This window comes from Xenia sp. Carnegie-2017, unplaced genomic scaffold (genome assembly GCF_021976095.1).
Source record: "Xenia sp. Carnegie-2017 unplaced genomic scaffold, XeniaSp_v1 HiC_scaffold_22, whole genome shotgun sequence".
Taxonomy (NCBI): domain Eukaryota; kingdom Metazoa; phylum Cnidaria; class Anthozoa; order Malacalcyonacea; family Xeniidae; genus Xenia; species Xenia sp. Carnegie-2017.
In genome coordinates, this window is record NW_025813485.1 from 10094601 (window position 1) to 10212804 (window position 118204).

The 118204-nt window shown below is 35.8% G+C and overlaps 4 protein-coding genes across 5 annotated transcripts; 2 read left to right on the plus strand and 2 right to left on the minus strand.

Moving 5' to 3' along the window:
- Positions 1-30783: 30783 nt before the first annotated feature.
- LOC124446447 lies at positions 30784-66642 on the minus strand. Of its 2 annotated transcripts, none has more exons than XM_046997295.1 (3): positions 66402-66642; positions 43551-43625; positions 30784-30958 (listed from the first exon to the last, which is right to left on the minus strand). In XM_046997295.1, exons 1-3 carry the CDS (start codon positions 66559-66561, stop codon positions 30858-30860), a joined length of 336 nt encoding a protein of 111 aa, XP_046853251.1. In that variant the 5' UTR covers positions 66562-66642; the 3' UTR covers positions 30784-30857. The 2 variants fall into 2 exon arrangements, with proteins under 2 accessions (XP_046853251.1, XP_046853252.1); XM_046997296.1 differs by lacking the exon at positions 30784-30958 and adding an exon at positions 41788-41965.
- Positions 66643-66826: 184 nt separating this feature from the next.
- Positions 66827-71027, plus strand: LOC124446318. Its single transcript, XM_046997164.1, has 2 exons — positions 66827-67442; positions 70193-71027. Exons 1-2 carry the CDS (start codon positions 66950-66952, stop codon positions 70948-70950), a joined length of 1251 nt encoding a protein of 416 aa, XP_046853120.1. The 5' UTR covers positions 66827-66949; the 3' UTR covers positions 70951-71027.
- Positions 71028-99763: 28736 nt separating this feature from the next.
- On the plus strand, positions 99764-104051 carry LOC124447417. The gene is made up of 3 exons (XM_046998328.1): positions 99764-100030; positions 100207-100939; positions 103819-104051. The coding sequence occupies exons 1-3, from the start codon at positions 99764-99766 to the stop codon at positions 104049-104051; spliced, it is 1233 nt and encodes a 410-aa protein (XP_046854284.1).
- Positions 104052-106144: 2093 nt separating this feature from the next.
- Positions 106145-107428, minus strand: LOC124447418 (putative nuclease HARBI1). The gene has a single exon (XM_046998330.1). It carries the CDS (start codon positions 107426-107428, stop codon positions 106145-106147), a length of 1284 nt encoding a protein of 427 aa, XP_046854286.1.
- Between the last annotated feature and the right edge of the window lie 10776 nt (positions 107429-118204).

A 118204-nucleotide genomic window follows, 5' to 3' on the forward strand; every position in this document is an offset into this window, starting at 1 on the left:
CTATGGATATATGTATCGCATCCATTGAGTTCTATAATAACAATTGAGTTCTATAGGTCTTTTAGAACTCAATGATATTAACTGAAGCGGCTATCTCAAGCGCGGCCTTAGATATCTGATGACGCCAAAAAATGGCTGATTTCGTCCGTTGCCGCTGAGATTTACCCAAAGTGACCGCTTTTCCGAAAATTTCACAATTTCCACTCCCTCCTGAGGAAAGAGTGAGGAAAATGTGTGTGTGTATTTGGGATTCGGCAAGCAATTTTTTGATGAAAATCAAGGTAAAAAACTTAAATTCATAACAACGAGTCAACTGTGGTTGTCAGTTATCTGCTCCTACGAGGATGCATTTATAACTATCGACGAAAGAGCTATATGTCGGCTACACATGTATGAATGCAGATGTGCGTCGTTTTCTTACCAGCGTCAAACTTGTTTGATCGATTAAACTCTTTAGTCTATACAAAAAAGTATATCATAGTTCATCTCCACGGTTCACGAGAGAGAAGTTAGCTTATTTGTTATAATTGCTATTTTGCTTCTTTTCATGCAATGGGCAATGGCTTTTTTCGCCACAATTGTAGGATTTTTACTTGTTTCTTTAAAAAAGTACATATTAAATCTCTGGATATTTACGGATTTTCTGTAATTGAGTTTCATATGAAATTTCAAAAAGACTCAAGTCTGCATAGGTTTGGTAAATGAAAACAAACAATGTTGTATAGAATTTACTTTAAGTAACCTTTTTGTGATGTTCTGAAGTGCAACTGCATCAAATACTTGTAAAGTTGTAGCACATTTTGATTTTGTTGTATTGATATATGAATTGGGCAAAATGCAAATAATCATCAAAACACTTATGCTTCCAATGGTGTTTATTATTCAATTGTAGTTTTAATACTTCTACCTTTCTTTTTCACTTTGTTTTGTTTTTCCTATATTAGCAATAAAAGTGCACTATAATTTGAATGATTAACACAGTTTTCACCTCAATAATAAATTTCATAAGCAGTTAGTAGTGCATTTTGTTCTCTGAGTATACACATCTGGTATTTTGTTCATACAAGAATGATGAAGTGCATATATAACCATGGTTGTAAAAACGTTTTATTAGAGAGACATTGTTAGTTTAAGTTTAAACAAGTAATGAGAATGCTAACAGTGTTAGAGAGTTTAGAAGAATGTGGTAAAAACATTAAGTATGCCAGTTTTCGGGATATATAAACATGGTCGTAAAAACGTTTTATTAGAGAGACATTGTTAGTTTAAGTTTAAACGAGTGATGAGAATGCTAACAGTGTTAAAGTTTTTAAAAGAATGTGGTAGAAATATAAAGTATATATAACTTCGGTATATATAACTATGGTCATAAAAACGTTTTATTAAAGAGACACTGTTTGTTTGAGACACTGTTTGAGAACTTTTAAAAATTTAAAAATTTCATTTCAACTGTTTCTTTTGCTTCTTCTTCTAACTCTATTTATTTAAAAAGCAACAAAAAGAACTTTTACACAAATGGGATTTCCATCTCCCCCTGAAAATGAAGTTATCATATTTCAAAATTTTCATCAAAAGACCATGATTTATGCATTTGAACACATTTTCCACAACAAAAAAAACTTTTACAAAAATAGGAATTCTACTCCCCATAAAAATGAATTTTATCATATTTCAAAATTTTCATCAAAAGACTATATATTATGCAATTGAACACATTTTCCACAACAAAAAAATCTTTTACAAAAATAGGAATTCTATCATATTTCAAAATTTTCATCAATAGGCTATAATTTATGCATTTAAACACATTTTCCACGATAAAAAGAACTTTTACAAAAATAGGAATTCCACCCCTCCCTGAAAATGAATTTTATCTTATTTTAAAATTTTCATCAATAGACTATCATTTATGCATTTTAATACATTTCCACAACAAAAAGAACTTTTACAAAATACGAATTCCACCACCCCTGAAAATCAATTTTATCATATTTTTTAACATTTTCATCAAAAGACTATAATTTATGCATTTGAACATATTTTCCACACCAAAAGGAACTTTTACAAAAATAGGAATTCCACCTTCCCTGAAAATAAATTTTATCATATTTCAAATATTTTATCAAAAGACTATAATTTATGCATTTCAACAGATTTTCCACAACAAAAAGAACTTTTACAAAAATAGGAATTCCAACCCCCCTGAAAATGAATTTTATCATTTTTCTAAATTTTCATCAAAAAGACTATAATTTATGCATTGAACATATTTTCCACAACAAAAGTAACTTTTACAAAAATAGGAATTCCTGAAAATAAATTTTATCATATTTCAAAATTTTTATCAAAAGACTATAAATTTATGCATTTTAACAGATTTTCCACAACAAATCAACTTTTACAAAAATAGGAATTCAACCTACCTTCAAAATGAATTTTATCGTATTTCGAAATTTTCATCAAAAGACTATAATTTATGCATTTTAACAGATTTTCCACAACAAATCAACTTTTACAAAAATAGGAATTCCACCTTCCCTGAAAATAAATTTTATCATATTTCAAAAATTTCATCAAAAGACTATAATTTATGCATTAAAAACAATTTTCACAACAAAAAGAACTCTTACAAAAATTGGAATTCCACCCCCCTTTAAAATAAATTTTCTCATATTTCAAAATTTTCAACAAAATACTATCACTTATGAATACGAACAGATTTTTCACAACAAAAAGTGCTTTTACAAAAATAAGAGTTCCACCCCCCTGAAAATGAATTTTATCATATTTCTAACTTTTCATTAAAATACTATAATTTATGCATTTGAATACATTTTCAACAACAAAAAGAACTTTTACGAAAATAGGAATTCCACCCTACCTGAAAATAAATTTTATCATATTTCAAAATTTTCATTAAAAGGCTATATTTTATGCATTTGAACACATGTTCCACAACAAAATGAACTTTTACAAATTACGAGTTCCACCCCCCCTTGAAATTAAATATTTTTATATTTCAAAATTTTCATCAAAAGACTATAATTCATGCATTTGAATACATTTTCAACAACAAAAAGAATTTTTACAAAAATAAGAATTCAACCCCCCTGAGAATGAATTTATCAGATTTTAAAATTTTTATCAAAAGACTATAATTTATGCATTTGAAAAATTTTCAACAACAAAAAGAATTTTTACAAAAATAAGGATCCACCCCCCTGAAAATGAATTTATCATATTTTAAAATTTTCATCAAAAGACTATAATTTATGCATTTCAACAGATTTTCCACAATAAAAAGAACTTTTACAAAAATAGGAATTCCACTCCCCCTGAAAAAGAATTTTATCATATTTCAAAACTTTCTTCAAAAAGACTATAATTTATGCATTTGAACACATTTTCCACAATAAAAAGAACTTTTACCAAAATAGGAATCCCACCCCCCCGAAAAGGAATTTTATCATATTTTAAAACTTTCATCAAAAGACTATAGTTTATGCATTTGAATACATTTTCCAGAAGATAAAAAACTATTACAAAAATAGGAAATCCACCCCCCTGAAAATGAATTTTCTCTCATTTCAAAATTTTCGTCAAAAGACTGTAATTTATGCATTTTAACAGATTTTCCAGAACAAGAAGAACCTTTACAAATATAGGAATTCCAACCTCCCCTGAAAATGAATTTTATCATATTTCAAAATTTTTATTAAAAGACTATAATTTATGCACCTGAACAAATTTTCCACAACAAAAAGAACTTTTTCAAAAAATAGGAACTAACAACTATAATATAAGAACGTTCTTATAAACGACTTTTACGTTGTCTTGTGACATTTATTTTTTTTAATGCAACTTCCAAATTCAATTTTTTTAATTTTTTTTTGTATTACTATGATAAACATTCATCATATTAAAGAAAGAAAGTATTTTTTTCAAATTTTTGCAAATGAAAACTAAAATAAAGTTATTTATATCTTTTGTGGTTATATGAATGTTTTCTCAATTATTTTAGTTATTTATTGCAATTTGCAAATTTAAGTTTTTTTTAAATTTTTATTGTATTGCTGGGATGGAACATTTCTGTAAACATCGACATTTGAAACAAAAAGAATATCAGAAATAATTCTCCTTTCTTTATGTAAACGTTCGTTTTCATCGTCTTTCAATCGCTGCCACTCCGACATTCGACCTTCATCTTCCTCCTTCGTCACGACTCTCTTCCCCTGAGAATCTACGGAAGATTGCAAGTTGCTACAAACTTTAAAGAAATTTATTCATAATGTATTGCACTATCTTTTCTTTTAATACTGGGTGAGGGAATAATAGTGTTTAGCACTAGGCCTTCAACCAATGGGAAGAACCAGTAAATAACTTGCTGGAGCCCCAACTATTTGAGAACTCATCTGAACATGCACAAACAACTCAACAAACTTTTCGACTTTACACTCATGGCAATGATCAACAGAACAAGCTTGCACAGCTTTCAGAGTAATTGGCTCACTTGGTCACATATTAGAGAAATCATATGAGCCTGCGCAGTCTATTTGACCAATTTTTCAATTTCATAGTCACGGCAACGACAAGCTGGATTTATTTTCATCGCTTTCTGAGTAATTAAATCGCTTGGTCATATAAATGTAAGAAAGATCATCTGAGCATGCGCAATACGCGTGGACATGCGCAGTATGTGCAAAGCCAACTTGACCAATTGTGCGAGTAAATGGTAATGGAAATGACCAACTGCATTTATTAGAATCAATTAGGGAGTATATAACTCGCTTATTAGCAAATTATTAAAGATATAACTGAGCATGCGTAGTTCACTTGACAGTTTTTTGACTTTATAGTGATGGCAACGACCAGCTGCATCCACTAGCACTGATTTTGAAGTAAAAAGCATGGTCAGTAACAATTTAATGGAGAAATCATCTGCGCATGCGAAGGAGCATGCGCAGTAAACTCGAAAAATTGTTCATAGTCATGGCAACGACTAACTATATGTACTCGCACAATATTTGTGGCAATTAGCTCTCTTAGTCGCAAATTATCAAAGAAATTATCTGGGCATGCGCAGTAGTGACTTTAATAATACCACAACTTTTAAAGTCTGGCCATTTGATTGATCATCACAATGATCAACATTTGCTATTTGTAATGCCATAGACAATACTGCCAGCGACGTGCCCAGACAAAGTGATCTCATTTTTCCATCCATGAGAAGTTATCTCATCCAACCATTTTTGAGAGGTTGACAGCATTGCCAAAACATCAAAGGTAACACATGGCGATTCATAGCCGTTGTAGGTTAGATACCTGGTCTCTCAAGAGAATCTTGTGAATTATGTGCCAGCTGGATTTGCTCCTTAAACTGCTGGAGAACAGTGCGGTTAGACCAGGTGCTGTCTTTTCTGGTAGGTTAGTTGGTCCCACGGTCTCTCTGCCATGACTCCCATTGTGCTACCATTATCCTCCATCCATCTTGTTCCGTTTTGGTAATACTCCTGCATCTGAGGTCACCACCAGTCGTCTCAACATTGTCTTGTCACTGGATCCTGTGAGTGGTTCTATGAAGCTCTCAACAACATATATGGGCCTCGATCGTCAGGAAATTCCACTCTCATGAGCTCAGATGGGACTTCACTTATTACCGAGAAGGAAAAGATCTTGCATAGGTGGGCTGAACAGTTTGAAGCTGTCCTCAACCGTCCTTCTTCCATCAATGATGAGGCCATAGACAGGTTGCCCCAGGTCAACATCAACACGACCATGGATGTTCCACCTGTTGAATCAGAAGTCAGGGAGGCAATAAGCAAGCTCTCTAGTGGCAAAGCCCCTGGTGCAGATGCTATTCCATTCGAGATATATAAAGTTGGTGGTCCCACATTTATCCAGAAGCTCACTGACCTCTTCCAATCCTTCTGGGCTGAAGGATTCATCCCCCAGGAATTGAAAGATGCCTCGTTTATTCACTTATACAAGAGGAAGGGTAATCGTCAGTCCTGTGACAATCATCGTGGCATCTCACTCCTACCAATAGCTGGGAAAGTTCTTGCCCGAGTGCTACTAAATCGGTTAATAGACCACCTTGAAGAAGGACTGCTACCAGAATCACAGTGTGGTTTTCGTAAGGTCCGTGGAACTGGTGATATGATTTTCGCAGCACGACAACTCCAGGAAAAATGTAAAGGGCAGAACCAAGATCTGTACACCACCTTTGTCGATTTGACAAAAGCTTTTGACACAGTCTCCCGTCAGGGCCTGTTGAGAATTATGTGCAAGTTTGGCTGTCCAGAGAAATTCATCTTGATGGTTCGTCGATTCCACGATGGCATGATGGCCAGAGTACTAGTTGATAGTGAATACTCCGAACCCTTCTCAGTCACAAATGGTGTCAAACAGGGCTGCGTACTGGCACCAACATTGTTCAGCATGGTTTTCACTGCCATGCTAACTGATGCTTATCACGATGGTGTAGATGGTATCAGCATCAAATATAGAATGGATGGGAGCGTATTCAACCTACGTAGACTGCAAGCTATCACCAAGGTTAAGGAGACCAACCTTCGTGACTTCCTGTTTGCTGATGACTGCGCCCTCAACGCGTCTTCAGAATCGGAGTTGAAGATCAGCATGAATAAGTTTTCCGCAGCCTGTGGCAACTTTGGTCTAACCATCAGCACCAAGAAGACAGAGGTCATGCATCAGCCTTCTCCTCATACACACTACACTGAGCCTACCATAATGGTGAATGGACAGCGTCTGCAGACCGTTGACAAATTCACATACTTAGGGAGCATTCTTTCCAGAGCTGTGACTATTGATGCAGAGGTGAACAACCGGATCGCCAAAGCTAGTTCCGCATTTGGCAGGTTGCGCACAAACGTTTGGGAGCGTAGAGGGATCACCACTGCAACGAAACTGAAGGTCTACTCACTCAGCCATAGTATTACCAACTCTCCTGTTTGCATGTGAATCTTGGACTGTTTACCAGATGCATGCGAGACAGCTGAATCTCTTCCACACAACCCGTCTCCGTCGGATATTGAGAATCAAGTGGCAAGACAAGGTGTCAGACACAGATGTCCTCCCTCGATCCAATAAGCCATCCATCTAAACCTTGCCGGGCAGGCCACATTTCTCGCATAACAGATGGGCGGATACCTAAGCAACTGCTTTTTGGTGAGCTCTCCAACGGCAAAAGATCAGTCGAGGCCTGAAGAAGCGGTTCAAGACATATTAAATGCCTCACTGAAGTCCTTTAACATTAACACCGCAATATGGGACAAAATTGCAGGGAACCGATCAACCTGGCGTGATCTCATCTTCAAGGGCTGTCAAGCATCAGAAAAAAGGCGGACTGTGGAAGCCAAACAGAAACGTAAGCTGCGGAAATCAAGAGCAGCCAGTGCTTCAACATCAGATGCATCTCTGGTTTGCCATTCGTGTTCGAGAACATTCCGTGCCAAGATTGGGCTCATTAGCCACCTCAGAACTCCCCGTACCCAGTCTTCTAGTACTTGAGTTAACTTGTCAAGGTCATCATCGCTTGCGATGGACCGAAGAGGAACAACAACAACCACAACTTTTGTAAGCCTCTAAATTTTTGTATATATATATAAATCCATAACTGCATATAGTAAATGTCAACTAGCAGTGGAAGCTGGGTGCGATATAGTATGCAGTGGATTAGGGGCCCACACTTCGGTGGCAACCGCACTCTATCCCTGCGTACCCCGAGCAAAGCCTATCGCAGGTGATCTAGGGGTCTGATGGGCCGAAGCTTGCTATTGCATCTCCCAAGTAGGATAGCGTGGAGGGGCCGAAATCTCCTACCGAAACGTTAACATGCGGCGTTAAGAAGGTATCGGGAAGCATGGACCGAAAACGGGGTTTTTTGCTTTTCAATTTTATCTTTTTGTTTATCTCATAAAAGGAACTAGAACATCCAAGGATACTGCAAAGGTTCAAAAAAGATCTGCCTTTTTGACTTATAATTTAAACCAACTCTTAATATGTCTATACGCTTTTTACATGTTACTTTTTACAATGTAACTTTCTCATAACTCTCTCACGATGAACGACAGCCTCCTTACACAATATTACTCTCTCGTCATGAACGAAAGCATCCATGGTCTTCATGGCGAAAAAGATTATCTACTTTTTTATAATACTTTTCACGAAGATAGCATTTAATAAGCCAAGCCATTTGTGTCGTTCAAGTTATGCCCTTATGTCATAAATTCATTTTGGATAATAACTTTCATTTTACCTTATTTTTATGGTTCAATCTTGAAACTAAGTAACTTCACATTTCAAGTGACTTTACGATTAAACAGCACACTTTTCGGATTCATATGACTTCTTTTCATCTCAAAGAGACAGCCATCCAATTTATTATGTACGTGCATGTAGTATGCATTTCATTGCAAGAAACCACCCTACCAACAAATCCGATTTTAGCAGCATCGTACCCAGAGAAAAGCCTATCGCAGGGGCCTGATGGGCAGAAGCTTGCTATTGACATCCCAAAGTAGGATGGCGCGGAGGAGTCGAAATCTCCTACCGAAACATTAACATGCCACCTTCAATTAATAGGGTATCGAAATGGACCAAAAACGGGATTTTTTGTTTTCACAATTTTCTCTTCTCTTAAAGAGTAAACAAAATTAAAAATTCTCGCAAGCTTCCAACGGAAGACTCACAGCTTATAAGGTTCGAGGCAATGCGTGGGCTACAACGGGAGAGGCATTGTTGCTAGCATTTGTTGCTAGCATTTGTTGCCTCTTCTCAATGTTAAAATTAATTTAACATTGAGAAGAGGCAACAAATGCTAGCAACAAATCCACTTTACTGCTGAGGATATTATGTTTCCTTTTCAATGTGCGCAGAAACACATCCTGTTATGAGCAACTGTTGCATCAAATTTCTCGTTGTTAACAGCGAAAACGAAAACGTCAGTACGTACGTAATGTAGCATAAAAACACCTACTATAAAGTCGATAGATGAACGTTCCAGCCCCATCCACGCATCTAGCATCACGAATTGATTCCTCGACTTCGAGAGGGACGGCGAACTCGTTGTTATCCGTCTTATCTAGGAATGAAGAGTAGGTTTGGGTTAGTATTCACCATAGATTTATAACCGTAGCCACGCATCTAGCATCTAGCACGAGGAATTGATTCCTTGAATTAGGGAAGGACGGCGAACTCGTTGCTAATCCGTCTTATCTAGGAATCAAGAGTAGGTTTGGGTTAGTATTCACTATAGATTTGTAATCGTAGCCAACAAAATATAAAATTCTAAATCAAATTATTTAACATTGAATTGGAAAACCCTTTATATACGTTCTAGTAAATTTGTAATGCTTACAACATCGATTAATTAACCAATTGTTTATTAATTCACATGAATTTGCTACATCAAAAGCGAAATAAAGCCTCGTGCTTAAGAATCTGTTGTAAAATAAACAATAAATATCCATCAAAAAACTTGTAATTAGCAATATCGTAAAATGTCAATAATTTAGTCCAAATATCGATAAGAGGGCACCGAAGAAAAGCATTTATTACTAGCCCTCTGCCCTGCCTCCTGCCCTTCCCTCCTCTCAGCCCTCTTCTCCGCCCTCTTTTCTGCCTTCCCTCTGCCCTGCCCTCTGCCGTGCCTTCTCTCTGCCCTGCCTCCTGCCCTGCCCTCTTCTCAGCCCTCTTGTCCGCCCTCTTCTCTGCCCTGCCCTCTGCCCTGCTTTCTTCTCTGCAGTCTGGCTTAGGATCTGGCTTAGGGTCTGGCTTAGGCTCTGCGGTCTGCTTCAGGCTATGCTTTAGGGTCTGCAGTCTGCATTAGGGTATGCCTTAGTGTCTGCAGTCTGCTTTAGGCTATGCCTTAGGGTGTGCAGTCCGCCTTAGAGTATGGCATAGGGTCTGCGGTCTGCCTTAGAGTATGGCTTAGTGTCTGCAGTCTGCCTAAGAGTCTGTCTTATGGTCTTCGGTAAGGGTTAGGATCTGGGTTAGGATCCGGGTTAGGATCGGGGCGTAGGATCTGGGTTAGGATCCGGGTTAGGATCGGGCCGTAGGATGTGGGCTTAGGACTGATTTGCCTTGCCTTCTTTGCCTTGCCTCCTTGCCTTGCTTTTCTTTTCCCCCTTGCCCTCTCTTTTTCTTGATCCTCTTCCTTTCCTTATTTTCCCCTTTCTTTCCTCTCGATTTTCCATCCATTTCTTCCCCTTCTCCTCCTTCCGCCCTTTCATTCTTTTTTTCCTATTTTCTTATCTCCTTTTTTCCTTCCATCATAATACTTTATCTTAACCAGAACCCAGAAAATGAGATATATATACATTAAATAATTTTTTGATAAAATATGTTGTTTATCCTTCTTTCCTTCTCCATTCCCTTCCTTTAACTGTTTTCTCCTTCTCCTTAGCCTCCCTTTTTCCTCTATCTGTCTACCCCTCCCCTCTTTATCTTTACCCTCCCCCTCCTCCCTCCTCCCTCCTCTTTGTCCACCTACACCACCCTCCCTAAATCTAATTTCCAATTATGTTTTATATATATATTATATATTCTGTACTCCTTTTAGCATCTACTAGCCCTGATTTTGAAGGTAACAATTTATGGAGAAATCATCTGCTCATGCGCTCGAGCCTTGTGAAGCGACTGGTCAGGAACTTATTTTTTCCAAATGAGGCAGCCCTCTCTCTTCTCTTCCTCTGCCCTGCCTTCTCTCTGCCCTCTGCCCTGCCCCTCCCTGCTCCCTCCCTCCTTCTCCGTCCCTCTTCTCTGCCTCCCCTGATTCTGTTCTGCCTTCTTCTCCCCCTCTCCCCTTCCTTTCCTTACTGTCTGCGGTCTGCCTTAGGGTCTGCCTTAGGGTATGCCTTAGTGTCTGCGGTCTGCCTTTGTCTTCCTTAGGGTCTGCGGTCTGCCTTAGGGTATGCCTTAGTGTCCGCAGTCTGCCTTAGAGTCTGCGTTAGGGTCTGCCTTTGGGTCTGCAGTCTGGCTTAGGATCTAGCTTTGGGTCTGCGGTCTACCTTAGGGTCTGCGGTCTGCTTTAGGCTATGCCTTAGGGTCTGCGGCGTGCCTTAGAGTATGCCTTAGTGTCTGCAGTCGTCTGCCTTAGAGTCTGCCTTAGGTCTGCGGTCGGGATCCGGATCGATTAGGATAGGATCCGGATGGCCGGGGGATGGATTGGGTAACTCTGTTGTTGGGTCCCCTATCTCCTGGTTTTGGTCCTCCCTCCCTTCCTGTCCCCTGTCTCATTCCTTCCCCTGCCTTGCCTTCCTTGTCCCCCCTTCCTGCCTTCCTTGTCCCACCTTCCTTCTCCTTCTTTGCCTCCATCCTCCTTCCTTCTTTCTACTTCATCCTCTTCCTTTTTCCATCCTCCTTCCTCTTACCTCCTTCCATTCTCCCTTCTTACATCCATCTCCTTCCTTTCTTCCTGTCTGCTGTCCTTCCTTCGTCTTTCCGTTTCTACTTCTCTACTTACATCCTTGCTTTCCTCGTTCCTTGTTCCTTGCTTTTCTTCTAAGTATAGGTATAAGTACATGTATAAGTGTTATAATATCATTAAATACCATATAACACTATAACTATTAACCCCGGGGTACGTATAGAGAATATATGAAAACAAATATATATATATATATCATAAGTCAAAACAAATGTGGGAGAAATTTGTTGAAAAATATGTCTTGTGTTTATCCTTCTTCCCTTCCTTCTTCCCTATTAACATCCTTACCTTCCCTCATCTGTCTACCCTCCCTCCTTTCTTCTCTTCCCGGTTTTAGCATCAACTAGCATCGATTTTGAAGTAAATAGCATTTTTAGTAACAATTTAATAGAGAATTCATCTGCTCATGCGCTCGAGCGAAGCTTGTGTGAAGCGGCTGCTCAGAAGGAACTTGTATTGTCTTTCCAAAATGAAGCAGTTCCGAAGTTCAAGAATGGTTTTGGTTGCTACAATTGTTCCTGTTTGCACAGGCCTCCACTTGACATTTAATTCTGATCCCATTTTCAATTGGGTAAAAAGTTTAATAATTGATTCAAGGAAAGATACAACTTCTGTATATTTTTCATGTGTGTAGAGACTGAAACCTATTGTTGAAGAACGTGATGTCATCATGTCGTACCACACACCAACTTGATCACAAAACCATGCTGTATTTGTGGCATTCTTGGGCAGGACTTTTTCCTGAATAAGAAAGCGAATGGCTGCCCAGTTTTTCTGGATAGTAGATTCTTTGCCATGCTCACTTTCATTTTTTCAAAATGCCCAGGATCACAGCATTTTTCATTCAGGTGTGGTGCAATCTTTAGATTATGCAAAGAATCATAATTAACAAGCTCTTTGATGTGATTTATTGTGACTGCATTTGTAGGTAAATTGCACTCAGCAATGGCATACTGTGGGATGAAAAATGTTTGTCCACGAGTCAGATGATTCCGGATATTCTTCAAAACATGTGGAACATCACGCATAAATGTAAGTCTCTGACCCTCAATAACAAGATGCTGAATGGTATTGACTATTTCCACAGTATCATTACACCGTCCCAATTCATCATTTTCTCTTTTTACTTTACAATAGATCCCAAATTCCCAAAGAACAGCCTGGTTGCCCCCTCCCATATCCATAGTGACATTACAAACTGTTAAATTGCATTCACTTGCCTTTTGAATTATCTTAATGATAATATCTTTCACTTCTTTAGCTGAGAATGAATTTCCTGCGAAGAAGTAGGCAAGAACTTGTTTCCATCTTGTTGTCAAACCACATAGCATGAAAACCATGGCATGTGTTGCCATTGTGTCTTGCATGTCTTTTTCATTGCTGCCAGAGATAGTGCCATGTCCGATGACTGACTCAGTTCTTGTCTCAAAATCATATGATGGAATGATTACCATTTCGTCAAGCAAAAGAACACAGTCTCTTTCTTGATCTCTCATGGAGGAAGCCTTTCAATGCAAATTAACCTTCAGTATACAATATGTAGGTATTCTTATGTAGCTACTTTAGAGTGCCACAACACAGCAGTAATGCTTTTGTGTTTTCTATTAGTTTGTATGTTTACCTTCAATTGCAATGCTGCGAAAACCTCATATGTAAGACCCGAGGAAAATTCAATGTGCTCCATTCGTCGATTAAGTGTTCTTATAGAAGGTAATGGATAATTCATCCCAAGTAAAGTGCTGTATCCAGTTGCTCCACATGAATATCTTATTTTTATAGCACTTTCAATTATGTATTTGACCATAAAAATGAAAAATCTAATGTAAATTTTAAGCTTATATTTAATATATTTGTTTTTTAGTGTGGAAGTACAAAATTTCATTAATATACTTTATCAATTTAAAAATGGTATTGCTTAACCTTTTCCATAACCAGGCTTCTTGGAAAGGTAGGCTATTTGGTCTTCATTAAATAAAGCAGATATGTTGTTTGCTAGGTTGTTGAAATTTTCTTTTGCTTTTTTCAGCTCTTTCTTCAACATTTCCAGTTCCTCTCGCAGCTTTTTGTGACTTTGACTATTTGTGCTACTTTGAGGATTGTTCAAGTCCAACTCAGTCACAGTGTACAGAGTGAAGATAATTATCAACTTGGCTACTAGCACTCTCAATGGCAACAGGTTGTGGTGACACTATGTGAACAAGAAGGTAAACATGTGTATATTTCCCATTGGTCAATAGTTTATAATTTACTGAAGATGCCAAAACGTTAGAGTACTGACCAGTGTTCACTTTTAATTCTCGTTTAGTTGGACTCTTTCTTCGAAGCACAGGCTTTCGATGTGTGAACAGAGTTGGTACTGCATTTGGTCGAAGTTTGCCGGGGAATTGATTCGCTTCGAAGTGAACCTTAAGGAGCCGTACCACAATATCACAACACACAAATGCAAATTCGTTGTAAATCTTTATTAAAAATTTTAAAATTTACATTGTCATTGTCATGTTAATTGTCTAAAGAACAACAAGAGTATAATTGCCTCGCAAAGTCTCGCCGACGCCGTGTTAAAGCTCTCTCTTTTTATTGCACAAAGCCATTTCTTTCGTTTTTCGTTGTTTCTCGACCCTGAGGGTATGCGGTACATTTTGTATCGGTCAGATGAACGATTATTGCACCCATACCATAGATATAGTAGGTCTAGATTACTGACGAGCCGCCATATTGCGTGACATCCATGATAAATCCAAGATGGCGTGGAAACCGGGCAAAAAACATAGAGTCATTATAGGGCAATTGATGTTTTTCGCAATTTACTTCTTCGCATTGTTTTCAACTTTTCCGATGAAGTTTTATTGGAAACAAATCTTTATTTCAAGTGTTTTGAAACCATATTGGACAGTTATAATTGAAATACTGGTGAAATACTGGTAGTTTCTTTGTTTATAACCTTAATGTGAGAGCAAAATAATATTTGGCTATTTCGAATCAAGGATAAGGCCGGAATCGTGCGCGGCTTATAACTGTACAAACAGACGAGGGAAGAAAAATTCTAACTTGTCGTTTCACAAGTAAGTTCACCCACAGACTTAAAAGTTTTGTGAGTATATTGTAATAAGTGTAGAAGTATTACTCTTGTAAGGTACGATTTGAAAACGATGACATGCTAGCACGTAGATATGTTGTAAAGAAATAAAAAAAAATTAAGCCAATATCGTCATATTTTATTAAATTTGGTAAAAATTACAAGAGCCCAATCACACTAGGTAACCTGAATGAACTGCAGATTGATATAAATGATATCATAAGTTACCTGAAAGGTTTAAAGGACAATGATGGAATCAAACTATTTAAAGGACCAAGAAAAACATTTATCATAGAATTTTCAATTTCATCAAAGTCAATCGTAGCACTAGCTAAACATCTGTTAAACAGAAACTACAACAATTTTGAATATTTATTAACCTACCATTTCACCCAAGATCAGCTTAAAATGTTCTTTAGCAACATAAGAAGTCGTATGGGATGGAATAACAATCAAAATGTTCTACAGTTTAAGTGGGCACTCCGAGCACTGTTACAAAAGAATGAAGTGATAGCCCCAACAACTGCCAACTACTCTGTTATAAGTGAAAGCAAGCTAGCTGAAGAGACACAAAATGTTGATAGGAGAGTTGCAGCATTATTAAACTGTTCCACTCTTTAGCATGATGATGTACTGACCTATATCAGTGGATACATAGCCAAGAAAATTACAAGTTGCATCAAGTGTGCTGCATGTGTCACCATAGAGAATGACCAACCTCTCATACCTGACCACTCATACTGTCATGAAGGTTCATTAAAGTCAAACTTAACATCTTTCAAGACCTATGGCAAGCTTACAAGTCCGTCCTCCTCATGGGTAAAAGTAGTAAAAGCAGCAGATAAAGCCCTTCGCAAAATGGTCATCAAGTGGAGTCAGTTGTCAGAGAAAACAATCCAAGTTATGCAACGAGATGTCCTGCAAGAAACTAAGCCAAATGTATTTCAATCGCTATTGCAGCATTCTAACGAAACTCATGCACTAGATGAGAGCTTTTGCGATGACCATATCAACATCCTCATCAGAAAAATAGCATACATGTACAGTAAAATATTTGTACACCAGTTTTCCAAAGTGTACTCCGAGAGAATCGTTCGTAAAGGAGCTCCATCTAAGCGGCAAAAGCTGACAAAACTCATCCTTTTTGGAAATGATTAAGACTCTGTCTGTTAAGTGTCAACACATATTTGAAGATTGAAAGAACGAATATTATCTTGAAGTTGAAGTTATGTAAAAATTATGTAGATTAATTCTATTTCGTCATTGGACTACGTCACTAAGGAGTCATGTGAGATATGCGCACGCAGATCGAGGAATCAGTTGCCCGCGTAGTCTTCGAGCGAACGGTTGTTTTTATCGAATAAAATCTCAACAAAGGAGCGAAAATCATGGCATCAGATGACGAATTGGAAAGACGGCTATTGGAAGAAGAGCCAAGCGGTATGAAAGAAGCGACACCACCAGGGATAGCAATGCCAGAAGTGTTGGCTAGTCTCGTCGACAAAGTAGAGAAAATGTCAAGCAAAATTATCAACATGGACAGTTCCATTAAACGGTTGCAGTCCGACAGTCAGGATCCTTGCTTGAACGAAGGACCAAGCAAAAAACGACGTGTAACTTCACTAATGGAAATAGACAAAGGTTACACTGATGGTGATGCAGAAGGATTGCATCGAGAAAGTGAACCTGATGCCGACTCGGCAAATGAAGGTAGTATAAGCGCCACATGTGTTCGACGCGAACATGACGCTCTGCTACAAGAAATCTCGCACGATTTGGAGCAAGAAGAGGAGGTTGGCGACAATATAAACCGGCAACTTGCTGATATTGTCAACAAACGATGGTCAAACAAGCTCCCAGAAGCAAAACAAAAAGAAAAAATGGAAAAGTATTCAAGACCAAGTAATTGTGAAAAATTTATTGTCCCTCGCGTTAACGCTGAGATATGGGACAAGCTTGACAATAAGACCAAGCACAACGACCTTCGCACTGCTAACACGCAGAAAACAATAGCGAAGGTTGGCGCAGTACTGTCTTTCACGACAGACAAATTGCTACAAATACGTAGTAAAGAATCACCAGACGTTGATAAACTGATCACAATGAATACCGATGCCTTGGCACTTCTTGGCCACACAATGTGTGAACTATCAATGCGTCGACGCGACGCTATTAGGCCAAATTTAAACAAGGATTATAGCAGCCTTTGTGCATCACATGTGCCAGTAACGACTTACTTGTTTGGGGATAACCTTCAAACACAACTAAATGATATTAGGGCATCGAACAAGATCAGCAAGGCACCAGTGCCTCAAAGGTTTGATAAGGTCAGGCAGTATGGCCGCCCTCACTCTCATGGTACCAACAATTCCTCCTCACAGGGAAAACCAAGAAAGAACCATTTTTATCCAACAATCTGAATTGGAAGAAACACCCACCAAGGTCGACATACCCATCGAAAAAGCCATCAACCTTTCCAGTCAAGCAGCAACAATACCAGTAATGGCCAATAGTGAAAGAAACAAAATATCATGACAAACTTACAGGTCAGTACTTTAGAGAGAGACTTGCCTTTATTAGTCAGGTATTTACACTCACGAGTGAAACGCTTTCAAGCAGGCCAGTTAAGTCACAAACTTTGTGAATGGCGCAAACTCACCTCTGATTCAGAGGTTTTACATACAGTCTTGGGTGAGGAGATTGAATTTAACGCTTTACCTCACCAACTACATGCACCAAAACCCAATACATTCACAACATTCGAGAATGGTTGTGTTGCACAGGAAATAAAAAAGCTGTTCGCAAAGGGTGTCATAGTTGAATCGGCTCATGAGGCAAATGAATTTATTTCATCCATTTTCTTAAGACCAAAACCTGATGGGTCTCATAGAATGATATTAAATCTCAAAAGTTTAAATAAGTATGTGGTATATAGGCACTTCAAAATGGACTCCATTTGGAATGCTATTAGTCTAATGAAACCAAACTGCTACATGGCATCAGTTGATCTAAAAGATGCCTATTATTCAGTACGTATCTATGCTGAACATCAGAAATATTTAAAATTCGATTGGAATGGTAAATTATATAAATTTACTTGCTTCCCTAATGGGTTAGCATTAGCACCAAGAAAATTCACAAACTTGCTTAAGCCTGTGTACTCATCATTACGGAAAAAGGGTCATATATCATCACCTTATATTGATGATTCCATTTTGATAGGTGATAACTTTAATGACTGTGCAGCAAACATTGTTGAGACAGTTAAAGTTTTAGACAACTTAAATTTTGTCACTCACCCTGAAAAATCTGTGTTAATACCAACACAAAAAATTGTATTTCTTGGTTTTATTCTAAATTCAATAACTATGACTGTTTCTTTGACACCAGAAAAAGCAAAGAAGGTAAAATTGGCTGTTACCCACCAACACTCTTGTAGGATACCTCAAATAAGAGAGGTTGCCCAGGTTATTGGGTTTATTATCTCTACATTTGCAGGGGCAATGTATGGGCCCTTATATTTTCGGATTATAGAGGGTGAGAAAGCGGAAGCCCTAAAACAATGTAAGGGAAATTATGATACTCACATGCAGTTATCCTCTAGCGCAAAAAAGGAGCTGGAATGGTGGATAAACAATGTAGAAAGATCAAACAATCTGATCTCTAGACCAGAGCCGCATGTAACTATGTCCACAGATGCATCTAAAGTGGGCTGGGGGTGTGCTATAAATAACATTAAAACTGAAGGGCTCTGGACTCAGGAAGAGAGTCAATCTCATATTAACTATTTAGAAATGCTGGCAGTGTATTTTGGTCTCAAGTCACACCAAAAATCTATTACGAAAATGCATGTAAAAGTACTAGTTGATAACACTACGGTTCAAAATACCCTAAATAAAATATGAACAAGTCACTCTCCATTATTGAACAGTCTTATCAAAACTATATGGGACTGGTGCATTGTTAATGAGGTTTGGATCACAGTTGCCCGTATTCCTGGCAAGGAGAATGTCGATGCAGACAGGGAATCTCGGAGGCCAGGCGCACCACTGAGTGGTGCCTGAATAAACACATATTTCATAGGGCTTGTACGAAACTAAATGTAAAGCCAAACATTGACCTTTTTGCCTCCAGAATTAATTGCCAATTAAAGCCATACATTTCATATACCCCAGACCCGGAAGCAATTGCAGTCAATGCTTTCCATCATTCATGGCTGGGTTATCAATTTTACGCTTTTCCACCTTTTTGTTTGATTAGTCAGGTGCTACAAAAGATTCAAAAAGAGAAGTCGGAGGGACTGCTTATTATACCAAAGTGGCCAACCCAATCCTGGTGGCCAGTAGTAATGAGAATGCTGATGCAGTCACCAATCTTGCTACCACAAACACCATCAACACTAATTCTTCCCAGCAACCCATTGGAGAAACATCCTCTTCACGAGAAACTAGTGCTAGTAGTGTGTCACTTATCAGGAAACAGTTCAAAGACCGAGGACTTTCGACAACAGCTGTGGAAGTCCTGGAATCAGCATGGAGAGCAGGCACACGAAAGCAATATGAAGGGCATTTGGAAAGATGGAGACAATATTGTTATCAACGGCATATCAATCCCTTTTCTCCCACTGTAGAAGAAGGGATAAACTTCCTTGCGGAGTTGTTCAAAAAAGGGCTTGGGTACAGTGCACAAAATACTGCAAAGAGTGCGCTATCATCGATAGTAAGTTTATCAGATAGTACTAGTTTTGGAACACACCCACTGGTTTGCAGATTCCTTAAAGGAGTCTTCGAAAATCGTCCAGCCTTACCAAGGTACACCAGAATCTGGGATGTACGAATAGTGCTAGAATACTTAAAAACCATGCAGCCAAATGAAACTTTGACACTGAAAAAGCTAACACTTAAACTGACCATGATGTTAGCCCTTATCTCTGCTCAAAGGTGCCAAACCCTTAAAGCCTTATCACTGGACAATATATCTCGGGAGGATGATAAGTATGTATTCACCTTCGACCAATTGTTAAAAACATCTCGGCCTGGGAAACACCTAAAGCCTTTCATAGTTAAGAAATATGACCCAGATGCAACACTTTGTCCGTTCAAACTCCTTACTGAGTACATTGAAAGAACAAAAACTATTAGAAGTAATTCCAAACAGTTGTTAATTTGTTTCCAAAAACCCTTTAATGTAGCAAGCACGGACACTATCTCGAGATGGCTTAAAACAATCTTAAAGCTGGCCGGAATAAATGATTTTTCTGGCTACAGCACAAGAGCAGCATCCTCGTCAGCTGCAAACAAAGCATCCATATCAATTGAAGCAATTATGGAAGCAGCTGGGTGGTCTAATGCTTCAACATTTCAAAAATATTATAATAAGCCATTAAAAACAAAAGCCGACTTCGGTTGTTCATTATTAAATGCTTCCAATGACTAAGCACGAATTTTTTAATAGTGAGAAGTATAGTTATATGTGTTGTTGAAAAAATTGTCAATACATTTGGGATTATGTTAAAGCTCGTGATCACAACACTTTAAATATCTCACATGACTCCTTAGTGACGTAGTCCAATGACGAAATAGAATTTAAAAATTAAACGAGACTTACCTGTAAGTTGAAGTTTGATTGTAATTCTATGAGTTATTGGACAAGGAAACTAAGGAGTCCCCCCCCCATTATATTGGAGGGATGTTTAGTGTAAAAAATCTTATTGCACCCGCCCTAAATGGTGAATGCTGTTGAAATCACTCGCAGCGTTGAAAACTGATTCCTCGATCTGCGTGCGCATATCTCACATGACTCCTTAGTTTCCTTGTCCAATAACTCATAGAATTACAATCAAACTTCAACTTACAGGTAAGTCTCGTTTAATTTTTAAATTTTCCCATCTTTTTATATGTATTCAATATCATGTATTTCAATGTGGACGAACAATTATGGGAACTAAAGCAGACGAAATCCGTTTAGTTTGGTAGACAAACGCCTCGAGACAACCAAACGACCAATTTACACAACACTTCGCAAGCGATATTTTTGCCTGTATTCCAATAATAATTGTCCAATATGGCTTCAAAACATTATTAATAACGCTTTGTTTACAATAAAACTTGATTGGAGGACTTTGAAAACACCGAAACGAAGTAAACTGCAAAAAACAACAATTGCTTAATAGTAGCCCCAAGTTTTTTGCCCTGTTCGCGCGCCATCTTGGATTTATCATGAATGTCACGCTGCCGTCTTAATCAGAGCCATCTATAGAATAAGAGTTGGGACAAACGGTCTGGGGCGATCTTCGTTTGCGGTTGGGACATCTATTGTTATCCGTTTAGCTTACGTTGATTGGGCAATATTGATCATCTGATCAATTTCCGCCATTTTAGTTCGTAGTTTTGAAATTTGAGCTAGTGTTTATATAGCAATAGACCTTTTCAAGGTTATCGCAGCCATATTGCAGGGGGTGCAAAAACATTGGGTCGAGCGCGCGGTCACGCATGGCATCCATATAAATTACTAATAAATGTGCAAAATTACCCTTATACATATTGGCCATTTCTTTCAAAAATATTCCTCAAACTCGTCCATTTTAATAGTCGAATTATTATTTGCGATTTTTTATACATGTGAGTCCAATTTTGTGGTAATCAAAAAGCGGAAAGTTAAAGAAAACATTTGTTTTCTTTGAACAACTTGACCGTCGTTTGAGCGATGTTCTTCAGTTCGCAACACACGCACATGTCGACAGCAAAGTCAGCAAGTATCACGAGGAACTATTCTACGGCAAACTCCTATTAGTATCTCCAATTATTTGTAAAGTGACATTGCTATTTTTATTATTATGTATGGCGACTAAACAGCCAGAAGAAGAAACAGCCAAGTATTCAAATACACGTCGTCCATGTTTCTCTTCCTTTACGTTTAAGCGGAGTCCTCGATTGCTCGTACTCTGATAGCGTAATAAAAACCAAAGGATAATCCGTTCCGCAGTTATTTGGGGTTCTTCTTCCCAAGGGAAAATAATTTGAGCAAATGAAAGTACCTTGTGCACCAGGCTTTGGGTTAAAGTCATCGGCTCTGCTGTTTGCAATTTGTTTTCGCAAAATTTCAACAAGTGCTTGTTTTCGCAAAATTTCAAAATTTCAACAACAACTTTTCTACGTGAGACCTCTTAACTTGATAATCAGGATAGCGTTTATCATTATCGCTATATCCAACTGCACAACGCGCATTTTTTACCATTTCGGCTATGACTGCTCACAGGTACTCGGCTAGTTTAGGGTTTAGTTCGTTTGACTTGGCTTATGAGTTCCGCACATTTGCGAAGTCAAGAACATCGCTTAAACGACGGTCAAGTTGTTCAAAGAAAACAAATGTTTTCTTTAACTTTCCGCTTTTTGATTACCACAAAATTGGACTCACGTATATAAAAAATCGTAAATAATAATTGGACTATTAAAATGGACGAGTTTGAGAAATATTTTAGAAAGAAATGGCCAATATGTATAAGGGTAATTTTTGCGCATTTATTAGTAATTTATATGGACGCCATGCGTGACCGCGCGCTCGGCCCAATGTTTTTGCACCCCCTGCAATATGGCTGCGATAACCTTGAAAAGGTCTATTGCTGTTAGTAATACAGTATTTTAAGATAATATTGCGTTTTTTATGGATAAGTTTGTAATAACTGATTGTTGACGGCTACTAAATGTCATTACATATCGCAAGAATCGAGGATTACGAAAAAAATGAAAGAAATGCCTTTACGTCGAACTTACGAAATTTGATTGCGTATGGTGATTGTTGTGCTGAACTGCTTTTGATATAAGGTTCAATTAACTGACTCAAGTAGAGAAACATTTTTGGGCCAAATAACATTGCAAAGTTAGTGCTGATGCAGTTTCAATAGTTTTCTTACTCCAAAGCTTGATTTTTAATCGAAGATGATTTCTCATTATGTTCTGAAATTGGTCAATCTACAAACCTCTCAATTCTCAGCCACTTCCACACTAAAACAAACAACAACACCAAATCACAGAAAGTTTTATGATTTTCCATGTTGTATTTTGTATTTTTAGTTCATCATTTAAAAATGAAGTAATTATTATTATTAGGATATTCACTGAAACAGCTGAGTACAATATATTTTTGGTAATGAATTGTACAAATGTACCCTACTTCTGTAGCTCAAAGTAGAACATTACTTCTCTTCTAGACTTGTCGATGATATTTTAATTGTAGGTTTTGTTTATAAGATCACAGAGGCATATCTCCATAATTTCAGCTAATTGGGCTTTTTAATGTATATTACAACTGTTGCTGCCTTTCTCATATATATTAAAATATTGCTGGCATTCTGATATATATTTAGGTGCTGCTAGCTTTTTGATATATATATTTCACTGGCAATACAAGGCATAGAATTTGAACAAATGGGGCTGAGCCCCCTCCAACACACCCCTGTTTGATCATTAAACACATACAGAAGTTTTGTCATTCATCAACCAATAAATTTAACTCTTTGCTAAATTAAAGATTGGATCAGACTCATATGCTGTATAAAAGACTACAAACAGTAGCATTTATAGCAATCAGACTGTTCTTCAACTACAGAAATGTTTCATGTTATAGAAATAATATATTCATTTTAAAGAAATGCTTCACCAAAATTTTCAGCAGAATCCTTAACAAACTTTATTAGAAATAAAATTTAATACTTTATAAAGTGTTAAAGGCGAAATAACTTCATATAAAGGAATAAACCGTTTAAGGCCAAATGCATCTTGGTCAAATCATTGCATATTTCAATAACTAAAAAGTAAAAAAGTCTGTCATTTTCTGATGAGCTAGAATATTTTGTGATCTTTCAGAATAAAAAATGCCATGCTTGGATTAAATTGGGGGGCATAAACCACTCACAACCATTAAATTGTTACAAATCTTGAACACAAATCTCTCAGGACCAAAACTGCATGATTACTATGATTCGAAGTTTCGAACAAAGTCTTGTCCAACTATTTGATAACACTGATGCCAGGATAACATTGCCGCTTGCCACCAAGCTTAAAGATCTTGAAAACGTATTACAGAGTCCGAACATAAGCCGAGAAAACATGTTCACGTGCGAAAAATACTTCTTACAATGGGTCACGATCAATTTGAAGAACGAACTAGTAAACCGCAAACGAAGCTCAAACCAATGAAATTAAGGGGGTGTTTACATGAATCCGGAATGAGTTTCGATCCGGAATGAACTCATTCCACTTTAAATGAAATCCTATTGCATGTTTACATGAATCCGGAATGAGTCACAACTCGATCCGGATCGAGTTCATTCCTAGTTTCATTCCGGATCGAAATTTCATTCCGCATCGAAATTTACTTGTTATCTCATGTAAACGCGAATTGAGTTTCATTCTGGAATGATATTGTGATTAATGACGAAGCACGCATGTGGCATGGGTATTGTCTTCCGGCAAATTGAAGCTCGTAAGCAAATAAAGAGGCTAAATGGGTTAAAATGAGTGCGAAGAAAAACAACAATTAGTTTCATGTAAACACAGATTGACATCACGTTTCGATCGGGATTGAAAGTCATTCCGGATTCATGTAAACACCCCCTAAATCAGGTCTGCCGCAAATCATTAAAAAACGCAAAGAGCTTGCTATTATTCCTAATATATTTGATAATACCATGGAATAAGCTTAAATTGCCTTCTTCTTTTGCATATAAACCCAATTTCCAATAGTATTATTATAGTTTCACTTTGCAAGTAGGAACCAAAATGGCGGCTCCGCGCTCGCCCCAGACCGTTTGTCCCAACTCTTACTAATAGAGAGCTCTGATCAATATTGCCCAATCAACGTAAGCTAAACTAAACAGCAATTGCTGTAGTCTTAGTCCAAAACACTTCATCAAAACAACTTTCATCAATGTGCACCCAAATACCATTAGAAACAACAAAATGACACACTTTTCCACCTGCACAAAACAATTGCTGTTGTATTTGGTAATAATACTTATGAATATAATTTATGTAAAGTTTCCCATTTTTTTTCTTATAAATGTACAACCTGCACAATGTATCTACGAAAGATTCATTCTCTTTGGCGGTGACCTTTTTGACTTCAAGTAGTACATTTTCATTTGTAATTTCATCAGGTGATGCCCCAAGAAAAGAATTAGTAGAGGAAATGATAAATCCCACCTTTCTAACAGTATTTCCAAAAATTATTTCGTATTTTTTAAGTATGCCAGCTTCTGATTCAATTCCATACTTCATTGCTTGGGTTTGAATTGGTGTATGGTAGTTAAAAATATCAGCAATAGCTTTCGTAGGATATGTTGCTGGTTTTATTAAGCATCTTTTGACTTTTGATGCTGTAATACGAGGTAGTCTAACACCATACCAAAGTTTTAACTCATGTTGATTGACAGTATTGGGGAAGCTTTAGCTGCTCTTTTAGGAATATTCCAAGTGCAAGGCTTTGAAATGCATAGAGTAACAGAATTTTGCAAGCCGAAATTGTTTACTTTATTAAAAGAACAATCTAGAGATTCAAGCAAGAACAATTTAGTAGCTACATGATTGCAGCGTCCATCAATTCCAGCAGGGTAATCACAGAAAGATTTCTGCACAAGAGACCTTTCATTCATTGTTCGTTTGACTGAGTAACTATCTTTTTTCATGGAAGGTAGCAATTTGTTTTTTATAAAATATAAAGTATTTCTTGTTTGCGATAGAACTTGTTTAACATTGCCAGACTTGAAGAAATTACAGCCTTTCACGAATGGTTTGTACAACCATCGAGCACTGTTCGACTGGCTTACAGAGCTTGGCACCAGGTATGTCATTCTCAGTTAATACAATATCACAGTCAGAATGAAGGCAAACTTGATCTTTTTCAACGCAATTATGCTGTTCATCAATTATATTTATCATTTTTTTACAGTCGGAAGTCAACTCCAACTACTCAGTATTTTTCTAATGACACCGAAATAAATTCACCAGGTAAAAAATCTCTTCTCTAACCCCTCTAAGTTTAAGAAATTAAATCCCGACCCGACACTAACCAGACTTCATTCTCTTCAAGACTGCCTTCGTGAACTCAACAAACGTGGTGAAATTACTAACGAACAATTTGACTCACTTAAACCTGTTACAGCACAATTTGGTAGGACACATGGTTCACCAAAGACACACAAGAAATATGGTATTTTACCAAAATTTAGACCAATAATTGACACAACCAACACTCCTTAATACAACGTTGGCAAATTTTTATCTTCCCTACTATATCCTCTCACTCTAAATTCTTTTTCCCTTTCTGACTCTTTTGACGCAGTAACTAATATTAATAACATTCCTAAACATCTGTTCGCTATCAATTTGTTCCTTCGACGTTAAATCCCTTTTTACCAACGTTCCATTGTCTCGCACAGTCAAAATCATCTTAGACCGCATTTACGATGAACACATAATTTCAACAACTTTAAAAAGTCTACATTGAAAAACTCATCTTAGATTGCTGCCACAAAACTGCCTTTTCTTTTAATAACACCATTTATACCCAAAAAGACGGCGTTTCTATGGGTTCCTCCTTGCTAATATAATTTTAACCAAATTTGAGAAACTAATAGTTTCCGATCTCATTAATGATGGCACAATAAAATTCTACAACCACTCCATTCATGACACGCTTGTTTTGATCGAACCCTCCAATATTTCCGCTGTCTTATCGAAATTTAATAGTTTTGAAGCCAATCTCACATTCACAGTCAATACATTTCACGATGGCATAATTCGTTTGATGGAACTGACATTTACCGAAAAGACACCGACACTGGTCAGTACTCACATTTCTTTAGCTTCGAACATTTTCATCGAAAAATTGCATGAATAAAATCTATTTACCACCGTGCCTTCAAAATTTGTAGTAATAAAAAACTTTTCAACAGTCAAATTGAAATAATCAATTCTTACATGTCTTGGAACGGTTATCCTAACAGCGTTAAAAACTTTTTGTTTAAAAAACTAAAATTCAAATACAATGATTCTATTCCCATTGACAACCGCTCTTCTATAGATGATAATCTACGTAAAATCTGGATTCGTATTCCTTATCTTGGCATGCGTGGCGATTTCCTCTTAAAGCCTTTTAAAAAAATACAAAGACATCTTTCTCAACCGGTGAAATTTGTTACTATTTATGACACAAAAACATCCTCCTATTTTATCTATAACAAGGACAAACTTCCTTCACTTTCTCGCAGTAATCTTGTATACGAAATAACTTGCCCGGGCTGTGGTAAAACCTACATCGGCATGACACAAAGATGCTTGTCTGTACGGCTTAGAGAACATGCAACCAGACTCTCTTCTAGTGTAGTTGGCCAGCATTTCTCTGAGTGCGAAAACGTTCGATTCCTGGCGACTCTACAAAACCAGTTCTCACAACTCAATGATCTCTCTCCACCTCCAAAATGTCCCTCTCCTATAGAAAACCTTGTATTCAACAACTTTAAAATACTTCACTCAACCAAACCTAACAACTACCACATTCTTGCTTTTCTTGAAGCACTTCTCATCATACATAACAAACCTTTTCTCAACACGGGACTTAAGGCTAGCAAAGAATTACAATTCTTCTCTAAAATTATAATACACTCATTCTACCAGTCGGGTCGGCAGTTTAAATTCATCCTTTTGAAATACTACACCTCTTCCAATTCTGCCTTTGTAAATATCACACTATTTAATTTCTATTGCTTACTTCCGTTTATTTCATGCGTTGTAAATATATATGTTTATGTATGGTTTTAAATAAAATTCTGTCTGATGATTACTTTGAAATAAAGTCAAAAATTTACAGTTCACTTCTCGTCTTGTTTTGATGCATATTTTGCAATCTCAAGATGTCTTGCTTATGCGAAATCTGTTTTATATTATATATCTTTAAATTGTCGGCTGGTCATGGTTTTTGTAGATAACTATTACCAGTATTTTCTTGAAGACTATCTGAGCCAGATTCAATTGAAAACTCAGGAGTTGTTCCTTGCGAATCGTCTTTGGCGTTGCCACCCGAGTCGTTTGAACCGGTTCATATGCAAAATAAAACAAATTCCGAAGAGGGACATCTCGTTTTCTTGATATTCAAGATAGTACAAGAGTTTGAAACAAAAGATGGTGTCATATTTCGTCTTTATTCCAAAGACATCATCAGACTTATAGTTTACAATGCAGGCTGCGAAACGTTTATATATTTACAAGCGGAAATGACAGTTATGTAATTAGAGAACTATAAGACTAAACAATCAGGCAGTATACTTACATTAAAATAGAGATAATTTCTTACAAGCTTTAAGACCACTATTACGTTGTGGCATATTGCATTTTATCACAAGTGCTTCTAAGATGAGAAGTTGATTAGGATTATTATTTTTACAGCGATATAAGATTTTGTTGTTACTTGGAATCATATTACAAGGATTAAGTGGCATGCGTGTGAGATCGGGTCGGAATTAACGTCAGGAAGTGAGAAAAGGTGTGAGATGTAGTTGGCGTCTGGACAAATGAGTAAATGTTGTGAGATAGCACTAGAATTATTGTAATTAGTGGCATGTTGGGTTAGTCTTGAGTGTAGGTTTCGTTCAGTTTTGCCAATGTATGTATGACCACAACCTGGACATTTAAATACATATACAACATTGGCTTTAGAGAGTTCCGGAATTTTGTCCTTTTTGGGACAGAAAATTAATGTCTTTTTTGGTTCATATGCGTAGGGCTGAATTATGTTTTCATACGCCATTATTCGCTCATTTTCAGAAAATGTATCACTCTCAACAGAGTGTTCACTTGAAAACTCGTAAGAATCATTCGTATCCATCATGTAATTTGATTAAAGCAAGTTTTAAAAAGTTAAATACAGAGAACTTTTACAAATGATTATGTGTTATGGTATGTTGATTGTAACTTGCTTATCGCGCAGGGACGTAAAGAACGAAAGCTGCTGCTCGATTATGGCTTCGCTCACATGTATACAATGGCTAAAGCTTTTACAGCAAAATTTCATGATTTTGTGGTTTCATATCTCCGGTACGATTTTGATTGGAACTTTCAAACTTTAGAATATGGTTATTAGTAATAATATCTTTCATTTGATGAAAATTTTTCTTGGGATCTGACTTCCCCTTTAAAATGTCCAAAAAAGAGTGAGAAAAAGTTTGCTTATGTCTACGACTTAAGTCGACTGGAAATAAATTAGAGTAGGTATCAAAATTTGCCATATAAGGTATGGCGGCATCCATGTTTTTGACAACATGTTGCGCTTAATAATCTATAGCTATTTTGATGAGGTTTCCTGTCCAGGTAATTATTATACAGGTCAGTAGTTGAAACCATCGAGTTGTATAATTATAGAACTCAATGGTTGAAACACGGTGCCATTCAGAAAATTGCTATAGTGGCGAGAATCTCTCGTCCATACCATTGAGTTCTATAATAACTGGAGCAGCTAAATGGACTGGGGCGATGATGCCATAAAAATAGCGGCCGAAGGACCTACCGCTGAAATGACTGCTTTGCAGAAAAAATATTCCGGACCCCCTGGTGTTTATATACATTTATGCAGAATTTTTTAAAAACAAGCACAAAATCGTTTTGGGCATTTCTTTTATAATGCCAAAATGCCAAATACTCACACAGGGGGAGTGAAAAATTGTATTTTTCGGTAAATATCGGCGGCAGAGGAACAAATCTGCCATTTTTTAAATCATCCGATATCTAAAGCCGTTTCAGTTATTGTAGAAGGTATTGGTCCATACGCATTTTAAAAGAGCTTTGACTCTTCTCCAACACCTATGGGCTTGGTAGCTCAGCAGGTAGAGCGGCGGAGGTGCGAGTTTAAATCTCGTCCAAGTCACATGTTTGTCATGTGCATACAAAACCGTGTTAGGATTAATATTATGTACATTCTCTGATGATGGCCTTGGATTAAAGTTTCGCTAAGAAATGTATGTCGTTGGCAAAGAGCACAATCAACAGGCGGTTGACAATTCAAGTTATTTTGTCGTCAAAGCAGAACGTTAGCCAAAAAATACCCACACTTGAAGGATAAATTCCGACCAAAATCATCTAATGAGATCGATTTCGTTGAATTTTGTTCGCTGATTTTTTACTGCCATCGAGAAATATGGCGAGACGGCCGACAACATTGCATGGTTGCTTGAGGCCAAATACGACACACTTCCGACAAGAACAAGATGACAGGTGCCAAATACAAAATTCTTCAAGCTCATTAAGATAATAGTTATACATTGTGTAAAAATTTGCTTCATTTCGTTAGTGTAATAGGTAACTCTTGTACATTAAGCACAAGACCAATGCTAATTCGCGCATGTAAAATGGTTGTTGATCACAGCCGATAAATTCGGTGCTAGATCGAAATTCAAAAATGCACACAAGGAATTTGAAGAAAAAGTGTTGCTTTATATGAATCTTTGGTTTTTATATTTATTTACTTAAAAACGTTGGTCATCAAAAGGTTAAAACAAAGTGCAGTTTTCTCACTCCTTTTGTTTACATTTTTGCGTTTGGCGAGTTCTGATTGGCTAGTTTCTAAAAACGTAAACGAACCGCTGATTGGCTCAAAACGACTTTCCCCCTTGTTTTTACAAACGCAATGGTTCCAATTAAACATGGCAGAAGGCACATTTTTTCTGAAAACGTTTTTTGAAACCGGTAGCTTGTACGAAACACGCAATCAGTTAAAACAAAGATTCACAGAACGACAAACTTTGGCCTTCAGTATCATCTGGAAGACTGGTGCAACGTGCAAAAGTTTGAACAGAATGGAACAAGCCTAAATCGTAACAAATTAGTAAATTATATTGAAAAAAGACTTCTTCAATGCTAAATTTGCATTATTTTTTGTCTTGAAGTCTGACTTTAAATTCCCATCAGCGTAAAAATCTTATTTAAAGCTACAGATTTGAAAGGAAGATTACCTGGTTAATTTTGATAGAATAAAATCGTCAGTAAATGAATATAAACAGAAGCCTAATAGGTTATTTTTTGTCAGCATGTAAAAATTATATGCTTCAAACAAGTATGTTTTAGGTAAGAGTCAAACTAAGCTGGATTTGAATTTTTTTGATACACAACGTATAATGATCCAAAAAAGTTGATTTTTTGCGGACATGGACACCATAAATTGTAGTTTAGATGTAAACACGAGAACAACCAATAATGTGCATACTTGAACGTCAAAATTTTCATAATCTATATTCGTCTTTCAAGAAATACAAAATTTACAAGACATTAACTATGTTGTAGCATATTAAAAACCGATCAGTTCTGCAATAGATTTGTATTTCCATTCATCTGTTTTGATATAATCTAATTCTTGTTTGAGTTTTTTTAGCCTCTGCTGGTGTGCCTCTGGAAAAAAAAGAAATATAAAATGATTAAATATACATTCTCGCCAGACACGTCAAAAGTTAACAATGTTGAACCTAATGCACGATTATACAACAATGTACTTGTATACAGACCGATTTAACACTAGATGCCATTTTGCTCTAGTTATATTTCCAAACAATTACATTACTGGGAAAAAAGATTCGTAGAGAGCTTGCAAATTATTATTTCATATCACGCACGCTCAGGGTGGCTACGAACTTATTTTGACGTACTCGGGATCCGCCACTAAGCTGGTTAATTGATAAGCGGGGTATCATGAGTGGTTTGACGATTAAGGGAGTTCAAGAGCGCTCATATGATTCATTTGATTGGTCAATAGCCAGACCAGTGGACGATTTGAAGTCCCTGATCTTGACTGATAAGCGGGGTGGCCTGACGGATGTAATTGCCATCGTGTAATTGGTTTGTTTAAACTTTTATCTTATTGTAATTGGTAAGACGAATTTTGGCTGATCGCATATAGCCAAGCTTTCTGGTTCTTTTTTTGTGTTGACGAAACTCAAAAATTGAATCCAATTTTTGAATTTTCGATTTTTGTTTCTAATTTATAGTGAATAAAGAGAACATACGTTTAATAGAACAATCAGGGGGAGGGGGTAAGCATAAAATTAAGGTGTTATGTAAAGAAATAACTATTCAGCAGAAAATGGAAATATCAAATTGCACCGACTGCAAAACCACGTTGTTTACTTGACCTGTAATCATTGGGAAGTTGAAACGAATGCAAAAATATTTCAATCAATAGAGCAGCTTTATTACTATCATGTCACAGGCAAATCGCTAAAACGTTCGCTGCACTCCATGTAACCAAATATTTCAAAACGATTACGTATTGAGGCATTCAAACTCAAAGCACAAAGACTTAAACAGTTCTGGTCAGTTCTGGAAAGACTTATTTAACAAATAAGTCTTTCCGACTGATATGTAAAAAATAAATCTGTCCGTCTGATAGGTAACATGCAATGCGAGCGCTTCACATTTTCAACTCACGGTGTATCATGTTTCCTACTTATACACAAGACTGCGCCTTCTTCAAACAACGTTAATAATGTCTATTAGATAGATTATGAATTACTATTTTATTGTTTCAAAAAAAGAAGAGCTGGTTTTCATGTTAACATTGAAAACACTAGATCGTGCAGTGCAACTCCCTCATAACATAAAGTTCCTGGGCATATGACTGATAATCAACACAGGGCAATCAATTCATCATTGTACGATAGATATCCACAGATAGACTATCCGCGGTGTGAAGATACAATCCACTGCTATTACTGTCGTTACTTCCCCACAAACAAGAAATAAGAGGAAATAACTTTCGTTAGCCACGGTTTGCGCAAATAAAAAAATGCTATGGAAAGAAGGGAAGCAACAACAAGCTACTGCAACTAATTATTAGCCTTTAGCACACCGAGTCAATTGATGCTCACGCGCACCAGGTGGCTCTTAAGTGCGTCACTTTTCAGTCTGTTGCAGAGCTTCAAGATTCTGCGCATTCTAATCTTCTCAGAGAAAACAGGATCTATGGGTGTGCGCCCATTATGTGAAGTTTTGCTTTTTACAGCTCAGCAAAAGATTGCCTAGCGAGAGACCGGTCGATCATATCGAGTAAATGACACCGACACATAACGTTTTGATTTTGGCCCATCATGCGGAAATTTTCTTCCAATACTTCTCTCATTGGAAAACACAACCCAGTTGTCGCTATACAAATTCGATCTGGTCCCAGGAATGCAATGCACATCCATCATAGTGTTCAGAACTCCTTGTTAGATATGATAAAAGATATGATCCTGGAGCAGGTAAAGGAAGAGCTTTGTGCGTCAGAATTTTCTCTATTCTTTCAGATGAATCAAAAGACACCAGCAAAAAAGAACAAGTCCTTGTCGCAGTACGATACTGTATCAATAACACTATTTACGAGGAGTTCATTGGCATTGCAGAAGCCAAAAGCTTAACCACGCAAATGGTTTATCTGATACTATAATCCACCTGCTAAATAGGGTTGAAGCCAACATGAAAAACTGTGTCGGACAGGGTTATGATGGTGCATCTAATGTTTCTGCTCATTTAAGCGGAGTTTAAAGACAATCCTTGAAAAAATAGGGGCAGAAATGGCTTACTACGTCCATTTCTCTTGCCATAGTTTGAATCTGGTAATTGTTGACGTACTAAATTCGATTAAGTGAGTGGCCAATATGATATCTCTTTTTAAAGTTTATACATTCGTTTTTCAGCAGCAGTACAGTTATTGCTAAGTGGGTGAGCAAGTAAAAGTCTTACGGTGCAAAGATGATGGAAATTGGAAAGTTTCCGATGCTCGATGGTCGTGCCAGGGTAGTATGGTATTATGGGAACAGTTCAGCGTAGTATGGGAACGCATTGACATCATAATCGAAGTTTTGCAATATGTAATCGACAACGATTGTAACTCTAGCCGTAATACTGAAGCAACTGACCACTTGTTGCAGATTGATCATCGTTTTCTGAGATATCTATTGATCATCAAGCACATCCTAAAGAAAGCCAAATTTTCGTCAGATATGTTGCAAAAGCCAACGAATGATTTGACCGAAGCCATCGTATTAATTGCCGTGTTAAAAGAGGAGCTGCAAGCATGTCGCTCAAGTGTTAGGAATTTTGGGATGAGGCTGAAACAGTGAGTGATCGTTTAAATCTTCCGAAAAATGTAAGAACGTTTAGGAAGAAGGCAACCCCCGGCACCTTTGGCGGATTGCATCGTCGAGCACAGAATTGAAGACTAAGCAACTGGAGCAGGATTTGATAATTACGTGAGGGATATCTATGAGATCGCTGACAAAGTGGGTGCAGAGGTGGAAAAAAGATTCAGTAACAAGAACATAGTCCTGATGAGAGGCATTACTGCTTTGTCTCCTGGATCCACAACATTCATAGAAGAAAAATGTCTCGGGGCTTTTTCTGACTTGTTCAATGGCAAATACATCAACTTCCTCTCCGAAGCTGAAACGTTTAAGCACTTGCTGGTAAGGAAAGAGGAACAACACCAGCCCAAGAGTCTCCTGCAGATAAAAACCTATCTTGAAAAATTAAAAGAGGCTTTTTGAGCTTCACTGTCTTGCGTTGATTGCCTGTACTTTGCCTGTGTCGTCAGCTGAATGTGAACGGAATTTTAGCTCAACGAGGGTCATAAAGAACGACCTCCGATCAGTGATGACACAAGGGCGTTTGGGCAGCCTAATAATGTTAGAAATTCATCGTGATCGATGGAGCAAACTAGATTTGGATACCATTGTCAACAGGTTCAAAGCTGGGTTCTGCAATTGTCGAATTGCTCTCTGAACATCAAGGAATCAAATCAAAATGACTCACTGAAGTCATATGTAACTCGTGCATTTTTGATATTGCCAGTTATATTTTTCTAAATTATTACATAGTAGACTATTGATTCTGAAATACAGGTAGTCAAAAAGAATTTCTCACTAGCAAAAAAAGTTGAGCATGATAACTTTGAGATAAAGAGCCCAAACATAAGATGTAAGTAAAACAACACCCATTTCACTTTGATTACTGCTTTGTATTGGTTAGATAAACAAGTGAATAAAGCTTTGAGGGTGAAAATTATTATTTAATTATTACTGTCCAATATTACTAAAAAACAAAGGCACTCTTTTTGCTTACTCTATTGCTTTGTTATTGCTAATAGTATATATATATATATCCGTGGGTTGCATGCACGAAGGCAGTAGGTAGAACGTTATATGGTGATGGGGAGGATTCATGTATTCAGTCGCATCAAACTGATCTATTTTGAAATAAAATTTCTTCAAAAAAAAAATCAACTGGACACAACTGAATATATGCGAAAATATATAAATAAACACCCCACCCACCAAATTAACAGTCTACTTTCGGCTCTAATAACCAGTCTATTACTATCCTTAGTAGCCTATTACGTAATGTTGATTTATTTTATGTAAATGTAAAGTATTATTTTCAAAAGAAACTGTTTCGATGGTCTTGCTAAAGCTGGGATTTGATAGTCATTTTTTAATTTTTGTCTGAAAAAAAAATTTCATGGAATATGCATTGTCACATAAGCCAAGTAAGTCAGCCCCCCCTGTCGGGGATCTTAGCCCCCCCGTTGGGGAATTCCTAGCGCTACCCCTGGGCATAAAAGATGCATCTCCAAACGTAATGGTTAAATAAGCAGTGCATAAGGTATGAAATTTTGAATTAAAAGTTTCATCCACGAAAAGGTTGGAAATCTAACACAATGGGGAATTTCTAAAAGAAAGTGCATCAAACTTTAATACAATGTCGTGTATTTGATATTTTTAAAGTAAAAATTTAGTAAGAATAGTTAACTAAAAACTACTAATTATACAAAAAAATGCAATATATAGTCACAGGTTTAGACTTTGTACCTTTCTTTTATAAAATATTATCAAATACCGTATTTACTCGTTTTAGGCCATGGGCTGTGTGTGGCGAAAAAATGGCTAGAAATCAAATTCCGTTGTCACCATCGCGGTGCTCAGATAACTTTACGGAATTCTTATAGATTTGTGATATTCTGAACTCAAATTTCTGGTTTCCAATCATCAAAATTCATTTTTTGTATGTTATCGTTGAAATTTGCCTTGCAAATACATATTTCACAATTTAATTTGAACGTGACAATCAATGGAATACAATATTGGTTCTGGAATTACAGTGTCATTCTCGTAGGGAAAATTTTTAACCACCTTTTCCCCTAAGTTTGACATAGGCCTGCGGCAGATTTTTATTATCAGGTAGGGTGTAACATCACGTTTTGCGACAAAAATAGAGAAAAAAGAGCGATAAATCAGAATAGGAAGGGCTCAAAGAGAAATGTTAAGAAAAAGAGCATGCCACACTTGCCCACAGTGTTGAAATTATAAGAATGAAGTCAGACGTTGGCCTTTTCCCTTAGTCCATTTAAACAGAAAAAAGTTCATTGTGTTTTGGAATTAGCTGGGACATCTACCCACCACCAGAGTAAGCATCATAGAGTACTCGAAATTTCTAAACAAGTCGCTGAATAAAATTCCAAGGCATTTCTTAATAAAAGTTGGTAACAAGCAGTTTCTGGAGTACTTTTATCTGCTAAATACAAAAATCCTTGTTACCAAAGCTGATATTGTCATCTTCACTTCGAAAATGCCGTCATAAAAAGTCATCAAAATAAGAAATGCAGAACAATACATAACTTTGCTAATGTTATACAATAAATTTTGATGTACTGACTAATGCTGACCATTATTCCTTGTCTTTTATCCACAAATTTTAACAATTTGTGTGAGATTGAACAAATTATACAAAAGTGACATCACAATGATGTCATCGATCCCTAAATTAACTCAGGTGTAGTAATTTGTTAAAAATAACATAGTTTTGATTATTTCATAGAAACAATTAGCATTTTGGCAAACAATGGTGCTTCTTTCAATTATTTATAATATCACAATCACAGAAACAGTTTTCTTATCGTTTTTGTATTCCGTGGGTTGAATACCTTATGTTTTTAAACTCTTCTGCCTCAGATTACACCTCTCATTCTTAAAATAAAATATAAACATTTAGAGAATATATTTTTTATACAAGTCTTCCATGGTTTACATAACACTTGATCAGTCGTTTTATGTGTACGCTGTTATATTTTTTCACAACTACATCGAGAATTCTTTACAGCCAGTTTGACATGAATGAGACATTATTTTATTGCATGCATTTAGGATGAGATACTGGATCTTTAAAATGTGCACAGGAATAATCATACTTGGAGGGGGGCGCTTATTGATATGTCACATGTTATAATCCGAAGAAAACAATGGATTTCCAAAGAAATTAACACTGTATAACATGCCTATATGAATACCCCCCCATTTCCCTCTCCAATTATCATTGGAGAAATGAAAGATGTAAAATTATGGGTTTATAGATACAAATGAGATTTGAAAATCGTTGCAAAGTGTTTCAATTATCTGAAGAAAGCTACAGCCAAAGAGAAGTTTGTATTTATGTAAGTGTTTGTTGAGAACAGAGAGTGTGATAACGATCAACTTCCAGCACGGAAATGAATGGCATATAAGATGCAGGATAGCATAGCTGTACAAATACGAGAGGCAGGTCTTGATAGCAGCAAGCCATCGAAACCACGTCTTACTAGCTAACAGTTTGCACAAACACACAGCTAGTGGACCAAGGCAATTTTAATGACAAACCACAAAGTGTTATTAAAAAATAAACGTGGAAGAGTTTATGTGAGAAGAATGACAATCACGACAGTGATTAAAGCGTAACATCTCACAAATGTTAAAGAATTTAGGGCTGCATTAAATGATGTTTGGCAAGGCTGTCCGAGAAATATCTAAATAATTACACAAACACACATGCGAAGATTTAGCGCTATAGTTAAATCTAGAGGAGACAAACCGCTAAGGGGCTGATTACATGAGCTCGGTAGCCGGGCTTAAGCCGTTAAATGATTTTGACAAATGGAAACGATTTAATACTTATCATCAGATAAATCATATCAAGCAATTTCACATTATTCTGATTTAATAACTACGCACAACATTTAAAATCAAAACAAGCAATTTGCCCTAATTTGAGAATTACAACCGGAATGACGTGTGGCAGGCGTTTTGCAAACAGTTGTAATTTTTAACCTTGAAGTTTTGTCTTCTTTCAATCCTTTGAAATCATCGGGCTAGCTCGCTATCCGGGCCAGCTCGCCTCCATATAATCAGGCCCTAATAGTTTATTCTTTGCTGTTTGTTTCGGGCATGTCTAACTGTGTGAACTTTATACGCAATCAGTTCTAGATGACTGCCAGTGTACAACAAAGCTATTGCTATTTATGTTTTACAAGAAAATATTGCTTTGAAATCAGAGCATAAAAATGAAATTATCTATGGAGATTTTTTTCCTTTTAAGATTTCTATAAGTTTCAATTCTCATTCTGACGTTCCTCAACCACAGAGGAATTGATTAAATAATAAAAATTCAATGTACATACATTACTAGCAATTTAGCAACTTAATTTACTCGTGTCGATCGTATTTTATAAATTAGCAAGCTGTAGTAGCTGCCCAGACAATTAAGTAGGTGCTTTGACAAAATGTCCGACGAAAGCATACAAAACCATTTGAACATGAATGACTTCACTTTTAAAATATTTAAATACAAACACAACTAAGTGGAGTAAAACTCGTTGTGTATTTTTCCATAAAAATAATGTTTATTTCAATATAAATATATCAAACTAACTGGATTTTTAATGTTTTAGGGTGAAGCACAAACCAGTTAAGCAAAGCCTTATGAAAATGGTGTAGCTTTGTCAATCAAAAAATTAAAATATTTACTTCTCAGCTAATTTTAGGAATTCGAAATAATTTAGGGATATTTTACATCATTATAACATCACTGACATAAGAAAGGAACAAGCACACGTTCATTCTTAAAATTTTATGACACAAAAACTATGGCAAGCCAAAGTGGACACAAAATCCACTGTTTTGAGTTTTAAAAATTGATAGTTTAGTGTAAAACTAAAGAAATTGATAGTCGAGAAAAAGAAATCGAGTGTCGAGTTTAAGAAATTGATAGTAGAGAAAAAGAAATCGTATGTCGAGATTTCTGTCTGTACAAGAGGTCAGCGGCTTCTAAACTATTCTATTTCTCAAAAAATGGTGTCCGATGCATCTAACTCAGAAGAGCTTATTCGATTTCTTAATTTCCTTGATAAACTGTTTGCTGATATAACATAAACTGTTCGTATTAACGATCCAGTTTTAATAGAAGATAATAAAAATAAATTTGACAACACGAGCTGACACGATTTGGCAAACCTGATGCAGGGGCGGATCCAGTTCCTGAGCTGTCCGTGTCACCGGGTCATTGCAAGCACTAAAGATGCGAGCCGTGACTAGAGGGTCTGGAGGCATGCTCCGCAGTTTTTATTTTTGAAATTTCGACCATCAGAAAAGTGATTTTCAGTGTTTTCAAAGTGGAAAGAAAAATCTATGCAACAATCCTATCAAACAAAATCACTCAATTTTCACGAGTGCCTAAACGAAAAAAAATTACTTACTAATTGTATTTGACACTTTAACATAGTTTGCACAACTTGCAACAATTTTACATCAAGGGTGATGAAATGAGGCGTGATATTTCTTGCAATGAAAAGAGAAAAAAGACAGTTTACAGAAAAAAGTTGATCCATGTCCCTGACACTAATTGCTGAAAGCGGGTTGCAAATATTTTTTAGTAAAAAGTGCTTGTTGTCATTGAGAAGTAGGCTGAAAAAATGTTAAGTAAAAATAATTTTGAAAACCAACATATATTTTAAGTGTAACCATCTTAAAACTACAAATCAAAACAAAAATAATTAAAGATTAAAGGTGGACAAGAACGCACAGTTCAGAAATAAACTGTTTTAACAGCAAGCTAACAAGGTCAGGTTTGAAAATGTTTTTCCAAAACAAAATACAAGATAACTTATGACTGTTTGGGAACATGATAAATAAATTATGCTATATAATAACAAGAAGAATTTGAGCAATTTCATTGGTCAAGAGCTATGATCTATAAGAGGACAGACGCACGGAATTGACGTCACATAAAATTTCTTGTTTTAAATGACAAACGAACGGTGAATTTATTTAAATATTTACCTGAATTTATCCCTGAAAGTGGCAAACAAAGAAATTAAGAGTGTCTAGTTGAAGCAATGGATGTATTTGAGCAAAAAGAAAAAAAAGGTTTTCGAACATTGATTTGTACTTTGTCTTCGACAGCAAATTTTAACAAAAAAGATCAGCCATTGCATGTTTATTTTGTCAGCCAATCACATTTTATCACGCGATTAAGATAGCAAATAGCATTTCTTCAATCCTGTAGATCACGTAAGCGTGATATTTTCACAATCAAGACTTTTCAATGTTCCAAGTGTTGTGAGAAAAAGAAAACAAACTGTTTGACCGTTTAATTTGGGAATTTGTTGATATTATTATATAAGACATATAGATAACATTTAACCGTTGTCTATACAGTTATAGATACACGGGAAAGACGTCATTTGTGATAAAAACTAAAAGTGATTCGCCCTAGCGGCTTGTGGCCACTTTTTTCGAATAGAAAAAACTTCACCTACCTTAGAAAATGGTCTTTAAGGGGACAGATGTACTAGGAACACTTAAATACTTTTTAGTTCAGTAGATCCTCAAATTATGGCATACGTTCAAAGTAGGTATGAACTTCAACCAATGTTTTGCTAGAGGAATTTCTGGAAGACCGTGAATCACTAACCCTTTTATCAAAGATCGCACAGACCAGGACTCTTTTCCTCGAAATGGTTTTCAATATTATCGTTTTGTTGTAATTGCAATCCGTTGGTAGATTCTTGTGCTATTAAATCTTTAGTCACCTGAATGATTCATTGTTCCCCTTGCCGTTCAGCCTCCTGATTTGAAAAAGCCATCTTTTTTATTCTTGGGTCGATTAGGGTGGAAAGAACAAGATGGGCTCGCTCAATTGAAGTATATCTTCGACGCATTGAGTACTCAACTCAGATCTAAGTGATATTTCGCAGGAACGTCCAGTAGTTAAGTACTGAAGAAATTTTGCCAGTGATATAGCCTAAAAAATAGACACATATCGATCTGCTGAAATCTCTCTTGTAGCAGCTTCAAAAGGCAGCAAAACGGATACTGATGCTTCCAGTAATTCAAAATTTGCAAATAAAAGGCAAAATTATTGTGAGCAGACAGTCAAAGGGATGTTGTGATAGCTTCGTGTTGCTCAACATTCAGTTCAAACATGTAATAGGTAGAATTTCATCGGGTGTCTACCTCTTGGGTGAGTTTATGTTTAGGAAGTTTTAGCTGATTTTGAACATGATTTAATGTGACAATTTGCTTGCATCTTTTCTTCAAATCACTAACATTTTCATTTGACTTCATGGCATCAGAAACTATAAGATTTAACGTGTGCGGAAAACAAGGAATGTGCATCCACTCAGCAATTTTTATGGCAGGAACAATGTTTGAAGCAGTATCTGTAACAATGGCAACAACTTTGCTTGATATACCCTAATTATCTGACACTTTCAGGAGAACATCTGCAATGTTTTCAGCAGTGTGGCTCAGTTCAAACTTCAAAGTCTCTTAGACTAATGACTTAAGTTCTCAAGTGGAAGTAAGCAAATAACATGTGATGGTGATATAGCTCTCTGTTATTCTGGATGACCACAAGTCACTTGTAAGGGCTACAAGTGAAACTTGAAAAATTTTCTTCTTGATTTCTTCTACTTTTTTGTTGTATGCGTTAGGCAACATTCGCATTATGTTTTTTCTTGAAGGTAGTTCGTACCTTGGGTCAAGAACACGTAATATAACACGTAATATAATCCTTCATCTTCTACGACAGATATAGGTTGCATATCTTTAACAATCATTTAAAGACAGCTTCATCGATTGTTTTTCTTTTTAAGGAAGTCGGGGAGTATTTGGTTTGTTGTATGAGCAATTTCTCTACTGAGTTTGTTTTTTCCTTGGGAGTGGCACCTTTTATCTTTTTGATTTGTTTATTTTGCTCCACATTTTCTTTTTGTTTTTTCTCAGCTTCTTTGAACTGAATTATGTGCTTTGACTTTAAGAGTTTAAAATACAATTCGTAGAGATAGTATTCAAACAGCAAAAAAAATCAGTTTGAAATAATTTGTTATCATTTCTATAATACAGTATATGAGTAAAATATTGTACTTTATTTTGTTTACATACCTTAAAAAGATTGTTGGTGTTCATCGAATGTTTGAAACATTCTGAGCATATTGCGCTTTATCCCTTTTCTTTGATAGTTTCTTAAAATAATCCTAAACAACACTTTCTTTTACAAAAGTAAGTGGACGCTTTTCAACTGACTGCAACACAACTGGAAGTAAATTTCAATTTTCACGTTCTAAAATAAAAGAATTGAAAGTTACTTTCCTAAAACCAGCTCGTCGTTAATTCAATAAGAATTGTTGAAAATATCTTTCACTAAAATCAGCACAAACCTTCATCCATAGTCCATTATCCATAAAAAGTTGTCAAATGACTTGATGTATTACTATTGAACGCATGGCAACTTTGTGTGTGCATTATGGACATACGTCACGAAGTACATAACTTGTGAAAAGAGCACTGCAAAATTTTGCAGGCTCAGTATCGAAATAACCTATGCTTGTGGACAGTATCGAAAATATTGATACTTTTGAATATATCGGTACTTTTCAATACTCTTTGATAGTATCGCCCATCCTTATACTATAAAATATATTAAAATTACTTTTGCTTATAAGGCGATTGCTAATAGAACACTTGCTAATTCGGCACAATGTTTTAATTTATAGGTAACATATTTAACATTAAGGGTGCCTTTCAAGATAAATACACTGAAAATTTTACTAAATTACGATCTATAAGCTGTCTGCCTATAAGGAGATTTGACATTGTTCACCAGTTAGTTCCGGGGGGCTAATGAAAATGAAGTAATGCGATAATTGATTCAGGCGGATATTTAACGCGGTGCCATATACCCGTCAATATTATTTTTACAAATTCATGCAGTTATTCAAATTTAACATTTTTATATCCTCCGACGTCTAGTTTTACTTGAAATTCAAATGATGAATTTGAAAACAATGTTGAATTTGGCATGTTCAATAGTAAAATGAACATGAATTTACATTGTGAATGTTGTTTTTACATCAATAACAAAAACATGTTGAAAATATAAGACCATGAATGAATATTGTCGGAAATCTGACGCCATAGGAAAGATGTTTGTTAATCAGCATGCAATGCTACAGGACGAGGTCACTTCATGTTAAAATAATGTAAGACTAAAGATACAACCATCAAAAACATGTTGCATTAAACGCGTAACTTCAACGGTCATTTACAAAAAAACTGCGGGTTTTGGGAAAGGAAACGATAAAATTGCAAATCTAAAACACCCGCAATTCTTAAATCTGTTGATATATGAAAATAAACAAAAAGCATATAAACAATACAGTATTTGCATAATTAATTAGATAGATATGACACATGTCATAACACGTGAAGGTTATTATGGTAATATCGTTGCTCGTTACACTTATTATTTGTTCCTCAATAAAATCAATATTATACCTTATACAATCCGAATGTTATTACCGAGTTTCAAATAAATTAACAAAATCAAAATCAAAAATTTATTTTCATGAAAAAATAATGAAATAATAAAATGAGTGCATTTGAAACGTGTTTATCTTATTGTTAAATGGTCTTGTTACAATTCACAATTAAAAGAATTATATAACCACTGCATCTAAAGTTCGGAAAATTTAAGACTTTGCAAATGTAATGCATATGTAAAACACATAGACGACATTAGACACTCCGTGAAATTATAGAAATAAAGATTTTCGATAAAATATCTGCTTTTTATCAATTTTATACAAATTGAAGCTATTCACACTACTATTCAAAACGGTTCGAACAAATAAAAGACAATACAAAACCTTTTTGCGAAGATGAAAGTATAGTGTGAACTTGCATGTCAACTTGATAAGTATTGCACTTATATATCCAAGGATCTAAAATTCAAGAAATTCAAAAGTCAATAAAATCAAAATGTTCTTGATAAAATCTTCACAAATTAACGATTAATATCAAGAATTCGGGTGGAAAAATATCAAATAAAATTAAATTGAAAGCATAGTTCAACGGTGTATTAAAAGTAGATAGTTCGGAAAACATCGCTAAATTGATGAGCTTGTTTGCGCAAAACTTGGCGCAAACGCTTAATTGGACTTCGAAAATGGTTCATGCAGGAATAAAGTTGTCGTAAATAATAACCATTTTTAGAGTGACAATTTTATTACCATTTGCGTTCAACTGGTAAGTGTCCAAAATTGTTCGCCTTTGTTCACGTTTCAAACGTCACGTTTGTCAAACGAAACGTCAGGTTTCAACTGGTAAACGTTAGCGTATGATTGACATTTTTACATTATTAGTCATTGATAAACTATTGTAGCAATTAAATGTTACATATGTAATATATATCCTCAATCATTCATATCCGTAAATTAACGTTTCAAATGTAAAGCGGCGTTCGTATAGATAGTGATGGAGACTCAAAAAATAAACAAATTTGGTAGAAGTTTTACTCAAGGTGTCACTTTAGTTCAAGACTTAAGATGTCTAATCATTGATTCTATTCTAAAAGAAAGCAATCGCTCAACGAGATATATTTCTTCTACTTTTGCAAAGGTTTTGTGTATCGAGTAAGACAATAAATCTGTGTGGGATTGGTTTTTGCCAGAAAATGAAGACCACGCCAAAAGTGAAAGGAGGAATGACACACACTAAATTGAATAAAGGTGACCTTGAGTTGATCAAAGTTTTAATAATCCATTCTCCGTCAATCTCACTTTCTGAAATTATACAATAGCTACCTGCAATAAAAATTTCCATGTCAGCTATATCGCGAGCAATTAAAACCAGATTGCCTTCAGGGGAAAAGCATACTTGAATAAAACAGACGACACTAGCGTGAGATTTACACCGGAAAACATGTTTTATATCCAACTTCTTATCGACTATCTTCCTTCAAAAGATCCTTACAAAGCAAAGTCTTTCGATGAAGCTGGAATTAAAGTTCCTTGTGTAGGAACTAGAACATACGGTCATAGTGCTAAGGGAACAAGATGTGTTGAAGTTGTCAGAAAACACGGGTCGACCCCTGTCTTGACTTCGGTGACATTGTTGTAATGGACAATTTTTCCGCACATCGATATGAAGGTGGGGAAATTCTGAAGGAATGGTTAGATACTATGGGAATTGAGTTGCCATACACACCATCTTACTTTCCGGATTTCAACGCTATTGAATTATGTTTTAACAAGGTTAAAAACATCTTAAATGAAAGGTGTAAAAATTTAGTTCAAATAAATTTGAATTTGGCAGTTCTGATGCAGTCGATGCAATAACTGCACAAGATATGGTTGGATTTTACAAACACACGTAGTATCTTTTTATTTAATAATATACAGCAATGTAAATAATTTATTCACGGCGAACAATACTAGCCGTCACCACAATTTGGAGTGTCATGTTTGCACAGGAAACAATAAAATATCAAAGATTTTTGTCCTTATCAATATTTCTAACATAAAGTAAACGATCAAACTTTTTTCTATTTCATTTGTTAATATTTGTCCAGGGGCGGATCTAGAGTATGTCAAATCCGTCGCGCGACTGATGTTTGAAATTCAAAAATTACCTATTCATATTAATTAAAAATTCATTAATTATTCTTACTTTCTTATCGCATTTACTTTGTGATAAAAATCCCGCATTATTTATTATTGAAAACTAATGACTAATCCAATGAATATCTCGTTGGTAACCAGATCAGTTGAATTTTAATTGACCTGGATAACCGACTGATAAGCGAGGTGGCTTGACTGGTTCGACGGATAAAGGAGTCTATGAACGTCAAAAACGCTTATTTTATTGGTCAATAGCCAGATCAGTGGACAGTCTGGAATGGTCTCGACTGATAATAAGGGTGGCCGGACGTATAAGGGAGTCCAATTGCTATCTTACAATTGGTTCATTTGAATTTTTGCTTTATTGTGATTGGTTTGACGGATTTCGACTGATAGCCAACTGAACTAACATAGTCAAGCTCACTGTCTGAATTAAATGTTTGATCGTTTCATAGTAATTTTTATAAGCATGATAGAAACTAAACTACAATCAGATGGAATTTATGGAAATCTTTTACAAAATCATATATTGACATGAATGCTGCTGTCCAAACTGTGAATTTTTTCAAGAGGGTGAAAAATTTATGGATAAATTTTAAATGCTTGGCAAAGACGATCTCGCGAGCGACATTTCAGTCATTGATGTTCAAAAGAAAGCCAACATTGTTTTGAGTTTTATCAGCAGAAATTTACATCCAAAATCGTAAGTAAAGGACAAGTGAAGTGTATGCATGAATGTAATATATCAAAGTCAATTATGCGAGTGTGTAATGCGATTTATGTCAATATGGCGTATGGTAAGCAGATTGATGCTTCTAAAATTGTTGTTGCCGAAGGACTTTTAGCTATGATTTCTTTTGTGCTTGGGGAATCGTGGCCGTTATACGGCAGCGAAATCCTACATTCCTGCAAATATATTTCAATGGACAAAAAATGTGTGGCCATAAGGCGCCATACTATTATTTACTTTATCATAAACAAATGTTTGGGGCTTTTCAGTTTATGATCATTGATCATTCAATCATTGGACAGTTATACTACATATTGTTTAAGATTTGAGAAAACTAACATTGATTACATGAGAAGCTGTTTACTATAATCTGTGATTTTGAGTCTTCTGATCCATGAAGCTTTTTATTTTGACAATTTGACTGAAATGGTATTACACATACATGAAATGTTGTCCCATGTCACATATTGTCCCCTTTTCTAACTGAACACCTCATGTAGAGATGTAAAGGTGTGTTAATCTACAGCTCATACCAGATTGTTTGCCATAAATTCCAAAGGGCTATTGATGTATGAAAAGCATTTTCTATAAAGTAAAAATGTCTTTCTATGTATGCAGATAAACCTTGAAATTTGGCAAAACAGCAAAGTATTTTTCATGATCACTAGGTAATTTTTCTGATGATCATTATAATTTCTAAACTAAATTATTTCAGATTTACATTTAAACAAGCTTTGATCATATGAAAGGATATTTATCATAACCAGTAAGCATGACACATGAACCAATTTTAACATTCATGTAAAATTATATAATTAAAGACATGTTGGTTACATTCTGTTTGTATTTGCAAATACAATGCTACTAGTGATTGCTATATAGCACACCTTGCATATACTTACAGGAGATAATAGTCTAGTGAAATGCCTAATAATCATTTATGGCATTAAGCTGTCCTTAACTGCAAATTTTCACTCTGATAATTTTTGCTTAACCTTTGGCAGAAAAAAATTTTGAGTTTTTTCTCAAAAGGCGAATTTGCTGGCACTGATGTGGAGATGGGTAAAGGGTTACAATAAACTTGCATGGTTTGAAGTCTGAGCTTTTCTATATCTATGAACTGTCACTTGTAGTACCAAATTTCTAACTTAACTAAACTCATTACATAGAGGTTTGAATGGGGGTCTCTAGGGGGGTCTATGCCTGACAACTTGGTAGAAATTTTTAAAGACTATATCTGTTTTGAATAGCATTATTGTAAAATAAATTTTACGTTCCTAGACATGCTAATGAGCCATATATTTGGCATGATAATGAGCCTAAATATTTGGCAAAACATTCAAGTATTGTTCACTTCATTTTTTTTTGAAAAAACGTAAGCAAAATGTGTTGTTTTACGCAAAACGATGCCCACAAATACATTTTGTATTGCTCTAAAACGCTGAAAATGGCATTTTCAAGGCTCTGAAATTCAAAATTTCTCAGGGGAGAATGCCTCAGACCCCCCCCCAGGTGCGGAGCGCCTTCGACGTTTTATGACTGATGTTTCAAAAATCCTAGATCCGCCCCTGTATTTGTCACCATATATATTAAAATGGACGATGCTTCAGTTGTTGAAAAATCGCCCGAGGTTACATATGGAAAGCCATAGTGGACAAAAGTAGTCGAGAATTTTTTTGGAGTCGAGATTTTTTTTTTTACAGTCGAGATTTTTATTTTACAGTCGAGAATTTTTTTTTACAGTCGAGATTTTTTTTTACAGTCGAGAATTTTTTTTACAGTCGAGAATTTTTTTTTACAGTCGAGAATTTTTATGGCAGTCGACATTTTTTTCGCACCAATTTTTTCCGCGTTTATAGGCGCATTAAAAACAATATGGCGACTGAATCTTCATCAGGCGCAAAAGAGATACATTCGCAAATATTTAACCGTATCGAAGAATTGTCGGATGACTTGTCAAGTACCGAGGCATCTTCCAATAACTATGCTAGTGTTGAAGTTCACGACTCGGTTGAGAATGAAGTAAGAAAGACGTTTGGACAACATTCATCATCATCAGGTATGGAAGTAAATCAACCAAGTAATACAATGCAGTCGCACTGCACAAATCATGCATCCGTCACAGCTTCCTCTTCACATCTGGCAACTCCTTCCTACAATACCAGAAGATATTTCGGTGACCAACGGTCAACTATGAGATCAAATCGTCGGAGAAAATGTTCTAAATCAAAAAAAGTTAGTACTGGGCCATTCTCGCGTGATCTTATCTTACTATCAGGTCCAGATGACAAGAATGTACCTCGACAAGGAGGAAAAGTTTTTCTGCAGGAAAATGGACACATGATCAGTGCGTTTGAATTTCACAAAGAGTGGACTGACATTGACGTAGAACTTGAAATACGCCAAGCTTTTCAAGGAGCCCTGCCTGATGACGTGGAAATTGAGATTGTGCATTCTGTCCATACAGCACTTCTCAAACCTACATTAGCTCAAGGTCAATATTTAAATGGTTCTGTAATCAACAGAATCTTTAGCAACAACAAACCAGTTTATATTAGGCCATGTAGACAAATCCTAAATCAGCCTACAAATAAAGAGAAACGTAAAAGGTATAGTCTTCCAGAAAATGTGTTTGACGATGTTGAGGATGATGAATTATGGAGGTTGACAAATGATTCAAGTCTTAATGAAATCTTAACTAACAATTTTCAAGGTGGGATTTGAGAAAATATTCTTTTTTTATTGTTTTGGAGTAAAATCTTATGAAAAATCTATAGCAGTATATATACGTGTTCTAGAGATGAAAAAAGATTAAAATATATAATATAAAGCTTTTTATACATTGAAAGGAGCAAAATTGTGTAATGTCTATATTTCAGTATTTGTCATAAACACTTATTCATATATTGTAATTTATCAAGCAAATCAAGTTCAATTTGGAGAAACAAATCAAGCTACTGTGGTCATAGATGAACCCTTGAAGCAAAATGAAGCCATTAATGATAAGCAGCCTGATGATGCTGTTGCAGATATGACCAATCCTGAACCTTCTACTGAAATGCAAAACAACCAGTGTGAATTGTTTGAAACAAACTTGGAAGAACCATTTGATTTACAAGGTAACTAATGTTTCCATGCATATGAAAATAAAATGAGTCAGACATTGTTAAAGTTATTTACCCAGTTAAAGAATCAAATAATCACAACTACATTAAATAGTTTATAATAAAAACAACTAAGCCCCTAATACAATGTTGTTTGAAATACAAATATTTAAATGTATCCTTATATCTTCCTAAAGTCTCATCATCATCATCATCATCATCAGTATTATTTTTATTTTTATTTATATAGAGTATGTCAAAGAAACTATACAAACTAGTTGAATATTTTTTGCCTGTTATCTTTAATTGTATCCCAAGTACCCTGGCATTTTTCCATCAGTATCCTTATTAGTCCTTGCATTATTAGTATTATTGTTATTATTATTAGTACTACTATTAATATTATTAAACTGTGATAAATTTTATCTGCAGACATCAATCACTCACTTTTACCAAAAGTGTTATAAAAATAAATTTGTTACTTATGCCTGATAAAAATCTTTGTTTTTTGTGATTGTAAAAAGTGCTATATTATTTGATTTGAAAGATGATGGAGACATAAATATTGATGCAGATGGTGAACTGTACAGTGGTAATCAGCTTCATGAAAACAATCGTTTGGTTAAGGAAATCGCCATTAACCGCCACAATGTGTTAGCAGACATGAATATTGCGTTCAAGGACGAAAGTATTTTGTCGTGTTGCCTAGAGATTGCATTTGTCAACGAAGCAGGAGATATCGAAAACGGAAGAGGTTCTGGTGTAAAACGAGAGGTGCTTAGCATATTTTGGAGAGAGTTTTATAACTCACTGGCTACTGGTGCTTCCGAAAAAGTCCCAGCTATAGGTCATGACTACCAACAGAGTGAATGGAAAAGTATTGCTCGTATTCTTGTTGCAGGATTTATTAACTTTGGATATTTTCCTGTTACTTTGTCCAGTGCATTTATTGCTTCCTGTCTTTTTTCGGAGGACGCGCTTCCTAAGGATTGGCTAGTAGAGTCTTTTCATCAATATATATCAAAGGACGAAAGTGACACTTTAAAAAGAAGTATCAGTGATGAATGCCCTGACCCGTCATTGGACGAAGATGTAGCTGACGTGCTTTCAAGTTACAAGTGCCGCAGGGTGATTAAAAAGAGCTCGATGCTAAAAATTATTGAGGAGTTAGCTCATCAAGAAATAATACAGCGTCCAAAATACGTGGCTAATGCATGGTCACCGATCCTGAAGCAACTGAAACGTTTTAAGCAATTTGAAACTGTTGAGAGTTTGGTGAGTTTTTATGAAGCAAAAAAGCCAAACCAGAAAAAGGTTTGCAAGCTATTGATTTCAAGCCCAGCCTCTGATGCCGAACGGGAATGCTTCTCTCATTTAAAGCGGTTTGTTAAATCTCTTGACGACAACGTTATTAGTGTTTTTCTCCAGTATGTTTCTGGTAGCAACATCATTGCAGTTGATTCAATCGAGGTTGCATTTAGTGATGAATCTGGTAACGCACGTCGACCTGTTGCGCACACATGTGCTCCTCTACTGATAATACCACCAACTTACCAGTCATACAACGAACTGTCCGAGGAATTCAATAACATTTTTCGACGAGAAGCTGCATGGTCATTTTACATAGTTTAATAGATAATCGATAAAGACGAACAATTAAACAACAATGTTGTGGTTGAAGTTATACTATACTGTATACGTACGTATACAACTGTTCTGTTATAGTGTTCTTTTATCAAGAGTTTTACTTCACAATATCCCATTATATGATACATTTATGTAGTAAAAAATTGTTTTGAAGATAAATTATAGTGTATATTGTGTTTCTCTTCACCAAATGCAAGAACGGCACACCTCTTAAAAAATCCTTTGACTTCTAACATGTGACAATGAAAGCAGTTACGACGATTGTTGATAAAATAGTATATATTTTAAGGCTCAATTCATTCTAACAATCTTTCATTAAATAGTTTCTATTGTTCCTGAAAATTATTTTGCAAATATTGACGAACTGTGAGGTAGTGGTGAATTCCGTGATTGCCGTCATCACTTAAAGGTTCCGGAACAAGGCGGCGTATTTCATTGACATGATCTTCGGTCAACTCAACTGAATTTTCAGGGACAACAGCCATATTGTCCGTTTCGATATCACCTACCGCGCCATCAGGATCAATGCCATATAAATTTAAATTATCGATATTAACGTCTGTTAAATCAGTTTCATTAAGCTCAGAACGCCATAGTGCTAGGGGCGACATACTCCGCATAGTTCGAAGTCCATGATGATTCCATTGGTTGACAAACTCATTGAGTGAGGCTTGTATTGCAGGAATGTAAACATGGTGCGGAGCATACAAATCGATTTCATCGTGCGCATCAAGAAGCTCGCTTTCCTCCATAAATTGGAATAGATCTTTATAATAGGAGGAACTCACTCTATTCACCTCCGCCCAAAGACGCTCAATTCTTTGGTTATGCACGCTGCGTCCGGCTATGAAGCTTCCTCTGTTTAGACCTCTATTAGCTATCATAAACCGTGCAACGTGTATATTTTCCACCCCCCTATTGCCACGTACGCGAGATGGAATCCCAAATCTTTGTGCACCATTGACAAAACATTGCAAAACAGTATGCGCAAGATTGTTCGTGAAGCATTTCAAATAAATAATAGTTCTGCTATAGCCGTCGATGCAACCATGCAGGACATTTGTCAATCACAAGTGATGAGTTTGTGATTGGAGTCAATGTGCCAGAGATGATTTGGTTTCTTCACATTGTACACCCGCCTTTGTATAGCGTATCTCCGTCTTATGGCACGGTTAATAGGGTCAATATTTTCTAATGCTTCCCTAACTCTCCACCTTTGGATATGAATACCCCGACCACGCAAAGCTCCTCTTACGTAAGTTTCGCCAGAGAAGGGTGTCAATCTAAAAATATCTCTAATGTATCGTTCAAGCTCTTGTTCTGTTATGTCACAGTAAGTGTTTGCTATACCATAGTCTATTCTTTTTCTGTAAAGAGTTTTGGCACTCATTCCCAGGCAACTGGCAATGGCTTTCCAATTCATACCCGTACTGCGTAATTCTTCAATTTGGTCTGCTGTAACAATGTATCTACGTCTGCCTCCAGAGCTTGCTTCTTGCGGGACTGGAATTCTACAACGTATCGCAACTTGCTCATTACATAAAGTAATCTGTGTTCGCAGAAATTGAAGTTTTTGTCTTAATATATTGAGTAAGTTTGCTATGAGCGGCGATATGGGATGTTGTTGATTTCTAAGGACTAAGGAGATGGCCATTATTATTCGAATATGTCCTTCAAGGCGATCACATACATGTTCTAAAAATTGAAGTTACCAAGAATATCGTTCCTATCTATACGTTCTATACAGTGTTGTATCGATAATAACAGATTTTCTAAATCTTCGTCGACAGCTCTTGAGACGTTTGGCATTTCTAATAAAACCACAGTAATGAAATGAAAAAGTTTCGCTATCTTTCTCTTAGTTTATAATCAGACTTAGTTTTTGATTTTTAATTGCCAAAAAATTCTCGACTCCAAAAAAATTCTCGACTGTAAAAAAAAATCTCGACTGTAAAAAAAATCTCGACTGTAAAAAAAATCTCGACTGTAAAAAAAAAATCTCGACTGTAAAAATAATTCTCGACTGTAAAAAAAAAATCTCGACTCCAAAAAATTCTCGACTGTAAAAAAAAATCTCGACTCCAAAAAAATTCTCGACTACTTTTGTCCACTATGGCTTTCCATAGTTACAACCGTTGCTTGTTGATCTTGATTAACACATTCAACATCAGCTCGGCTTTCTTTTTTTCTCATTTTGCCATCGAACTTTTCGTCTTCTCGAGTAGAATTGCAAGGCATGCCAATAGAAGCATGATTCCTGGATGAAACACCATCAGTAGGAAGACACTGGAACGGCATAATTTGTGCAGGAAACGCAGAAAAGTTTCCTATGAATGGAAAGTTTTGAATGTTTTCTGAGTGAAAACTAGGAGTATGCATTGACCTTCTGGGCATCAGTTGCTTATTTGAAATAGGGTCGACTGACGGGAAACATGAAAACTTGCAGTGTACGAATGAGGGATACTTGAGCTCTAATTTTTTAGTTGTACAATTTCTTTGTTTTCGACGTGTCTCACACTTCCCCTCAAAACTATGGCTAGTTGTTCAGCTTCTTCTAAGGCAGTAGTAGGGGCAGTGTATAAAATTGGAGAAAAAAGCTTTAGCATTGGGAACTACTGGTAACGCACTTATTCATTGGAAACTCAATGCCGAGCCTATCCGGTGAATCTGTAGTGCCTATCTGCTTCGCGCTGTGATACGTATTTGCATTTATTCCGAAATAATCACTTTCACATAAAGCTTTGTTCAATATCATCTCCATGTCTTGTTTTGCCGGTATTCTCCCACATAAATTTTTCTTGCAATATTCTTGAAGAAAAAAGCGCTTTCTTAACAAAGACCACTTCCTCACTCCATTCACGGTGTATGCTGCTTTGTTTGTTTGGGACAAGTCATTTTCTACTCTGAGTAAAACTTTATCTTTCGCAGAATCAACAGCGTCTTTTCGGCATTTTCACTCTTCTTTTAATTTTTCAAGTTCACGCTCATGCTTTTTAAGTTGATTTCGCATATCTTTAATGTTATGTTCACCAGGGTGGAATTTTTCTATCCCGCATTTGAACTGACGTGCATTTTCCGTAATCACAAGAGCGAGAGGTATGTCCTAGACACAAATAGCAATTTCTACATACGTTTCTATCACGAGGATTCGATTTAACTCGATCCAGTTTAGTTTCGGTTTCAAGCAACTTTTCTCGTAAACTGTTAATCATGCATCGCTTTTCATCAATTTTTTCTCCGCTTTTCATAATGTATCTCTCAGTGGGTGTTTGTGCTTCTGTCATCTTTTGAGAAATTTTGTCATCACCGTCATCCTCGGATAAATTTTCAAACATCCTCATTTTCATACACTCGAAAATTTTCGTCCAGTGAAGTTCGTACTGTCGCACTGCTTAATGAGCTTGGACCTGGCTTTTCTACACTTGAGACATCTTTCGATTTTAAACTTGGAGATAAACCTTCAAATTTTTGAAGTTTGAGCCGAGAAATATCTGTTCCTTCAATGCGTTTCGACCCTGAAATTGCAATACGCAAGCAAATAGGATCGTCATTCAAAACGACATATTAGCCTTCATCGTTTTCATACTGCCATCCTCATTCCATATATTTTGCCATGGGAATTTCACGCAATATTTTTGCTTTCAATTCATTGTATGTTCCTGGTGGATTGATTAAAAATACTCGCCGAGTATCCCAAATCTGTACTTCAACTCGCAGTCTAGCTTCCATCATTCTTTTGCGACGTTTGAGTATTGAGGTTAAATAATATTGTTCAATAAAAATGTAAACATGTCAATCATACGCCCAAAACTGTTCAAATTCTTTCTCAAACGTTACACATACCTAAAGAAACGTAACGTTTACCAGTTGAAACCTGACGTTTTGCTTGACAAACGTGACGTTTGAAACGTGAACAAACGCGAAAAATTCGGGACACTTACCAGTTGAATGCAAATGGTTATATTACCACGAAGTTATTTTAAAATACCTAGCGCCAGGGGTTGTCAATAATTGATTGCAATTAAATTGGTCTGCCCAATCAATTAATTTTAATTGGAGGTGCGCCCAATCAATTAATTTTAATTGGAGGTGCGCCCAATCAATTAATTTTAATTGGAGGTGCGCCCAATCAATTAATTTTAATTGGAGGTGCGCCCAATCAATTAATTTTAATTGATGCTTTGTCCAATCAATTAATTGGTTACAAATAATTGCAATTAATTGAAACTCGATTAATTTTGACAACCCTTGTATACTTTGTCTACATATCTTTTTAGTACTAGAACGCACACTAACGCTAATATCGTATAGAAATAGGTAGGTCTATTGTACAGGCAATGGCAATAGGTATAGCAACAGTAAATATATTTAACTTTTTTCTCTATGTCATAGGCCACACATTTAGGTTCTATAAGTTTTCGGATTCCCATTAAGAATGAAAAAGCGAAGAAGAAAATAAAAAATGTAATGTCAACATGGCATAATTCGAGTTTTTCGAAAGTGTAGGGCTACAAAAAAAAACAAATTTAGAAATCTAACAAGAATGCAAATACAATCAATTAATGCCAATCATTTAATTTTAATTGGAAGTCTGCCCAATCAATAAATTTTAATTGGAGGTGCGCCCAATCAATTAATTTTAATTGATGCTTTGTCCAATCAAATAATTGGTTACAAATAATTGCAATTAATTGAAACTCAATTAATTTTTGACAACCCTTGCCTAGCGCAAACAAAAAGACAGAAACGCGATTTTCAAACAAACAATTTTCAAATTGCGGATTAGTTTTCGTTTTCGTTATGTCATCTCAATTATGCATAAATTTGACCTTTCATTAAGGCATGGTGGAAAATGCGGTTAGCGGAATACGGAGTTCGGAGTCTTACCTAATGAAAAAATTGACACTTCTAGCCCGGACTCCATATTTTCCACTTTATGCCCCCAAAAAGTGGAAAACGCAGAGTCCCACTAAAAATGCTCTTCTTCTTGAATCACACGCTTACAACACAGATTCCGCATTTTCCACTATATGGTGGCATAAAGTGGAAAATATGGAGTCCCACCTTGAACAACACTATTCTATTGAATTAAGGAGTCTATGACAAAAGAAAAATATTTAACGATTTAATTTAACGATTGTTTTTTTTGAATTTAAGTTAAACGCTTCAACTATAAAGCTAGTGATTTTTCTACTCGAGTCAAAATGACGTCGCGAAGTCGATCGACGTAATTTTGACGTTCTTTCCACGTCGAAATACCGACGCTCAATCGACGTCGTTGTTTCGACTCTATTTCGACGTCGAAATACTGACGCTCAATCGACGTCCTTCTTTCGACTCTATTTCGACGTCGAAACAACGACATTTCTCGACGTGAAATGAAGTTTGCAATTTGTAAATGTAATAGAATGGTTTCGAGTGCAATTTGGGAAAAACTTACACAAGTGAGTTTTTCAAAGACTATTCAAGAAATAGTATGTGTTAAAACAGCAATGAATTTAAGATAGTACATGTAGAGGGGCTATGTCAACAGGGGTGTGCTCTTTACTTTGAACTACATTTGATGGTGATTTTTGCACTGTTGTTGCACCTTGTTTTAATAAATTCTTTTACTTACATGCCATGATTGGTGCCTCTACTTCACCCCCTTTACTAAAACCAGGCGAAGTGCACACTACTTCAAACCACAGCATAAATCTCACCTCAAGATGTCAGTTTAAATAAGTAATTTTTGATAGTCTATGCAATATTTATTTCATGCTCGTGTGATCACTTAAGGAGAATTTATACATATGTGCTTTCGATAATTTCTGACTCACGTAGAACAAGTCTTGCCTGCAATGGACATGAATTGCTAACGTGACAAAATTGCTTAAGGAAGGAAAACTAAGCTTCATCTTATCTCACAAGTTTGTGGCAAATTTAACTTTCATTGCTTTTATATAACTGCTAATGTATTCAAGTAATACCAATGAATAAAGTTGTACAAGAGATAAAGCATAAAATAATTATGTATACTGTATGTCAATATCAATCCCGCCTCCCAAATTGTTTATATTCATGTTTACTGAAAACCTCAGTTGAACCATCTTTCGTTCTGGGTAATTTGTAGCTTTCAAGAACTTAAAAAATATTTATCATAAAGGGAAAGCGTTGTGTGGCCATAGACGAACATGATGTGTAGGTAATGTTGTATTTCTTTAATGCATGAAGAGGTATGCACTAAAACAGCAATGGATGTATGATAATTATGTAGAAGGGCTTTGTGGAAAGGGGTGTGCTGTATTTTGAAATAAATTTTATTGGTGATTTTGGGTGTGTTGCCCCAAATGGTTATTTTGCTTCAGAGGCATTTACTTGGTAAATTAGCTAGTTGTAACATCAGAATTTATTGTTGAATTTACCTTGTCGGCTGATTTTAAAAGATGCTATGCAATACTATATGCAAACGTGGCTGACCATCAATCAAGTTATTTCAGTTTCATAAACGTCACTAGTTTTGCAAAACTTTCACCAATCCTTCATACTTGGGCTATAGATTTATCAAGCATATTTCATGAACTGGTATGGAAGAAAACAAAATCCTTAAAAAGTGCATCTTGTTAATTCAAATTTAAGTTAAAATCAAGTTACAAATCAAACTGTTGTATTGACTGCCTGACAAAGGTTTTGAAATGAAACCGAAATACAGAAGTTTTATTTCCATTTGGGTTATACATTGAATTTCTGTTTTACAGCAACAACAGTTTGATACGTTAGAGGGATAACATTCATATATGCATCTTACGATTTCGTGATCCCTAATTATTGAGGTGCCAATGCTGCAGCTTAAAAGAGAACATTCTGTTGATATTCATGTCTTGAAGGCTAAGACAACACCAAAAAATGCATCAATTTACATTGCCTGCTTGCTCAGCAATATGTAAGTCGTTTACCATACACAGTGAATATGACTTATACTGTTGAAACCATTTAATGCATGTTCATTAGCTTTAGAAAAAACATTGAGCGAGATAGTTATTTCAGTTTTATCTTACGACAATTTTAATGTTGTTCTGACTAAAACAGCTTTGAAAAGACATGGCATTACCGCGAGAGAACTGGCTAACATATCTGCCATGCGCTCGACTTCTCAAATATAAAGTAAACCAGATAGAAGGTGGAGATTGAAAGTCAAGTTGGCGAAATAAACATTCTCAAACACTAATTCATCCCATAACCATAGGTATGAAAGATATTCTATTAAATTGTTTTACCTTTTTATCATCGCCATGCATACGCATAGTATGTACATGATATATGGCCAAGCCAATGAGATTTTAATAAACAAACGTGAGAAATATTCTGCGTGTTTCACAATTGTTGGGAAATACTTAGACTATGGATTTGCCAAAGGGAGAACGAAGTCTTAATATAAATGTTATTGCCCAACATAAAACTTTCCATAAGGCCATGGATAGGTTCTATTAATAGTTATATTTAGTCTTTAAAGTGGTTCTATGACGAAAACGTAACGTTAAAAAATCATCGATTTTAGCATTCAATAGTTTAAACACATATCAATTATTGCTTTCGTAAAATGTAAGCAAAAATAATAATATAACGAGGGAGTTATGAACATTTGAAATGTCTAATTTTCATGTCCGCCATTAAAATCGGCCATTTTGAATATTTGCAATCAGCAAAGGTCTGTGACGTCATAGTCTTAACACGGCAAGAAGCGCACATTGGAAAGTATACAAAGTAATACATAAATAGAGCAAAAAAATGTCAAATTCATCGAGATCTAGCTCGCTCTCTGAGTCTTCGATCGAGACAAACGCATCGATTTCTTCATCGGAATTTGTGACGGCAAATTCGAACGAATCTAATTCGGAAATTTTGCCATTTGTCGATAATATTGAACCGCTTGCTTCGCCCGATGAAATTGCTGAGTACGAAGCTACAGTCGCAGAAGAACGGCGGGTTGAAGACATGCTGCAAGATCGCTTTGATGTCTGTGTTGATGTTACTTCATGGTAAGATGTCATTCTTAAAGTGTTACTTTGATCTGAATCGTCTGCCGCTAGCTATGATAACTTTATGAAAACATACAATTTGGCCTATATTAAAGGTGTGAATGCGGCCATTGTTGGTTGGATCTTGTTGTCAACCCTCAAGAGTGCCGATGCTGCATGGAAATAGAGCAATGCCGTGGTAAAATGTATCAGTTCGAAATCGATGAAAGGAAATGCATTTTTGGATCACCATGGCTTTAACGAAGTTTGCCTGAACGAATTTGTTCTTCAAGCAGCTTCGTTAGGTTTAAAGACCAAAGGTCATCGCATGATACAGACACTTCATTTTGTATTTCCTTTAAAACCTTAGTATAAATGTATATTATATATTGAAAGTTTGCCTGGATGTATTATTGGTTCTCTCAAATTGTGAAAATTTATCATCTGCAATATGTGTAAGTATATAATAATTGCAACTTGTGCTAACCTGACGCCGCTCTCTTGACGTTGTTGGTGTTTGTGATTTCTTCCAAATAGTAGGTACGGCATCAGGTTTGAGCCGTCTAGTCATACCACCCAAATGGAATAAACGCTCAAAACAATCTTCCGAGAAGTGAATCCAACAAATCATAAATCGAATTTCGCGCGAACTCGGATTAAAGTTTGCGCGCTTCGTCTGAACAAATTTAACCCAAATTCTTCTCAAAGACTCGTCGTTTGGGCTTTTATGTAATGAAATGCCTGTACTTCTATCAGACTTATTACTGCAATCTTGCACGACACAGCGTGTTAAAGGCATGTTAAAAAAATTGAGTTATACAACCTTTTAAATCTCTATTTGTATATAGTGTTATATTGTAAACAGCCGCGAGTTAAGACTATGACGTCACAAGCACCTTCCTTCTTGAAAATTCAAATATGGCGCATTTTAATGGCGGCTCATAAAGTTCAAGTTTTATCGCTACGTAACTCGAGCAGCATGAAATACATTGCGCTAAAATTTCGCCAGAAGAGATTTTTTTACATACACTATTAATCTATGAAAAAAAAACGAGAGGCAAAATTTTCGTCATAGTACCACTTTAACTTTAATACATCATTTGACTGAAATGCTTTCTACATAAGAAGTTTGAAAACATATATCTAATTATAGGATCGATATTTACAGAGATTCTCCATTCAAACCCACTATATCGCTTAACACACAAAATCTCGCTACATTGTCATCAATCATCATCACACTTTGTAACCTAACACTCTGTAAATATCGTATAATTAGTATTCATGTCTTCAAACTTCCTATGTATATTGATACATTTCTTAAGTTAAAAGATGAAACGTTACTATTAATAAAATCTTCTATCTATGGCCTTATTGAAAGTTTAATGTCGGACAATAACATTTAGAGAAAGCCGACGTCGATTCGACGTCGATAAAACGTCTTCGATTTGCGTTTTCGACGTTGTATTGACGTTCTTTAGACGTTGTTTAACGGATGTCGATATATAACTGTAAATAGATATCATAATCATTCCTTGAACAGAAGATGGCATAAGCATGCCGAAACATGTTTAATTTTAAAAAAATTGTCGTTAACTTGAAATGCCAAATGAATTATATATATTTACAGTATCAGCACTGCTGCCCCAATGCTCCATAAATGATTTAACCAAATATGTTTTTATTTGTATTTCAGGAAAAAAACTTGTGTCAGACAGCTGGTCAAGCTGAGGTTTTCGAATACAGCGGGCTTTAATGAAAGTGGGAAATTCAGAAGGACGAAAAAATTACTGAGTACTGCAATGTCAACTGATGGATATTATCAACGCCAGCGACGTTGTTAGGGAAAACATTAATATAAGGTGTGGGAAAGAAAATGGTGTCTGCAGACATTGCACCAATTCTAAAAAAACTCATGCAGAATGCCGAGAACAACAGTCAAAAAAAGGTCTTAGCGTCATGAAAACACAGTTAGGAAATTTGCCTCTTCCCTATTTTGTTTGATTGGTAAAGCATCGTACGAAATGTTGCAAGGTAATCTTGGCTGTGCATTACCTTCAGTTTTAACTTTTCAAAGAAATGCATGGGAACAGCAAAATTGAAAGAAGGGGAATTTCGGTTTAGATGAGATAGTTAATCATCTTAAAGAGTGGGACGCAACCATGGAACTTAACATTCAGTTAGACGAGACTCGAATACTAAAAAGAATTGAATATGTGAAATCGAAAAACTGAACGTTTTATTGGATTTTGTCTTCCTATAACAGATGGACTTCCGGCTAACGATGCTTTCTCACTTGAAAGGTTTGAAGAGATTGAAGATGGATACAAAAAAAAACACGTGTTTCATACGCACATTGCATTGTTGCAAAGCCCGTGATTCCTGTAGCTCCATCTTCAGTGTTGTTCGTTTATGGGACTCAAAGTACACTCACACCGAAATAATGCACAGGTGGAAATATATTGATAGAGCTTCATAAAAGAAATGTGACAGTGTACTCAAATGGTTCAGGAGGCTTTAGCCCTTTTATGAAAGCAATAATGATTGAAAGCAATTTGTTTAAAATTGCAAATGCATCGAATGTACAGGGGTCATGGACTTTCTACATAATGTCAAACTTGAAATCATCCAGCTTAAGTCCTCAGGATACAGTATACATACTAGAAAGCTTAAGACGAGTCTAATTATTCCATCTAATATTATAAGTATTGGAACAGAAGTTGCGTGTAGAGGCCATCTGGTGGAGGTAATAAAAAGATTTTTCAAAGGCAAAGCATGGCCTCACTCAACGAGCCATAGATGACAAAGACAAACAAAACTACACAAGCATCAACCTGTGTTAAGGAATATCTAAATGAGCTAGGCTCATCAATGAAACGTCCGAATTGTGATTTACTTACGGCTGATACGTGGTATCAGAGATTCTTTCTTCGACAGAGGAATATCACCCCAACCCAGAATTTTCCTGTTTAGGAAATCCATCTATTTTTGAGAATGTGGAAGATCTTGGCTTTCAGAAAAGAATTTAGCAGAGACTGACCACTTCATCAGAAATAATAACGCTTATCTTTGTATAGAATTAAATGCCACTTGTTCATCAATATCTTGTATAATGTTATCACTGATGTCTTTCAAAACAAGAGTTTAAGAGTGTGGTGACTGGATCTCAGTCGTGCGAGCAGCTTTTTCGAATTCTTCGGTCAATGACTCCCTTGACTTTTTCAACAAATGTTAATTTTAGCTTAAAAAGGATCCTTGAAAATATTCACATGCTGAAATTTCTATCATCATCAGAATCAGATGAAACAATGGTCTTTCCCCAAGTTAAACGCCGACTCTTGCAGTTAAACGAGAAAAATCAAGCAACGTTTTCTATTCCAACCATTGAAGAAATAACAGAACAAGTACTCAAAGCAAAAGAGACGTCTAGAGAAATTTGCCCTTTTTGTGATATAACCCTCAGACGTTACGCCGATCAAGACTTAGTACTTAACGTAGAGAAAGTTGTGCATGATGCTGTTGATAACGATCACGAAGAAGATAACTTGGTCACTTATCCAGAAAACAATGCAAATTTAACGGCCGAAACTGCTAACATCATTATGATTCAAGAGGACTTGTAGGTGATCAGGATCAGATAGTTTAATGCCGAGTCTCAAGTGTTTCCAACTTACGAAACAATTCAAGACTCAGCGACAGCTACACACAAGAACACATGATGAATGTCTACGAAAAACCTTTGCTCTTAAAGGAAAATTACTTTTATCATCGCCATTTGTTCTTTACAGTGATACCTACATCAGAAAGACCACCGCTCTATACTTGCTTCAGGAGCATTCTGCTATCTCCAGCGACAGACTGCTACGTGTTCGTGCAGAGCAACTAAACCATACATTCTCTGGTCTTGATATTGAAAACTGTCGACCGATTTGTATTTGCTATGTATTTTTTCCCGTGTACATTGCAAAGATAAGTGCTTAATTGGTCGGATTATCCAATTTTGTTATATGAAAGGCATGCAGCAAAAGGCAAAGACAGTATGCCGCTGATTTCGTTCACCTAAACAAACAGTCCCACAAGAACATCGGCGTCTTTAAAAATTGGTTTCAAGGAATACATACAGCTCAAGATCGAGGGGTGATTGCTTTTAAGCTACTGACTAACATGCTTTTCACTCCCGGTTACATCCCATTTACCAATTATATTGGTAGCATCGATGATTCCATAATGATTGAAAGCCATAAAAATCAGAATTATTCTTTTTCGTTGCCAACTGATGAGATAAACAGAGTTTTACCACGGTGGCAATGGAAGTTAACATTTGATTTGGAAACATAAACGGTTTCTTTAAATTAAAACGCACCAATTTTTAAATGAATATAATAGTTAGAAAAATTGTTTTGAAAAGTAATGTATCTTATTTCGGGTCTATTTTGGTCTGTCAAATTATTAAAATCCCCCAAATGACTACCGTAAATATATTTTCAGGAATATGAGAATTCAATCCAACTGTAGTCAGAGAAATGATAAAATGAATTTAGAACTTATGCATAGAAAAATACAAAAAAAGGAAAATTCTAATTAAAGTCCTACAGAAATTTTTTCCGAGAAATTCGCCAAAAATCCCGTACACTTTTTCGACATTGAAATGTCGGATGAGAGTGATTTAAATAATGTATACTTAATATTACGTCAAGCAAAATTGTTTTAGAGTTTAAACTTGTGTTTCTAACCTAACTTATAAATTTGTGTTTCCAATTATAAGTAATAATCCACTTATAAATTTAAAGGAGTTTTGCACAGATGCGTACACTCGCTCTCCCTTTAATCATTTGCTGGGGGCATGCCTCCTGCCCCCGGCCACCACACCGAATTTTTGCAATAACTTAGGTTCATAGCCAAGCCAGCTGACTGAACGTGTTATTTTGTCTTGCTATGCCTCCAACGATTCTGTGCCGATTGCAGATAACTTCTTTTTGATCTTTAAACGCAGACAAAACTATTTCATAATTGTTCTTATTTCACAAAGTATGAGCATGCGCTTAGCTTTACTATATTGGAGATTACGCGGTACAAATCAAAGTAAATTAAAAGCTGAAAACTTTCTATTACATTAGCACCATCTAGATGAATCTAGCCTAACATACAACGTTGATAAACCATATATGAAACCATTTATAGCACATGGAATTTTAAAGCATGTCGAAATTTATCTCACGGACTTTAGGAAGTATCTACGCACATGTCCTGCATTACACAAGCCACAATAGAAAGCCACATTAGCAAATTCACATGGCTGAAAACAAACTGTCATGGCAGTTTTATGTATTTTCTATTGCCAACAGTTTTGTCCTCAGACAATTGAACGAAGTAAATTTACGGGAGCCCCCTGACAAAAATAACTCTAGAGCGCAATAATCGGGGTAAACTGGTGTAGAATTTTCACTGAAATAGCCAACAACAGAAGAATATTGTAGTAAATCATGCAACAAGGAAGTATGCCCATAAATCAGTTTTTGGAATACCATCTACAAAAGAAGCTCACGTATGTACTAACAAATTTACAACAACTAGCCAATGAATGTACTCACTCCATTCAGAGATAGCCCAGGTCCCAATAAAAAGAAGCAGTACGAATATAAGACTTAAAAGAAGAGTCTTAAAACAGAATGAATAAAATCAAGGTAAGTTAACACCAAAGGTCCACATGTATGCTTTAATGAATATGTCTCAATTAAAATTGACTCAATAGACTGACTTCACGACTTCTTACTAAACTTAAAATTCCGCTCCTGATGTAAGGTATTTTTGACTCCAGCCATAATCTTAACCATGGCTTGGTGCACGAAATACACTACACTATGTGAGGCAAAACAAGATATAGTGATCAAGAATATGCTGTAAAGCAATATTGCCAAATGCTAACTCAGAATGTAGCTACGTAAGTCTTCTACACTGCTCTGGTGATTATCAGCAGTTATAAAATACCTAAGTAATCAGGGTTAGTCACTTCATCAGTTTCGCTGGAGCGAGGGGTCTTTTGTTTACTTCATTGAATCTGCATTACTGTACTTCTACTTTTATTGGCTAAAATAATTTGCTTTTAATAACCAAAAGAAACTACATCTACTGGCCACCAGTAATGGTTAGCATAATGTCATGGGCAATTTAGAAACAGATTGGGTGAATGTATATTTAAAAATTTTTAAATCAACATTTGTTAAACAGTTGGCAATGCAGTGTGTAAAATTGGGCTGTTGTGTCGATCAGTATGTATGTATGTATGTATGTATTGCAATGTGATCTATAGTTTTAGCCTCATTATAAAAGCAATTACATGCATCAAATTATTTGTCAAAAATCGTGTGGTGCCCTAGCAATTATTAAAATGGCCAATAAACTTACTCAAATAAGTAAAATTATGCTACTATTTTTTTTGTATAAATATATATACTTTCTTAAATAAATCTTAAATAAATAAATCATAAATAGAGTTCCTAAAATGTAAAGAAATACTCCAAACCAAATTAATAGAGCAAATAGTGAAGAGGTGTGATGCAAATGAAACAATCTGTAGAAGTAAACTTTCTAATTACATTCAAACTACTTTCATTATTTGTATATTAAGTAATTCGTTTTTAAAAAACTGATTCTTGTGGTCATTGATAACTAAACAATTGGCTCATCATTTATCATTCACCATAGTCTAACTGTGTAAGCACTTTCATTTTCTAGGGGTATTAACACACACTTTTTAGGTTTAAGGGGTGCAGCACAACAATGTTGAAATTCAGCACAGCTTGGTGTACAGAAACATGAAAACTTATGTACCTTCTTCATTAATAGTTTATGAATTATTCAAGCAATCACAAAGTAGATTATTTGGAGTTTTCGGAGGTGAAGATGGAAGTTAGATTGAACTGGTTAGCTATGTGCTACTGTTTTACTGTATGGCAGCTTCTAACTTAATTAATCAAAGCATTTTGAGGGATATCCATGTTGGATTAATGTAGTCACTCTGACAAGATCATTAGTACCAACATGGAAATTCTGAACAAACTTTTAAAGGTCTGAAATTTGACAATGTAGTAAGTGAAATCAGTTTCCTCAAACAAAAGACTAGAATATAAGAATAATAATCGGTAAAAATAGGACTTTGAAAAAGGAGGGGGGTGCCAGTAGAGCCAAGGACCAACATGTTTATCAATTTATGACATATAAAATAAATAGTTAGAACCCAGGAGTTTTGTTACATGTTTGTAGATGTAGATCCTCCAGATTAGTAGAGTCTTAAGAAGTTGGTGTTTGATGTTGACTGAAGTTTCAACAACCTTAGTGGCACTCATTTTCAAAGTCAAGAGTCCTAGTGCACATAATATGTTGAGTCTGTTGTTTTGTGTTGTTAAATTTCTATCCCTCTCTTCCATCAGAGGCATTTGCACCATTTGAAGAATTTTTAATGCATTGATTGGTATGGTTTAGATTGGGTGGCATATAATTATTTTCTTTCCTTAACAAGCATATTTTGGCTTGCTTGACAGAAAAGGGAATATCTCCAAACAACTTAATTAATTAAATAAAAAATTAACATAACTATCGTACTGCTTACTTAAGTTCATACCTAATTCAGCATCCACGTTTGGATTAGAAAATGGCGAATTGAATAGACTTTTGCGTGAATTATGCAGTCGTGCTTGTCGAAATAACGTCGTTCTGGAATCTTGCACGGCATTGCTATCAATTCCAAGGCTTTCATCTTGTCTCTCATGTTGTGAAGCCATGACGGCTTGGCTTGTTATAAGCGCTTATATGTAAGTTAAAACTTTTAAGAGACGCTGAGTGAAGTGTAATCACAGGTGTAATGAGTGCTTCGGAGTGAAATGTAACTGAATATATATGTCAGCGGGATAAAGGGTGTTAATTGAGTATACAGTAGAGCTTCACCCAGGAAGCAAACACTTCAATTTATGCATGTCCTAACTAGTCCCTTGTTTTCCCTTAATTAAAAAGCGCCATGTTTAAAATTTAAACTCAATGGTTAAACCGTGGTTAAGCGTTTTGATTCATTGCGTGATTTATCAAATCCAGGCTGACTGTTGAACACTTGCTAATCCAATAGTCTTATCTTATTTAAATGTTTGGTTCTCAATCCTAGCATTCAAAGAATATATGAGTGCTTGGTGTAAAAAGCCGTTTACCCAATTTGCGTGTGGTGTTGTTTTCGGTGCGGGAGCAGTTGCTCTTTTATCTTTCATCAAAAGGGTTTGGAAATTAAAGCATTCAAAGTTGCCCGAAGTTGGTATGCCATCATGCAGAGTTTTTAAAGATAGTTCTACTTTGATTGTGTCAAACGAGTCGCAGATGTCTCATGTTGGCGAATATCCCCTCGATAAGAACGAGAAACTTGTCGACTTTTTTTATATAGCAAAGGATGAAGCACAAAGAAATGGCTTTGTTCATCGCGGGATAACGTGTAACATGTGTAGTGTTAGCCCAATTTGCGGTACTCGTTATAAGTGCGCTAACTGCTTGGATTATGACCTGTGCGAAGTTTGTGAACCAAAAGAATATCATGACAGAACTCATGTTTTTATAAAAATTAACTATCCAGTGCCGCCTTTGGCTAACCCAAAAACGATATGCATCAAGCCTCTTTATACAGGTATGGATAGCTCATCATAGTAGAAAATTGCCCTGGTAGGATAAAGCAACAAGCCATTCTCTCTTGTGATTTCCAAACTAACTTTATAATAACCTGTGGCATTTGTGAAGGGACTCTCACCCCTCTCCTTTATCTCAAATTTTATGAACAGTGAAATCTGAGAAGAAATTAGGAGGTGATCTCACTCCAGAAAAAACTGAACAGGAAGCTGCTATTAAAAGATTCTTGATGAATTTTTCCCGGTAGCAAACCTCCGGACCCCCTAGAAAGCTCACACCTTTGGTAATTGATATCCCCGAAAACTTCAGGTCTGGCTATGCCACCGGGGATAACTTATATCTTAGGCTGTTTACTTTTTGATTGTATTAAAACTTATCGACATATAGCATTGTGAAAAATTTCTGCTATGAACAGTGTAGATCAAATGTATTTTTTAAAATCAAGAATAATTTCTATAATTTTATTGCTCTGTGGAACATTGTAGTTCATCGCCATTCGTGACTAAGATGTAGATATGTAACCTCTCTTGCAATGGTATGTATTGTAATGGCATGTAAAGCTCCATGATCATTTCCATGAAAAGGCTTTTGTTGTTGTTGGATATTTGAAATATTTCTAAAATAGCCCAAGTGTTTAGTTTTATGAATAGTTTATTTTGGCCTTAAACCTTTTTTGCAGCATGACCAAATCTTTGCCAATGGTGAAACCTAATAAATATTGCATTACTATAATAATTACTATAAATGTTACAGTTTACACCTTGATGTCTATGTATTTGTCTTCAAGCAGCATCATGAAAATTTAATAAACAATAACCTTTGCATACAACATTGGGTAGAATCGTGGTTGTTGGACAACAAATAATAGTGTCAAAAATTTGTACGAATAACCAACAATTGGTGCAGCATACACTGCAACAACCAAGTCCAGCTAACAATTTTAAAAAATATAGGAAGAAGTAGATTTTGAACAAAAAAGCCATCTTGAAACGTTAAGGTTATATGGTTATACCTTTAGCGTAACCATCTACGACACAAACTTTTTGAACATTTGAATTTGCATGTCAAATAATGTGTGTATATTATGTATGTATGTAATTGTTTTGTTTTGTTCTGTTTTAAAAAAATATCAGACAACTATTGATCTTATTAATCCATTTTGATTGTTTACTTTGCCGCCATTGTTGAATAGAACTGCACAGTTCAATAAGACTGTTACCTTTAGCTGGAAATAGATACGTCATTTTAACCTTAATTCGTCCGTATGAAATTTTTTTTGCGCAGACCTTCCAGCTGGTAGATAACATATATATCATGTACGTAAAATATTATGTTCCATTATGTTGTGTCTGACGAACAGATGAAACAGTCGAAACTTAACAGTCACTTTTACTTCTCTTGTTTTCATCAACTAGATTGTTTAAAGATGGTTATTTTCTTCGGAATCTGCTTCCTATGTATACCTGTGATTCTCAACTCAAAATCTATGACATAAATTTGGTGCTATGCCGGAGCTATATGAATTGAAGCCGGAGCATTAATGTGGATTTTTTTCACGAGTCAAAGCCGGAGTTCAGGTCCAAACCAAAACTCTAGCATTGAAATATTAGTGGACGTCTCTAATAGATAATTCTCCCAACCCCATCGAAAAATACAACGAAATTGTTTTTAAAAAGTAACAGCTTGCAAGTTTTCCGTAGGAATAAAGTATTTTATGTATCTTAGACTGCCTGGCACCTTACTGTATTGATAATTAGATTGTTTGAAAATGACGATTCTGGGATCTGAGACAAAGCGATAGTCCTTACCGCTTTGAGGGATAGGCAAACAGGCCCAAAATGAATTTCAAGGAAATTTCAATTTATTAAAATTCCTTTTGCCAGGCACGATTTGTTCATCAATTTATTAAACAAAATTTAGACATAAAAAATGGTTATCCATCCAAAAACACCAGCTAATGCACAAACCTCTCAAGTTTAGGACTCATTTCAAAGAAAAATAGCTTGCATTTGATCGCTCTTTGATTACGCCTCTAAATTTTCAGTAAAAATTTAAAAAATTTTCCATATCCAAATTAAACAACAAACAGTAATCATAATTGTCCGATTTATTATTTTTTTCACACTAAAATGACGACTTTTCTCACTTCCAACATACAACTCCAACCCCTCTCTTTGTCTAAGACCATATATATACATATGTTATTTACCGGCTGGAAGGTCCTTACGGATAATATTTTTTCCATGCGGACTGACTTAAATAACATATTTATTTTTTTATTATTATTATGACGAAGTTTGCGTTGTAAAATGGCGGATGGCCCTATCTCATTTTCTTTTTTCTTCCATGCATTTCGTGAATATAAAATTAGCCGTTTCAAACGGACCTAAGAGATGCCTTAAAACTTGACTTATGAACATACCACCCAACGTGACACAAGCGCTATTGCCTAACACTGTTTAATTACGTTGGCAAAAAGCACAAGACATTATAACTGAGACCTGCAACGAACTGGACTTGGAACTCAAAACATTTCCCGACAGACGAAATTCCCACATTATTGATTTCATACCTAACAGCTACCAAATTGTTTTTCTACTTTAAGAATATTGTGCTATTGCCGATTCACTATATGAAAATAAGTATTCGCTAAAGTTCAAATGAAAAACACAGTCGTGGAAGTTATGAACTTTAATTTACATTTTGTAATTCCTTTCCGGGCATTTCTAAATGCTTTCGATTATGTTATAGGGAAAATTGCTAGTCATTCTGTTTCATTATCGTGGAATGAGGTTACAGCCCTTCGCGACCAAACTCATTTTGATGAAACAGAAATCCATTATCTTTTTGAACAATTCAAAACGCTCGCACCACATGAGGATGGCATCACCCGTGAAGCGTTTGACCGATGTTTGGGACCACTTGGCAAACAGACGAACTTAGTGATAGACAGAATGTTTTCATTTTATGATGCTGATAAGAATGGCATCATTTCATTTAATGAATTTGTAACTGCACTTTCTGTTTTAACAAGAGGTGGAAAAAACGAGAAAGTACGATATGTATTCGAAGGATATGACGTTGAAAATAAAGGTTATTTATTACCGAAAGATTTTCGTGATATATTCAAGGCGTATTTCCTCATCAGCGTTGAAATGGTTCGTGACTACATCAAGATTTGCGAAGAAGAAATGAAAGCATCATTCGACAAAGCTGCTGATAAATCAATTTCTTCAGTTTTTAACGCTCCCATACCTGATGACGCTGTGTGCAACGCTGCTGCTAATGACATAAAAAGTCGTAAAGCCATGTGTTCATACGAGGCCACCAAGGCAAAGCCAATTATGGAAACGATGTCGCATGATGCTCTCGACGAGATGGTTGCGAATGTATTCAAGTGCGCTGACTTGAATAAAGACGGAAAGATAACTTATGATGAGTTCAAAATTTGGGCTGCATTGGATAACACTGTTTTGGCATGGTTTGACGTAATCGGAACTGTATTTTAGTGATTAGCAAACGGTTGCCTCCTGTTTGTCCTTCTCAATAATGATAAATCAAAGTTTTAAAACTTTATGGTTTCTGTGAAAATATATTTTTCACTTAAGAAAATGTTGTTTTTATCGTTTTGGAGACTTGGAATAAACTACATTTTTCCTAATTTTCATCCCGCTTAGCCATCATCTTTATAGTGATTACTTGCCTATAATTTTTAGCATTATTTTTAAAAACTTTAGCATTATTAGCTTTTTTAGATGTTCTTGTACACAAACGCAATGGTCAGTTCTTAACAAGCATTCATTGCAAAGCAACTTTCACTGGTTTGTACACACGCTTTGACTCTTTCTCTTCGCATAGAGAAAAGATTTCTTTAGTGAAGTGTTTGATAAAGCGAACGCATAGATTGTCCTCAAAAGAGTTTATTGATAGTGATCTTATCTCACTGAAGAATATTTTTGTGTTAAATGGATATCCGGAAAAGGTGCTAGACAAACTTTTCTTATCCACTAAAAATGAACGGAATAAACTTTTCGGACCGGCCAAGTGCCCTCTTTTCCTTAAACTTCCGTGGATGGGTAAGGCCTCTAATGACATCGAGAAGGAAACTAAAAATATCACTGAGAGTTTGTTTTTTGTATGCAATGTGGTCTTTATATTCTCAAAAAGAACTATTCTTCCACCCACTCCCAAAGAGTCTCTCCCTTCTCAAATATCAAGCAATGTAGTCTACGAGTTTAAATGTGAGTGTGATGCTCGCTATGTAGGTAGGACTTCTCAAAGTTTGAGTGAAAGAATAAAACAGCATGTACCAGCTTCTGTCAGGAATAAAACTGTTCCTTTACGACAACTACCAAAACGTGGGTGTAAAAGTGAAACTCCGATTCTATGTGATTCAGCGATTGGAAAACATCTTTTAAGCAAAATTCGCTGTGCCAATGCTTATTCTGATGAAAACTTTAAAATTATTTAAAAGTGTCGCTCGTTATTCCAGCTACGCGTCATGGAGTCGGTATTAATTAAATTGACTAATCCTGTCCTTTGCCGACAAAAGGATTACGTGTTTAATCTGTCTCTGTTTTAAGTGTCATCTCTAAAAATAGGGATGACATTGACCTTTTGTAACATTATAAATATAGCATGATTTGGAGGCTCTCATTTAGCAGACGTTGACACCTGACGAGTAGTCTGCCGAAATGCATAGTGTCTCTTTCAGGGGCGGATCTAGAGTATGTCAAATCCGTCGCGCGACTGATGTTTGAAATTCAATAATTACCTATTCATATTAATTAAAAATTCATTAATTATTCTTATTTCCTTATCGCATTTACTTCGTGATAAAAATCCCGCATTATTTATTATTGAAAACTAATGACTAATCCAATGAATATCTCGTTGGTAACCAGGTCAGTTGAATTTTAATTGACCTGGAATAACCGACTGATAAGCGGGGTGGCTTGACTGGTTCGACGGATAAAGGAGTCTATGAACGTCAAAAACGCTTATTTTATTGGTCAATAGCCAGATCAGTGGACACTCTGGAATGGTCTCGACTGATAATAAGGGTGGCCGGACGTATAAGGGAGTCCAATTGCTATCTTACAATTGGTTCATTTGAATTTTTGCTTTATTGTGATTGGTTTGACGGATTTCGACTGATAGCCAACTGAACTAACATAGTCAAGCTCACTGTCTGAATTGAATGTTTGATCGTTTTATAGTAATTTTATAAGCATGATAGAAACTAAACTACAATCAGATGGAATTTATGGAAATCTTTACAAATTCATATATTGACATGAATGCTGCTGTCCAAAATGTGAATTTTTTCAAGAGGGTGGAAATTTATGGATAAATTTTAAATGCTTGGCAAAGACGATCTCGCGAGCGACATTTCAGTCATTGATGTTCAAAAGAAAGCCAACATTGGTTTGAGTTTTATCAGCAGAAATTTACATCCAAAATCGTAAGTAAAGGACAAGTGAAGTGTATGCATGAATGTAATATATCAAAGTCAATTATGCGAGTGTGTGATGCGATTTATGTCAATATGGCGTATGGTAAGCAGATTGATGCTTCTAAAATTGTTGTTGCCAAAGGACTTTTAGCTATGATTTCTTTAGTGCTTGGGGAATCGTGGCCGTTATACGGCAGCGAAATCCTACATTCCTGCAAATATATTTCAATGGACAAAAAATCTGTAGCCATAAGGCGCCATACTATTATTTACTTTATCATAAACAAATGTTTGGGGTTTTTCAGTTTATGATCATTGATCATTCAATCATTGGACAGTTATACTACATATTGTTTAAGATTTGAGAAAACTAACATTGATTACATGAGAAGCTGTTTACTATAACCTGTGATTTTGAGTCTTCTGATCCATGAAGCTTTTTATTTTGACAATTTGACTGGAATGGTATTAAACCCTAGTATTTCACATACATGGAATGTTGTCCCATGTCACATATTGTCCCCTTTTCTAACTGAACACCTCATGTAGAGATGTAAAGGTCTGTCAATCTACAGCTCATACCAGATTGTTTGCCATAAATTCCAAAGGGCTATTGATGTATGAAAAGCATTTTCTATAAAGTAAAAATGCCTTTCTATGTATGCAGATAAACCTTGAAATTTGGCAAAACTGCAAAGTATTTTTCATGATCACTAGGTAAATTTTCATATGATCTTTATAATTTCTAAACTAAATTATTTCTGATTTACATTTAAACAAGCTTTGATCATATGAAAGGATATTTATCATAACCAGTAAGCATGACACATGAACCAATTTTAACATTCATGTAATTATATAATTAAAGACATGTTGGTTACATTCTGTTTGTATTTGCAAATACAATGCTACTAGTGATTGCTATATAGCACACCTTGCATATACTTACAGGAGATAATAGTCTAGTGAAATGCCTAATAAGCATTTATGGCATTAAGCTGTCCTTAACTGCAAATTTTCACTCTGATAATTTTTCCTTAACCTTTGGCAGAAAAAAATTTTGAGTTTTTTCTCAAAAGGTGAATTTGCTGGCACTGATGTGGAGATGGGTAAAGGGTTACAATAAACTTGCATGGTTTGAAGTCTGAGCTTTTCTATATCTATGAACTGTCACTTGTAGTACCAAATTTCTAACTTAACTAAATTCATTAGATAGAGGTTTGAATGGGGGTCTCTAGGGGGTCTATGCCTGACAACTTGGTAGAAATTTTTAAAGACTATATCTGTTTTTAAATGGCATTATTGTAAAATAAATTTTACGTTCCTAGACATGCTAATGAGCCATATATTTGGCATGATAATGAGCCTAAATATTTGGCAAAACATTCAAGTATTGTTCACTTCATTTTTTTTTTTGAAAAAAACGTAAGCAAAATGTTTTGTTTTTACGCAAAAACTATGCCCACAAATACATTTTGTATTGCTCTAAAACGCTGAAAATGGCATTTTCAAGGCTCTGAAATTCAAAATTTCTCAGGGAGAATGCCTCAGACCCCCCCAGGTGCGTAGCGCCTTCGACGTTTTATGACTGATGTTTGAAAAATCCTAGATCCGCCCCTGGTCTCTTTCTAGCTGTAAATAACGGTTCCTTTGAATTGTTGTTAGTGTTCTGGTTAAAACAGTTCTTTTAAGAACTATTACATTGTTATTATCACCATTCACCATGGTATTTGCTGTTTTGAAATCTATGAATGAATATAGCAAGTTTACATGATAATAAGTATATAGTGATAAAGCAAAAGTATCGAATAGTTATAAATAATTATTTCCAGTTATATAGGTGTTATATAATGTTTGTGCAAGGTTTTATAAAAGAAAAGGAAAAACTACATAGAAAATGGATAAAAATGATAAGTAATAATTGCTATTTACAGGTCGAAGATAGTGTTAAGATGTTGTATTTGTTTGTTAAGGTTAGGTTTACATTTCTTGACATAAAGAGCTTCTTTGAGTTTAAGGGCGAAAGAAGTGTGAGCCATGTCTAAGATACGGAAGCAGGATTATGTGTAATTGTTTTTGCAGTGTGGTGATGAGAGTAAGTGTCTGAATATGTGTGAGTTTTGTCCGGAGTTCTTTAATCCGTGTGGAAAGGTGGCGGGTGGTCTGCCCAATGTAACTGGAATTACATCCAGCACAAGAAAATTCATAAACCACGTTGGATTTTAAAAGAGCGAGAATAGAATCTTTGAAGCTAAAATGATTTTTGATTTTGAAAGTTGAAAAAACTAGTTTGATGTCTAAATATGTGTAGTAGCGTTTAATTAAGTTGTGTAATTTTCGTTTCGTGATTTGTGAAATGTAGCCAATGTAGGGTAGTTTGAAAAAATAAGTCTCGAGTTAGGTAGGTGTGGGTTCGTTTTTAGTGTCTGTTTCGTTTGTGTTTTTGTCATGGTCATATGATTTAATGATTTTTTCTATAAAAGGTGAGAGAAAGGAGTTTCGTTTGGAATTGTCAATGAGAGGGTTTAAGTCATGATAATAGCCAGTCGACGTGTTAATTTTCTTTATGCGGTTGATGAGAGTTGTAATCAGTCTTGTCTTATACTTTTGTGAGGTGAAGATAAAGAAGTTAAGTAATAGTCCAGTTTAGGTTTTCTAATGAAAAGTATATGTCGTGTATGTGTTAGTGGCTGTGTTTTTAGTAATGAGTATGTCTAAAAATGGTAACTTGTTGTCATGTTCTTTTTCTATGGTAAAGTCAACATTCTTGTGTTTTATGTTTAAATAATTAAAAAAAGGGAGAGCGTCATCCTCGTTGTTGAAAATACAAAATATATCATCTACGTATAGCGTCTGTAAAACAATATTTTAGGTCCGTCATAGTTCTTGATCCAATTCTTTTCATAATATCACAAGAAAAGATTAGCAAGAAGGGATGCTAATGGTGAGTCAATCACGACTCTGTCGATTTGGTCAAAAAATTGTCCGTTATATAGGAAATGAGTTTGTGATGTGGCAATAAAAAAAAGTTGTTTTAGGTCTTGTTTTTTAATGGTAAGGTTGGGATGATGTGAATAAATAAGATCTAATGCAATGTCTATGGTTTCGAATAAGAGGATATTAGTGAAAAGACTTTGGACGTCAAAAGAAAGGAATTGATTGTTGTTGTGGTTTTCGGTGTGTAGTTCGTTAACAAAAGTAAGAGTCTGGTGTAGTGTAATCGTTGAGCATGACAGGGTTAAGTAGAGTGCATAAGTACTAGGAGAGATTATAGTTATAAGAGTTGGTGGACGAGACTATAGGTCGAATGGAAGGGACATTATTGTTTTCTTTATGTTTATGAAGTTTGGAGAGACCATAAAAGCGTGCTGGTTGTGGGCCTCTAGGGAAAACTGAATAGTAAATTTGGTTGTCTATGGACAACTTCCTTTGCTTTTTAAGATTTCTAAGAAAGCGTTGTAGTCTGCCTTCAATGAGTAGAATGGATAGTCATTATCTAAGTTCTAAAAGAAATGTTATGAAATTAAACGACACAATGCATTTCGGCAGACTGCTCCTCAGGTGTCAACGTCTGCTAAATGAAAATTTAAAATCTACCGATATTTATAATGCGAAGAAAGTGTGTACGTTAAATATTCCAAAACATGAGTGACTATGCACATAATCTTCTATCGTAAGCAAGAAATGGCAATGGTTGTTGATGAGTACCAGGTCTCGAATGTTTGAGTTTTTATGTTACAACAAAAATAACCTTGGAGTCTTCAATTACCATATTTACTGCAACGTTAACATCCTATGTCAAGCAATATTTTGTTGACGATGGCCAATTCATGCAATGCCAATTGGAATTATGCCAAAAATGCCACAACTTTTTTATATTCAAACCCCTTTCCAAAATAATGAGTAAAAAATGTTTTCTCTTTGTCTATTTTTTAGACGCATTTAAAACAATAAACAAAACTATCTTGAACAAATGATTTGCACGCCAAACATGAAACAGCGTCAGCCATTGATACGATCGCACTTCACTTCACAACCGTATAGATTATAAATATTAAATAAATAATCGCTATGTTCAAAACAACCATTGATACATGGATCGCGCATTACTAATTAAATTTAAAGCCGGAAGGAGGCCATATTGAACAGTCCCATTTCACGAGGTTGACATACTAATTATATCAATTTCTGCTATGAAAAATTGCAAGAAGCGCTAGCGTCTCTTAAGATGCATTGACAAGACTGCTAAGTATTAACAAGATTAAGTGTTGGAAGCAGTTGTACTATTAAGAAAGGATATTTTCCCAAAATTTCTTTGACACCATTTTCGAGATATTATCGCAAGAGAATACTTCTAGCTTCACGTTGAAAGAATTTTAGGGTGTATAAGTGCAATGCGCTCCAAAATTCATTGCTATCGTGGTTCTTTACTGGTGGGACTGTTCAATATGGCGGCACATCTAATTATAGCTGTTTACATCCGGCTTCCAATTTTTGCACCATTAAGTTTTATAACTGAAGCGGCTATCTCAATCACGGCTTTAGATATCGGATAACGCCAACAAAATGGAAGATTTGTTCCTCTACCGCTGAGATTTACCGAAAAATACTGCTTTTCCGAAAATTTCACAATTTTTAACTCCCCCCATAAGAAAGAGCGAGGAAAATGTTTGTGTGTATTTGGCATCAGGTCAGCAATTTTATAATGAACTTTAAGATAAAAACCTTAAATTCATAACAGTGAGTCAACTGTGTTTCTAAGATATCGGCTCCTACGAGGATACTTTTTATAACTATAGACGAAAGAGCTATTTGTCGGCTACATATGAATGCCGATGTGCGTCGTTTAATTACCAGCGTCAAACGTCGTTTGCTCGATTAAACTCTTTAGTTTACGCAAAAAAGTATATCATAGTTCATCTCCGCGGTTCAGGAGAGAGAAGTCAGCTTATTTTTTATCATTATTTTTTTGCTTCTTTTCATGCAATGGGCAATGGCTTTTTTCGCCACAATTGTAGGATTTCTACTTGTTGCTTTATAAAAGTAAACATTAAATCTTTAGATATTTACGGATTTACTGTAATTGAGTTTCATATTAAATTTTAAAGACTCAAGTTTGCACGAAAACAAACAATATTGTATATAAATCACTTTAAGTAACCTTTCTGGGGTGTTCTGAAGTGCAACTGCATCAAATACTTATAAAGTTATTCCACATTTTGTTATATTGCCATATGAATTGAATAAAATGAAAATAATTATCAAAACAATTGTGCTTGCAATGGTGTTTATAATTCAATGTATTTTTAATTCTTTTCTCTTTGTTTTGTCTTTCCTATATGTAAGTGCACAATTTGAATGATTAATACAATTTTCACCTCAATATAAAAATTTCATAAGCAGTTGCTAGAGGATTTTGCTCTCGGAGTATACCCATCTGGTGTTTTGTTCATGCAAGAGGGTAGAGGTAGTAACCTCTACCACATCCATCTCATGAAAAGAAATAAGAAGCAAGAAATTGTAGAAAAACATTGAAAAGTCAAAAAGGTTTTCTTTAAAAAAGCAGCTATAATGCAAATGACAAGTCTCCATTCTCTACTCTGATAAGTAAATGAGCTCAAACTGTTTCTTAAAACAAAAACTGAAATAATGAAGAAATAGATAGCACAGAAACATTAAAGGCTTCCTCACTGAAACTTTGTGCATTAGATATTAGTAACATTCAAACAACACTCTACTAAAATATTTTGATAAAGGTATGACATGATTTAAACATTAAGTTATATAAAGCAAAATGGATTATATAGTTTGAAGCTTCACATCTGCATTGAGTCATCTGCATTGAGTCAGTACCAATGTTCACATAGACACAAAATCTATGGTCATCCCTGTAATAAGTCTTGTATTTTATGCCCCCCAAACTTACATAAGTACAAGTTCTTATATACATTACTCATGCATATTAAATAAGGAATTACCTATTTCATTGCAGCATATAAATATAATTAGGCATGCAATGTCACAATCCCCTTTTAAATGTTTTTGAATTGACATTTCAATAAGCATCAAAACACACACAACCTTCTTGCCGTCTTTCTTTGGTTCTTGAACTTTAACTTCAAAGCATTCAAGCCATCCTAAGTGAATCCATTGTCTACATCCATAGAAATTGACCATGATGAAATTAAATAATTCTGGATAGAGAAGACAATTATCTTTTCAGCATTATTATTTTTGTTAAGACTCCACATGGCCAATAAACATCTTCCAGCAGGCGCGGACCCAGCTCCTTAGCTGACCGATGCATTGCGAGCGCCGAAGGCGCGAGCCACCGCTAGGGGGGTCTTGGGGCATGCTCCCCCAGAAAATTTTTGAATTTTCACTATCCGAGAAGCATTTTCCAGCGATTTGGGAAAGGTGACAGAAAAATCTTAAGCGTAAATTTTATCGAAAAAATAACATGAGCCGTCTTTTGTAAGATAACAGCATTGATAAAAGCAATGTTCAAAGGTGGTCTTCTTCCAACGGTAAAAGAGATGAAAAGTTTAATAAAAGCAATGTTCAAAGATGGTCTTCTTCTAACGGCAGCAAAGATGACAACAATTATAAAAGCAATGTTGAAAGATCGTCTTCTTACAACCATAGCAAAGATGAAATGTTTAAGAAAATCAATGTTTAAACGTGGTCTTCGTCCTCTCAATAACGGCTGAAAACAAGATAACTCTCAAAGAAAATGTAGGTTGTTTATCAGCATTAAGAATTTCTCATGGAGCTCATCGTCAAGCATCTGTTTCTTTATCCTCCAGGATATCAAGAAATTGCATCCTCGTTGGGTTTTGTCTAGCAAAGGTATTAATCACTTCTTCGACATCACACTTAATATCATCATTAATATGCACTTGGGCTAATCCATTTAACCTTTCGTTGATCATTGTGCTACGTAACCAAGTTTTCATTCGACGAAGGGCAGAAACGGATCTTTCACACTCACATGTAGTGACTGGCACAACAGCGAGTATCTTAAGCGCTGTAAATATATTTGGAAACGCAAGTTTGTTACAAGTTCGAAGCGTGTCGGCAATTGAATCGTACTTAACTTTCTCAAAGCCCCCTTTCCAATTTGTTTCCCACAATCCTAATTCAGCATGTATTTTCCGAAAGTGTGGCATATCCTCTTTATATGCAACAGCAAACTTCATAAACTCTTCCTTCCAATTAACGTCCTTGCAATTGAGAAAAATACTAGGTATAATATAGAATCCACGATAAATATCGCACACCTCTGAAGAAAACCGAAATTCCATCTGTTCAATCAAGTGATCAAGAAGAGGGATGGTTAGTTTCATGCGGTAGTATTCACGTGCTGAAGTCATAAGTATATTGGAAGAAGGAATACAGTCATTACATTTTTAATGTAATCCATACAATACATAAACTAAAATGCAACTAAAATCGCACCTATCCCTGCATATTACAGTTTGTATTATATTACATATGAATACAAGTATAAGTGCTGCATAAGTAATATGACATCGTGTATATTTTATGATGATTGTTCGTCGTTATCTACACGACTACACTCAGAGTCTGAAATGAGTACACTATTTACATTTAAAACATGCAAGCATAAAGGTAAATTTACTTACTTTAAAGCTCTTAGTTCTCCACTTTGCCAATGAACTGTCAAGTGCTTAGGTATTAACATTTCACTTGACATATCTCTCCCATTTTTACCCTACCTCCAAGGAGAGGATTTTGAAATAAAAGTAGCAGCTCTCGTTTCATAGGTTCGACGCACTCATTAATATCAAATGACTTCTCTTCTCGAAGCAGAGTACACAGATCGTGTTTGATATTCTCGACAGCCATGACTTCGATCGATGATTGCGAGTTATATCAAGTGATCAAATAACAATGCATTCAACTTTGAAGTTCAAAGTTGAATGCATCGGTGCCATGTGCCCACAATCACAAAATTATGGAAAATGCATCGCTCAGCGGCAAAATCTACGGTGACGTGAGGCCCTAAAACAATGGTTTTGCTGATGTCACAGTAGATTTCACGCGGAAAAGGACTCGGGACCGATGCATCGACCGATGCATCGCAAATCTACTGTGACGTAGCGATGCCTCTTCCATCTACCGTGACGTGCTGGCAGAATACTATTAAATTACTTACTAATTATGTATTCACGACAAAATTTCGCTAAATTTTATCGACTTTTCTTTCGCTATTTGTGTCATGGAATACGACAAAATTATCGGAGAAAACAAATGTTATTTCTAGAACAAATTTTAGCTTAAAACTGCTAAATCTATAAGTTAACTAAACAATATATCACTGTCAAATGTGCGTTTTAAATAATTCGAAAATAATATTTGCTATTTATTTCATTAAAATGCAAACTCGCAGATTTTAATATCTAAATATTTTGACCGATGCATTCGCATCGGTTGAGATCCGCCCCTGTCTTCCAGTCATCCTTGCTCCTTAATTTCCCTGCATGTTGTCAGCCAATAGAATATAACAAACTCTGTTCCAAATAATGAGTACTATTTTCGCTGATCGTTTCTTTTTGATATTTACCCAGTGAGTAAAATCTGGCAGGGTCTTTTTTGCGTCAGGGAAACTATTTCGCAAATAGATTGGTAAATTACGATTTCATACATTAAAAAATGTCAGTAAAGTATGCCGAGTTTTATAAACAAAAGAAGGAACATATCAATATATTTAGCGTTCAAGTCAGTCTTAAAAATACGATCTTTAATTACACATGTAATTGCTTTTCAATCGTTGTTGAACTAGCAAAACAAGCAAATATCTCACCTGTGAGAAGCGAGATGTTCGCTTGTGGAAACTACGACATCCAACAATTGAACGATTGAAGTGTTGGCATTATACAAGAAATGCCAAAAAAAGCAACGTGTTTGGTTTTTGAAAAATTCTATATAATTTACTATAGACACTAGGAGGAGGTTGGGAATATTTATTTCCAAAACGATCATTCCAGCAGAAATAGGTCCTTTGACTGCCATTTTTTGGTGTCATCGCCTTAGTCCACTTAGCCGCTTCAGTTATTATAGAACTCAAAGTTTTGCACTTACGATATTGGGAATGAACGATCCATGTAATATACATATCAATGACAACAACATATACAATCATTGATTTACTAACAAACATGAATGCCAAAAGGAAATTTTGGATGAAAAACTTCCACTTGAAAAGTTATTCTTATTTTTCACTCCCTCCTGATTTCTAATTCAGCTTAATTCTTTGTTTGCAATCACGTGATTTATTGCTTCAAAATGTTTTTACGGCTTTCAAGTGAAGGGCTAAAGAACTAATATGGCGGCCAATGCTACTATAACTAAGCCAACAGCAACAACGAAAAATTTAGTATACGAGTACTTTTTATCTCTTCAACCAAAGGCAAAGTCAAGATACCAAGAGAAGCTTTCCTTATGTGATGGACTGGATCCATATTCTCTAAAAAAGAGTGACTTTTTAACCGATCATAACAATTTCCCTAACTTGCAGTTTCCTGACATTGCAAATTATTTGGTCGTTCAAACTTCATTTATACGAAGAAACAAATGAAAGCATATAAAAGTCTTGAAGCTTACAACTTTTTTGTTTGTGGTTGGGTCCATGAAGTAAAATCAAGACGTGTAATGGACAACAACAATTGCCTTGTTTTTGCGAGAGTAAGTACATTTTTGTTCCATTAAAATTTGCAAGTAAACGATTGCTTGTTGTTGTTGATTTGAGTTAGTTCTTATTACTTTAATATATCTAGCATTTGTTTTAGGACAAATTTAGGATTCCTATTCTTTTTTACTAAGATCAACCACTCACAAAGATCAACAGCAAGTCCTTTAAAAGCTTGGCTCATTCTCAAAGATGACGACGAAGCTCTTACTGCTCACTGTAATTGCATGGCTGAGTTATTGTTTGGAATGAGAGTGATATTTTCATTGAAAGAATTGTTCCAGACAAAGAATTGTTGGATACTATTGTGGTTAAGGCAGAATATTTTTTTAGGAATTGCATACTACCCGAAGTCCTTGGGCAGCATTTTTCAAAGCCTCTACTCACTTCCCACCCTTCCAATTTCATATGATATATCTAAACTTAAAGATGGCATTATATTTATAACAAGCATTGCTCTAGCCATCAAATAGCAATAAATATATCAAAAGTTTTAGTTAAACAGATGAAGATGTTACTTAATAAAATAGATGGAGATGTTTCTTACATGTTGCTCTCAAAGTTTTCAATTTTAGGAACTATTGTTTTACTCCACAGGGACTACAGATTGAGATAAATTAGTTAAAGCACAACATATGACTGCTATATGTTTGTAAATGATGATCGTCCAGGTTAATAAAGTCCTGAGAAGGACTGTTTTTGATGTTGTTGACTGACGTTTCGACAACCTTAGCGGTAGTCATCTTCAGAGTCAAAAAAAAAAAAATGCGAAAAATTTTTTTTTGACTCTGAAGATGACTACCGCTAAGGTTGTCGAAACGTCAGTCAACAACATCAAAAACAGTCCTTCTCAGGACTTTATTAACCTGGACGATCATCATTTACAAACATATAACGATACTCCCGGGTTCAAACCATTTACTTTATATGACTGCTATCTTATCAATTACTGATTGTACTTCGCCAGGTTTTTTGTACATGTACTCTATCGGAAGAGCACCACTTTGAAGAACGTGGTACTTTCTTTTAATGGCACTTTCACGAATAGGTTTTAATTTCTGGTGAGCCAGTTTAAGTGTTCGTCGTAGACATTGCTTGGACGATTTTGGAAACAAAAAAATTATGAATGAAACAATTATATTCATAGAGTCTATAGACATTTTGCAAGGCGCTTCAGTTCAAACTCTTTCGCAATTGCTTTTAATATTGAATCACAAAGTTCGTCTACGCACCTTTAACAAAATGTTCACCACATACGCGAGCATGGGGGGCTTTCGATACCTTTCGAGGTCAATGAAAGGTTTCTGAGCCACTTTTCACGACGTCTTTTTGTTAGTTTTCTTAATGTTTCCCCTTTATGGAGAATTTCTTTCGGTATCCTATAATAGCCTTTATCCTTTTCTCGATTAGCTCGATTAAAGCAAGTAAAAACTGAACAGCAATCCGGCGTATTTGAATAAAGAACACATGAAGGGCAATCACGCTTATGATATAATCTATTTACCTGCCCTTCAGCTGGAAATATGAATACGTAATGACAGTGGAAATACGGGAAGTGACGTCTATTGCAAACAAAGAATTCATAATACTATTACAATAAGTGAAAACAACCACCGAAACCTAAATCATGAATATATGCTGTAGCGTTTTATGTAATGCACTCATTAATACAAAGATGGTTTAATGACTATTTAATTCTGAAGTAACCCTCGACAGCATTTGACGTTGCCCAAAAGCACTTGACCAAATCTGACCCATGCCAGTAAACAAACCAGGCAAGTCATCTATAAACTCTCACGGACGACTTAACTGCTCGCAAACAGTTTGATGCAACTATCTTAATCGATTAAGTTGACAAGGCACGACAAAATTTGGTTGAACCCTACAGCTACAGCATGTCAACTTGTCAACTGCCAGATTTATCTTGATTCTTGACTATGTTTGTTGTCATTAAATGTTGAGTTAACTTTTCTACTAACAAATTACTAGGATTGCGGCTGGTGTATGAGGGCAGAATGATATTTTGGCAAGCTATTACAATAGGATGGAGAAATATTCACCGCAACTCAGGACCAATTGCAGAACAAGACTTAATTTGTTCTCATAACAAATTATTACTTTTGAAGTTGTTGCATATTGGCTTCTTTGATATGACATTGTACCTTGTTGCATGAAAGCAAAATTGTTTAGATTGTAAAGTTTTGATGAAGAAATTTCACAAGTTTTATAAATATAATTGTGCATAATTTGTAATATTTTGGCACTGTGTAACATGTTAGGAATAAAGTTTGGACAAAAAATTTGTTAAAGAGACTAAAAATCAGCAAAGAGACTTTGCCCGGGCTATTTGCTTGTACAGGTTCACCTTCACACTTTGCAATTTCAAAATTTTGCTTTTTCTGCATTCAACTTCATTACAACCACGCATTTAATGAATCTTGGATCACCTGGAATCATACTAAGGATGAATGTTTGTCAGATGAGCCAATGCTATACTAAACTTTTCATGCACGAAGTAATAAGCTTTTCTTGAATAAAAATTTTAAGGTAGAAGCAAATGTTGACTCAGTGTTTTCCAAATCAGTTCTTTTACTTCGGTTTTGATTTATGAACGTTATTTGCTGTTACAATGCATACTTTATTTACAGAAACACAAGGGGTTATTGACAAACTACGGCATCGAGCAAACCTTAACCCATATTTAATACTGTTGGTAATCTGTCAACTTTTGCAAAACTAGCTAGGGATTGATTTCAAAATAATTTGTGTTACTATATATACCACTGTGTTGCTGAATATTGTAGGCAAGTTCAATTTCAACACAACTCTTTTCTTAACTTCATATCATATTAAGATAAGGAGTAACTTTGTGACACTTTATCACGGAGCTCTTACCCGTGCCAGTTAATTTCCAGGCCTCGGAAGTTTACCGGTGCGCGCACGTGTCGACCGGAAACGGGTTAAATGAACGAGAACTTGTCACTGGATGGTGGGAATAATCGGAAATACGACAAAGCTGTAAGTTGCATGCTATTAGTAAAGTAATATTATATCTGTTTTCCTGTTTTCATAGCGAATATAAAAACGTACGAGACGGTATATTTTGTTGAGTTGTAATATTTTGAGAGTTGAAAAATCTATTTTATTTCAAAACTGAAACAAAAATGACAATCCATTTACTTTTTAAGGCCAAGAATGAATATGTCGCTCGTATTAATAAGGCTGCCTCTAAATTATGGAGTGTTAGTTTAGAAGAAATGGACGAGGATGAAAGTGTTGAAGGGCATCTTGATCAGAGGCAGATCTAAGGTATGTCAAATCAGTCACGCGACTGATGTTTATAGTTCAAAAATTATTTATCAAATATATTGATTACAATTTTTTGTGATTATTAAATTCCCGTTCTGTAATCGTTTGGATTTCATCGTCAAAAAGTCTGTTTTATACATGAAAACTTATATAAATACCACCTTAGTAAACACATCAGTAGATTTCAACATATATGGAATTATATTAACTGGCTGACTGATAAGCGAGGTGGCTCGACTAGTTCGACCGATAACGGAGTTCAAAAATGAGTATTTAACCTATTCTACATGTATGAACTGTCCCTTGTAGTGCTCAATTTCTTAACTTAACTCATTACATAGAGGTGTAAATAGGGGTCTTTAGAGGGGTCTATGCCTGACAACTTTGTAGAAATTTTTAAAGACAATATCCTTTTTGGAAAAGCATTATTGTAAAGTAAATTCTATGTTCTAAGGCATTCTAATGAGCCTTATATTTAGCATGATAATGAGCCTAAATTTTTTGGCAAAACATTCAAGTATTGTTTACTTCAGTTTTTTTAAAAAGACGTAAACAAATTGTGCTGTTTTTACGCCAAAATTATGCCCTCAAAAAACATTTTGTATTGCTCTAAAACGCTGAAAATTGCATTTCCAAGGCTTTGAAATTCAAAATTTCCCAGGAGAGAGTATCTCGGACTCCCCAGGCGTGGAATGCCTATGGTGTTCCAGGACTGATGTTTGAAGAATCCTAAGTCCGCCCTGATTTAGATAATATTGACGAGATCGTGTTCACTAACATTGAATTTATCCAAAAGATATGGAATTTATGCATTCTTTATGGAATGTCTTGTCAATGAATGAAATATCTTGAAGAAAATTTTGCTCTCTTAGGGAACTTTCTTGAAGAGATGAGTACCAACCTTGAATATACCGCTGTTACCATTATGAAATAATTTATTTATTTGACTTATATTTTATTGGTTAATAAACCGGATCTATGTCGTTGTGTAATCATTCTTCATACTATATTGTCGAACTTCCATTTAGGAAATGGTATTCGTATTGACTATTTCTGTGTATCTTTTGGACATTTGTTGGTGGTGGTGGAATAGAAAAAAGCATTATGGCACACTTGTTTGATCAGATATATGCAGACATTGTTGAATTTGAAGAAGTTAGTCACAGTGATCTTATCAATTTGATTTTGGTCGAATTTCTTCGCATGAAATTGCAGCAAAAAGAACTTGATGCTATTAAAGAAAGTCTAAGGGCTAATTCAAGCAAAGTAATGGCAGAAGAAGAAAGATGGTTTTGTTTTGTACAATGTACTTTGGATGATTTTAACAGATAACATGTATGGTATTGAATTTGTGAGGCTTTCAAGTTTATGAAGTACGGTTAATCCACAACTTCTCACAGGACATACTATGAAAAACTTTTAAAATCGACATGGATGGGACTGATGACCTTTTACACTCAAACAATCAGACCGTGATTTTTTAACTATTTGTTTGATTATGCTACTGTTGTTATAAATTAAAATATAAAACAACTGTATGACTGTATACAACTGTAACAACTGTATAAAACTACTTGCAACATTTTAATAAATTGTTTTGTTGTCAACTTAAATTCTTGTTTGAGATCGCAATGGCATGCCGGGCTGATAAGAATTAGCCTAATAGCGCCCTTAAGCGCTAAATATTCATATTTATAAAGTTTCTTCCAAAAAAATGTATTTAGTGGCAGCCGAGAAAGTTTCAAGCAGCCGAGAAAGTTTCAAACGATAACGATGAACGCTTTCTTTGGACGTGTTATGTAGACGATGCAAGGCTGCTGTTAAACTGTGAATGCATCTGGTTTGCAATAAAAGAAGCACTAAAATTTTTAAAATATCCACACTCGAGATCTGCAAATAAACTTCGTCTACTTCAGGGGTACGGGCAACGCACTGAATTATTGTATTTAATGAATACGCAATTACTAACATGTAGTTTTTCGCATCTTTGGACTCTTCTATAATAATTCATGTGTAACAATGTAACAAAATGCGTACTTCAAAAATGTATAAAGTTCAATTGTGGAAAGTGATAGACCTCATTTCTTCCTGTGTTCAGGGTAAGGAATTTAGTGAAAAAAACATGGGAGTTTGTGTAAGTAAATGTGACCATAAAACTTTGAAAAGGGATAACAATCATAATCGTCAGAAAATGTTTTGTTTTGATATAAGTTTTGGTCGCAACGACCTCAATCTTGAAGGACATTTGCAAGCAGGATACACTAATAAAACAGTAAAAATTATTGACCTGCCGCAGTTAAACTTACAGCATGGATAACGAAGAATAAGAAACATTGCCTTCAATTGAAAATAAAGATTCTATCGATCATGAATGGTTAAAAGAAATTGACACATAAGTGTAAAGTTATTAAGAGCATTCCTATGAGTGGCATTGAAAAATACCTTGCCACTGTATACTTTCATCCTAAATGTTCGGGAAGCTATGGGGGTATTGAACGTTTGTGCAATGATGTAAAAACTGAAGGTTATATGACATTAGTCGTGAAAAAATTAAAGAATGGCTCAAGCAGCAAGATGCACACACGTTGCATAAACCAATACGTAGAAAGTTTGAAACAAATCGTGACGTGGTGAAAGGTATTGACAACCAGTGGCAGCTGGACCTTGCATACATGCAATATTTGCAAAAGTACAGCGATAGTTATCGTTATCTTCTTATATGTATAAATGTTTTTCCAAATATGCATAGGCTGTCCATTAAAACACAAGACAGGGTCATCGTTGATGGAAGCTTTTAAAAAGATTTTGGCATCAGGATGTAAACCAACCCACATTTAAACAGACCAAGGGTCGGAGTTTTTCAATCGCGACTTTAAGAAACTTATGTCTGAAGAAGAAATTTCCTTGTTTAACACGTTCAAAGAGACTAAAGCATCAAATGTTGAACGTTCGATACGCGCATTGAAAACGAAGATGTGGCTTTACGTTACAGCAAATAAAACCATGAGACAGGGGCGGATTTTTCTAATATCAGTCATAAAACGTCGGAGGCGCTCCGCACCAAGGAGGTCCGAGGAATTTTCCTCTGGGAAATTTTGAATTTCAGAGACTTGGATAATGCCATTTTCAGCGTTTTAGAGGAAAACAAAATGCATTTTGTGGGCACCGATTTTGCGTAAAAACAACACATTTTGCTTACGTTTCTTGCAAAAATAACCTGAAGTGAAAATACTTGAATGTTTTGCCAAATGTTTAGGATCATTATCATGCCAACTATATAGCTCATTAGCATGTCTAGGAATATAAAATTTATTTTACAATAATGCTATTCCAAAAAAGATATTGTCTTTGAAAATTTCTACCAAGTTGTCAGGCATAGACCCCCCTAGACCCCCATTCAAACATCTATGTAATGAGTTAATTAGAAATTTGGTACTACAAGGAACAGTTCATAAATGTAGAAAACCTCATACTTCAAACCGTACAAGTTTATTGTAACCCTTCATCCATCTCCACATATAGTGCCAGCAGATTCACCTTTTGAGACAAAACTCAAAAAATTTTTCTGCCAATGATTAAGCAAAAATTATCAGAGTGAAAATTTGCAATTAAGGACAGCTTAATGCCATTAATGTTTACTAAGCATTTCACTAGACTATTATCTTCTGTAAGTATATGCATAGTTCTATATAGCAATCACCAGCAGAATTGTATTTTCCAATACAAACAGAAGGTAACCAACATGCCTTTAATCATATAATTACATGAATGTTAAAATTGGTTCATGTGTCATGCTTACTGGTTATGATAAATATCTTTTCATATGATCAAAGCTCGTTTAAATGTAAATCTGAAATAATTTAATTTAGAAATTATAATGATCATTAGAAAAATTACCTAGTGGTCATGAAAAATACTTTGCTGTTTTGCCAAATGTCAAGGTTTATCTGCATGCATAGGAACACATTTTCACTTTGTAGAAAATGCTTTTCATACATCAAGAGCTCTTTGTAAGTTATGGCAAACAATCCGGTATGAGCCGTAGATTAACACACGTTTACATCTCTACATGAGATGTTCAGTTACTAAAGGGGACAAAATGTGACATGGAACAACATTTCATGTATGTGAAATACTCATTTTAATACCATTCCAGTCAAATTGTCAAAATAAAAAGCTTCATGGATGAGAAGACTGAAAATCACAGATTATAGTAAACAGCTTCTCATGTAATCAATGCTAGTTTTCTCAAATCTTAAAGAATGTGTAGTATAACTGTCCAATGATTGAATGATCAATGATCATAAACTGAAAAGCCCCAAACATTTGTTTATGATAAAGTAAATAATAGTATGGCGCCTTATGGCTACAGATTTTATGTCCATTGAAATATGTTTGCAGGAATGTAGTATTTCGCTGCTATATAACGGCCACGATTTCCCAAGCACTAAAGAAATCATAGCTAAAAGTCCTCGGCAACAACAACTTTAGAAACATCAATCTGCATGCCATGCGCTACATTAACATAAATCGCATCACTTACTCGCATAAATTGACTTTTATTTTTCACATTCATGCATACTCTTCAGTTGTCCTTTTCTTACGATTTTGGATGTAAATTTCTGCTGAGAAAACTTAAAACAATGCTTGCTTGCTTTTGAAGATCCATGACTAAAATGTAGCTTGCGAGATCGTCTTTGCCAAGCATTTACAATTCATCTATAAATTATTCACCCTCTTGAAAAAATTCACAGTTTGGACAGCAGCATTCATGTCAATATATGAATTTGTAAAGGATTTCCATAAATTCCATCTGATCGTAGTTTAGTTTCTATCATGCTTTGGGAAATTACTATGAAACGATCAAAAATTCAATTCAGACATTGAGCTTGACTATGTTAGTTCAGTTGGCTATCAGTCGAAATCGGTCAAAGCAATCACAGTAAGGCAAAAAATTGAAACAAACCAATTACACGATAGCAATTGGACTCCTTTATAGGTCCGGCTACCCCGCTTATCGGTGGAGATTATTCCAGATCGTCCACTGATCTGGTCATTGACCAATGGAATGGCTTAAATAAGCGTTCTTGAACTCCGTTATCGGTCGAACCAGTCGAGCCACCCGCTTATCAGTCAGCCAGTTAATATAATTCTAGATGTTTTTATCTACTGATCTGTTTACTAAGGTGGTATTTGTATAATTTTTCATACATAAAACTGAATTTTGAAGATGAAATCCAAACGATTACAGAACGAAAATTTAATTATAGAAAAATTGTAATCATTAAATTTTATAAATAACTTTTGAACTATAAACATCAGTCGCGTGACTGATTTGACATGCTCTAGATCCGCTCTTGCCATGAGATACCTTGGCATGTTGCCCGATCTGATGTATTGTTACAATCATAGTATGCACCGTAGCATTAAGGAAAAACCGATTAACGTTAGAAGTAAAAATGAAGATAGAAGCTGGCAAAATTTATATGGGGGTAGCAAACTAAATAAACCTACAAATGTAAAATATAAGTTTGATAAAGGCGATCAAGTACGAATAAGCAAAATAAAACGGAAAATTGAGAAGGGGTATTTACCAAACTTTTCAAAGGAAATTTTTACTGTAATTTAAAAAATACCACGTAATTCTCCTGTATACAGACTGAAAGATTATGAAGGGGAAGAACTTAAAGGAACATTTTATGAAAAGAGCTTTAAAAGATCCTCAAGTAAGACGATGTTTTCGAGATTGAGAAAATACTGAAGAAATGTGGGAGAGGGAATACTTTACAATACTATGTAAAGTGGTTAGTTTACCCTAATAAATTTCATTCATGGGTACCTGCATCGGAAATAAATGTATAAAACGTATACGTTTGCTTTATCATTCTCAATTTACGTTTTGGTCTAAAGATGAGCAGAACGCACTTTTTTGACATTTCCAAGCAATGCCTCCTTGCCTGCATTTCCAGAAAATAAAGTTTTGGGTTATCGCATGATATTATCATACGTCGTGAATATAAATGGTAATTCCGAAGTAGGACTGTATTCAATAAACTATCCACATACGTAGTGTACTCGTAAAAGTGGAAATGAAAGCCATATATACATTGCAGAAATGAGTAGTGTAACAAAACCATCAAAAATCGACTATGGTGTGTATGAAACACCCTCTGACTTGATAAAAGCAATTAATAAAGTTCTGTCCAAAAAGATACATGATAATATTATATTCAACTTTGATTTTCGAACAGAAAAGGTTACAGTCGATGTTAAAAAAAAGTTTCATGTTATTTCTACAAAAGCAACTGTCATTCTTTCTGGGGTTCGGTGGAAAAGAAGTTGAAATTTTAAAGACAACTGAAAGCCTCTACGCTGCCGATTTGCAACGAATCACGATATTGCGACATCGTACAATCTTAAGCTGTTAGAGACGTCAATTTAAAATTAATAAAGGCAATTGCTATTCTAAGGAAAATATGGAGATGTTGTTTCAAGAGCATTCACTAATATCCAATATTTACCCGTGCAAACAAAATCTTTCGAGGACATCGAAATTCTCTAAAGGAACGAGTTAAGAAATCCAATCTCATTTGAACGAGGGAAGTCAAAAGTGACACTTCATTTCAGAAATCAAGCTTCATCTTATTTTACATAAGAAAAAACATGAGTCAAGCAAACCATTATGTTCAATATTACCCGAATCAGCAAAAAGGATATGGATCACAACCTGTCTTTAGGGGAGCATCCTGGCAAAAGGTTATGGGCATATGGGTTACGGCCTTGGTGGTTTATTTCGCAGATTGGCTAGAGCTGCAATACCTTTGGCAAAAACAGGTGCAAAGGCTTTAGGATATTGCCCTTAATAGAGGGGCAGATGTTTTGGGGGATGTTATCTTAGAAAAAAGTTTTAAAAAGGCTGCAAAATCTCGGCTTTATCAAGCAGCAAAGGAAACAGGGAAAAAGCTGTAAGCCGTATGCTGTAGTTTGCCTCCCAGAAGAAACAGGCAAGAAAAACAGCTAAAAAGAGAAAAGCGCGGTCTTCCCATGTCATTCACCGTTCAGCTAAGACATGTAAAGCAGCTAAAGAAATAGAAGATATTTTAGGTTAAATATGGAGTTCGTCCATCCTAAATCAGCAGAATGTACAAAAAGTGAACTTGATATATTTTTAGTACCCCCAACACAAACCAGTTTGAAAAAATGACTATGGTCTCCAGAGTGCCTGAAAGTGGCCAGATTACTTTTTATCTTCAGGTACAGAAGATTTTGGTCACTTGTGTAACACGATATTAATGGTCAGAGCAAAAGTAACGAAAGCCGATGGTGGAATTCTCGATGATGGCAGTAAAGTTGGAGCTGTAAACAATTTCTTGCTCAGTTTGTTTAAGCAAGTTTTTTTTAGAAAGGAAAACTAGTCACCCAAGCGACAGGAACCTTTCATTATCGTGCATATCTCGATACACTTTTGAATTATGGTCCATCAGCTGAACAATCCCAGCTGACAGCCGTGTTGTTTTGCAAGGATGAAACTTCAAAAATGCAAGTCACCGATGCGACAAACGCTATTCCAAACAACGGCTTGAAAGCACGAAGTAAGTTTACAGAGGGGAGTGCAGTTTTTGAAATGGGAGGTCCTATATTTTGCAATGTTTTCTTTGGAGACCAACTCCTACTTAGTTATATTGAATTGAAAGTGGTAATAAGTCGTACCAGCGACGAGTTTGACCTAATGACATCGAGGATGATGCAGCCTTTAAAGTAAAACTGGTCGATGCTTATGTAAAAGTTCGCAAAGTCAAAGTTTAGCAAAGTAGAGCTATGTCTAAGGAAGTCACCCTGAAAAAAACCCATCCGTTTAACCCGTAAGACGTGTGGATCGCAAGAGTTTCATCATTCCATCAGGAAACCCTTCGCTGCAAAAAAATACCCTTTTCAATAGTTTAGTACCGAAATCACTTGCAGTTGGCCAGAAATGGTATTTCAAGACGAGATTTTCCAAATGGGTTCGCTTTGTATTGCCTTGACCTAACGCTAGATATGAGTGGTTCATCAGAGCATTTTTATACAGTGCAAAAAGGAATCTTGCCATTGACATACAATTCTAGACAATTTGTACTGAATGGAAATCAGCCTCTATGTACATAGACAATTGCTTTTCGCCAGGCAGGATATTTGTTCTGACACGCATATTGTCGGGTGTGAGTTGATGCATATCCAACATTAGATAACCAAAAGGGCCACTTGTAGCGTCTTGAAATGACTCCAAAAGTCAGTCGGGTTTTTTTTGGGTACATCTGACGTGCTAACGTCGAAAAGCCAAGCGAATTTATGGGGTTTTTATAAATGATCATGTAATGGGAATTTAAACTTATGGTTTGTGATTGTTTATTAGGGGGAATAAATTTTGAGTTAAATTACATGACAGATATTCTGCGATGATGCGATCCACCGGTTAATAAATGGGAAATTCGATGATCGCTCGAACATTCCGACATTAAATCGTCAACGATCACTAGTTTTGACAGCCCTCCAGAATATCAAATAAAACGTCTGGGAACCCCTGTATAAAGCAGATATTTGGAATTTTCGATTCCATTTCACCAAGTTCTCTTTGCTCTTCACCATAACAGTAAATAAATTTAAATGTAATTAAACGTAGATATGATCTTCGCACTTTGCTGGACAATTTAAGCAATTGTCTCAAGAACCTGAAAAATTCAGGTGACTCAACGGGATCAGATGCGTCATATACGTACACGTTTTGCGAGCATTCTAATTTTGTTAGTTGATCCTTAATCATGTCATTCAGTTGGAATGATATTCTAAAAAGTTGTTCTACTCAAAATGCCAATGGACAGCAATCCGTTATGGATTCGATAAAACATTTGACTTACGCTAATATCATACCAGCAAGAATTGTGAACAGTCAAACTCTCCAGTACATTTTAGTGGCATAAATCATGTTAGAGAGCTTGGATCGTACCTCAGTACCAAAAGTAAAGCAAAATCCACCGAACTTTGTTTATCATCTCAAGGCAATGGAAATGATGGTGTACGATCTTTAAGATAAAATTGCTAAAAACGTCAGACAACTGAAGAATGATGAGGGTGTAAATCTTTATCATTATTATAAACTGAACATTGAAAACCCTACGGGCTCAGATGTGGCAAATAATTATGTGCTCTATTGAAATAAAAGACACAGACCATGCAAGCTGTCGATTTTTTTCTACTTTTTATTAATAACAAAACAGAAAAATTCTTATCAATACACATCATGAACAGTTCTTATTCTAGCAAATATTTTTGATAGAAAATGTCAAAGCACTTTAGGGATTTATTTTAAACACCGTACAGGCATAGACCTGTTACATAAAGCAATCGTTTTAGCATCGAACAGCATTCATAAAGTTTTCTTTTTTCTGTTACACTACGTTCCATGGATTTATATTCTATTATTTTTTTATTGCGACTGGTGTAATTGTGAAAGCAAAGTGTACCTTCATCAAAAAGTACCATTTGCTAGATTGTAGTTACAAGAGGATTATTAGTGTTCCAGTTGGTGATCCAAATGATAGAGTCAAAATAGCTTCATTCAATGGCAACAAAAATTCGTTTCATCAACGAGATAGCTGTCCTTCTTACATGCGCTAACCTGTCGTACATTGATCTTCGTGAAAACCCTCTGTTCTGTCCTGCCCAATTCACCTTTCGGAAAAGCTTCTTCTTTTTCTTCATTTTCTGAGTCGGTTTCCATCAAATCCATCGAATTGTTAATTCCCTCATGTCTTGACGTTCATTCAATATATTTTTCTACCAAATTTAGATGGACGAATGTAAACAAAATAGCATCCGAGACCGCTTCGTGTGTGGTGAGGGGTAAACTGTGGGAATATTCCAGTGTCAGAAGTTCCCAGTGGAACCCGTAGGGTATGGTATTGGCCCGTCTAATATTATAATAATTTTGGCCGCGAAAATGAACTCGCCTTCTTCAATTTCATTGGTCAAATCTCCCAAATAGTCCCCCGAAGGAGGAGGCATTGGTGAATCGGGCTTTGCAACAAAATTGCAGCTGTCTGTGTCCGCATAAATTGAGTTCATTCCGAGCAGATCTAACAAGTTATATAATTCTAAACGTGCACATGCGGTTGTAAAAATACCTATGAAAATATTTTTTGCCTTATTTTCTTTTTGAAACTCATGATCACGCTTGTATACAACTTCAACTAAATCATCATTCAGCAATTGCATATCATGAATTTCAATGCCTGCACTATTTAGTCGTTTGTAGAAGACAAGTGCATCATTAATAAACTCAGAATTAACATATCATTACGTTGTGCAAATTTACCACACAGTGAATTTAAACAAATCTTTGATAGTGCTTTCAACACTGGATTTTTTACAATTTTTTCTTTACGTAATAGAATTCTCTCATGCTTCAGGTAGTCATTGATTTATTTTGCCTGCTCTGCAGCCGTAATAATCCAGTTTGGCCATCCTGCTTTAATTGCAAAAAGAAATTGACACATGTTGGAAACAATTAAAATCTTTGTTAATCATCAACAAAATATACATGTGGAATTGCATAAAAACTCAAGCACTGCAGATCATTTGCATTAATTCGACAATCGTTTTGCAGCCAGAGATAGAAAAAAAGAACCAAGGAAAAAAATGGTTTCTATTGAGAAGCACAGATGCTTTTGCAAAAACAGTGGTCTGAGACGTTTTACTTCCAACGAGGGCCGCGTCTTCCTAAAGTGCGCCAAAGAAAAATGTAATTTATTCACGCCCGAAGAAAAGTACTTGCAGCTTATAGACGTGTACGATAAGAATGTGCTGAAGGAATTCAAGCCGAACCGTTTTCCACTCTGCGAGTGCCAAGTGTTTGCATGTCTGTGGGTATCGAGCTCGGCCAACAATCCTGGCCGACCTTACTTTTGCTGTAAGTATATGGCAAGTGAAAAGAAATGTTCATTCTTTCATCGGGCTGACGAATCGTTGAAAGTCATTGGAAAAACTAAAAAACCAGCAGCGCCCAAAAGAGAGTCGAGCACCAAGGTACCAAAAGCTGAAGAATCAAGCGCTCCAAAATAATTGTCAAAAATTCATCCGATGATGAAGAAAACTGATGTCCAAAGACATAATTTACAAACTTTAAATTTATAAATTCCATATAATCTTGATGTGTTTGCAATACAATCTATGTATGAATTTAAATTTCAAAACTATTTTTTGCTTATTACATTATGACATGCGCAATGACGATCTCTGTAGGGGGCAAAGTACTATAAGAAAAGGGCAAGGTTGGCTCTATTTTACATCAAGTTAGCTTTACAAAGAGTGATCAATAGTAGTTTCTTAATTTGTTTTGATATGGATTCATATGACCTGCGTTTGAAGAAACGTGCTGAGCGTAAAAGTGCGAAGGCAAAACGTCTTATAAGAAAAATCCAGAAAGAATTGGCTTAGCCAAAATCGGACTTACGCAAAGTCTTACGTTGGCAAGAAAAATCTGCCAAGCTACTAGAACAAAAGTTCAAGCTGCTGAAAAAAATAGATGACCGTTTGGCTGATGTCTCCGAAGACATAATACATTTCAATATGGAGAATATATCCAAAAAATACGTGAAAAAGTTTGGTGCATCAGCGTGTGTTTTCAGGGCTACGATGGAAAGACCTAGAGATGATAAAGAGTACAAGATTAAAGATATTGTTAAGGAATTAAACGAACTTTTTGCCAATACAATTGATCAGGTATAAGAAAATACTTCTCTATTTTCATGCTTTTCCCTCACATAGCTTAAATCAAGAAAATGTTCTTTTTTTGCTTGCAGGTAAAGAAAGCGTGTGATTTAGTCACACCTCTAGAAGACAGAATACGAATCATGATCCGCTCAAGTGAAGTCAAGTCCCCCATAAGCACATAACTGTTGCCTGCAAGTCAGATGACTTCAAACCGGGTGATGTCCGAAATAACGAAAGTTTTGCAGAGTAATGAAAACATCCCTTTGGATCAGTCGCTAACTGTTGATGTTGTTGCTGTAAGACTGCCGACAGGGTCCGTTAAAAAACATTCTACTTCATTAAAAGTCTTACATTATAGCAAAGACAGCCTAGTTAAAAAGTCAATTATTACTATACGAAATAAGGATAATTTCTGCTGTGCTCGCGCTTTTGTGGTTGCAAAGGCCATACGGACAAGAATCCAAAACTCAAACAATTCAAGCAGGGTAAAGCTATTCAGAAGCGAGAAGCTTTGAAATTATACAAGAAGGCCAATATTTCCTGCGGTCCTTGGTGTCTCCGTGAATTGTCTAAGTTTCAAGGGGCTCTATTAGATTATCAAATTCAAGTTATTGATTTTAATGCTCGAAATACAGTCATTTACGAGTCGCCGTCGAAGTAAAAAGCTTATTTTATACAAAGAAGTTGATCATTACAATGTTATTAACCCTGCGAAACATCCGGCGTTTCCACTGTGAACGTTTCTACTGTGACAAATGCTTTCAGTTCTTCAAAAATGGTTTAAGTCACCCTTGTTATAATGTCTGTAAAACGTGCACACAAAAAGACTGCGTTGAGATTTCAGATGAAAGACATATGTGTTCGGATTGTTTCAAGATCTGTCGCTCTACTGCATGTTTTAATCGTCATAAAAAATTGCGTCGGTCCAAAGGGGTGGACTTGCCATTAATGTGTGACAAGTCGTTTCGATGTCAAAAGTGTTCATCTATAGTTGACAAAGATAGACAAAACGAGCATCGCTGTGGGGAAACTGTATGTCATATATGCAATAAGTTTGTACTTGATGATCATTTAGGTTTCATGCAAACGGAAGACCCAAAACCCAAGAATGATAGTCTAATATTTTACGATTTTGAGACAGATTTTTCAACCGGAGAACATGTGGTTAATTTTGCTGTTGCACAATATTTAGACGGTACAGAATTTGTTTTCAAGGGTTACAACGCATTAAACGAGTTTTGTTCCTTCTTATTTTCAAGAGAACATAAAGGTTTTATAGGAATTGCCCATAATGCTAAGGCATTTGACGGTGTTTTCATTCAGAGATGGTTAATTGAATACAGACCGACTGCTGATATACATGTCATTAATTCGGGACAGAAAATTATGCAACTGACAGTGAAAGATTATCAAATCCGTTTAATTGACTCGCTGAACTTTTTACAAATGCCTTTAGCTAAATTTCCTAAAACATTTGGACTCGATGAAACAAAATTTTCCAAAATTAGAAAATCAAAATTATGTTGGCCCAATACCTGATATTAAATATTACAGTCCTGATTCAAAGCTCGAAAAAGATCGCACTAAATTGATTGGGTGGCATGAAGAACGAAAGAAAAATAACTTTGTCTTTGATTTCCAAAAGGAAATGGCTAAATACTGCTCTCAAGACGTTACCATACTGCGTTTATGTTGTTTGCAATTTAGGGATTTATTTCTCGCAGCGACTAAAGTTGATCCATTCTGTTATTGTAACATTGCAGCAGCCGTAATGGCAATTTATCGGTCAAAATATCTTCAACTAAACACAATCGGAATCGTACCAAAAAATATGTATCGAAATTCAAATAAACCCTTCTCTCAAAGCGCAATCGTGTGGCTTGAATTTGTATCTGCGCAAACTAACTGCAACATACAACACGCTCTCAATGGCGGAGAAAAAAAAAATTGAAGATCCGGAATTAGGTAAAGTGTACTATGTCGACGGCTTTTGTGAAGAAACAAACACTCTATTTTCTTTTTATGGCTGTCTCTATCATGCATGCGCCCATCTTGTTACGATTTAAGAAACGATCATTCCTTTTTTAATGAGAAACAGATGGCTGACGTATTTGATGAAACAATTAGACGGCAAAATAGACTTTTACAATTGGGTTACGAGGTTAAGACGATTTGGGAGCATGACTATTGCAAACTTAAGGAAACGGACGAAATGAAACATTTTTTGGATACAAATGGCATTATAACGAATCTTGAACAACGCGATGTGTTTTTTGGTGCCAGAGTCAATGGGTTTAAGCTTTTTAGGGATGCCCAACAAGATGAAACAATTGAATACGTTGATTTTACATCGTTGTATCCTTACGTTAACAAAAGAAAGTTTATCCTATAGGTCATCCAACAATTATTCGCGAGAATTTTGAAACAATTTCGAATTATTTCGGACTAATAAAATGCAAAGTTTTAGCACCCAGAAATTTGTATCTTCCAATTTGACCTGCACGAATAAAGGATAAACTCTTTTTTCCTGTATCTAAACAGTGTGTTGTACAAAACTCTTCAGTGTGTACTCATTCGGAAAATGAGCGTGCTTTTTGGTGCACTTTTACCACAGTTGAGGTGTTGAAAGCTATTGAAAAAGGATATAAGATTATTGAAATTTTTGAAATTTGGCACTTTGAAAACACAAGCTCAGATTTGTTTTCGGATTATGTGAATTATTTTCTCCGTATAAAGCAAGAGAGTTCAGAATTTCTGAGTCGTATACAAACTCCTGAGGACAGACAGAAATACGTGGCCGACTATTATGAAAACGAGAGAATACTGTTAAGGCATGATAAAATAGACTACAATCCAGGCTTAAGAGCACTGGCTAAGCTATGTTTTAACAGCTTGTGGGGTAAATTTTGTCAAAAAGACAATCGACTAAATACAGAATTCATTAATGATCCTCCACATTTCTACAGACGTTTGAACGGGGCCGATATTGAAATGCACGATCTTTGCATCTTGAATGATGATTTAGTCGAAATTGTCTTTAAGAGAAAGCATGAGTATGAAGTAGAAAACAAACTAACAAATATCTTCATAGGAATTTTTACAACTGCATGGGCTAGATTGGAACTTTACAATGTGATGGATCTGTTGCAAGAGAGCCTTTTATATGTAGATACGGACAGTTGTATTTATGTAAATAAACCCGGGGGTCCAAGGCCACTCTTAGAGGATTACCTGGGGCATTTAACAAACGAAATCACTCAAGAACATGGGTTAGGTAGTTACATTAATAGATTTGCATGTGGGGGTCCAAAAAATTATGCGTACGTTGTAAATTATGGGAAAAAAACATTGTGAGATACGAGGTTTTACTTTGAATTTTAAAAATAGCTAAATTCTTAATTTTGATTCTATGTATGAAATGATATGTAACTATGTACGTTCAGATGACGAAAATAAGAAAAATAAAATAGATGTTGTAAATAACAGTAAAATAACACGAGAAAAATGGCCCGTCGGCTTGTCAACAAGAAAGAAGTAAAGCAGTATCAGATCGTCTGCGACAAAAGAATAATTGTCAACTCTGGTGAAGACACAATGCCATACGGATATTATTGGTCACCAGCGTCTAATTCTGCTAGTCCGTCTGTAAAGCCCATTATACGTCTTCCTGATTCAATGCTTTATACAATGGTACAGCCCACGGCACTAGGGTGTAAAGTAAATCTTAGCTGTGTTGATGACAAAGCTAACGATGAGACATGTAGTGATGAAGAAATGGAAGACGTTTTGGTCAGGGGCGGATCTAGGATTTTTCAAACATCAGTCATAAAACGTCGGAGGCGCTCCGCACCTGGGGGGGTCTGAGGCTATCTCTCCTGAGAAATTTTTAATTTCAGAGCCTTGAAAATGCCATTTTCAGCGTTTTAGAGCATTACAAAATGTATTTTGTGGGAATCGTTTTTGCGTAAATACAACACATTTTGGTTACGTTTTTTTCAAAAAAAAAAAAAAATGAAGTGAACAATACTTGAATGTTTTGCCAAATATTTAGGCTCATTATGCCAAATATATGGCTCATTAGCATGTCTAGGAAAGTAAAATTTATTTTACAATAATGCTATATTCAAAAACAGATATAACCTTTAAAAATTTCTACCAAGTTGTCAGGCATAGACCCCCCTAGAGACCCCCATTCAAACCTCTATGTAATGAGTTAAGTTAGAAATTTGGTACTACAAGTGACAGTTCATAGATATAGAAAAGCTCAGACTTCAAACCTTGCAAGTTTATTGTAACCCTTTACCCATCTCCACATAAGTATTAGCAAATTCACCTTTTGAGAAAAAACTCAAAATTTTTTTCTGCCAAAGATTAAGCAAAAATTATCAGAGTGAAAATTTGCAGTTAAGGACAGCTTAATGCCATAAATGTTTATTAGGCATTTCACTTGACTATTATCTTCTGCAAGGTGTGCTATATAGCAATCACTAGTAGCATTGTATTATCAAATACAAACAGAATGTAACCAACATGTCTTTAATTATATAATTACACGAATGTTAAAATTGGTTCATGTGTCATGCTTACTGGTTATGATAAATATCTTTTCATATGATCAAAGCTCGTTTAAAAGTAAATCTGAAATAATTTAGTTTAGAAATTATAATGATCATCAGAAAAATTACCTAGTGATCATGAAAAATACTTTGCTGTTTTGCCAAATTTCAAGGTTTATCTGCATACATAGGAAGACATTTTTACTTTATAGAAAATGCTTTTCATACATCAATAACCCTTTGGAATTTATGGCAAACAATCTGGTATGAGCCGTAGATTAACACACCTTTACATCTCTACATGAGGTGTTCAGTCAGAAAAGGGGACAATATGTGACATGGGACAACATTTCATGTATGTGAAATACTAAGGTTTAATACCATTCCAGTCAAATTGTCAAAATAAAAAGCTTCATGGATCAGAAGACTCAAAATCACAGGTTATAGTAAACAGCTTCTCATGTAATCAATGTTAGTTTTCTCAAATCTTAAACAATATGTAGTATAACTGTCTAATAATTGAATGATCAACGATCATAAACTGAAAAGCCCCAAACATTTGTTTATGATAAAGTAAATAATAGTATGGCGCCTTATGGCTACAGATTTTTTGTCCATTGAAATATATTTGCAGGAATGTAGGATTTCGCTGCCATATAACGGTCACGATTCCCCAAGCACTAAAGAAATCATAGCTAAAAGTCCTTCGTCAACAACAATTTTAGCAGCATCAATCTGTTTACCATACGCCATATTAACATAAATCGCATCACACACTCGCATAAATTGACTTTGATATATTACATTCATGCATACACTTCAGTTGACCTTTACTTACGATTTTGGATGTAAATTTCTACTGATAAAACTCAAAACAATGTTGGCTTGCTTTTGAACATCAATGACTGAAATGTCGCTCGCGAGATCGTCTTTGCAATTTATCCATAAATTTTTCACCCTCTTGAAAAAATTCACAGTTTGGACAGCAGCATTCATGTCAATATATGAATTTGTAAAAGATTTCCATAAATTCCATCTGATTGTAGTTTAATTTCTATCATGCTTATAAAAATTACTATGAAACGACCAAACATTCAATTCAGACAGTGAGCTTGACTATGGGTATTCAGACAGTGAGCTTGCCTCCTTGTTCAGTAGGCTATCAGTCGAAATCCGTCAAACCAATCACAATAAAACAAAAATTCAAATGAACCAATTGTAAGATAGCAATTGGACTCCCTTATACGTCCGGCCACCCCTATTATCAGTCGAGACCATTCCAGACTGTCCACTGATCTGACCATTGACCAATAAAATAAGCGTTTTTGGCGTTCATAGACTCCTTTATCTGTCGAACCAGTCAAGCCACCCCGCTTATCAGTCGGTTATTCCAGGTCAATTAAAATTCAACTGATCTGCTTACCAACGAGATATTCATTGGATTAGTTATTAGTTTTCAGTAATCAATAAAGCTGGATTTTTATCACGAAGTAAATGCGATAATAAAGTAAGAATAATTAATGAATTTTTAATTAATATGAATCGGTAATTTTTGAGTTTCAAACATCAGTCGCGCGACGGATTTGACATACTCTAGATCCGCCCCTGGTTTTGGTGTATAAAGATGTTGTTAAGGATGGCAATGACGGTGACATGATTTTTGAGAATGAAGAAAACGCAAGCGATATTAGTTTATTGGAAACTGACGACGAGGAAGATATGGATTTTGAATCAGAGAACGAATATGATAAAACATTTATAAACGACATTGAAATGTCTGAAGATGAAAATAACGTTTCTTTTTATCGAAGGTTTAACAGTAATTATTAATTTAATGCTTATTGACATCGTATTAATATTTTCAAAGATACATTTCAAAAGTAGTTAATCGATGTCCATCATATTTTCAATGTTCAATTTATAATGATGAATATCTACACCCTCATTCTCCAATTGTTTGATATTTTTCGTAATTCTATGTTGAAGGTCGTGGACCATTACTTCTTTTGCATTTGCACGATAAACGAAGTATGTTGCATGTTGCATTGCTTTTGGTACTGAGACACGATCCAAGGTTTCTAACATTATTTGTGCCAATAGAATGATGTGAAGGCTTTGACTGTTCATAATTTTTGTTGGAATAATATTGGCATATGCCAAATGTCTAATCAAGTCTGTTATACAATGTTGACTATTGCTTCCTTGAGTTGAAGAAACCCAACTTTTCACAACGTCTTGCCATGTGAACGACATGATTAACCAATCAATTGATGAAAGAAAATGTTTGTGATTGCTTATGTGCTTAGTGTTTTAGAGTCGAACATCCAATCAGCTTCTTGTTGATTAAGTATTTAACTTGTTTATAGAGTATATTTAATTGATACATGCAAGATGGTATATAGTCTGTTGTAAAACAATTCTGTTTTCATTTGCAAGACAATGGACGTGCGTTTTAACACACCAGCTAACTTTTACATTTGCGGGCAAAGCCAATCTGGTAAGAGTCATCTCGTTAGGTCGATGCTTTATAATTTGAGGCCCTGTCTACACGTATCCGGATAAATTTGAAAACGCAAAACTTTTTTTAAGGTATTAAAAACTTCCGCGTCCACACGTAATCGTTTTCGGATCGTTTTCGCCCGTCCACACGTATCCGGATAAATTTGACAACACTGATAAAATTCAATTTGAGCATGCGCTTCAGACAAGATGAGCCTGCAAATAACGTGTACGTATATGTGCTTTCTTGACACTTGACATTCTTCTGCGCATTGCTATTAAATACAATTCAAAAATTATGTCAAACGCATTAGAAAATTCGTCCAAATCCAAGAAGAGCAAAACCGAAAACTTTGTGTGGACCGACGATGAAGTGGAGCTCCTTTTAAACGTTGTTCTTGAGTACAAAACTGCAATAACTGCGGAGAATGTTGACTGGGAGACATGCCAATCTAAATATTCTGATATTTTGAATTTACTCCTCGCTCAGTATCCATCTGAACATGATGCAGCCCAAATTGAAAAAGAGTTTCTTCACCAGAATAATGAAGTCAATAAGTCAATTATTACTTCAAAACTAAAAGCTATCAGACTCAAATTCCGCGCTGCTGTTGATTGTGGTAAGAAAAGTGGGCATGGAAGAGTTGTGCTGATTTATTTCGAGAAATGTCAGGAAATATGGGGTGGCTCACCAGCTACGACTACAATGGCATCTGGAATAGAGACGCAAGAAATTCAACAAGAGTTTGACTCAAGTTTAATATGTCCCAGTCCCGCCAACTCTATTGGTACACCCATAGCTTCCTCAACATCCAGCAGCCCTCATACCGAAATACCTACTCTTGACGATGAAGGAAATGAACGAAACTGTGTTTCTGAACGAAGAGAATTTTTAAATTCTAAATTGAAGAATTATAGACAAAACAGATTAAAGAGAAAGTTATCAACAGACGAACAACTCCTGAATGCCATGCAGGAAGATCTTGAAATAAAAAAACGTCTTCTTGAAAAGATGGACGAAGTGGATAAGCAGCAGGCTACCCAAATGAAGAAATTCTCGCAAAATATGGAACAACTTACTGGGTGTATTGTGGAAGGTTTTTCTATGCTTCGCCAAGTAATGCTGCATCCTCAACCATTACCTCCCCAATTTGCAACTCCGCTTACTGGTTACAACAGCAACTGGGACAGACCACAGGCTGCACAACCGATGAATGTAGAAAATAGCACATTGCACTTTAGTCAGTTTACAAATGAAAATTTTTAATATAATATGCATTACTGAAATGAGCATAGAGTGATGTGTATATTTTATAAGGTTGTAGTTACTTAGTAACAAATATTGCATAGTGAGATGAAAATAGTTTGGGTTAAAATAAAAAATAGGTTTTGTTAAATCATTGTTCATTGAAGTTTTGGTTTGTCTATGGATCAAAGTACCTTGTCAATATCCTTCTGATTTTTTTACCTTCAGCTTCATTACAGTCAGTTCTGAATTTATTGTTGGCAATAACTAGCTGAAATTGTTTGTCATACTCGACAGAAGCAGTGACCTTTTCTTCTGCAATTCTTTCACCACTAATTTCACAAAAATTATGTAGTACAAAGCATGCATACACCACAAAAGGTAGCTCATCAAGATTAATATCCATTGGACGCTTTAAAGCTGCAAAACGAGCTTTGAGTCTACCAAAAGCACATTCAATGACCATCCTTGATTGGCACAAAGTCATACCGAAATACTGTTCCTGCTGATTAGACCCACCATTTGAATACTCCTTCATCAAGTACGGCATTAATGGATATGCAGGGTCGCCTAATATAAAAATAGGAATTGGATCTTCATCAGTTAAAATCTTGCGTTGACATGGTGGTATCTTGCCATTCTTCAACAATTGGTTTCGGCTGGAATTTGAAAAAACCCTTGCATCATGCACACTTCCAGGCCATTTCACAACCACATCCATAAAACAGTATTTATGGTCACATATAGCTTGCACATTCAAACTGTAAGTACCTTTTCGGTTAATATAGTCAGTAGGATTTTCTTGTGGCTGCTTTATTGGAATGTGTGTTCCATCAATTGCACCCAAGCACTGTGGAAAACCATGTGCTCTGTAAAAATTGTTCACTTTTTCTTGCACATTCTCTTCAGTAAATGGCAATGTTACATACTTTGGTCCAAGGTGTATTGTTATTGCCTTGCATACCTTTCTCACAATTTTGGAAACGGTCTGTCGAGAAATTCCAAACGCATTTGCAGTCTTTCTCATACGACCTTCATCACTGAGATAATATAGTGTGATAGCAACTTGGGTCAACACATCAACAGGAGATCTCATGATAGTTTTTTCCCCTTGGATGTAGGGTCTTAATTCTTCGGCTAGTCTGTCAATGGAAACTCGAGACATTCTAAAATTTTCTCGCCATTCTTCCGGGACTACTAGTTCACGTATAAAACCGTTCCACCAAGCATTTGTTCTTCCAGGTCGAATCCAAAATCTTCGTTTTTTCCTTTGACGCTTCTTGCCTAACCGCTTGACAATCCCCCTTCCGGTACCAAGCAACGAAAGCTGACGAATAATATTCATACGATTTCGAATATATTCTCCGTGAGAATTCAACACCGCATTATAAAGCTGGACGCATGATATTATGCTTGAAATAAGGCAAATCAATATCGCAACAACCTTTCGTGTTTCCGCCATGTTTGACCAAATAATAGTTATACGTCATCGTTTCTGTATTTTTACGGTTTCACCCGTCCACACGAGACTAATTTTTTTCCGTGTTCCAAAAATTCCACTCTGGACAGCGTTTTCAAAAGTATACGGTTTGTGTGGGCGTTTTATCCGGATACGTGTGGACGGAACGTACATCCGTAAAAAAAGTTTTGCGTTTTCAAATTTATCCGGATACGTGTAGACAGGGCCTGAATGAGCTGTTTCGCCCACTTCCAAGTAAAATCATTTGCTGCTATGGCGAACCTCAGATGGAATTTGACGAAATGGTTAAAAGGATACCGAATGTAATTTTTGTTGAAGGGTTCCCTGACAACTCGACCGATATTTTGGAAGGATGTCAAAACTCTTTAGTCATTGTAGACGATCTTATGTCAGAATGTTCTAATGATCAACGAATGTCTGATTTATTCACCCGTGGGTCATATCATCGAGGGATATTTGTCATGTATTTAACGCAAAATTCATTCCCCCCGGGTAAACAATAAAGAACGATAATCCTTAACTCTCATTATATGATCATTTTTAAAAACCCGAGAGGTATTTCAACTTTGGCCCGTCAAATGTACCCAAAAAATGTCAACTACATTTTGGAGTCATTTCAAGACGCTACGAGTCGTTCATACGGTTATCTCATGCTCGATTTACATCAATTAACCACTGACAATTTGCGTGTCAGAACAAACATTTTGCCTGATGAAAAGCACATTGTGTATGTACAAAAGCGATATGTATCTACAGAAACACTCATAAACGCATCACGTCGAAACGAATGAAGAACTATATTCCTTATCTGCAAGTTCTAGCTAAATCAAAACAAAAAGTTCGAAAGGCGATAATTGATCATGGACCCTCCGACGTTATTGTGTGCATATGTGAATGTGCTATCATTGCTTTAAAAGGAACTGTCCCAGTATCAGCCAGTCAAAAGCGACTGTTGTCAAGGTACAAGAAACACCTGAGAGCACTAGCTAACAAAAAAATCTCACGAGCAAAAGAAGAAAAAACTTTTGAATCAGAAAGGTGGAAATTTACTGACTGCTTTACTTCCGCCTGTTATAAGTGTATTGGGAAGTTTGTTCACAAAATGAAACTTGTCAAACGTATGATTCTTGTTCCTGAAGATTTATTTAACAGATACGAAAAACAACGAAAACTTGAAACTAGTCCGATCATGATGAATATGATGAATAAAGATTCGCAGCTCTCACATATTCTTCAACAAGACGACATGAGTGACGATCAAAGACAAAAACTTTTTAACGCAAACTTTGAACAATTCCTTAAATTGAAGCAACAGAAAGATCATCAGATACCCATGGTACGCGTGGTAGACACTGTTGATAGGAATGAAAAAAACATAATAAGTGACAACGAAAATCAGACATTAGCTGACTCTGTCATTGTACAAAGTGTGCCAAAAACTATGCGTGAGCGGGCGAAAGCAATATTGCAGCGTCTTAGAACACACCCATGTATAATATCTTGGGACGGTTCTGGACAAGTCAAACTTGAGTCACCATTCCGCAATCAAACATAACAGATCTAATTATCGATGCTGTGAGAGGAAGGAAAAATTTCAATCCTCAAGGGTCTAAAGAATTCTTTTGTGTTTTATCAAAAATAAACATTCCTCGAGATTTGGTTATGAACGATATGAGATGGAAGGACGCTCAAATGGAAACTTCACCACGTGAAGAAAACGAAACAGTTTATCCTAGTTCATCAAAAACGAAATTGACAACGCCCAAAGCTTCCTCTACACACAAGAAAACTCATTTACGTTTGTTAAGCTATTAATATGTCTTGTAAAGGATTTTTTCTTTAAATAAAAATCGCAGTTGATATCATTTTCCTCATTGTTGTCAATTAAAATAAGTAAATACAAAATGCAAGCAATTAAGTCACACAAAGAACTTTTTATTGATTATTAAACACTTCAATCTTTTACAAGTAAGTTTTTACTTGACTGATTTCCATCGTTAGGGATTACACTAGTTTCTATTTGAAAATGTTTGTTTACAAAATTCGATACCTTCTTATCGTTTTCAACAGTATTACCATCAAATATGCTTACAATTCTACTCATACTATGGCCTCGCACTCTTTGGCTTAGGTAAAATATACAATATTGTCCACATACATCGGTCCAAATACTTTGTAATTTGCGTGCATTAAAATCCCAATCATAATGCTTCAAATAGTCTCTAAAGAATTTATGATAAATCTTAGGCGACTGGCCATAGCTGTCGAAGAATTCGGCTTTTCGTTCAGACGGAAAGTAAAATGCAACCCAATGACTTCCAGGTTTTCCGCTGATATCGGTGTTTGCTATAAGCCCATTCGGATAGCTTTTGATTACTTTAGGTAAACGATTGGCTGGAAAAACACCAAGAAATTTCTTGCTTGTAACAGGATCCAATCTCAAAACAGACGATATTTGTGAGGTGTCCATTTAACTAATGTAGTCATAGACAACATTCCTCTCATAATCGCTAAAGATTACATTCTCAAACTCTCCATATCTGACAAGCTAACAGCAATAGTTGGTGCTATTGAGAATTGTATGTCAATGGCAAGATTTCTTTTTTGCACTGTATTAAAATGTCCATTTTTGAAGCTTCGTCCTTGTAAAACAACGCAGCTGTCAGCTGGGATTGTTTAGCTGATGGACCATATTTTAAAAGTGTATCGATATATGCACGATAAGGATAAGTTCCTGTCGCTTGGGTTACTGGCTTCCCTTTCAAAAACACATCAACTTGCTTAAAGAAGCAAGAAATTGTTCACCGGCCCTACTTTAGCGCCATCGTCGAGATTTCCACCGTCAGCTTTCGTTACTTTTTCTCTGACCATCATTATTGTGTTAGACTAATCAACATAATCTTCTGTACCTGCCGCTAAAAAGGTAATCGGACCGCTTTCAGATACACTAGAGACAGGTGGATGGTCTATCCATCGCCCCTTTTCCAAACTGGGTTTGCGTTTTGTACATTCTGCTGATTTTGGATGAACGAACTGCATATTTAACCGAAAATATCTTCTGCCTCTTTAGCTGCTTTATGTCTCTTGGCTGAATGGTAAATGACATGAGAAGACGATGCTTTTCTCTTTTTAGCTGTTTTTTTGCCTGTTTCTTCTGGGGTTTTCCTCTTCCTGTTTGAGCAAACTGTTGTATACGGTTTACAGCTTTTTTCTCTGTTTCCTTTGCTGCTTGATTAATACGAGATTTTGCAGACTTTTTAAAACTTTTCCCTGATATAACATCACCCAAAACGTTTGCACCTGTATCGAGGGCAATTTTACCTAGAGTTTTTGCCAAAGGTATTGCAGCTCTAGCCAATCTACGAAATAAACCACCAAGACCATAGCCCATCTGCCCATAACCTTTTTGCCAGGATGCTTCCCTAAATACAGGTTGTCATCCGTATCCTTTTTGCTGATTGAGATAATATTGAACATAACGGTTTGTTCTACTCATATTTTTTCCTTATGTAAAATAAGATAAGGCTTGTTTTCTGAAATGAGGTGTCACTATCGACTTCCCTCGTTCAAATGCGATGGGATTTCATAACTCGTCCCTTAAGAGAATTTCAATGTCCTCAAAAGATTTTGTTTGCACGGGTAAGTATTGGATATTAGTGAATGTTCTTGAAACAATGTCTCCATATTTTCCTTGAATAGCAACTGCCTTTAGTAATTTTACATTGACGTCTCCAACAACTTGCGGTTGTACAATGTTGCAATATACATACATCATGACGGATCCGTACAAATCAGAAGCATAAGGACTTTCGGTTGTTTTTGAAATCTCTACGTCTTTTCCGCCAAAACCGAGTAAGACCGACATTTGTTGATTAAATGATATTCTGTAACCCTGTCTTACATGCACTTTAACTTTTTCTGTTCGGGGGTCAAAGCTCAATTTGATATTGTCTTTTACTTCTTTGTCAAGAGTCTCATTAACTGATTTTACTAGGTCGAAGGCTTTTTCATACAAGCCGACAAATACCGGAGTAGGTAGACCTGATTTGTAAGTTACATAGTGGGTTGAAACACGTGGCAATGACGAGTAGTATTAATTCACAATGGCGGGCGCCCAAGAGGAAGAAAATTTAATGAAAGAATACTTTAGTAAAGGCTTCAAGTACGACGAAATTATCGAGCTATTGAGCAAAAACCACTCGGTAAAAATGAGCATCGCAACTCTTAAAAGACGTATAAAACTGTACGGCCTTCAAAGGAAAAATGTCGATTATGAAATCAATGTTGTTAGAGAGAAAATTAGAAAGATTTTGGACGGACTGGTTGTATAGGAGGTTACCGGCACGTATGGCATGCACTTAAGTTGCAAGGTATTTCTGTACAAAGAAGTGTTGTCCAGCATTTACTAAAACAACTCGATCCTGAAGGGGTAGAGCAGAGAAAGGCTCACAAACTTCGCCGGAGAACATATCACAATCGTGGGCCGAGCGATGTTTGGCACTGTGACGGTTATGATAAGTTAAAGCCATTCGGCTTCCCCATTCACCCGTGTATTGATGGTTGGAGCAGAAAGATATTATGGTTATACGTCACGCGTTCCAATAATCTACCACAAAACATAGCAGCATATTACCTTGAAGCAGTTCAACAACTGAACGGATGCCCCATGAAATTAGTGACCGATCTTGGTACAGAGAATGGTATCATGGCTTCATTACAATCTTTCTTTCGAGAAGATATTCACAGTCATCGTTACGTGCCATCACCAAGAAATCAAAGAATAGAGGCTTGGTGGTCTTATTTCAGACGTAGTAGGATTACTTGGTGGATAAATTTTTTTAAAGATTTAGAAGAGCAAGAAATATTTAATCAGGCAAGTGAATTGCAATCTGAATGCCCCTGTTTTACCTTTGCACCACTTCTACAAGCGGATTTAGATTATGTCAAAGAGCACTGGAACACACATTATATAAGGAAGTCGCGGCATGATACAGTTTCTGGTCGTCCAGATTCATTGTACTTTTTGCCTGTGATAAACGGTGGTGCTTCTGACATTTTATTGGCTGTACCAGAACAGGACATGGTTTACGCACAAACACATGTTGTCGACAATGTTGAGCAAAATGTATTTCAGGACTATTTTCGTTATGTTATGAACACGTGCGGGTTACAAAGACCGGGAAACTGGAGAGAAGGTCAAGATTTGTACAACGTATTACTTGATAACGCAAACAATGGTGTGTAGTCGTTGTATTTAAATAGCACAAAGTGAACTTGATTTTTAATGTTAACAGTAAACATATCTCGTCCCTTATTTCTATTCATAAGATTTCTTTCTTGAACATTTTAAAGCGTCCAACAACCAACATAGACATCTTCTAAGTCATTTACATGAACAACATAATATGGCGTATGCTATATAGGGTTCGAATACACGCAGCCATTTGTATGGATGATTTCACATGCACGTTAATTAAAACAAACGTTGAAAAATACGTTGCAAACGCCAGCATGACAACATCTTCATCTCCAAAATTCGTCATAAACATTTACTAAAATCCAATATCGACCCGACAAATCGCAGCGTGTATTACAGCTGCGATTTGTCGGGTAGATATTGTAAGGAATTGTCGAACATTAATAATAAACCACAATCCCCAGTTTCCACAGTTCAGGGGCAAAATATCAATATCAAAAACTAAGATGTTAGGTAGACTTTCAAACTGTGAAATGAATGTTTCTACAAACTGTTCTATTTCAATCCAGATTATGGTTTTGTAAATGGTCTTCCTTTGCAGTAGGCCATCAGAAACACCTCCTTGAACTTCGTCTCGTCTCTCATATGTGCCACAGGAATGGTTAGTGTTTTAGCACATGCTCCGATCAGTGGGAAACAAATCGAGTGTTTAGGATTTCCTAACAGACAGTCATGATCAAAATCGACTGGTATGTTTGGTTTTCTTCCATTTATAGGCACGTGCTGCATTCCAGTTAACCAGCCCATCACACCTGGAATATTTACGACTGGAGTTTCAAATTCTTCTGGGATTTCTTGATCATCGCCACCATGAGATGATTGGTTACCAGCTTCTGCGCTTTCTTTATCATCCCAGGTTACTGCATAACTATGTCCCACAAGGTTTTCCTCTTCGAATGCAATTAAGGTATCTTGTAAATAATCCATAATTTTTTTCTTCAGTACATCTTCTCGTTGACCCGACTTCCGAGTAATTAGGCACCATTAGCGAAAAGAGGTAGTCGGCACTAGGCACCAAGTTATTCTTCAGCTCTCCATTCACAAATAACGGTTCACAAGTAGATGGGTGCTCTCTTATGATGGTGTCAAGCCCATACGATTTAGCTCCAATCATGAACTCTTTCATGTACAGGCATCTGCGAGAGACAAAACTCACCTTCAGGGAACGAATAATTTCTTCAGCATGCTCATTCGAAATTGTTCCTGTGTAACCATGATCTAAAATCAGATCAGTATATTTTTTACAATCAGACCGCACTTCCTCCAGCAAGTTAACTTCTCTAGTGGTTAGATGTTCGTTAGAAATATTCATCATGTCCACGTTCGAAAACGCAGCTTCGTACGCACACTTCTCAAGAAAGCAAGGAGGTGGGCCACCCTGCGCCAATGACACAGCGACTAATTGACCACATGCTCGGAAATCACCATTTTGTACAAGATGAATCGACAGGAGAACCATCAGGAAACATTACTTTTCCCATCTCTTGCACGCATTCTTCCAAAAACTCTAACGCAATTGCCCCGGAGTCGATGCCATCTTCGCCGCTATAATGAACCTTTAAATCATGCAAAGGATCCATCTTTAAAGCTTGTCTTTTCCATAAACTAAGTACCCTGGAAAACGGCGCATTTCTTCTCATGGTAAGGAAAAATTGATCATCATGTTGGACTTTAGAGCTTAGTAAATTCACCACATCTCTATAATCATTAATACAGCTGTCGAAATCAGTATTAGAAGTCACGTCCTGGGGCACGAGACAGGAAACGTCATTTGACTCCGTCTGTCCACGAACATTTGAAGACGAGCATTCTTTTTGGCTTTGGGTTTCTGCTTTCTCCACAGCGTCTATAAACTTGTCAATGGCAAACACCTCTTCAGGAGGCCCATTAAATAATTGGTTTAAGCTGAAAGTTTCGTCATCACTCTTTCCGTCAGCAGATTCCTCGTCATCCAGCTCTTCGCTTTTTTCTAGATCTTCCTTTTGGCAAAGATAAAATACGAGGCGCTTATAGTCTTTTCCTACTTCTGTCTTATACTTTTCCAGGCAGAAAAACTCAGCATATTGACCTACAAAGTAGAAATATGTTGTAAATGGATGCATTGGCATATCATGGGAAAAAATTGTTCAATCACATGACTTTTCACTGTTTAATTTAAGGAAAAATATCTTTCCCATAGGAATTCCTATGAGCATTTTGATTCTCATTTGCGACAAATGCCACTTGACTAATTTCTGTAATAAATTGTAGGTGAATGTCAAAGGAAAAATTGTTGTGCGGATTGGAAGTATGGTATGATTGTAAATTGAATGGGGAATGGAAGCACTACCACTTGTAAATAACTATTTCTGCTATTTCCACTATCTAATTTGTATTACTTGTCAGTATTTCTCGCATTTTTTACATGCCCTCTGTTGAAAATCAGCTTCAGTTGACAGGGTTAGCGTGGGTAAATAAAGTTCTATCTATCTTTCTACCTATCTAGCAAATGCAAATTTTGCAACATTAGCCTGCAACATTTCTCTGATGTTTTCGCTACCATATTGAATTTTGGTGAGGAACAAACATAACAAAAGTGTATATACTGGTTGACAATACGGTACTATGAATTTATGTGACTCAAAAGAGAGATGCATTTGTTTTAAAAATTTTCTGCTGTGGACTGTGGTAATGAAAATTATCGTTGGAATAAATCTAGGAAGCTAGATTGATTCTAGTAATCTCTATTCAATGCATATCTTATTGTAGCAAGTGAGCGTCAGCAGAACATTTCACAGATTATTATTTAACATTGGAATTGGTATCTGTCTTGCATTCTAGGCCAAGTAAAGAAAGGTGTATGTCCCATTTCCCAATAAATCCATCCATGAATGAAGGCATCAGACAAGTAAAAAAATAGAATAGAGAAAGGGCTGAAAAGGAATCATGATTCATTATGCAATTTCAATTAAATTGTTGGTGCAAGTAAAAGAAACTTACCTGGCATAAACTGAGCACATCTCTCGTCATCGTAGAGTAATACATATTCTTTTGATGCATCAAAGTTTTTGTCATATGCACTGCATTTTTGTACTGCTTGCTCCAGTAATATAGCATATGTGCTTTGGTGAGACACAGTGACGGGTAAGCGTTTACCACGAACTGTCTTAAGTCCATTTGATGAAATAACTTTGATACCAATGTTCACAGAGACCTTTTTCTCCTCCTTTGCAGAGTTCTTTGTCTTTGATCGAAAGCTACTAGCAGATTGCCTATCAGTTGATTTAGCCTTCATGTAGCTGTTAATAGACATGGCTTTTCTCTTTTGTCCAACTTCTGGCCTGCCAAATGATTCACCTTGTTGTTGCACAGGATTTTTAGTTTTATCAGGTGGACCAGCAGCTGTTTGGTCAGCATTGCATTTCCAACAAAACTTAACTCCTCTCCTTAGCTTTGCAGAGCACATACCACAAAATCTGAAAAAAGATCAATAACTGAAGTACACAATAAAGGAGCAAATGCACTAACCATTGGCTGGCAATGCCACCAGATTTGCCCTAGTGACCCTATATATACTTTAGGATTTTACTCTCTAGAGGTATTATTTGAAGGAGTTATTGACACTTTAAGTGGTCAAATGGAATTGATCTGGTCCTACAAAAGAATGCCTGGGCAGTGAATGGCCAGGAGTTGGAAAAGAATGCCTGGTGATACAATTACACAAGCAATCAAGTTAGTTAATGATAAAATCACTTGCCATATTCTTAAAATTTCAAACTTCGACAAGCCAACACAAGTCAGAATAGTATATTTATTAAAATATTTTCAAAATATAATTGTTTTGTCTGCTCAGTCATGGGCTGTTACCATGTAAACTATTTAATTATTAGAGTTGTGAATGTTATGCACCTATCAATGTTAAGTGGGAGGGGTGGAGGGCAGGTGATCATAGGGGTTTTGACAAGAATTTTCGTATCTAGGGTCGGACAAAGTGGGGCATTTGAAATTTGATTATTTTCATCGATCAGCAATTTCTTAGCGGGCTGGTTACCATAATGCTCTGAGTGACTTGAGTGTCCATGTGTTTCAATATGGCCATAGCAATCGAGGTATGTAATCAGTATTTATTCCAAATTCATCACCTTTATTGAGTTCTATCGTTGTCACCATTTATGAATTACTCATTTTTGTTTGCTCATATTAGTTTTCCTCTTTTATTATTAAGTTTGATTAATTTTGAGCATTTAGCAGTACAAGCTGTACCACAAATTGTTTTTTATGTGCCTGAGGGTGAGGTATTTGACCCCAGACAATGCCCCTTGTAGGGGCATTTAGATGCAATTTGAACATTTACAGCATGCGAAGTGTGGGACATTTGACAAAAATTTTTGCTCAAAATTCAAATCCCCTATCATTGCCCGCCCGCGCTCCCCCCCCTCTCCCTGGTTAACAATGATAGGTGCATTATGCCGGGCATTCTTTTCCAACTCCCGGGAATTCCTGGGCATTCTTTAGCTGTTCAGCTGGACCCAATTGTTCCTGAAGTCAGTGGTTATGGAGTAATTTCACCCAACCTTTTTCATGCTCATCCAGCCTCAATAATATTTAAACATACATATTCTCTGTCGTCCATTTCTCCACAAACTATTAGTGAAATTCCATGGTGAAACTAGCAAATTTTAAGGGCTTTAAAAAAAACTATAACATCCTGCGTAAAAAGGAAATGAGCTATGCCATATTTATGATAAATACAATAATATTAAAGCTTTTCTACTTACGTTGTCTCACTATCTTCCATCCTTTTTGTTTGAACGTCATGTACAAGAAAAACGGAATACTGAAACTGTTTTGAGCGCGTGGCATTCCACTTTGACAATTCATATTTCATCGACGTTGTTCAAATTTCATATTACAATACTGTACCTCAATTTCTCTAATAGTTTAAATTCAGGCCAATTTTTGGCTGTCTGGGCTTACTCATTTACTTTATAAAGTATTTAATAGCCACCACCAGTAAACAGCTGCAGTACACAACTTCACAAAATAATAATCATTGCATATAACATTAAAATAGATACAACAAATATCGTTTAAGAAGAAATCCCACACGAATCCACATGGAAATAACGACAACTCTAAGTTTCAACTAGAAAGTTACCCTCCTCGAAGTGGAAACATATAACAATTTTGCATTTGCCCGGTTCACCACATTGTCAAAAATTTGCCGCGAGTTTTTAATTTGCCGTGAGTTTTCAATTTGCCGCGAGTTTTAATTTGCCGCGAGTTTTAATTTGCCGCGAGTTTTTCATTTGCCGTGAGTTTTCAATTTGCCGCGAGTTTTCAATTTGCCGCGAGTTTTTAATTTGCCGCGAGTTTTCAATTTGCCGCGAGTTTTTAATTTGCCGTGAGTTTTAATTTGCCGTGAGTTTTTAATTTGCCGTGATATATGTGGGCCACCATAGTTACAGCCTTAACTGCGACAGGTCCATAATTTTTGACCGTTTTACTTGTGTATCCTGCTT

Excerpts from the sequence above, each read along its gene's own strand:
- LOC124446447 (XM_046997295.1), bottom strand. The coding sequence starts at position 66,561 with ATGGCTTCACAACATGAGAGACAAGATGAAAGCCTTGGAATTGATAGC. Across the intron at positions 43,626-66,401 it reads AAACGTGGATGCTGAATTAG|ATCCTTGGATATATAAGTGC; the intron begins GTATGAACTTAA and ends CTTGAATTTTAG. Across the intron at positions 30,959-43,550 it reads ACTTTCATCTTCGCAAAAAG|AGGCACACCAGCAGAGGCTA; the intron begins GTTTTGTATTGT and ends TTTTTTTTCCAG.
- LOC124447418 (XM_046998330.1), bottom strand. The coding sequence starts at position 107,428 with ATGGCGGAAACACGAAAGGTTGTTGCGATATTGATTTGCCTTATTTCA.
- LOC124446318 (XM_046997164.1), top strand. The coding sequence starts at position 66,950 with ATGAGTGCTTGGTGTAAAAAGCCGTTTACCCAATTTGCGTGTGGTGTT. Across the intron at positions 67,443-70,192 it reads CATCAAGCCTCTTTATACAG|GGAAAATTGCTAGTCATTCT; the intron begins GTATGGATAGCT and ends ATTATGTTATAG.
- LOC124447417 (XM_046998328.1), top strand. The coding sequence starts at position 99,764 with ATGGCTGACGTATTTGATGAAACAATTAGACGGCAAAATAGACTTTTA. Across the intron at positions 100,031-100,206 it reads TTACATCGTTGTATCCTTAC|TGTGTTGTACAAAACTCTTC; the intron begins GTTAACAAAAGA and ends GTATCTAAACAG. Across the intron at positions 100,940-103,818 it reads CACTCAAGAACATGGGTTAG|ATCCGCCCCTGGTTTTGGTG; the intron begins GTAGTTACATTA and ends GACATACTCTAG.